The following is a 117,085-nucleotide window of genomic DNA, read 5'->3' as shown; positions in this document are numbered from 1 at the left end:
AAAAGATTGACTAACAATCTCAGCACAAAGTCCTGTAAAGTATTCAACAATACAATGTAAGAATCTTTACAAAACTCCAAATCAGAAATGACTGATCATGCTGAGCGATAGAAGAATGGTCTAACTGATCCTAGACCTTGATTCTACAGTGGTTACCAAAACCTGCCCTGTTGTAACGTCTGTCATCACACACCCTCTTTGCTGGTTCTCAGGCATCCGGCCTTCACTTCTCTACCTTCTTTGATGGGGAAGTTGAGGTTTAGGGTCCCAGATTCTAGCTGTGTGCTGAGTTCCACATGTCCACTCACAGGAGTGATCCTTGCTGTCAACGCCAAGTTTTGTGGTGGCAGTTTCTGTCGAATAAAGCACAAAGTCAAATCTTGCCTTCCTGTAAGTTTAATTCTACATCTGCAGGTGGACTCACAGAAGATGACAAAACAATTTTGGTCATCTCATCTTCTTCTGTCCTTGGACGTTGAGTAAGGTAACAGCAGTTTGCTGTTTGCAGATACTTAAAGTGTGTTAGCAGATTCTTCATAATTTCAGCTTGACACTGGACAAAGTACATAGTCAATGATAGTCAATGAAGAATACATAAGTTCTGTAAGTTTCCATTACATCACAGTCAGCTCAGTAAGTTCTGGAGCTTTTAATTTGATCACAATTATCCTCAGCAGAACAAATGAGGGTATGTTGAATGAAAGGAGAGTTTGGAGTTAGTCTATATAGATTTGCCAATGCAATGAACTTACGCTTTTTACTTTTATACCACAATCCAGAAGGTACAACATCACATCTGCACACTAGTACCCATTATCCTCTCTTGATGTTTTCATGTCCATGAGAAAAACATTAAAATGTAATGCAAAAAAAGGCTTTGTCTGGTTCTTTACAAGGAAATAAAATAAGAGCAAAAGAAAACCTTAACCTTATTTGAGCCTGAATGCCAGGATTCTATAGGTGCTGTCTTCCTTATGTTTACTTCATAACCTACATATTCAATCAGCATAAATATAATAATCTGGTGTTTACACTGTCAATCGTTATTTATTAAAAAACATCCTTGCTCTCAGTTGATCCGATTAGAAAACGTTTTATTACAGCTTGCGACTGACTGAACTGATGGTTGACGTCCCTTTGGAAACGATAACACCACGTCTGATTGGTTGGTTGAAAAAGGTTAAAAAGAACGCAAGTCAATGAGTGCATAGCGTTCGTCTAAGTATGTACAGTCGGTACTATGACGTTGCTGCATTCTAAACCATCTCCGTACCACCGGGTGTAAAGAAGCCTCACGTCACAGTGATTGTGCAGCGTAAATCTATTACGTAATGCTGAAGGGAATGTTCACTGCGCTGTGAATGAAATTACATGCCTGACACCTGGTGGCCATCAATGTGTTAAGCAGGTTACAACCCAAGCCCCCGCTACGCCAGTTCATCAGTTGAGCTACTAAAGCTCCATCATTGTTCCCCATGACACGGCCAGATTCACCAGTTAGGGGCCGCCTATTGACTCCCCACCCCCAACAACCGCTAGCTGTGTATTGTGCACATACCCTTTCTGCAAGTTTCCATTAGTTACAGTGGTACACAGAAGACTGATCATGGCATCTAAGACCAAGGTGTTGGGAGTGTCCCCAGAATAATGGAGGTGAATGAGTTTTTGTGGTTAGGCCATTTGTCAATATATACATTTATCCCAGAGTGTATCACTTTAAAGTGCATTTATTATGTTGTGTTATGACACTGTTCAAATCAGCAGACTACTGTGTGGTAACAGAACTTTATCTGAGAACTGAAGTTGACAGGTTCCACTAGAAAAAACACAGGTGTAACTAAACTTAATTCAAATGTATCTGCTTCAGTTTCAAGGTCCTGGTACTGTAGATGCTGGCTAACTGGGACACTTAAATAGAACAGAGCCCTTATTAGTCTTGTTAGTAACACCTGCATGTTTCCAACCATGACAAGTAAAAATGTCCTTCATGAAGAGGCCTACTGATGCTCCTTCAGGGACACTGTGGTCAAGGGAAATTAAAACAAACAGACATGTTATATTGAGAATGTTTTTATTCAAAGTTTACTCCCCTTAGTGCTTCCAGTACACCGTACAACAGCATTATGTGAGCTGGGTAAGTGCGGTGGAGGGTGCTCGACGATGAAGAGTAGCACGTTGCCATGCCAAAGACAACACTAGGGTGGGGTGTGTCTTATACAGTGAAATTAGAACCACAACTTTTCCACCAAGTTTTTTTCTTCTTAGTTTTAAAACAAACAAAAAAATTCAAAAATAAAAAATCTGAAAAGGGATTTTACAGTAAAGGGGGCGAGACTCCAACAACTTCCTGTCCACGTTTGGGAGGGAGAGGGAAAATTCAGGTAACAGGTTAGAGGTCATCTTCTTCATCTGGGAGTGCTGTTTGTGATGCAACCTGGAGAGTGAGAGACAGAATAAATCATTTCAAAATTCATGTAACTTGGTGCCCTCTTGAGTTTGTTCTTCATATGCTTGACTCTGACAAAGAAGCTGCTGGATTTTAATTTACAACATATAAGTCACCTTAACAGACATTGTCTGTGTGGTCATACTCACTTGAAGCTCTTCCTCGTACTTAGCGGCAAGGGTGGGGTCCATCTGGACCTCTGGGGGAGCGAGGGCAGGCATTGCCACAAATTCCAGGTTGGGATCACCGATCAACTTCCTTGCTAGCCACAGGAAAGGCTTCTCAAAGTTGTAGTTACTCTTGGCAGAAATGTCGTAGTACTGGGGGGAGGCAGCATATGACAGTAAGAAATGATCGTTCAGACAGGAGAAAGACATAAACCAATGCTTTCTATAATTCACATGTGACTGCTGTATTCATCACGGTGGACATTTATTGACACATTTGTCAGCAGTTTTTACCTGCAGGTTCTTCTTGCGGTGAAACACGATGCTCTTGGCTTTGACTTTCCTGTCTTTGATGTCCACCTTGTTGCCACAAAGGACGATGGGAATGTTCTCACAGACACGGACCAGGTCACGATGCCAGTTGGGCACGTTCTTATAGGTGACTCGAGAGGTGACGTCAAACATGATGATAGCACACTGAGCTGTAGAGGTAACAAACATTTAACACACCATTCCCAAAAGGGGGTAGTTCACTTTTAAATGTATAATGACTGGACAGACTGTTCAAGGTTTCATAACCAGAACAGCAGGTTAAGGATTGTGAAAAGCACCTTGAATGTAGTAGCCATCTCTCAGGCCTCCAAACTTCTCCTGACCAGCTGTGTCCCACACATTGTACTTGATGGCTCCTCTGTTGGTGTGGAACATCAGCGGATGCACCTCTACTCCCAGGGTAGCTAGAATTACAAGCAAAGAAGATATGAGAGCGGGAATGGTTGAAAATACAACAACATTTCTTTGAGGGGGGGAATGTAAAAGATTAAGACAAATGGGGGGCTTAATATACTATTAGAAATCACTAATACAAGTGAGAACAATTATACTGCAGTGCCTATTATATAATCACCTTTTTGGATTAGATTCCCTTTTCCAACAGGTTCTATATAATATAGATTATTTGAATAACAATAGAGTGCAACAAAATATAAGAGAATCAAACTTGGAAGTTGCAATTACAGCCCAACCCACAGACCTGAAACAAACACATTCCTGATACAGATGTTGGATTTATTTGTATCAATTAGTGACCAAAATGTCCTGCTTAGTGACTAAGCAGGACATTTTGCAACAAAAAAACAAGGCTCTCTGTTAGACAAACTACATAATGGAGATGCTGTTTATTAATTACCTGAAATCAAATTAAGTATTTCTGTAGTGCAATTTGTTGTTACTCTGTTGGCATGGGCACTGATACGAATATAGCTAAACCCTGGGGGCTCAATGAGTGCTAACAGCTCAAGTTTAGCCCCGGGGCCTGCTAGTAGGTTGATCTGTCCCTGCTGATTGGTGCAGAATCATTTACTGCTAATGACTAAGCATCAAAGTGAATTAGTGCCGCCTCTTGAACTCACTGTTATATACTGACATGTCATTCACTTCATAACAGGGAGATAACTCACCAACATATTTTTTCTCGAACTCTCCTGTAATGTGCCTCTTCACAAAAGTAGTTTTTCCGGTGCCTCCATCTCCTACTAACACCAACTATGAGGAAAAGGGAGTTAGTTTAGACTGGTTGATACTGGTTCAGCACAGCTGGCGTAAATAGCACAAATACTATTTTTAATAGCCGATAATGAGAGATACACGGCACGGATGCATAATGGTGTCATAAAAACACTTACCTTAAACACCGCCACCGGAACACACTGTGCCATTGAGTCCGCCGTGGTTGCGATTTTTCTAAGTGAAACAAAACAAGGCGGGATGGTTAGCACGTTTTCCATCTCCCTGTCCGATTAAGTTAGATAGCCATCATTTACGCTGAGCTAGCGGCGTTAGCCATTACCTGATATGATGTTAAAATTACAGAAGTAAACTATGGGGCAACAGCCACTGTTTGTTACAGTTATTTCGACGCTCTGAGCGGTTTAGTTTACAGCAGTTTCACTCCACAGCCTGTTACCTAGCGATAACCAGTTCTAGCATGTTCTATCCAAGCTAACGTTCCGGCACGTTCGCACGAAACGTTGCCGTTAGGTTAACGCCTCGAGCATATTAATATCAAGCAAATACAAGTAAAGCCGCACTGTGGTATTGGAATGAAAGAAAGGCTAGGTCACTTCTGTACCCGCATTTCAGCGCTGGCAGTAGCTAGCTAGCTAGCTAACAAGCTAAGCAACGGTAGTTTGAGTGCGCCATAAGAAGAGCGACCGCACTTTTTCTTGTTCGACTGGAACAATTGGACCGGGAGACCGTCTAATATGTTCCATGCTGCAGACGGCATAAACAAAATCCAAACTTCGCACAGCAGACTGACTCCGGGCACTCATGTTTTGTCAAGAATAGTAAATTCACTTGGTTAAAAAAATAAAGCGGGTTTCAGGAACAAAGCAGTGGGATGAGGGAGAGCTGTGCTTGCTAGCCCCTTAGCCAACACGGCATGGAAGCCATTCTTTTCACCGAGCTAACGGCTAAGTTAGCTGCGAGTTAGCACAAGAAAAAAATCAATGGCCTAGCCCGGCTGCTCCTTCCTCACGTGGCGACACTTAGAGCGCTATACGGACCCAAAGCATACCATCTAGTTTGTCACTGTTTTAACTGACTTTCCCAATAAGCACAAACTTAAAATTTGGGATGGCCCGCAATGAGAAAAGAATATAGACTCACCGGTGCTACTGCGAAGAGAGGAAAGAGTAAATGGCTGCGTTCGCGGGAGATTCAGCGTGGACTATGAGTCAGTTTCCGCCCTTATCATGTGACCACCGCAGCGGTAAAGGAAAAAAAAGCGCTTGAGTTTGAACGTAAGCGGCGTGGTATTCACAGAGCATGATTCAGCATGTCTACCAGCCCTAAACAGACTAATTTCTTTAAAATATACAGAAATGTAACCCCCTGTACATCCAGTTTTACTACTCATTAAGTATCGTTTTAAACCAGAGACTGGATGTTTTATGTAAATCACAAACTAAAAGGGTTCAGTTGCCTGTTAGGACGTAACATCTCATTTCTTATACTTGTAATTATAAACTAAGTCGATGAACTATTTGGTCCAGATATTAGAGAGTAGTGAAACAATGTTCATGATGTAAAAAAAATCTTATCATGTGAAGCTGGAACCAGTAATTGAAAAAATAATTTAAACAATTCAATTATTTAAATTGCTGCCTGTTGAGTGTCATTGTATCTGTAATTTATACTGAAATGTGGTTTAACCATGGCTAACATTGCATAAACAATTTCATTACTTGAAAAAAACTACCATTAATAATCAGTTAAATACTTCTTGATCAATCCATTGCGTTCTCTGTTTTAAATTAATGAAAAGAATAATGAAACCTGATTATTGCAAAGTCTCATGTCTTTAAATTGTTGGACCAACAGTTGAATATAAAATAAAGAAAAACAGCAAGTCCTCATATATTTAAGGCTGGATCCAGGGATTACTTGGTATTTTTTCTTGGCAAACATTTAAAATAATTGATTTAATAACAAAATGACTGACAATTACTATTCTGTCAATCAACTAATTGTTTCAGCACCAGTTTTAATACAACAGGAGAATAAACAGTTAAAGATTTCGAACATGATTTATTTCACTTTCTTAAACAGCAGCAACATTACATCTCTTTCAGAAGTGTCCTACATATTTAATCAGATAAACCATGTTTTTAAAGTGCAGCAGATAATCTATCACAAACATGGGTAACATGGATTACAGATTATAAAATCAACATCAAGTACAATATCATCCATCTTTAAAACATAAGACATAAATTGTGCGTTTTATATTTTCTCTCAGAATCTGAGGCTGCAAGGCTTCACTGCTGTTATGTGACTCATTGGAATATCTTTAAAGCTACAAGTAATCTCTTTAGTGCATAGAATGATGATAACATACGTCATTTTCATGTGCGTTATATTTCTGTGGTCAGTGTATAGGTACGACAGTCAGACTATCTGTACAGGTAGTCTGCCTGTATGTTGGCTGCTATCTCAGCCTCCCATCGGTCTCCATTGTTGAGCAGCTTTTCCTTGTTGTACAGCAGCTCCTCGTGGGTTTCTGTGGAGAACTCAAAGTTTGGACCCTGAGGGAGGGATTGGTGAAAAAACGGAAACAGACAGCCTGTAAGTCTAACTCCACACTGACGACACAGAGTTTACATCTCATGATCACAAGTTCCTCTATTGGTTAAGGTGCTAATATGCTTCACACAAACTGCAGTAGGTTGTGTCATATGATAATGTCTCAAGGCAAAGGTGTTTGGACTCGCAGGCAGGGTAAAAAGACTGTTTATTGTGCTGCCTTTAGAGGTGAAAAATTGTACGCAAAAAGTGACAGAAGTAGTTGTGTTAAGAATGAAAACGAGAAGGCTAAACCCTGTGATCTCACCAATCGCTATGTGAAGTGTGCATAATTGTCGGACTGTCTGATTTAAGAAGTTACATGTTTCTGCTGTCAGAAAGGAGGGGCTTTTTAAAGATCCTACAAGCATACACAACAGAGTTTGAAGCATACTGAAGCCCAGAGTGTCGTGTACTGAGGTGTCATATCTCCCTTGGCATGACAAAGTTCCCATGGAACAAAACTTGAAAGAATCCTTTTCATTTAACACGTTTCAAGAGAAAAAATACTCTTTTCAGTCTGAGCTTATTCTTACCTCCACAATGGCATCAACAGGACAGGCTTCCTGGCAGAAGCCACAGTAGATACACTTGGTCATGTCAATGTCATAGCGAGTAGTTCTCCTGCTGCCGTCAGCTCGAGTCTCAGCTTCAATGGTAATGGCCTGGGTCCAACACAGGGAGGAAAGTGAGGAGTCAAAACCAGAGTCAGATAGGAGAGACAGGGTGGTGAATTAATCACATCTGGCTGAGCAGCAGGTATTTGAGATTAATTGAGTGCACAACTGGGATGAATTTACTAGTTGAATCACGGCATAATCACAGCACAGCAGACCGCAAACCAGGTGTAGTATATATGTGGTGTGAATAACAGCAGCATGAATATTGCCACACACATTAGTAGATGAACAGTTTTTCCTTGACTTTTGTGTGAAAAAGTTGGTTTTGTGTGTGAGAGAGAGGGAGAGAGAATTTTCTGCTCACCATATGAAATAAAAATGTGAGAGAGAAAACAGAAATGAAGAGAGGAAACACTAAAGAAAAGATTAATTCTTGGATTTATTTCTATATTTAGTGACAAGGGTGCTATAAAATTAAACTTTACAGTATTGTGGCTCTGTGTTTGTATCCGGAGCTGAGTGTGTGTTTGCGTTCACCTGAGCAGGGCAGATGGCCTCACACAGCTTACAGGCGATGCAGCGCTCCTCTCCATTGGGGTAGCGACGGAGGGCGTGCTCTCCACGGAAGCGGGGCGACAGAGGTCCCTTCTCAAACGGGTAGTTGATAGTGGCAGGTTCACGGAACAAGTAACTCATGGTCATCCCCAAACCTGGAGGGAAGGTTTTGCCAGAAAATCAAATACAGCAATGGCTCACGTGAAGGACAACGCAGGTTTTATGCTATATTTTTCTTATTGTCAAGAAATCCCATGAAAAGATCAATCTCTCAGTCTGTCAACATCCCTGCCATGTCTGTGGCATTATTGGTAATGTGTTGTTACCTATTCACTTGGATTACTGCATCTTTACTCTCTTCACAAGGATTCAAAAAGTAAGATAATAACAAAGCTAAAATAAATTTTAAAAGACAATTTTTAGCTACTAATTTATACACATTTGGTGGGCTAGTGATGAATATTTATAGCAAAGCCTGGTGTATGTGTGTACAGAAGAATAAGCTATACCAGGCTTACCTTGTTAGTAATACATGACATTATGTGTTAGACCATAGCTGTTGGTAGGATAAATTAATTGTTGCCTCGATGTCTTTTCATGAGATTTGTGCACAATAATACAAATATAGAATATCACTAGGCTATTCCTTTGACTCTATACATGACATAGGCTATGTGCACAGAAATCACAGCATGTGTGACCTCTAAAAAGTTCAGTCCACAGGAGTGTTGTAGCAGCCCGGTCAGTGATGGACCTCAGGTCTGTTGGCAGCTCCTGGGCATTCACATACTCTACAAACAGAATAAAGGGAGACAATTGTATGAGTGTATGATTAGATCGTCCAAACAATGGCCACATGTTCTCCCTCCATTGAGAATGCCATTTATGAGCAGCTCCTGGTTTGCAGCAGTACTTACTATAGCCCTCTCTCTGCACACTGAGACTGAATGGGCGCACAACACCAGGACCGTATCCAAATGTGCCTGCGGATACAGACAAATGTGATGTGATGATGCCTCATTTAGTGTGTATAGATATCATTTTCTTAATGACACCTGCTTCAGTAGTACCTTGCTTTGAGTAGCAGTGGAGGAGACGCAGACTCAGTGCAGTAACGTTGGACATCTGAGCAGATCAGACAGTGAAAAAATAATTTGATATAGTTGAGACACATTAAAGGAACTAGAATAAAGACAACAGACACGGGAAACCTCCATTGTTGTAACTCAGATAAATCTCTTCACTGAAAACAAGGGAGGGAGAGAGGGAGAGAGAGAGACTACCAGATGACTGAGCACAACCATCCTGTAATCTTGCGCCCCAAATCCCTGCTATTACGTCAGCGGGCTGCCACATTCAGGGTATTCCATTAGAATGGGAAAATTGACAGCAAACCCACTTTATACGATTAGAGAGCGTTCGGGGATTATTTTAAGATTATTAACTGTATACTAGACCAGCAGTCACCATTAAACTTGTTGACTGTTAATTTAAAAATTGGCCTGAATTAGCTATTTTTGTTGTGTCAAATCTGGTAAACGTTTGTTAATGAGTGAAACCAAATTTTACCACACTGGCATAAATAGCTCATTTCAATTAGTTAAATTGTCTGTTTTAGTGTTAATATGATGATACTACAATGTCGACGATAGCGGTTTTGCCGCTGTTTTGCAACCGGTTCTAATCCTTTCCTTTCTACAAAGGATACATGGATGTTCGTTCTTACGGGCTGTACAATAGACGTGAACGCGTCATTACAAATTAAATAACCGTTAGCAAAATGTGGCTCCTCAGTTAGCTACATTACCGCTCTGTTTTAATACAAAATGTTTATTTGGTATTTTACTGACATTTATTTAGATAATACATGTTCGTTCATACCGAATTATATCAATTGACTTGTTAATACACTACAATTAGCTCGCTCACCAACTTCACTGTCAGAAGAGCTATATAATTTGGGTTATTTCACAAAATATCAGCTAACAGCTCAAAAGGCCTCCTAAAATAGGCCTAAAATAGTCATCCATAGGAACTATTTCGTCTTTATAACAATCTTCAACTTGACCTACCTCTGTCACAAGATTTTGGTGAGCAGCAACAGCAACAGGCAGCGGTCCCTGAACTGCGCAGTTGTATTTATGCTGCATTCACGTGCTCCTCGTTAATCTTACATTCTCAGCGAGGAAGTACAAAAACACTTGCACTCTTGGTGATATGGTAACTTTATTTAAATTACTTTCGGTGCAGAATTTCTTACAGCAAGCAAAAGTAATAGTTGTATGAATTATGTCAAGACAAGAGGAAGGACTTAAAAAGGTCACTACCAGCTGCGCATATTATACATTTATCACTCACTTTGATGTCATGTTAGGTGACTCATGTTTGAGCAATAGAGTTCAGTTCCACGACAGCTGAAAAAAGTATTTTATTCCATAAATAGTCAGTTTAACAGTTATTACAGCCTACATTGTTTGACAGAGGGAAGTTGGGTTGAGAGGCACTGTGCATTTGTAATACTGAGAGATGGAGGCAGAGGGAGGGAGAGGGGGTTGCAAATGAGCAAGAGAGAGGGAGGAAGTTTGTCTTCCTCTCCCATCACTGGAGGATCTCACACTTCACCTCTTCAGCAACGAGTGATCAAACATGACTGAAATGTAAAAGGTAATTTTATTTCAGTGCATATTTTATGAGTTTTAACAGCTGTTCTCTTGGTCTGGTTGTGTCCTCACAGGGCGGTTATGTTTGAGGTTGAAGAGCAGGAAGTTGACTAAAGGTTAGTTTACGGTTATGCTAAAAAACTAAGGCAGTAGATCTCATAACCTTGGCTCGAATAAGAGAGGTGGTGTACTTTTAAAATGTTATGTAGTACAGCAGAATCGGTCTTACCGAGGAAGAGACAAATACTTTGCATATAATTACTACTCCTACTATTTTTGGACGTGGTTGAGGTATTGGACATCTTTGATATTTTTGATATGTGGGATATTTTGTAAAGTTACAAATCTCTGAGGCAGAGCCACGTTGGCTTCAAATAATCATAATGATAGACTTGTTGGTCACATGGTGAATAATTACAGACTCTTCTCTTTCAGTAAGATGTTGAGTCCAGCCCAGAAGAACCTCAGTGAAGAGGACAGCTCTGGATCTGACGCGGGGTCAGAGGTCAGCCTGGAACCTGAGACAGACCGGTTTGGCTTCATTCTGACCAATGGATCGACAGCTGGGTGAGTGGCTCCACATTTGTGCCTGTACACCGTTACTGTGCTGCTGGTGAGACTGGCACTGTTATCACAACCAGGTGTTCTGCTTCTCTGTTTTCAGTCTATTTTCATAGAGACATTTTTATTTAAAGAGGTCAAATGGTAGAAAAACAAATGATACACTGAGATGGCTGTTGAAATTACTAAAGTGTGACTCAAGGTAGAAAAGTGAAGTAAAATACAGATACTGTCAGATACGTACAGTATGTGAGGCCTTAAAATCTCAGTATGTTACCAAGATTTATTTCCTTGCATTCATTATCAAAGACTCATACTTCAAAAGTATCTTTAAATGTCAAATTGAAACCGTTTGGTGAGATTTTCATATATATTTCAGTGATCAATAAACCTATGTACATGTATGTATGTTCCTACTACTCTGATTTGATGACTAATAATTAATAATACCTTGTGATGCATACAATAATCAGATCTTATGTCTACGGCTTGTCACCCCATAAAATAAAGCTACTTGTGGGCTCTCATCACAGGTTATGGTCTTAGGGTGGAAATGATTTGCTTGTGCTTTTTAATATTTAAGATTAAAATATTTTCTAGTTCTGTCAGTGCCAGAAGAAATGATTAACTAACCAGAAGAAATGTACCCTGAAACGCTATCCCATTACAAGACTGCAGGCTAATTCAAAGTTTCCATGGGATTGTACAATCGTATGTTTTACAAAGTCATTGTCTTCCAAAGCAAGACCACATATCTCTACAGAGACCACGTCATCTAAAAACCGGTACATATATTTGAGCATAAACATGTAGTTTTAATGTGCAGACAGGGCCAAACAGTTGTTCCACTGCACTGTTACTGTGAGCTCAAATTAGAAGAATGCCACATGAAAGGTCAATAAAGTAGTGCATAAAACCCACAGTTAAAGATGCTAGCAGAAATATTCATGCTTGTCTTTTTATAAGGTCATCTACAAATCTAAGTTGTATGAATGAGGATTAATTTTGAAGCAGGACAGAAACCTTTAACACTGAGGTGTGTCAGTCCAAGGAGAGAAAAAACCTTCTATAACACTACAAGACTGTCTGGAGGCGCTGTGATAATGTGGATTTTATAACTCTGTAGAAACATGTCAAATCCATGCCAGAACAGGTGCAAATCGTAATTAATTACTTTTACTTTCAGAAAATACTACTCATATACACACTCAGTCAGAATCAGTTCATTACATATTTACATCACATTCAAACAGCAGTGAAACTAAAGATCTTGATGGTGGACTGCAGAGGAAACAATATAAATTCAGGATAAGAGCAGACCAACAAACAGCTACCTGCCTTCTTCACACTCCTCATTGATAACATCCTGACCGGTTGCCATAGAGACATCACAGTGCTAACGTGTGGTTTTCCTGTTTCCTGTCTTGTTTTTCGAAGCACTGCCTCTATATGATGACAACACACAAAAGTGCGTGCAGAGACACACTGAACAATGACTTAAAGGTCTCCAGTTAAATGATTGTTAAGAGAGAGCCTTAATACTGCACAGTGAATGGATGCAGATGCATTAAAGGGCTTCATTACTGTAAAAAGGCGGTTGTTTCATGCTTTAAAATACTCATCTGGTGTTTTGTGTCAGGAGTGTGGGCCCACCCCCTGAGCTGGTCAGGCAGAGGGAGGCCAAGTGGATCAACATCATGCTCCAGTGGAATCGCATATTGTTGAAGAAGTCCAGTAAGGTGTGTCTCAGTTTAGACACTTAACAGATATAAAATGTAGTGTAAATCAACTCCCACACTGAATGAGGACAGGCACGCTGAATAATAAAATTGGTGAGGGCTGAATTCCATTTAGCTTCATTATCAGGGTGCTGTGCATGGTTTCTCACTGTCATACTGTCAGCACTTACTGAGACACTTAAATACAACAGAGCTGTTGATAATGTTATCTCTAACACATGTGCTTTTCCTATGGCAAGTCGAAATGTTTGCTGTGAAACAGACCTTTTACCATTCATACTGTCAACAATTGTTGACAGTATAGAATCACTTTGCTATAAGTCATTTGTTGCTGACTGTTCTGGGCTGATCCTGTGTCTGTGTCTCTTATGTCCCTCCAGGTCAAAGTGCAGTGTCAGAAAGGCATCCCTGCCTCACTCAGAGCAAAGTGCTGGCCTCTGCTGTGTGCAGCCGCTGACAGGATGAAACAAAATGAAAACCTCTACGAGGCAAGAAAACACGCTGCAAAGGATGCAGTGTTAACTATTTCAGAAACAATGAGTTGATTAATTCATATGAAAATGATGATCAAAACACAATTAACTGACACAAATTTGACCATCAAGTTGCTGTTTATGGTATTCATCAAGGAAATATGACACATTTTCTGGCTCCAGCCTCTCAACTTTGAGAATTTTCTCACTTTTATATCATTTGTAATTATTTCACTTAAGTATCTTTTGTGTCTGTTCCAGTCTCTGGACTCGCAGCCTGCTCTGCAGAGCTGGGTGGATGTGATAGAAAGAGACCTGGACCGACAGTTCCCCTTCCATGAAATGTTCCTCTCCAAGGACGGACACGGGTAGGAAACATTTCTACTTCTACTTGTTTCTGTTGATAAGTTGCTAGCTATCCACAGTTTCTTTAGTCTTCAGCACACCTCTGCTGCTCCCACTCTAACTTTACACTCCTACTTTCTTTGTCTTTTCTGTTGCACAATAAAAGTTTGTACTTCATCGAAACTAAGAGGTAGACACTGATATCACTTGCTATATTTTAACTCACGTCTCTTTCAAAGGTGAAACATACTTGTGAGTTTTAAACTTGTGGTTTGTGTGACTGGCTATTGTGGTGTGTGTGTGTCTGTGAGTAGGCAGCGTGGTTTGTTCCGGGTGTTGAAAGCCTACACTCAGTACCAACCAGAGGAGGGTTACTGTCAGGCTCAGGGGCCTGTGGCTGCAGTGCTGCTGATGAACATGCCCGCTGAGGTAGCGATCAATAATGGGTTTACCCCTCAGTTAAATAAAGACATTGCAAACGTACCTCATAAACATTTTACCAATCTGGATTTCACTGGAGAAAAAAAGCCCTTTTCTTATGGTGAACCTGTAACATTCATTGTGCCATCTCTCGGTTAAAATACTGGCATTGTGTTGGTCTGTACCATGGCAAAAACACTGATTCAATAATAATAGGGTCATAAATGTGAAAAAAAAAAAAAATCAGCTATCATGGCATCGAATGTTCACCTCATGTAACCCTGGCAGGAGGCCTTCTGGTGTTTGGTGCAGATCAGTGAGCAGTACCTGCCTGGATACTACAGCCCTCTGCTGGTGAGGACATGCACGTTTCCCCACACGAACACAATGTTCCTGACACTTTCAATTAGCCCCAGATCCACTGAGGCAGTGCTAAAAATGTGCAGTGTGGATGTCTGTCTGAGCCGCCTGCCGTGTGTTATGTAGGAGGGAGTTCTGTTCGATGCGGGCATGCTGACCTGGGTCTTGAAAAGGACGTGTCCAGCTGCGCACAAACACCTGCAGCACCACGGAGTGGAGCCCCTCATGTTCGCCACTGACTGGCTGATGTGTCTGTTCACACGCCACCTGCCATTCAACACTCTGCTCCGAGTCTGGGACCTGTTTTTCTGCCACGGTAAATCCTCTCCATGGGCTGAGGGTCACACAGATTACACTGCTTTTAAAAAGGGAAGCAATTAAATGTATAATGTAAAAATCTGTAAATTATAGTTGTGCTATATTGTATGTTTTATTTATATAAAATCTGTAGTAATACTGTTGATCATTTACAGAGTGCAGTGATAAGTTACACATGGCTACCACTGTTTTCCCTGGTCTCTACCTCTGTCCATGCTTACCCCTTCTCTCTTCTGTGCAGGGGTGCGGGTGCTGCTCCAGGTGGCGGTGGTGCTGGTGCGTCGGGTGCTGGGTCGGGCCGAGCAGAGGAAGCAGTGCCAGGGCCAGATGGAGACTCTGGAGAGGCTGAGGGGCGTCAGGGAGCAGGTCCAAGAGGAAGACGACACCTTTATAGCAGAGGTGAGAAGCTGCTAATGTAATGCTCCAGACTGTGTTGGCCTCCATGAATTAGATTTACGCACACATCACACTTTCATTTGTTTTCAACGAGGTACCATTTTGCTACAGATGTGCAGCCTGGTAATCAGTGTTTTCCTTTCCCCTCCTCTTCTCCCTGCTCTCTCAGGTGTGCTCGGTGCCGCTGTCAAACAAAGATCTGGAGAAACAGACAGAGAAGGAGCTACAGAAGTGGAGGAAAGACAAACCCTCATCCACCTTTGACCCCAGAGGTCGCTGCTATGGATATCGGATGGCGTGGGCGAGGGCTCGGCAGAACGAGGAGGAACGGGACAGGAAAGAGAGAGAGAAAGGGAATCTGTCCGTCCCTCTCGCTCGCTCGGCCTCCACCCTGTCAGCTGTCCCCCTCGCTCCTGCACAAGAAGCTGAGGAGAGGGGGGAAAGGTAACGCCGGCGAATGGGAGGGCGGCGCTAGAGTGGTGAGGCATCTTTCGATGGGAGCGAAGGAGGACTGGAGGAGCTGGAACGAGTTGAATTTTAAGAAGGTGCAGGGTGTTCAGGAGGAGGAGGACATAGAGGAACACAAGAGTGAGTGGAAACTAACAGGACAAACTCAGGAGAAAGAACTTTTAGAGGAACCTGAAAAGATGGACAAAGCCCAAAACACACCAACAGAGAGCGCAGAGGAAACAGTAATGGTAAAAGAACAGATTGAACAAGTCGAAACAAAGGAGGAACAAGAAGAGAAAAGTCAGCCTAAAGAAACAGAGGATGATAAAACGCTTTCGGAACAGACAGAAGAAACAAATATGGAGACAGAGCCAAACCAAGGTCCAGCTGAAGATCAAACTGTTGAAAATATTCCTCAGCCCACTGAACATACCTCTGACCATGAACAGGCAGAGGAGCTGGACTCTAACAGCCAGCCACAAGTCCTGGAACAACAGGATCACAAAGGCCAGGACCAGGAAACTGAGGTAAAAGATGCAAAAGAGGAGCCAGAAAAGCAAGCGTCAGAAAGTGAACATTCAGCTGCTGTGGAGGAAAATCAGAGTGAGGTGCAGAAAGATGCTGATGCAGAAGAAGATGACACAGATGAAGAAACACAAATTAGTGTAGACTCCATTGAGGAACAGGTGATTCAGGCTGATGTGAAACCAGAGGAGAGAACAGAAAGTACAGACGAGCAACAGACACAGGAGGGCACAGTCACAGGAGTCTCAGAAACAAGAACTGAGATGAGTCCGGGCTCAGAAACAAACAACAACACAGAGGCAGAGACAGATCTAACAACAGAGACAGAGACTCAGGAAGAAGTGATCACAGGGATGGACAAAAGCTCACAGGGCGATGCATTTGACGTAAAATACCACAGTACTGAGTCAATAGCAGAAACAGAAATGAAAGAAGAGTCCCACACCCAAAAGGAGACAGAAACTGAAGAAGAGGTGAAGGACGATGCAGCTAAACAGGATGAATTGGAGACCGAAGTAGTACAAATAGATTTAGAACAGCATGCAGATTCAGTGACAGAGACAGAGGTAGAAACATTAATCCTGTCTTCACCTGAATGCATCCAAGAAGAAGAAGAAGAAGAAGAAGAAGAAGAAGAAGAAGACACTGATGTAGACACAGAAACTAAAGCAGAAATACCAGCTGCAGATGACACAGTGAATGAATCGAGCGAAACTCACTGTTCAGAGAAACAGTGTGATACAGTAGCGTCTGAACCTGAACAGGAAAAAGAGGAAGTAACTTTGACTGTGCATTCAGAGGCACAGGTCGATACAGGTGTTGATCAAACACAAGCAGAGGAAACGTCAACTGAAACTCAGACCAATGTGGAGACTGCTGACACTGTAGCACCTCCAGAGAAAGAGGAGACCTCAGAGCAGGCTGAAGCAGTGAACCTCACCACCGAGCCTGATGGGAAAACAGGTTCAGTAGAGGTGAGTACCTCTGAGGAACCTGCACCTGAAGAACCGACAAACCAGGTCGCCGTGGGACCTTTAGAGGAGGAAAAAAGCACAGAAAATGTTCAAGAAAACACTGTAGAAGAGGATGAGGTCTTTATTTCTACTCCTAACGTGACAGACAATCCCAACACTGACAACAACCCACAGGTCCAAAGTAAAGATGATGCTCCAGCTGAGCTGAACAACAGCGGCCTGACCCAAGCCCCTGGGCGCCGTGGTAGTCGGTCTTCTGGCGATTTCTGTGTCCGCAAGTCTTCCAGCTCCCGTGGGTCCAGGTTAGCACGTAGGCTCTCTGAAGATCTTTTCACCACCCCACAGAAAACTAGCCAATCGCAAACTATCCCTAATCAACCAGAAGTTAAACACACTGAATCACAGATCAATCCTGGAGCTGTGAACCCGACCCAGACTCCTCCTGATGCGGCCCAGTCTTCAGAGGTTGCCTCATCACTGTCCACAGAAGTAACAGAGGGGACGGCGGCGGAGCAGGAGCCGCCCACCCCCACAAAACGTTTCGGTCTCTTCCGCAGACTCAGAGGAGAGCAGCCCAAAAAGGCAAAGGAAAAAAGGGTGCAGAAAATGCAAGTCCCCAAAATCTTGATTCAGGACTTCAGCGACGGAACCGGGGAGGGGAAACCAGTCGAGGAGGAGGGTGAGGAGAAACTTAGCTCCAGGGAGAGGAGGAGGAGGCGGAGGGAGCGGGAGAGAAGGGAGAAAGAGGAAGAGAGGCTGAGGAAGAAGAAGGAAAAGGAGATGGAGAAGGAGAGGGAGCGAGAGAGGAGGAAACCGCAGACGAGGGGGAAAAGTTTTCAAGTGCAAAGGGAGAAAGGGGGCGATGATCCCCCTCAGTGTGGCTCAAAGACCGGCTCACAGACTCTTAGACATTCTGCTTCTTATGCTGAATCTTACTTTTGACGAACATTGTGAAAAGCACCTGGAGGGAAGAGGTCTGAGGCATATGGATGCGGTTACAGCTTTTGATTAGCCTCAGCAGTATGCCTTAAGAGACAGTTAAAACATTTCACTTAGTTGCATCAAGGTTACACCTGCATTTTATGTGATAAAGAAGTTCTGGGCATCCGGCCAATGCCATATTTTTGTGGCACCTTATTAAAAGCTTTAACTATAACCACATATTCCAGACCTCATCTTTCCAGATCCTGTGTACTGTTTTGAGAAGCAGACATTCCCCTCATCCTAAATCTTTGTCATACTTGAACCTTTTGACATGTAAATAAATAATAAATGATGTTTACATACTTTGAAAAATACATTTGTTTTATTTGGAGGAAGTTTTTTCGCTGCACCTTGATCACAAACATAAACAGGAAGTGCCTTGTGTCTAGTTTCACATAATGCCAGATTACAACCATTAACATTATAATCCAATAAAAAGCTGGAATACACTGGTTCTGTACTGATGGCCTCTGCACAGGTAAAAAAAAAAACATATACAAGCAGGTAAAGATGAAAATAAAGGTCCAAGATGATTTCTGCATTTTCAAGTAGTCCAGGTAGTGTGGTGTAACAGTGATAAAAGTGAACACGCATGCACCCACTTTCAGGTCAGTGCATCTCTCTCAGTCTACACACCCCATCAGTCCACCATCACTCTACTTTAAGTGTCGTCCTCACTGTCACTGGCCAGCACTTCCTGACTCGTCACTGGTTGAGTGCTCATCTGCGAGGATGGGGGAAGCACTGATCCAAAGAACAGGGAACAGAACTGTAGGAGGACAACACAGAGGGAGAAAATATTGTTAGACACAAGGAAAATTCAGTCATTGCGGCGTAGTGTGGGCTAAACAACTTTTGCCCCCATTTGCCAGCATCAGAGAGACTTTCTAGCAGTCTGAGGCTTGTCCTGAGCAGTCACAGGTGTTACGACATGAACCTCAATAAAGACAGACTTGCAGCTCGTCTATCTTGGGTATTAATCTGAGATGGGATGCAGGCGTAATCTAATGAGAGCATAAGAGGAAATGAGGGGTGGAGAAGGTGTGAGACAGCAGATAAAACAACATACAACGACTTCTCCTGTTTTTGGTCAGTGTCGCAATCATTTGTTCCGGGCACAGATGTCTTGAAGTGGAATTATCTTGTAATCAGTTGTGTTTTTTGGTAACTCCCACGTCAATGTGACAACAGTCAGAAAATATTCAGATTCTTTCCAAGCCCTGGAGTCTGCACTCAGCTTCAGTAATCGGTGTGCATGACTACAAGGCCCGGGCAGAGGATGTTAAGATATTTTGAGCAGACCGTTAAAGAGGACACAGCTGCTGCGAGGAGAAACTAAATTTATGTTTGTACTTTATATGGTATTTTGTGCCTTAATAGCATATGGCATAGCTACAAATTCTCAAGCCTTATCTAGCTGTCAGTGACGTGGTGCGTTTTAGGACCTGGACCTTGTTTTAATGTTTTGAAAGTAAAGTAGGTTGAAATTCATAATTGAGCATTTTATGATTTTGTGATTATTGTGCTACGTACAGTGAGCGATGTGTATTTGAAAAGAAGTTTTCCGGGGTAAATAAAGATTCAATTAATTAATATAAAAACACAATGACATGGAAATGGAAAGCTGTTAATCTGGAAATTCACATCACATATTCCTCAACTTATGTACTTATCTAACTACATCATACCTTCTTATTAGGTGGTCTGTCTAAATCAGCTTTTTCATCTTCCTCCTCCTCTTCCTCCTCCTCCTCACTGTGTATTCTTGTCTTGTGATTGGCTGCAGCAGGCTGTTTGGAAAATGTAGATCTGGCTAATGAGGGCGTAGGTGGACCTGTGGCAGAGGGACCTGGTGCAATACTAGTATCCATGGCAATGAGATAGGCGTCTATGTCGTCATTCATGAAGTCATCGGGAGGGGGAGGCGGCGGTGTGTGTGCCCTGAGAGGTGGAAAAGAAATATGACATGAATGAGGAAGAGAAGAGTAAAAACATTTTGCTCTCAGGCTCCACACTGAGCATCAGTGACAGCCTGTTTCTGTATAAGTTTATTCATAATACAAATAATTCAAATAGATCCCAGGTGTCTTAACAGTAGTAAATTAATTCAGCCACATTTCCCTATGCTTGTTCTGCTGTTCTTTACCCAGTCAACAACATGTTGAAAATGCCACTCAGAGGATGTAACTGTCCACCAGGTGGCGTGGCATCCCTGTGGAGTAAATGCTGAGGATTTCCTGCCCCTCCTTAGAACTGAATGAACTATGGCATTGGATGATTGGCAAAACAGTTTTATTTTCACTTCTGCCATGGACCTTTTCTAAGAATGACTGACAAGAAAGAATCCAAACTATTCAGTTTAGTTTGAGTGTTACCGTCTGCTGTTGTTTTTACGGTGGTTGGGATCATCAGAGAGCGTTGCCAGCACAAAGTCCCCTTCTAGGACACTGTCTGTCACTGAAAGCACCACAGGGCTGACACACACACACGCACACAATGTAAATGTCAGTATATTGTGGTAACACAAGTGATCAACTGATATCTGTATGGGAGGATGCTCACCTTCCTGGCTCATCAAAGTACATAGAAATAGGGAGACCAGTAGACTCTGCAAACACTAACAAACCCTGGAGGAGAGATGACAGTAAATGACTTAGCAAACCTCCTTGATGAGAAAATCAATGCAAGAAATCAGCTTAACCACAACATATTATAGCTGCCTCCACTCTGCTCTATGTGTCCCCAAAGGACCCCCCCTCCGGTCAATTTCCCAACCGTCTCTCCTCTGACTTATATTCCCTTTCTTGCACTGGGTCATCACTCCCTTTGTTCGCTGTCTCACCCGTAACTCCTTCAGACAAAATGTGACGCTGTTGTGAGCTCCGACAGCAAAATGGTCAAACTCGTCAGAAGCCAGACACAGCTCTGTCAGCATGGCCTTGGACTGCTCTGAGAGGGAGACAGACAAAAAAGTAGGAGTGAATGGAGGATGTAAGCAGAGAGACACAATGACTCATTCGTGCTTTTTTGACTTCCTTCTTTTATGAAAAAAAATTCTCAAACTAGAATTACCACCCCGCTGTTGTATGCCTCTGTCAACCAGTCCACTTGCAGTTAATTAGTGTGTGTTGCAGCCAAAATTGTGTTTTGTGCACTCACAGTGACCCGGACCTTTGACCACCAAAATATAATCAGTACATCTTTGAGTCCAAGTGAACTTTTCTACCAAATTTGATGAAATTCCCTCAATGTGTTACTGAGATATAATGTTCACAAGAATGGGAGGAAAGGACAGGCAACGCTAAAATGTTGTTATTCTTGATTTTAAATCACCTGTACATCCAATGTAAGATTTGCATTAAAAAGTGTACTATGACTTTGTAAAGCACAGTTCGCAAGTTTTACAAATACCCCAGTTTGTAGCTGCTGCGAGAACAAATAGACGACTAAGTCACCTGCTTCCTCATCCACATGGTTCCTGACCCACATCCGTTCATCACTCACTGCCACGGTCACTTCTTCCAGAGATGGAGGGAAGTGCACAACTGTGTCCACGAGCAGCCTGAGAGTGAGAGAAGACAAACATAACGTGAGAAGGACAACAATTAGCTACAGCTACATACAAGAAATTTCATTTAATTTGCAAACCAAGAGGAAGGCAAAAGGTAGACAGTCAAAACTGCAAGATTATTGCAATGAAGAAGACTGACAGATCTCACAGACCTGGGCTGGGCCCTGAATACATTGGCACAGCTGTCCTTATCAAACACTGCCTGTAAACTTTCACTGTCCTGGAAAGACAGGTTATGTGTCTTCAGCAGGCCTGCGGGAGAAGTACCGAAACACAAACATCACATGCAGAATAAAATGCAATGAATGCATGATGTGCTACAGCGTCAATGAGATGTAACCCTTCTGAATTCATCCAGCTGTGTGGGCCGTCTCAGAAGGAACTGTTACCGTGTTTGCAGTGCAAGGTGAAGGTGAGGCGGCTCTTCTGCTTGTCCAGCTCGATGTGACACTTTTCCACTGTCTTCTCCAGAGACGCCAGAGACCTGAACACAGCCTGCACGCTCTGACTCAAACATAGAAGGAGAGAAAATAAATATACACATGGGAAAGAGACTGTGACTATGTCTAATACTGAAATACTCTGACGTGAACCCAATTATGCTAATACTCTACACTCAAGCTTGCCCAACATTTTTTACATGTGACAATAAAACTGCTTGGTGACACATGTTCAACACTTTAAAATTACTGCCGTGTGCGACTGTTGAAACGAGGAAGCTCAGAGGTTTTGCAAAATGTGCGCAAAGATAACCACAAGGCGGTACCATGGTAGCAACATGACAGGAAAGATAGCGTTTGAGGTTGAGTACATGGAAATGGAGTCAGTTATACCCAAACATAGGTGCTGCAGTGTACCTGAATTAACTGTAACACTTTAAATTCACAAACTGTGATTGAGAGTTTGTGAAAACTAGTGACTACATTAGCAGAGAGGTTCAGACAGACAACAAGAAGTAACAACAACCTCTCTAAATGGTGATATGAATGTAACCACGGCCGAGACTAAACATCAACAGCTCAGGGATAACTGTGTCTTTTATAAAGAGAGAACTGTGGTAAAATCAGTAGGCAGGTGGTGTTGATGAAGCTCATCTGATAGGGCTGACGCTGATTACTACAGCCCATGTAAATATCAATGTACTGAACATGAGACATAAATTATAGAAGGCGTTAGAAGAACCATGGCTCATCTCCTTGTCTCAGCACACCTTTATTGCCATCTTGCAGCGAAAGGCGTGCCCACTGGGGATGGTGTACCTGCAGAAGAAATGGGAGGGGAAGTTGGCTTAAAACTCTTGTCACACAAAAATGTGATGTTCAGTGACTCACTATCTCTCTCTCACACACAGGCGCGCATACACATGCACACTTCAGTGCCATTTATACATAGTCTGCACCTGCTGAAGAAGAGTGGTGCGAACAGGAAACAAGCATATGCCGACCGGGAGGAGTTCACAGACCGCAGGGCCAGCTACGAGAAAGATAGAGAGATAGAGAAAAAACCAAACAAATCAGCACTATTTCTTGTGTGCACCAACAGGAAGCAATGAGACATATGCATGGCAGGAGGAAGCGCTGGTGTGTCAGTATCAGAGCAGCTCACCGCATCTTCCTGAGGCTCCACATACAGCTCATCACCGATCCTGGACAGGGAGTGGATGGCTTTGGCCAGCACTGGACGGTACACACACACAAACATCCACAACACCATTACCACTGACAGCTAATTTATTTATTAGATCTAGCTATATACTGCATATAGCAGATAAAAACAGGAAATGTCTGTTACCTTTCACGTTTCCTCCTGTCACGACGCAGTCCATTTCTGCAAATTAGATAACTTTCCGTTAAGTTAGCAGACTCGGCTAAAAAGTTAGCCGAAACTACCGGATAAACACCACCAAGAAGTGAACCAGTAGGTGTTTAAGAGTTTGTACACCGAGCAGAAATCCTCCTGGTGCCAAAAACATACTCTATTTTGTTGTAGTTTTATTTTTCTGTTTTATTTTCGATTTTGACTCGACTTAACAGGACATTACACTACTCTTGGCGTTGTTTACGCCGCCATTGCCCGCTTCCGCCCTGTGGACCAATCAGAGAGACAGGAGCTCAAGGGGGCGCGGCTGATTAAACGCATGCGCAATGCGCTTCCAAAAAAAAAAACAAAAAAAAAAACCTTTGCATAGACGACAGCAGTCCAGGATGTAAAAAGAAAACCGGAGTAGGGTAAACGATTTAACTTGTTTTGCATATATATATTTACTTTGAGGAAGGGGTCTGATATTTACAAAGCCATATATAAATGTAAAAATTTTACTTTCGAAAATATTCAGCATGATATGATTGTGGAGAACAAATAAATTTAATGTTTTGTTAACAATTTGATTTTAGCGGTTACATTTTAGCGGTTACATCAGTTACATCAGTGAAAAAAGTATCTAAGTACATTTACTCAAGTGCTGCGGAGAATGTAAATATTATATTCGATACTTTATTAAGTACTTCCACTTACTACCACTTTATACTTCCACTCATCCACATTTCAGAGACAGATATGCTTTTTACTCTGTTACATTTATCTGACAGCTGTAATTAGTGGTTACTTTGCAGATGAAAATTCTAAATACATGGATAGATTATCAGACAACGGGCCACTGGGCACACACATGTAAAAGGTCCCCCACCCCCTCACATATAGGAGCAGGAAACTGACTGAAAGAGATACAGAACTACAGTGGTGTTGTGTGTAGTTGCTTTGCATTTGTTGTTTTTTCCTTTAATCTCTCCTTGGTAGTTGCACCAGTTTGTGATCATTTTCTGTCTCAGCATGATCACTTCATTGACTTTCATTTTAAAAAGTTGACAGTTACTTAAAACAAAGGCCTCTTGGGCCCCCAGGCCTGTGCCAGGCTATTCAGTAATCCTGCCAGTGTGTGGTCAATTTGTGACCAGTAACTTAAAACAAAGACACTGGCCCCTAAGCCTGTGCCATCCAACCATGACTAAACTTCATCAGATGTATTTTTATACATCAAACTTTGAATTATTTCGAGTTGATCCACCGCAGCTAGTAACATTAAAATACTGCTTGCACTGTAATTAATTAATAGTGATAAAGGGTCATAAAGGGTCATATATTTATAGCTGCATTCTTCTTCTTTGTCTTCTTCTTATTATTATTACTATTATCATTAACTATTCGTTCTTAGTGTAATGTGTTAGTTCATTTAAGTTTTTACTGATCATGCTTTTTTTTATCTTTTCTTGGTTTCCGATCAGTATTTTGAATGACCAGAGACCTCCTTTTGTGTGCCAAACACTAGAATTAACTCTCTCTCTCTCTCTCTCTCTCTATATATATATATATATATATATATATATATATATATATATATCAACAGATATGAATAGAAAAATAAAACATTCAGAAACAAAGTAAAGGCCTGTTCACAACTTCAGTTAAAGAAATATGGAGAGTCCACAGAGCTGATATGAAATGAGTTATTCCAAAAGTCATTGCAGACATTTTCTATTTCTTTCATTCTGAAGACACATAAATAGCTGCTCTCAAAAACGCCCTGTAATTACTACTCAAAGGCCACAGTGGGAAGAAAGAGTGTGTGTGTGTGTGTGTGCGTGTGTGTGCACATGTGTGAGGGAGTCAGGGAGAGAAATAGGAAGGAAGGGAGGGCAAATACAAAGATGGGCAGAGAGACACAGTAAAGTAGAGAGAGAGGGAGAGTCACTGTCAAAGCACAATTATCTCACCTCACTGGTCTTTCTCGTTTGTCTGCTTCAGTGTGTAAGATGTGAGGAACGCACCATCTCTCCTCCCGTCACTGTGATATAAACGGCTGTTGGAGAAGAGGTGTGGACTAAACCTTCCTGTACTGAACCTACGGACATTTGATGAAAGAGAGAGGCTTTGAAAAGACACAAGAGGACACAAAAGTCAGGAATGGGTTTCGAGGCCTTTGGGCCAAAACTTCTGAGGATTATGGAGGAGTGGAAGCACCGTGACAGCGAAACATCTCTGAGAAGAAACAGTGTACGTGGAGAAAAATAATTTCTATCCAAGCTGAGGAATTTAAATGTGACGAAATGGACCTGTCTTGATATTTGCTGTGCGAGGATAATAGAGAAAGATTGGAACATGAAGAAAGAGGGAAAAAAACATCACAGGAGTCTCAACAACAAAAGCTGGACAAAGGGCTGATTTTTACACAAATATATTTTCTCTTGTGGTCTCCAGTCTCTGTTAAAAGCACCACATTACATAAGACTGTGGAATCCATCCCTCTTTAGCATTTGCACGTACTCATTGTTGACATGTCTTTCTGTGGCTTCTGGATTTGACACTCAAACACTCGCAGTTTTGTTCCTAGATGTCTCAGTCACATACTCCAACAGACACTCAGGGCTTGCTGCAGTCCATGCTGCAGAGGCTGAAGCTCCAGCCGGGAAGAGAGGGCCAGCCACTCCTGCACACACCTGTACCCGCCACGGCTGCTTCCACATGGAGGCAAGATGGAGAGAGAGGAGCCTCCACCTTCCAGAAAGTAAACAACAGTCATGTAAATGGCTTTGAGTTTGGTACCAATGGTGTCCCCTCTAAAGGGTTTGGGATCTCTGCTGCGGATGGTAATGTTGGCTTCAAAGGTGGAGAAATACAGCGACCAGGTCATGGCCTTGGAATGGACAGGGGTCTCACTTCCCTCCCCACCCAGAAAGACAACACTGATAATGGCACGGGTGAGAACAGAGTGTTGGGACAGGCCACATCGCCTGGGATCACCCCAACAGGAACGGGGCAGCTGTTTCCGTCTCAATCAGTTAAGGATGCTGATATCACTTCCTTAGATAGGACTGATGGAGAAAGGGTGAGTTTTGGAAGTTCTTCAACAACAAGACACACTCCTGGTAATAATGATGTCGTCATAAGCTCAGGACAGAATCAGGTCCAGGATCAGGGCTTTAAACCCAAAGTCTATGCGTGGTCCTTGAAGGCCACAGACGCACATCTTGACACTGGAAATCAAGAGATCGAAGCACCGCATGTGGGAAATGGAGGATTCGGAGCTTTGGGGCAAAGCAAAGACATGCAGTTTGTCGCAAGTGGCCAAACAACAGCAAACAGCAGCTTTAGAAGAAAGCGATCATCTGAGAATAAAACCAGGAGGTGGACGCAGAAGATTAAGGAGAAATGGTTGGACAGGTCGGGGAGTCTTAGTAAAAAGGGAAAAGAAGAAGGTGGGAGAGTAGACAGGAAGAGTGAGCAAGGAACTGAGGTGAGTACTGCATTTTGATCATATTTAAGCTTTATTCTCAAAATGAAAAAATGATGAATCTGCAACTTGTTTACTTCACAGATTTCACCTCAAAAGCAGCTACTGACGACAGAAAATCTCATCAATACGTCAATTAAGGAGGAAGAAAGACCCCTCGTTTCATTAGACAGCAGTGATCCCAGTGAAACCCCTCACACACACACAGAGGACAGCACTGCTGAGGCCCGCCTCAGGTAACCAACCATCAAACTGACATAAGATCATAAAAATACACCCAAACCAGTACTCTAGTGAAACAAGTTCTGTTTTTTTTATTTATCTTTTAGCCCTAAAGCGACACCAGTAAGATATGTGAGGTATGAGTCTTTCCAATCATAGCTGTAATGTTAGTTTGAGCTGTTAAATGTTCCCTCTGATGTGCCTCGGGTCTGATGTGCCAAACACACCCCTCTCACTGACAGCTCCTGTCATCAGACTTCTTCAGTCACACTTTTGTACTGCAATAAGTCTCATGACATTTTTATAACATCTTAAATGGAAACATTGTCAATGAGGTCATTTGTGGAAGAAGTGCTGAAGTCTTTACTTAAGTAGTAATACTATTTTGTAAAATTACCTGAATCTTACTTAAGTACAGATGTACTATCAGCAAAGTGTACACATTGCGTGCAGAACCCCCCTCGTCAGTATTATATAATTATGTATTATAATATTATCACCGATGCTTCAATGTGTAAGCTGTATTTTGATGTTGGCTTTGATAGTGCTACGCTGAACTACTTCATATACTGTTGGCTAGTTTAATTTACTATGCGTCCTATTTTGCGTTTAATGTTGATTTGTAACTAACTATAGATCTGAGATTTAGAGAATCACCCATAAAGTCTGATTGTTTCCTTTGTGGTTGAAAGATAAAACTGGTCTCCTTGTTCTTATTGTTGCTGAGGATAGTTTTTTATGACTTTGACTGTACGTTTGGGCTCGTTGTCATACTTCAGATTGAGTTTGGGATCTCCCAGATGAGATTACGTGATGGTTAAACGTCTAAAGTGTCCAAACTTTTGCACAGCACCGTCTGTAAAGTATGCAGTAATTTGTGTTGAAGAAGAAAATAAACACACAAATAGGAGGCTCATCCTCAGTATATTAATAAACTGTGCATTACCACCAGCCAGGAACAGTTTGACTCCACAGGCTGTCACCAAACCGAGTCTTCTGTAACATCTGAACACCATATGCTGTGATTGAGAGCATAAAATATAGTTAGAAACCAAGCAGAGAAGTTGAAATGAAAAAAAAAGAAACTACGTCTTAACACTGACAATAAACATGGCAGGTGGTGTCTTTGAATTGAGCTCATCTTACAGGGCTATGGATACACATCAGACAAAAAAGGTTGGAAATCACTGCTCTACTGAGCATTTGTGGCACCGGGTCAGTGTATGTGGGATTGAGTCAAATAAACTGCACTGCCCATGTTTATCATAATGAAGGGATGTGTCATCCTGAGCAATGATGTGGCTCACTGATGTGCAGACAGTACTTGTTGGTAAGATCAGCTCATTGTTGGTTTTAGTCTTTTCATATGATTTATTTACAGTGAGAATCTCTTCTCTTGCGGCAGGTCTTCCAGTGACTTTGACTTCGGCCTGGGCTCATTCAGCCTCCTGGATGAGATTGTCACAGGTCAAGAGTGGGCCAAGTTCCTCAACCCCAGCCTGCCAGCTGCCTTGGTCAATCAGAGACCACCAGCGGAGCCACTGAGCCAATTCAAAACTGCACCAAATCCTTATGACAGTGGTCAGTCGTCTTTGAACCTACAAGGAGGTGGAAACAACATGTGGCACTTAACGGACACACCGTCATCACCGGATTTAGATTTCAGTATGGCACAAATATCACCTGATGCTTTCCAAACTGTCAGCATGGACATTTCAGAGGGAAAGCAACAGCAAAATGTTCAATCAGAACCAATGGAAGACAGTCATAACCAATCAGATCACCAGTCTATAGAGAGAGGACGGGGGCAGCAACGTAGACCTCTGTCCTTCGTAGAGGTTAGATATCACTCATTGTTCTTTCAGTCCCTTTTTGTGCTCAGGGTGCAATATTTAAACTTTTACTTACTTTAAGTCTACCTTTTTGTTTGACCTTTTTACAGCCTGCAGATTCTCTGGACAACTCATCGCTGAGGAGAGGCCTCCTCAACAGAAAGAGACACCATCAGTCGGCTGAGAGCAGAGACGAGAGGCCTCAATCTGAGAAAATGAGTGATGGAAAAGAGGCAGGCAGAGGTCAGAACAACTTAATACTCTGAGTATAATCAGATCTTTCAGGCATTTTAGTTGAAAGAGATCCGATGTTGTCATTTCTGTTCTCTAGAAAAAGGAAACTGAACACTTTCTTTCGTTTCTCATTTCATAGGGGCGCTTGTATCTCCACCGAGCATGACCAGCAGCCATGTGATGGATGAAACAGGAGAGTCACAACATGATATCGTCATGCCTCTGTACCCCCCGAACTCTCCTACTACCCCTGTCTCGCCATCCTCCTTTAACCCTTTTGCTTCTGCACCTCGGGGCGTCCTCAAACACTCGATATCCCAGGATTCTGAGTCCACTATGGAAACAGTGACAAAAAGGGTGAGATGTTATCTATCACAGTGCCCCCTTGTGGCATGAAATGTAAAAATGCTATTTGCACAGTACGTCTGCGCTAAATACATACTACCTGCTAGATCCAAACCCTGAATTTTTAGTGTTCTACTTACCTTATTCTCCCACAATGCAATGCACAAAGGCAATGCAGGAGTTGCTCACAGTAGTGAAAACTGTTGATGGCTCCAGAAGGAAAACAAAAAAATAATCATTGAATTTTAAAACCACAGTAACAAATACCTAAAGAGATAATCACAGTTTATATACTTTCACAGTATAATATATACACTATACACCATATACTTTAACAGTTAGTATATACTGTATTCAGTTTGTAAGTACTGTAGTATGGAAGTGCCAGATGTTGTATGTTGCAGCTACATGAGGTTGAAGTGGTCATTCACTCTACATCTTAACAGTTATATTCAAAAGTCTGATTAATCGAACAAGCTTTTTTCATGTTTTATAAATATTGGCATCGCTTTATTTTATTTCATCTATGACATCCTTTAAAATGAGATGCTATATCTCAAGGGCAGTGCTTTCAATAAGTTCTCCTACATTTCCTGGATTATTACCTAGTCATTTCCAAGACATTTTTAAAAGAATGATATGATATGAACAGGAATGACCTTGAAAGAAAAAGAAAAAGTTGAACCTGTGCAAATATTAACTCATTATTCTATTTTTATTTTATTAGAAACTTCATATATGTTGATTTTGCTGTTTGTTTTTAGGAAAAATTGTCAGTATTTTATGTTCAGCTTACTGAAATTGAAAAAACTTTGTAAGTTACACTTGCACTGATATATATCTGATTATAAATATACCAACTGAACACTGTCTCAGATTTTCTTATAAATAGGGCCAAATTACAACATTCTTCTGTTCTTCTGTTAATCTTTCCTTTTTTTAAAAATTCCATTCATCTCCTGTGGACCAGAGGCGAGTTGAGGAGAACCGCCGGGTTCGTTTTTCAGAGCAGGTGATGACCATAGCCCCTCCGGAGCTGGAACTGGATGCCGCAGACTCAGAGGAGGATTCAGGAGCAGAGGAGGACTCAGTGACGGAGCAGGAGTGTGAGGTGGAGCAGGTGGTGACGGGGGAGGTGGCACCGGCACGTCGGGCCGCCCTCCCCGCCTGGATACAGGCTCTGAAGAGGAGGAACATGGGGAGGAAGAACAGATAGTGACTGTGACAGCACAAGAAATGAGCATTTGGTCTCACACTCTTGTCTCTCTTGAAATAAATGGAAAAAAATAAAGCAAGCTGAGTTTGTCTCAAAAGCAAAAAGAAAGTCAAACCAGACCAACAGTATCACAGTATTTCTAAAAGCCATGAAACATATATTACATGAGAACCTTATTTTGTTTGTTTGTTCACTTGTTTTGTAAAAGAGATGGTTTTTGGACTAAAGACTAAATGCTATGTTGAGATGAATAAATTTTGCAGTTCATACAGAAAGTTCTTAGAGTTCTGAGTATTTCTAAGTTCAGACTGGCAACAAGTCTGACCATCTTGTCTCAGAGGGACTAATGATGTTGAATCATCAATTGTCAATTTTAATTAATTTTTTTGTTGTTGTTTTGTAGTCCATGTGCTCCTCTGTCTAGACTGGTTTACGCACTTGCAGTGTTGCAACAGCTCTTACAGCCTTTACCAGAAATATTGTGTTGTCTTCCTCCTTCAATATCACACTGGACAGTAGCAGATGACTGTGTGGTCTGCTGCTGTCTGTGTCACTCACTCTCCCTTCATATCCTCTGCCTCTTGGTAATGGCTCCCTGCTTGGCCATCCTGGAAATTAACCCCAGAGACGGCAGCGGAAAGAGATTCAAGCTGGAGCTGAGGCAGTGGTTTCTGATGTGTCTGCTGGTCTCTGTTCAACTCTTCAGATGTTGAAACCCTATTTTGAAGCCATTCTTGCTGGAGTCACAGAGATGCACTTAAAAAAACTCTGACAGTATTTTTTTTAAATATAATTTTTTAATATATATATATATATAAATATAAGCTAGTACACCCTGACAATATCACCAGCCTCTGTTAAAAGCTTTTACAGTCTGGGCTTAGAGCCACAGTGATGCTTTCATGTGAGCTGAATAACAAGATTAAGACAAACATTAAAGGAAAAGTTCAACATTTTGGGAAATGTGCTTATTTGCTTTCTTTCTACGAGTTTGATGAGAAGGCTGCAAAATCCCACGACTGATTTTTGTACGGATTAAAGAAATAAGATGTTGAGCTAAGCTGCTGCTAGCGGTAGTACAGATATGACAGTAGTATCGTCCTTCTCTTATTCCAGGTGCTGGATAATATGTGTTAAGCAACTTTTTGTTGACACTTTTCCCTCTACATGAAAACATATATTTATTCTTCTAAATATGGATAATTTAAAAACGTGACTGTATTCATTAATTCACCTTTCAGAATACAAAACTGTACATGGACACACACACACACACACACACACACACACACACACAGTCTCATTAGGCCCTAAAATGTTGTCATATTAATCAGAAAACTTGGAGAAACTATTTTTTTCACTGTCAAACAGATGAGCTCCAAAGAACTTTATAGCTCCCATGTATTATATTCTGTCATTTCCAGTACTTGCATTATATTGATTAGTCTGATTAAATTAGTACATCAAACTTTCACAACAGTTCCTCTGTGGCCTCCCCTCACGGCTATTGTCTCTTGTAAATCACTGTCAGAGCCATTAAGAGGCTCTTAAGCTGATCTATTAGTGCCCAGGTCATATGTTATAGTGAAACAAGAGGGGACAGAGAGGGAGGAGGGGTGGAGATGAAAATGTACAGCGTGCGTTTGTGTCTGAGCAAGACAGACAGAAAGAGACGTAAATAAACATTTGAGATGGAGCCATGGGAGCAAACCAGAGATATGAAGACAGAAGGGAATCATAATGTAATTTTGGACTGTACACGCAAAAAAAGTGGAATTGCATTAGTCCATTAGTCTGTACAGTAACATCTCCTCCTGCACCTCATCGCCCAGAAGTGAACTAATAATGGCCCATTTGTAAACCTCAATCAGCGCGCACACATAACCCACTGCTGCCACCAACACATTACACACACACACGTCATTATTAACTGCGTTTTAAGAGCCTTCAGTGCTTTTCTTAGTGCAGGAAGCAGAAGCAGAGGAAAGGTGGTTGGTGAGTGAGGGGACACGACGACAAAGAGAAATACTCTAAAGATGTAACGCAAATAGTTTTATTCTCAGCAGTGTTTCTCATATTGACACTTTTTTTTTTTTTTTTAAATTATGGCTCATCTGAGCAAAGCTAACTAGAAATAAGAGCAGGATTTATTTAGCCTTAATAATAATTTACTTAATTATCTTTAACATAAGGGTACAGTTTATTGTAGTTAAAATGCTGTAAAAAGAAACAGCTCATAATAAAATAATATTTTTATTACTGTATGTTTCCCTCTGAATTTAATGACATTAGTTTACTTCTGACTCCCATTTCTAGTTGCGACATCATGAAGCTGGTTGTCCTCCTTTACCCATTTCCATAAACTTGCCAAACTTAAAACTGACTGTAGGATCCAGAAAAGGTAGAAACAATCTCGTGCAAGTCAGTAAGGAAAACAGAAAGAGAGAGAAAGGGGAACGTTCATTTCTTCAGATGGCTGTTGTTGTTGTAGTCAGTCAGACAGGCTGGTCACAGGTAGAAAGGGAGATGGCTCCAGAGTCATAGGAACTCTTGATACCTGTCCTGAGTGAGAGCTGGCTGCCTGGGCTCTGAGTGAGGGACGCCTTTATCTGAGCGTTCAGACACCTGGATAGAGAAAACAGTTAAAAATCTGTGATGAAGCGCTTGCAGAAAAACTGATCTCAGTGTCTTGGTCAAAGTCACTGTGCTCTCATGCAGCTGTATTTAATGTAAGACAAACACATTACCTCTTCAAATTTCTTGGCTTTATACTGGTCTGCCCCCTTCAGGAAGTTCAGTAAAATCACGTCACACAGAACCGTACCCTGCAAATAGGGATAAAAAAGAATAATGAAGGCTGACTGCAAAAAGAAAAATACATTTCTGTCATCTTTGGAAATTCCCTACCAGTCCAACAGATGTGAAAGCAGCTACCAGGCTGATCAGTGTTGGGATGGTGTTAAACTTTCCTGCCTGGAACAGACAGATCAGATGACATAATGTACAGAAAAATCCCTGGGACAAGTGCTGTCAAAAGAATATTTAAATTTAAAATCAAATAATAATTAACTAAAACAGAAATTAAAACTCACACTTCCAGTGACCATAACATCAAAGCGGATTGCAAATGCTTTGTGAAGTGTCCGAAATTCAGTCCCATTGTCTGTCTTGAAATGTTTGGCAAATCTGCATTCAAAGAGAGGAAAAAATTTACATTATGAAAAGGGGGAAAAAAATAATGGAAAAATAAAAAGAAAAAGAAAATAAAAAGTGGACGTCAAGAGGAGGAAACTCAACCTCCCTACCTGAAGTTGTATCCTTTAGAGACGGCATTCTTGTCAAATGGTGCATCCAGTCGTGTGAAAGAGTAATTGGGCACACATTTATCAATGTTCAGGTCCAAGTTACACTTCCACTCAATGTTTATTCCTATTTCTCCACCCTGAGAGAGAAGGATTGGGAAAAGAGAGACACTTTGAGGCTCTACACCTGTAAATCATCACTCGGTGCACTCTAATGTTTAGCCCGCTTCTTGTAATAATCAGATTAAGCCCATATTTGAAGAGAAAGACGATGGGTAAGACCTTTTCTGCCAGGTTTTCCACAGTCTGCCCAGTATAGTTCAGCACGTCCCCAACCCGAAAGATGGGGCAGAAGCGGTTAGTCACTGGGTGGTAGTTACAGCTCTTGATCTGCTTGGACGTCATATCGGAAGGAAAGTTCCCCCTGAGAGACAAACACGAGTGGTTATTACATATTTTTAACTTCAAATTACTGTGATGTTTTCATTTGACAATATGTGTGACAGTACACGTGTCTGTGTGTGACCCACCTGGTGACATCAAACAGTGGGAAGCGAATGCTGTTTTTGATGAAAATGGTGAAGTTTGTCACTTGCAGCATCGGCGTGCTGTGGATGATGTTGACAGAGCAGGAGGGGAGTGACAATGCAGTCCTTTAATGAGGGAAATTTTGTCTGGTGCAGAAACACATCTGTATGATTGTGAGCGTGCAAATCTTACACTGTATGTTTGTCGCTCTCGGCTGGACACCATCCTTCAATCTCACACTGACCCTTGGAGCCATCAGAGGACTTAAGGCAAATACCTGTTATAACCCCTGGTGTGTAAGGGAGAGGAGAGATGGTGTGTTGAATTAGAAATGCTCAAGTAAGTTAAAGAGACATTATCTGGTAATACAATGGGCAGCTAAACCACGAGTGAGTCTATAAACTGTAGGTTATAGACTCACCATTGGAGAGGATGGAACCAAAATACTTGTGGCAATCTTCATCTGTGTCACAACTGAACATCTTATTAGTCTGTACAAAGACACAGACACATACACACAGAAATTTAAAATGTGATTATGGTAATTGTTTATTGTGTGTTAGAGGTTTGAAGGAATGTGGCCATGCTTTTGTTGGACAGCCTTTCTTGTTTCTGTGTCTTTCAAGTTGATTTCCATGACAGCTCTGATTTGTGTCCTTGTCCAATATTAATGAATTACGAAGGAACTGAGGGAGGTGTGTGTGTGTGTGTGTGTGTGTGTGTGTGTGTGTATGTCTACACTGTATACATACATCATTAAAACCAGTAACTGGTTTTAAAGTTGTGACTAATCAGTGTAGGTGTCTGTTTCCCCTCAGTTTGTCAATATTAGATGAGTAAAATCAGGTGGAGAAAATAGAATACAGTAGAATGAAATAAACAGATACAGAAAGTGTTACAATGTGTCACAGAAACTGACAGGTGACCAAAATTTGAACGTGTCCTCACCTCTGCGCATTTTCCTTGGAACTGATTTTCAGTGATGAGGACTCTGGTCATGATGCAGAACACACCTGCACCCTGTAACACATTTAAGGTGTACTATATGTTTATATAATGCTGTACAGTGGTCAAAATGTGCCTCAGGGCGCTCACAGAACAATGGATCAACTCATGAACTGACAGAACACTTGTTCATTAAAAAAGTGGCATTATCAGCTCACACTGACTCCAGATACTAACTCTCAAGATGCTTTGCATGCAAACCTGAGGAGATTATGTGTGTAGTCTGTCTGATAAGGTACCTGAGACAAAGCTGAACCATTACACAATGCAAGAAGAAAGACATTTGAAAGCAGTGGTTGCCCCTCAGGTTAAAGGGGATGCTTTTGTTTGTGAGTGGGATGTCAACCATGTGTTATCAGGGTCGCAAACCTGTGGGGGATAGACGTAGTCAGCCACATCCATGACACGGTTGTTATGGTGACCAAAACCTTTTACTTTGGTCATCACAGAGGACTCAATGTTGGTGTCAGATATCTGATAAGCTTTCTCATGGATGAAGACCCAGCTGCAGGACAGAGGACACAACACAAAAGATTTGACAACAGAGCGTTGTTTCTGGACACAGTTGTGTTAAAGACTGAACCTGCTCACACATGTTGATTCTGTTATTTTGGCTCAATATGAGGTTGATTTTGTGCTCGCCAGTAGGTGGCAGGACAGAAGATTATCAGACAAAAAAGAATACATCTACTGAGTTAAAATCTTACAGATCACTACTACACTCCATGGCCAGTCTTGCAATATTTTTTATTTGGTTGACAAACACAATGGTCCCCAGTTTGTACCACTCGTGTGTATCTGTTACATTCAAGTCACACAGCTTCGAACCATCAGAATGAGCCAAAGATGACATATCCTTGCTTTTTAAAATTTTCTCAGTGGCCTATGAGTCAAAGATTTAACTCATCTGATCATACGTCCCCAGTTCGATTTTGGTTGGGGACCTTTTTCTCCCAGCGTTTCTGTTCATCACAGATTTTATGCAGTACTTAAGAATCTGAATACTTTTTCTCAGGCTCTGTACTTCTGAAGATATTTGCATCTCAAGTATTTCTATTTTATGTCAGTTTACACTTAACACTTCATTTTAAACGTAAATATCATACTTTTTTATATTCTTTTTTTTTTTTTTAACTTTTATTCTCTTTATTTATACTTTTAAATACAAAGCCTATGGCTAGTTTGTAAAATGTAATGCACTGATGTAAACATTAAAGTTGAGTAAACACTAGCTTATTTTCGACCAGGTACAAAAATAAAATGCAGCTTACATATTAATGCATAATAAAACCCTCAAATAACTTGATACATGATAATGTAACATTTATAATAATAATTTTCCTGTTGATGCTTTAATTACATTTTGCTGATAATATGTCCTTTCTTCTACTGGAGTACAGCTGTGAGTACAGGACTTAGTATTTTTAAGTTGTGGTGTTACTTTTACTTAAATAAAGGATCTGAGTAGTTCTTTCACAGCTGTTCTGTAATGTGACCTTGTTCAACAGGTGAAGTGCGGTTTTACTTCAATGTTCCATTTTTCCTGTAATCTAAAATTAAAACGGGGAAAAGGGCATATTTTAACACTGAACACCAATGGTATCGTCAAGTAGTTTCGGTAGATTCACAGTTCACAGTGTACTCTGTTGATTAAAGAGACTAACAGAGACATTGTTTCTGAAAATACAAGCATCTGTTGACTTTTTTCAAAATACCACCAACAAAGTTCCCATCACCTCCACTGTAATGGCTTTATGGCAGAAACCAGAGAGGGATATCAAATAACAAATAACCACGACAACAAAAAAACACACTACTAACCCGACAAAATATGTGATGATGAGAAGCTGTACGATCCGGTTGATGATGCCCACAGACCAGCTCTTGACCACCACAGACTTGGTGGTCTCGTAGGTGAAGAAGTCAATGACACAGCCATACACGAAGGAGCTCATGACTGCTTGTCAGCGTGAATCAAAGGGCGACGACTCAGGTCTTCCTGAGTCTTGAGAGAAAAGTGCAGCTCCCGTTGAACCTTCACCAGGTGCCTTTAGTGAAGTGTGGTGGTAAAAGCTGTCTGAATGTCACAAAGCTCACTCCTGATACTAAATATAGTCTTAATCTTCACACCAGTCCTGTCATTCAGTCCTTGTTGTGGCCTGCGTTCATCTGCCTCATTGCATATTTGATGGTTAAATATCGCTGTCTTTCTTCTCTTCCTCACTGACTTGGATACATGGATTTATGACACAAACTGGACCTCCCCTTCCTCTACTCAAATGAGCAAGGAAAACATGAGAGTGTCTCTTCTGTCCCTCCCTCTTTCCCTTCCTTTCACCACAAATCCCCATTTCCCATGCCTCTTTTCTCTCTCCATCTTTGGCTCATTCCAGCTGTGTACAGTCCGCTCACACAGTTCTTCACAGGCAACAATCAATACTTTCATTTGCTCTGGGCACATTTCGAAAATCCTTTCAGTCCTTTTTTTGGACACTTCTGGAATGCTTTCATCTAAACACCAACCTACACTACCATCAATTCATTTATGTTTGAGTGTCTGAGTGATCAGTGGGAATCTAGCCCACAATCTTGCCCATTTCACTACAGAACCATAAAGGACACAACATCTAAAGCTATTTATTAGCAGCAAGTTACAAAATAAAAATAGCTGAGTTGGTGCACTGTATTACCTCTGGACAGAGTTGGTCTCTTTATGATCTGAGACAGATACTACATAGGTTTCCTTAATAAGCATACAGCTACACTACCACTTGAACTGGATGAGCAATATTGGGTTTTGCGGTGATTTTTCCATCAATGTGATGAAGTACTATCATCGCATAGTTACGTTACAAGCAACAAAAAAGCAACTGATACATGGAAACTTTTCTGGAATATAGTACCTTTGGTTCTTTTTTCTAACAATCCAGGATTAGAAAATGTTTCTCATTGATTGATTTGGTTTTAATATTTATTCTGATCATGAAAAAAAATGCCACATTTTACAAATACTTTTCAGTATTTTGTTGAAAGAGTACTAAGCCAAAAGGTTTTAAGAATGCCCTGACTACAGGGACTTCAGTCATTCTTTTCAGGATAAAGCTCAGATACATTTACATTTTTCTCAAAGTTGGCTGTGAAAACTTCAGAAGATGTCCTTTACTTTACTTTAAAAATGCAACCACTCCAACAGATCCATAAGTCCAACATGTCTCTGTTAAACATCATTTTGTTGCATTTCTGTACATGAACAGTATAGAAAAAAGAAATCTCACTCTATACTTAAGGCCCCCTATAAGAGACTAAATGTACTGTAATAAATTACAAACTGTGGCATTACTGACAACTGTGCAATAATTGCGACATATGATACGACCATTTCTCAATACACTCATGAGCACCAGCAGCATTACTGCCTCTCACATCAGAGAGATAATGTGATGATGCGATGACAGTGTGTATGTGATGCGTGTGTATATGTGTGTAGATGTATGTGCCTGAAGACTGTCATTTCTTAAGTGGGTCCATTATGTTTGTGGTCAGTTAATGGTAACCTAATACTAACGTTTATCCCAAAGACATATTGTGAGGATTCCTGTGATAGCCAGTGATACTGTGAAACCTATACATCTGCAGATATGAGACACTGTTTGTCAAACTGCAGATGCAGACAAACATGGAGAGGAAGTGGAGGACTGTCAGATGGATTTCTTTGTGTAAGGAGAAACCACTGTGGAAGTGATGATCATGCCACAGGAAGGGATCTATGTAAACACATTCACACTCAATTCCTTTTTGATGGTTACATTTAGGACATACCAGCACATTAACAGCCCAAGATCACATGAACACAACTTCATACATTAACACATCATGTGAAGGAGGACCTACATGGTCTTTCTCTGTCTGAGATCATAACAGTTTCAGCTCTCAGGATCATTTAGAACATCCCAACATTTATTAGGCCTACGGCCTATGATGTATATACACTATATAATGTTGTATATTCATGGTTCCATGGTTGTGGCACCACCTTGAGGTTGATGTTTGGGGTTCTGGATGAAACGTGAGATAGACTGCCCTGTTAGTTGATTAAGATTCTCATGTCCCATCAGGCTAATCACTTTGGTGATCGCCTGAATTTTCACAATCAGGTCAACATTTTAGTTTGGCCTACAAATTACTATGAGCCTCAGCCGTAGTGTACTGTACTCATGTTGAACATGGTAAACACTGTATCTGCTGAGTAGAGAAAGTCACCTGCTGATCAGAAGGTCAGTGGTTCAGTTCCTGGCTCCTCCAGGCTTTGTGCTGAAGTATCGTTGGGCAAGATGCTGAGCCCCAAATTGCCCCAGATGTAGTGTGTGTATGTTAGAGTGCAGAGTGTATGTAATAGTAGGAGTGATATATGAATGAATGGGTAGTACTGTAGTGTCAAGTGCTTTGAGTGGTTGATATGACTAGAAAAGCACTATATAAGTGTAGTCCATTTATCATGATAATGTCATTGTTAACCCGCATTTAGCATTTGTCAGTACAGCCTCACAGGGCTGCTAGCATGGCTGTAAACAGGGTGTGTTAAAATAAGACTCACTGAGTGAACTTTAAGCAGGGATCAATTCAAATGACTCTATGGGGGAAGAATTAATGTCAAAAATGAGGGGTCATTCCTGGGACATCCAGTCAGTGTTACTGCAGGAGGAGTACCTTATTGTCCAAGCAGCAGTGAACCACACATCCGGTAGTGTTTGGCTCTTAAAAACCACCCTCTTCAATTCTAATATAGCAGCCCTTTTACAAACCACTGTGTACTTAGGCCTCGGGCCCCTTCTTTGAAACCACTGTCTCTTAAACATTCACCAAAGTCGCCATCTAACTTCCCCCGATAACTCACTCTCAAACCACCCTGCCTGGTTAAATGGGCCTGATGTATACCACCAGAGTGTATAGGAATCTTGTGGGAATTTCCTGAGTAAAACTACAGGAAGAGCTTTTGTTCATATCACCTGATCTTCCTCGGTATATGAAGTTTGCCAATTGTAATGGAATTATTGATGCTCAAATTTACATCTTTTCCAGTGCGATAACGATAGTGAGCAAACATGCACAATAGCAGGACCCTGAAACTGAAGCAGGTAAATGGAATCCAGCCATTATTAATTTCATTATTTCCATCAGTTTTTTTCCTGCTGCTACAGGTTGAAATGTCCATGCACTCCATCCATTAGCTCTACCGCTCATCCTTTGAGGTTTGCGGGAGGGCTGGAGCCAATCCCACTGACACTGGGCAAGAGGCTGGGTACACCTTGAACAGGTCAGCAGTCTGTCACAGTCTGCCTGACATAGAGAGACAAACGACCAAGACTCACATTCACACCTATGGACACTTCAGAGTCACCAGTTAACATAACCTGCATGTCTCTGGACTGAGGGAGGAACCCGGAATAAATCTATGCAGGCACAGGAAGAACATGCAAACACTGTCTTGCCTTTGACTATTGTTTTCAAGGCTCTGAACTCCCACACAGATGTTTTAACTTTTTAAGGCTGACTCAACCTACTCAGGCTAAAGGTAAATGGAACTGTGCTGTTAATTTACGAGGTCACCAGACTCCGTGCATTAACAGCAATGCTGAAGGTGTCATTTCTCCCATCCTCGCATGTGCAAAGACAACAGTGAGAATTAAGTCCGGCAAACATATGCTGTGTCCGAAATCACCCTCTTGCTGGTGTCTAATATCACCCAGCACAATTAAATGGTGTGGACATGAGACCAGGAAAGAGTATTTATTAAAAATGATTCATTTATTTATTTCAGCCTGAAAACATGACATGGGAAAACATAAAAACCCCACTTAAATGCAGTTTTTAGATTCTCTACATAAGAAGAACAAAATAGTTTCACATCAGTTCCTCTCTGCCTTATCAACACATCATCGTCTAATAGCTCCTAAACTCGTCAGTGCTTTAAGTCTACAGCAACCATCTCCGTAGGCAAGATGAAAACAACGATACACCAGGATACAGTGGGGAAAACCTGCTCAAATATCAGTCAGGAGTCTGCCACAAGATGCATTTGTACCCTCAAAGAAAAACATGAAAAAAAAAATTCAACTCAAGTCTGTTGATTTGTTTGTCAGTCTGTTTGTTTGTTATCAACATGAAGAGTATAAAGGCTTGGTCCTTGGTTTGTGAGAATGATGGGTCAGAGTGTGTGTGTTTAGTCAGACTCTTCCTCTGAGCTAGCGGGTGTAGACACGGCCTCTTCCTCCTCTTCATCTGATTCTTGCTACAATATAACAGAGAGAGAGGTGAAATGCCTTTGTGTGTAATAAAAATAAGTGCATCAACATCATTAATATTATTCACTCTTGAATCGGACAATGAAAATAAAGCTGAAGATGAAATGCATCTCATGATTGCTTTAAAAAAAAAAAACTGGATTCTGCAACTTTGTCTCACACATACACATTAGCTCTAGTTCTGTCTCTCTTTCCCTTTCTCATTCTTACCTGCAACTTCTCCACATCTCTATTTTCTGCAGCTTTGGTCACATTTCCTCTCCTCTTCCCTGCAGCTGCCACTCACACTCGCAGACCATAGCTTCAGCACTATTCTTTCACATCATCTCTCCTCTCTTTCCTCCTTTTACCCTTTTTTTTTTAAACATTTGTATTTGTGCAAATATCAGCATTGCTTGAAACTGAACTTATGTAGCTGTCAGAGTTTTTAAATTTAACAAAGTTCCTTAGTAACTTAAGTTCCAAGTTTTTCCACATGGTTACAAATAATTAAGAGCTAAGACCTGCTACTTTTTTTCAGTGTCCCTGCTATATCATCAGATACACTGTTACTGAAGGGATGTCCACAAATCACTGAAAGACTACATTGATGAATGTCAATTATCTGATAACAGATCCTGCTGCAGCCTGTCAGGGAGCGACATTTATCATTTCTGGTTTTACCTTCTTTCTTTTGGACTTGCTCTTGTGGTCAGAGTCAGATGAACTCTCCTCGCTGGTCTCGATGAACTCACGGCTCTTGAAGCTGTCGTTGCCTCCTCCCCGCTCCCTGTCCTTGTCTCCGCCAGCGGACTTCCTCTTCTTCTCGTCCTTTTTACCTCCAGATTTTTTACTCTCCCTGATGGAGTGCATGTGAAAAGTTAAAATATATGTATCTTGTGTCAAGTGACAAAGACAAAAAAAAAAAGGTGAGTGAGTATTGTGACACTTACTTCTTTGAACTAGATGCTGATCCGCCGCCGCTCTCTTTGTACTCTTTCTTTGCTTTGTCGTACTGCCTCTTGGCCTCTCCTGCCTTTGTTTCCCACTCCTGAATTAAAAAAAAGAAGCAGGGAAACGTGGGAGAGAAATGAGTAGGACAGATGAAATGACGACTCCACACAAATACAGACAAATGAGTAGCACTCCTGGTTCTCCTGCTTCACCTCCTTCTCATCTTTGCCCAGCTGCCTCCACATCTCTCCGGCCTTCTTGGAGATTTCTGTGATAGAGATGCCAGGATTCTCCGACTTGATGCGCTCACGGCTGGAGTTCAGCCAGAGCATGTAGGCGCTCATTGGCCTCTTGGGACCACCGGTATCTTTCTGCTTCTTCTGCTCAGATTGAAGAAAAGGAAGGAAAAACAGCAGGTAAATGTTTGCAGTTTATACACATTGTACAGTCTGTTTGCAACAGTAGGGACATCCCTCTGGAAAAAAAATGGCTTCCTGAGTCTAGTCATCTTTCAGCCCTTACACATTAATAATTCTGTTTTCTCCCTGTCCCGACTGCTCTCTCACCTCTTTGCGTGGTTTCCTTTCTTTCTTCTCCTTCACCACTTTGGCTTTCTTGGCCTTCTTCTTCTTCGCACTCTCATCTTCGCTTTCGTCTCCTTCTTCGCTGCTGTCGCTTGCTGAGGCGTTGCTGTCGTACCTGATTGAAGGTGGTAGAGAAACAAAACAGGAAATGGGGAAAGTTCAGCTGGGCGACAGAAAAAAAAAAAAACTAGAGGAAAAGATGTTCTAGGAAAGAGTGAACAGACTCAAAGCACACAGCAATTAAAAAAAAAAAAAAAAAAAATCACTTACTCTTCTGCAATGTCATCATCCTCTTCTCCGGGATTAAACGACTCATCTAGAGAGTGAAATAAAATAGAAAAGCCCGTAATCAAATCTACTGATCTTCTGCAGTCAATTTGTATTCCTTACATCTGTCATACTGAGACGGCCACTCACCGCTACCACCATCTGATTCGTCGCTGTCATTGCCTTCCTCTCTGATCTTGCCTTCAGCCTTCATCCTCTCCAGGTAGGCATCGTGCTGGTCATCATCTGAGTCGCTGTACTCGTCAATGTTACCCTTCATGCCCTGAAAGTAAACTGCATGGTCAAAAAACGGAGGAAAAAAAAAACCCCACCCACTGGAGGAGTGCTCATTGAGCTACAACTTAGGGCAAAGCTCATCTGAAGAAAAAAAAAAAAAAATCTCAGGCCTGCAATTAGCCAGTATTTCATTATCGCTTAATCGTTTAGTCTATAAAATGTTAAAATGTCATAAAATAGAAATAATATAGGCCAATCAGACTTTCACAGAACAAATGTACATTTACGTGTATATTTTGGTTTGATAAAGGACTGAAACGATTAATCGATTCTCAAAACTGTGGCTGTTTGATTTTCTGTTCCAACCTCGGGGTTGAGACACCCACAAGGAATCACTGCTTAAATCTGAGGGGGTTGCAACCTTATTAAGGACAGGAAAGCACAAGAAAAAAAAAAACACATTACTGCTACATAGAATGCCCATGTTTTTTAATGTTTCTGACTCTAGTCTAATATGTGCGTTGTCTCTTCATGTTTCACACCTTTAATCTGTCTGTGACTGAAGAGGCCACAATTGGAAAACCTACAAGCGAGTGATAATGGTGGGGTGGGTGTCAAAAGTAGGCATTGGTTTTGTGGTTTCATTTGAAAGATCATAAACCAAAGAGGTTTTGGAAGCACTGGACTAATTGTTTCAGTACTAAATAAAACACCACACTATGCTGGGTGGTTATGTCAGTTTGTGACAGTTCTTTTTGAATTGGCATTTAATTTCAAACTTCACTAAACAATCCTGCAAACAGTCTATGTTCTCATCTTAACCACATCTTCCTCTTCATCAAATTGCCACAGGACTTGCTGAGGTGGACTGTGTTGTAATGTCAGATCAAACACAAAAACTAAACTATTTTCTCCTCCCATCTCCATGCATCAGTATCTGTGTCAGCCAGGAGGAAGGATGACAAGTCAGCGCAGCTCTTGTTAAAACACCAACAGGAAATGGAGAACAGGCTCATTCATTTTCATTGACCTGCCCTGCTGACCCTCTCACCATGGCAACAGATGGCCTCAGTGAAACCGAGTCGGTGCCTCGGTCGTGTTGTCAGACAGACCAGGCACTTGTATATGTCAACAAACAGCATTATGGGTAATGCAATCAGCAGTCATGATGACAGCTGTGTCGAGTGTTAAAGCACACCAGAAGCCCCCGGGCCACACATTAGTCAGCATGATGCAAACAAACGTGCGTATACACACACACACACACACACTCACGGAGTTCTCGGTCCCACACTCCTTCGCACCCACATCCCATGATTAGTCCATAAATCACTTGAGATTTATCAGGTTCACCACCAATTGTACTGGTAACGTCAAACCAAATCAAGATCCATGGACATACTTCTCAGTAACATACACACACACACACACACACACATCAGCAGCACGCCATGCAAGCAGAGATCACTCCACACCGATAAGAATCAAGTGCCTAATCCACACGTGACGCCCGTGACCATACCCACCTTCTTCTACAGGGGTACAAGGACAGACACACAGGAGAAGGGCGACAAGTATCAATATCTGGGATGGGACAAGTCTGACAAACTGGTGCGAAATCTTTGTTTACAAAACTGGGAGATGTTTAAATGACAGAAGTGTTACCTCTTTGAACCCTCTGTTCTTGATGTTGAGCTTCTTGGCGTTAACAAAGTCAAACAGTTTGCCGTACTCTTCTCTGAAGGAGAGAGAGCACAGGTTATTTTGGTATGAAATGCACAGTGCAGGGCTGGAAGATATGATCTACAGTCTGTAACACAATGAAATGTCACATTTATCTTAATGGCAATGAACGCAACTTTAAGTATTTTTGAATAAATCAGAACATGACATCTCTGTTCTCATGCTTGCTTACTTTTTGAATGGTTAAAATGGTTCTAATTACAGTACGACCATTAACGATTCTGAACTGTATTTGGGTCTTTACATTAGCTAATATGTGCTCTCAACTTGAGTCATGGAGCAGGTGGTACAATATGAAAAGAAAATGAAAGTGCAGGAACACTAATGCAGAGGATGATTTTTAGTGCCTGTTGTTGTGTATTGTGATCCATCAATGGTGATAAGATGGTGATGATATGGAGAGGCCAAATCAGCAGAGTGGCAAACGCAGCAAAGTCCAGAGTGGATTCTACTGAGGGAACTGAAAACATACCCGCATTAATAAGAAACCTGGATCATGTTAGAATAATCTACTCGTGAATACAAATAACCAGGTTCCTTTATGATCTATGTAAGTGTGATTAGAACCAGGCTGAGACTCACAACCAAGATACTAGTGTGAGAGAGTATTTATTGTTTGTCATGATACAGATGCTCATGTTATAGAAATTAGAAAGGAATTAGAGAGTTAGTGTCCTCACCTTTCAATGCTGCTGAAAGTGTACTGGTTCCCCTGCTTGGTCTCAATCTCAAAGTCAAAGGAGCGTGTCGTGGTGGTGCCTCGGGCAAAGTTGACGCAGGAGATCTCCTCGAAACGCAGGTGAACAGGCGGTTTGTGGACGTAGATGAAGCCTCTCTCCAGAGGGTAGAGGAGGCCTGAGGAGGCCTTGTAGGAGCAGGTGATGCACTGAGCCCCAGAGTGACTGTGGAGGAAATGAGATGTGTTTAACTGTATTTTACTTTAAGAAGTAAAGTTCTGTCTTAAATGAGGTGCCTACCCCTGGAAGTTTCCGGGCACAGTGATCTTGCGGTTGACCAGTGCCTTCATCACTCTGCTGACCATCTCATACAGCGACCCAGACATGTTCTTACTGAGTTTGCCCTCAAAACGACGCTCCACATCCTCCCTGTTAGAAGGCGGAAGAACGCAGCAGAAAGGAATGGAAAGTTTATTTTCTAGTATTTGTAAGCAACAAGGCGGTGAACAGAGGTTGCTTGTGCTACTTTGAACACATGAAATCTACTCCTCCAGAGCTTTGCCTCCCCCTGGTGGATACATGCTTTGTTATCATGAAGTTGTGTCAGCATAAGTGCGGTCTTGCATGACCAATGTAGTGGGTCTTTTACAAAAACTCTCCAACCAATCCATAGCTCATATTGCCCATAAAATCATGGGTTGCGTGTAGTCACATACTCACTCGCTCATGTTGAGGGTGAGGTTGATGTCCTCTTCCTTGGAGAAGAGCAGAATCAGAAAGTGATAAGCGTGTCTGACCCTGCTTGATGGGAGGGTCCAGACTGATCTATGAAGAAGAAAAGGGTGAGAAAATATAGGAAGAAGGAAAGAGGAGAGGAATGGGAGAAGATGAGCAATGCAAAAAAATTTTTACTGAAGAATCTCAAAAAACACAAAAGTCCACTTACCACAAAGAACATCTGCCTCTGGTCCTTGTGTGGCAGCAGGAATAGACGGAGGACAGTGGTGTAGGGAATCTTGTAGTCAAAAGTCTTACCATGGAGGTGAAGGAAGGTCGGGTAGATACGGATGTCATATCTGAAGGAAGTAAAAAGAGAAATAAGAGCAGTCTAACTGAATTCTGAACTAAGGTGAAAAACATAAATGAGTGAATCTCTGAATGACTCTGTTTTGTGTTCATCCTCTACCTTCCTCTGGGTGTAAGACACTGCAGCTCTTTGAAGATACACACAGCATCTCCTGTGGCTTGGATCACATCGGCCTTAGACAACACATTCTGGGCAAATGCCTGTAGGAAAACACACCCTTTTATTACTACTATAAAGATAGATTTGTGCTTTACAGAGACACAACTAACAGCAGAAAAGGAAGTAGCACATCCGTCTTCACCTCAACGGGGTCTTGTCGTTCATCAGCCTGGCTAGGTGGGACGTAGAATCGGACCTCCATGAGGGAAACCTCGGTGTCATCATTCTGGTGAAACTCCAGAGTGACTTCGTTTTTCCCCGTGGCGCACTGGGAGACGTTGGACAGCGGGACCTCGAACGCTGTGCTGTCGTTTATGTCGAATGATAACAGTGGCCCTGTGTAAGGACAGAGGAGGGACGGAGAATGTCAGCAGCAGCTTAAAATGTATTCACAGTAGTTTTTTTTATTGGGGTGCTGTCATTATAAAGCCTTGGTTATTAAGAAAAAGCTTCAGGTGAGTCAGGTGTCAAGACTTGTGCTCAGCAACTGAGAAAAATTCCTACAGATCTGTTCTTTATGGGGCATCCATGTTGATAAAAGTTCGATCATTAGTGTTAATGGTGTTAACGTCACACTGGACGTACCTGAGAACTTGGCTGTTCCCCAGTTCCAGCCCTTCACACACATGTCCTTCTCTGTCAGCTCCACCTTGTAGTTAGCCTTGAAAAACTCAGAGATCTTCTCAAAGTCCTGGTGGAGGTTGACAGGAGAGAGGTGATGAAAAGAACAAGAGAAAGGCTCTAAGTTAGAAAGGCAGTAAATGCCCTGGCACCGCATGGATCAACGCTTAGCAAAACTCCCTCAGAAAAGGGTGAGAGAACGGGGGGCTAATTAATCACACTGCAATTATAACCTCGCCCGCCGCTCAGGCCTCTTGGGAACACTGGAGGTGAATGTAATCCATCCGCCCCTCTCTGTCCTCCTCCTCCTCCTCTCCACACCAGCCCTGACAATCAGCCTGTTTATTTATCCTGCAGGCTCGCTTACAACTGGAAAGGACTCACACTCACACACAGTGACAAACACATGGTCAATCACACACACTCACACACACAAAGACATTGTCCTGGTAGTGCACACACATGTGGAAATGATTGTGGTGTGCGAGTGTGTGCGCAGGGTAGAGAATGAGGCTCTGTGGGAAACAGAGTTTACGCACCTGGATATCTGCCTGTCCATAAGGTTATTACAGCCAATTAGAGCCCAGAGAGTCAGTGTGTTTGTGTGTGCGCACGCATGTGTGTGAGAGAGAGCAAGAGTGTTTGTTAGCCAGGATTAAGGCACTATTTAGACAGGAGAACATGTGTGAGCAGATGTGTAGATGCATAAAATCAGAGTTTGTGTAGAAGTGGTCTGTTGGTGTTGATGTGCGAGTGTGTGTGTTCATTCCTAGTGTCCTAATCAGACCTGTTGTTGAGTGTTTCTCTACATCTCATTACAGTTTTGGCACATTTGTTGTTGCTCAGCTCATTTAATCGTTACAGACCCTACCCACCACACACAAACACACACTCTTACCCAACATGGCCAACCCAGTCTGGCTTTTATTACATTTTTAAACCTTGCTCCCTCCCAACAATCTTCATCCACTCATTAGTTAAATCACACACACTCATTTCATCAGTTTCAATACTCTATTTAACAGTCAAACAATTAATTAAAATAAAAATAATATGAACATGTTTCTCTACTAAGACAATTTTCTTCATTTAACTGAAGACATCAAACTTCTCAAATATTGAAGCTGTGCAGAAACTTTATTTAAAACTGCATAATTTGTGCTTTAAATAGGACTGCACTGTCAGTAACGGTGAATAAATAAGACTATGAATCTGGCCAGGCATTAACAGGCAATAACTATTCTCTATGCATATTTAATCCAGTACTCAAAAAATACCTGGCTATTCAATCTGGAGATTTATTTATTTATTAGATTTTCTTCAAAAGAAGAATCAGAGCACCAATCTTGGCAAACTTTCAATTGGAACAGCAACTAGTAATTATTTCTTTGATTAATAGATTAATTATTTGTTTTAGGAAATCTCAGAAAATAGTAAAAAACGGCTGTCATGATTTCATAAAAACCCAAGGTTATCTCATGTACTCACACAAAGGTACTCAGTCCTTTATGATATGAAACAGATAAAACAGCAGATACTTGTGTTTGGGAAGCCAGAGCCACAGATTATTGACATTATTTAATTGTAAGTGATTGAAATGATAGTTGTTGATTAAGTTTTCTGCTGCCTGACAAATGGTTTATGGTTCTAGAGTCAATGTCAGATTTTGGTATTTAACATTTGATGCTGAGGAAATATTTTAGTTTAGGTTAGTACAGAAATAAATCTGAGGTTCATTACCCAGCCTGACCGGCAAAATGCAACCACAACTTGCGCCAGATTCTCAATGTAAACGATGATGTCTTGGGCCAATTACAAATTACCCATGTAACTGACAACACTCAGACGTAACACTCTGGCAGAGGTTCAGCATCTTGCTCAAGGACACTTCAGAAGGAAAGATAACTCAAAGCCTCTACTGAGCTCGCCAGCAGCTAAACCTCCAGCCAACTCCCCGATTATGGACACTGGCTGTAGGATAATAAACAATGACATCATGGTGTGTGCGCTCTGGGAACGAGAAGATCCATCTCCCAAAAAATTTTGCTGATTAACCCCAGGAGACGCTGCAGCTCACAGCAACAGACTCCAGGTTATACCCGCTCCTCCATCCCAGCCTTTCACTTGCGTGCAGACATTCCCCACACACTCAGAGCAGCGGGAGAAAGGAGGGGGGAAAAAGGGGGTGATAAAAAACAAACACAACCACAATTTTTTTTCCCTTGTCTGTCCTCTGAGCCAAATTGTTTCAGTGGATTGATATAAACACTGACTCACATGAGCCGATGATTACACTGTTTATGGAACACACATGCTTGTGCTGGTTTCCCTCATTAATCCCATTAGGAGCTTTGGGGAGAAGAGACGACTCATTCAAATACTTTTGATAGCAAACCCACACACACATCCACAAGCAGTGGCTTTTTCACGAGATGGTAGCGTTTTTCTGGGGAGATGTCAGAAGCGGGATGGAAGTTGTTTATCGTCTGTCCCCTTGCTTGTGTTACATCCTTTGTCATAAACACAGCACTGAACAAACCAGCAGTGTGTCAGTCTGTAATATTCCACTGTTGTCTTGTTCTCCTCTAAGTAAGGTAACAATTATTTCCCAGAGACAGAATATACAACCAAGGGAAAAAATTTAGAGTCTTTTGAGGTATCCCAGGACAGGAAAAATATGGACAGCACTGGACAAAATGCATCAGAGCCCTCTGAACCGTATACACTGTTAACCCACTTCTTCACTGCACACACATAAACTAACACCATTTAACGAGCCCACAGGTCTGACCCTTGTGTGTGCAGAACACACTCACCGTGTCCCTGAAGCCATCATATTTGTAGATGTGTCCTGTGCTGGTGCCCAGTTTGATGCCGTGGCCTAAACACACTCGTCTCCACTGGGCCAGGTTGAGCTCGCCGGCCGGGATGCTGTCCACCTTCCCTGTCTTGCTGCTCTTATAAACCACATTTTGCTTGCTGAAACGCAGACGCCCGTCGTTCTGCAGCAATGAAGGGAAGAGACACAAACAGGCACAGGACTCGTGTTAAAGCGTTGGGATTTAAAGTGTGTGAGAATTTGTTTATGGTAAAGCTGAAAAGAGAAGTTAAATAATCGACAAAATTAATTTTTAAAATAGATTATCGATTTAAGTTGTTTTTGTTTTATTTTTTGCAAAAATGCAAAAAATTCAGTTTCTGACTGTGACTGTGTGCACATTTTATGTTTTTTTTTTTTATTTGAACGATTATTTGAAGCCATCAATTTGGATAGTGGGAAAACGAAAATGTAATTTACCCCTTTTTCTGATATTCTGTAGACCAAAAGACTACTTAAGAATATACTTCGCAAATTAATTTAAAAATAACGAAAATAACTTGGTTGTTGCTGTAGTTTGTAGGTATAATTTCTTAACAATAGTATCTTCCCCATCTCATGTTACAATACACAAGCAATACTACTGATACAAAGCATGAACATGACTTATTTAAACATGCAAGTGAAAAGGAGTTAACAGAGAACAGCAACAACATTTAAAAAAATAGTGATTAAAAATGCATTCAAAATTATCCTATTAATATTATAGTCCCCCAATAAATCATGAAATATTTCTTTCCCTCACATGACAGTACATAAGTATCAATATCAGTGATCCTGGCCTGGTATTAGTTAGGACTGAAACTAAATTCTGTGTAATTGCCCACCCCTACTTTTACTAAGCTGAGTGTATCAGTATTCTGCTGATGATGATACTGACCCAGGAGCCTTTAACCTCCTGGTAAATCTCGTTGAACTCCAATGTGTCTCCCATCTCAGCTACAGGCGTTGACTGATGCTCTACAAACAGAAGAAAAAGAAAAGAAACCGTGTTATATCATCCAGGCCGACACTCTTACCACAGACTTTTTTAGATTGCATTTTCAGTTTGGCATGAAATTCCCATTTATCCTTTAAATGGTCAGTTTTAGAAGTGATCCTTGTCTTCTGTGATTCTAAATCGAATGACAAGTGCCAAAAGTGTATAGTATTATGCCTACAGAAGAAAGAAAAGCAGCAAGGTGTAATCTTGTAATTCATATTCAAAAAAGGCAAGTGGACATAATGACTTAATAATTTGGTTCGCAAGACAAAGATGAAGTATTGTATGAATACTTTGTACCCCATCAATTACATACTGGCATTAGTGGAGCTGAGCAATGGTGTTCAGCACTAACAAACAAGACCTGCTGACCAGCTCCCTGCAGGACTTTACACAGCTTCAATCCACACAACTGGGGCAAAGAAAATAACTGGGCCCATCAGCCATTTCATTCAAAAACCTGCTGTTTTGGAAAACGATGGCTTTCTCCTGGTACTAACATTACAGCAGAGATGCTGTTCTCCACTGCTGGAGACAAAACAGCAACACTTTTATTACTTTTCCCTTGTAACAGCAGGAACAAACACACACACACACCGTTTGATGTTACAAGACATGCAACAGTGATGTTGATCAGTACATCACACTTTCACTTCCATATTTTCACAGAGGAAGACTGTAAGATGCTACCAGGTTCATGCAGTTAGATAACTTTAGACAACAACTTAAATACTCTCACACACCTTTCTCTGCCCTTTTTCTCTTAGTCAGATAAAGATCCTCATCAGGACCAGTTAGTGTAACTGTCAGTCATCTTTCATCGACAGCTCTGTGGTTTGATTTAATGCTCTGGAGATATAACCAAAAATACAGTGAATCCTGTTGATTTAAAGAATCGTGACATTGCCAAAGTTTCCCACCTTCAGTTATTTTCACTATTAACCTGATCACATTACTAGAACATAACCTTATAACCTCATAACCTTATTCTCATTATTATTCAACATGGTCAGACAAAGACAAAACAGTGTCACACTACGGAAAGAGAGAGAAACCTGCCATACCTCTGTAAAAACTAGAATCAATATAATATATACTATATTATAAACTATATTTTGTAGTTTTTTGTGATACTTTGTGACATTTCTGACTGCGCTCTCACAGTTTAAAACGCAGAGTTGTGAGCTAGCTAACAGTTGCCGTTACTGAATATTAGCATTAAAACCAACACAGCAACGTTTTACGAACATTTCAACCGCTGATTTGCTTTGGCATAAACCGTTATTATCGGTTGCCGGTAGTTCTCACTTTTTTACGAACAGACACAGCCTCCTAACATCCATGCTGCGCCACCAACAATAGCTAGGCTAACTTGAGCTGTATCGGGTACGTTTCTTTTATAGCACAGCGTAACACTGAGGCCTCAATATTAAGAGGGAACATGAGAAAACGTGCTGGAGCACCGCCCCGTATAGACGCAGCGTACATCAAATCGAGCGCTCCAGCAGAGCTAGGCCGGTGCAAAGAACTGAAGTGATGTTCAGTTAATTTTACAAACAAAATAGCTCCAAGTAAAGCATGTAGGCGACATGCACTCCCTTGTTACATACAAATATCTCAGAATAAATTCATAAATAAAAGATAAATACGATTTGAAAACTTCATATCTTACTGTGAGTGTGATTTGCAGCTTCGCCTGTTTCCCGCGTGTAGCATCGGGAGCTAGCGCTACGTCACAGGAAAGAGACAGGAGATGTTTGTATTTACTTCCGGTTAGACTACGGTTTTTTTAGTTTAATAATTACAGCCCTAAATAGGAAGAAAACGCTCTCTGAAGTGTTGAGATGCAGTTGTTTATGGAACACTTTAAATATCGAGTCACTAACTGCAACTGCAGTTTGAAAACATGAAGTTGTTACTGAGTCTGCGCGGAGCAGAGCACACGGCAGTAACCACTCATCACCACTAGGTGGCACACAATACACCTAATAGGCCAGTAACATTCCATTCTATTCTGATCTATTCTGCTCTATTCTATTCTAACGTCAGAATTGCAAAATTATAGAACACGACTGAACACAGAGTAAAACTACAGAGGCCTCCAGTAGTTTAGTAATAACAGTGAAAGATGGATATTACATTATTTTAAGTTATTATTATAAGTTAGAGTCTAAATATATATATTTTTAACTTACTCAATGTGACTGTAAAAGGCCCTGAAAAAACAAAAACAGGATACTCATGATCAGATGTTAAGGGGTGAACTGTGGGTGAGCTCCCCACACGCACAGTTTCTCTAACTGGCCCTAGATTTTCTATGGCATCTGATTAACCAAATTATTTTTTTTTAAATGCAGCTTATACGCGAAGAACTAAACTGAAACTAGGGTCTTAAAATCAGCTAATTTTGACACAGGGACTTACTTAAAGATAGAACTGCAAGAAAAATTAGGACACATTTAAAAGCCTTCATCATGTCTGTAAATACTGTGCTTTAGCGGCTCATATTCAGAGGAAATTTTTCAATTAAATTTGCATAAAGCAGCTGACACATAGTAAGCGGGAAGCTTCTGGGGCCTCTGGAGTTCTGCTCCTTTCCTTGGCCAATTTTTGATCCAGCCTTGAGGATACTGTCAATCCACATAATCAGGTCACTTTATCCATTCGGATTTTTTTCAAATAATACCGGGCGGTGATGAAACACACAAGCCTGACAGATTTGAGGGGATATCAGAGTGGTTACTGGGAATTTGTTTTTACCGAGAGGCCCCGACTAACTGCAGGGAGCGAGAGCGAGTTATTTTCATTTTCATTTAAATTTTTTTTCTTTAAATTCAAGTTGGATCCAGGACAAACACGCAACATTAACAGCAGTGATGCGCGCCACGATGCGGGCCGCTGAGTGACAGCTGGAGGTGAGAGAGAAAAAACATCACTATAATCCCACTGTCAATAAAAACTAAAACCCGAGGAATGAAGGGAGAAGAGAGAAACGCAGCGGAGCAGGCGAACACTTGTTCTCATCCTCTCCCTTTCTGAGAAAGAGAAACGCAGATTATTTCCTTAAAGGGACTCAGTGTATGGTGGGCTTTTATCGCAGGCCTCTAAATTTATAGGCCTTAATATCCCTGTCGACAACTGTTCGCTTTATAGACTAGGCCCTCTCTTTTTACCAGACGCTTTTGAATGGTCTGTTTGACTTTATATGACAACGTTAAACTACATTTTTCTCTCATAGCTACATTACTGTAAAAGTTTAGTTCAGTGTCTACAAATTAAATTAATTTCTAGACATATATGGGGCCTTCTGATGCGTAAAGAAGGAGGGGGGGCACACAACTCTTAATTATTACATGTTTTTTTATTTAAAGAAAAATCCATGAATAATATGATATTAAAGAAAGGTAAAAAGAGAATAATAATATTAAAAAAAACAAGCAAACACTTGTCGTTTTTCGAGGAGTCAGAGATAGAGAGATAAAGACAGAGAGAGAGAACAGATAATTCCTCGCTTCCTGGCTGATGTGTGGGTCGCAGGGGTTGCCGGGTCCTCCTTGGCCGCAGCCGGACTCGCACCTTATTAAACGGAAGCGGATTAAAGATCAAACGGCTGCAGTCACATCGAGTCCGGGAGAGGGAGACGAGACATGAGTCTCGACAAGTCCCGTGGTTCGAGCTGAGCCCGGAGATGCGTCAACCGCGCGGTGAATCACCGAGAGCCGAGGAGGAGGAAAAGATGGAGAGACAGGAGGAGGGGAGGTGTGTGGGGGGGGGGGGGGGGGGGGGGGAGGGTAGAAAAAGAGGAGGAGGAGGAGGTACCCTACAAAAAGGCTCCGCCGTCAGTCAGTCTGTCACACGGACCACACGCGCCAAAGGCGGCGGAGCGTCACTAGATTTCAGCTCCATCTCCTCTCTCAAACATTATCTCCAACATAATCAACACCTCCGTTTAGAGGATTAAATCGACATCACCTGCGTTATTATTATTCTTTTTTCATCTCCAGAGTTGAGGAGAGCAGGTTTTATAAGCCGACACATGATTAAAAGTTTGCGATTTTTTAAAATAAAAGGCAGCGAAACTCTGATGTGCAGAGGAGGAGAGGGGAGAGGAGACATCACCATCGGTTCATTTCAGCTCTTAAATCTGCCACTGGTTGAACTTCAGAGAGCGCGCTGGACGGAGTAAAGGTACTGGGCGAAATGAAGAGGTTTTGCGGAGGTGAGTCCACGAATCAAAAACTTTTAATGGAAGTTTTAAAGAACAAGGAAAAACAATTATACTTTATCTGTCACATAAGGCTACAGCGCTCAAGTCAATTTTATTTAGTGGCTATTTTTCCTCGGTTCTGTTTTTCTGTATGCAAATCTATGCAAAAATGTTGAATAGAAAAGTTGTGAAAAAGTGCAGGGCTGGGTGCTACAGAATATTCTGGTGTGTGATTTATAATTTTGCACACCTTTTAAATATTGTTCTGACCTATAGTTTAATTTAAGTTTTATATTAATAGAATTTTCCAAAACTAAGCAAACATGCTCTTCTATTCTATTCAAAGAGTTTTACAACCCTGTTAAGAAATTAATTCAAATGTCTTTATAATGTTTATATTCATTAATGTATTTCAAACACCCAGAATTAGCATTAATGTGGTTATGAATAATTTCATTCACATGAGAAAATTAGAATAAGAAGAAGCAGATGGGTTTGGAGGGTCATTATCAAACCGTAAAGGTTATCAAAAAATACTGGACACAGAAAAGAACACAAAATGATATAATAATGGAACAAACAAACCGGATCGACATTTTATTTACTTTTAAAGTAATTATGTATTTTTCAGATTTGCCAAGGAATGTGTAAGCAATGTGACAGAAGTGAGAGAGTGCAGAGTGCAGAGAGAGAGAGAGAGAGAAAAGTTTGAAAAAAAAGAGTGTGTGTGTGTGTGTGTGTGTAAGAGAGAAAGAGAGAGAGAGAGAGAGAGAGAGAGGAGGGGGGCTTATTCACAGTAGAAAATGACAGGAGCTGAAGGGGTCGGAGGCAGCTAAACCCCCTGTCTAGTTAGCTGTCACCGATATGAGAAAGTACATGATTCACGTTAGTCAGGGTGTGAGAGGACGTACGCACACACACACACACACACACACACACATACACACACACTCACACACACTTCTCCCCCTGGGACGACTGGTGCGGCTGCTGCCTCATGTCTAAGGAAGGACAAGGAGGTGAGAGGAAGAGGGAACTGAGGGATGGCTGTGCCATGAAATGACGAAATGATGCGCTGAAACAGAGGATCACCAACTTCCTCTCTCTCTCAGTCTCTCTCTCCTTCCCCACCTCCTCCTGTCCTCCCCCCCTCGCTCTCCTCGCCCAGTCTAGGTGGTCACATCATGTGAACCATCAGCGAATTTGGTGTAACGTTAGAAGGACAATAAATAGAGAGCCGGGTGCAGAACAAACTGCTGCTCCCTCTGATACCCAGAGCAAATAAATACACTGAAACCTCAGCTTGTTGAAGAACATCCCACCTTTGACACACACACACACACACATGCACACACACATTTACTTCCCCAGGTGGACATACACACACACACACACACACACACACACACACACACACACACACAGACATATGCATGGAAACGCACCATTATTGATTTTAAACATGCATAACCTTTCCCCTCTCTCTGTGTTGTTGTTGCACACATGTACGCACACACACACACACAGACACACACACATGGACAAGGCCTGTTATTGCTGCGAGGATTGAATTAGTGTTGGTGTATTTCAGATAAAAGTGTAAGTGTGTATTGAACCAGGGAGTTCAAACGCACTGGCCAATAGGAAGAAACAAAGGAAGAGTGAAAAAGAGAGAAAGAGTGAACCTTTCACATCTTTTGATTCACTCAGCGCCATCCTCAATTCTTCACGGTATATATATAGGGATGTCAAGAGGATGTGTGGAGGGGGGAGGTTGTGTGTGTGTGTGTGTGTGTGTGTGTTGGGGGTAAGAGAGGGTAAAGAGAGGTAGAGACAGATAAAAGTAAATAGAGAGAGAGAGAGAGAGAGAGAGAGGGAAGGAGGAACTGGCGGTAGAGGGGTTAATGCAGTGCAGATTGACAGAAGTTAGCAGCACCCAGAGGGAAAGAGAGCGGAGAGAGAAGGGGGGAATGATATAAAATGAGTCGGTCACGCTTTGAACAGTTACACATGCTGTTTACATTTTTCCCAAATTAACATGGCCCCTCGCTTCAGAAAGCTCTCCCTCACTGACTCCCTCTCTCTCTCTCTCTCTCCCCTCCACCAACTCCTTTTCCTCTCCCTCCTTCCTCTCAAATCCTCTCTTCCTCCTGCACCTCCTCCCTTCTGTCTCTATCCTTCAAGGCCCCAAGATATCTTTCCTCACTTTCAAATCCAGTAGTGAAAGTAGTAATACCACACTGTAAAAACACTCTCAGATGTTACTGTTAAAAGTTCTGCATTCAAAACTTTATTTACAAAGTTAAAGGTACTCATAATTCAAGAAGAATGGCCCATGCCAGTGTTGAATTATAATACTGTGTTATTATTATTACTCATGAATTAATGTTACCTGCATTTTAGTGCTGTGGTGGGTCAGGATGGAGCTAAATTAAAGTTTTTATATATTGTTAAACAGCTGTATAACAATGCTTACTGTATCTAATATTAACATCTGCTGTACATAACAAGTAACTACAGCTGTAAAACCAATATTTAAAATATTTGCCTCTCAAATGTGGTGGAGTTGCAGTACAAGGTGGCAAGTACTGAAATAGATTAATAGATTACTTTATTATCGCCAGATGATCAATTAATAAATAAAAGCCGATGATAAGAGATGCACCAATAATAATAGGGCCAGTAAACATAACAAAGGCAATAAAATATATATAAGATGATTACAATAGGGCTGCAACTTAAACATTTTTCATTATTGATTGGTGTACCAATTAATCTGATTGACTGATCAGTTCTTCGGGCTAGAGTTCTACAAAATAGTGAAAAATCACAGTTTTTCTAAAGTCAAAGGAGACGTCTTCACATCACTTATTTTGTTAAAAAGCAGCAAATGCTTATGATTGAGAAGCTGGAACATTAAACAGTCATCACAACAGTTCACCTGATTGATTTTCTGTTGATCAGCTATTAATCGATTCATCATTTTAGCTCCTTATTCAAATGTAAAAGTACTTAAGAACGGTCAGAGCTGTACTTCAGTACATAACCCACTGACAGAGCAGAGAATTTGAAATTCAGCAGGTTTTTCTCTTTTTTTTTTTTTTTTTTTTGAAGAGAAAACCATGAGGTCGAGATGGGGAGTAGCCAGGATGAGGGTAGCGGGGGTGGGGTGGCTGGGGTGGGAAAGGTTAAGAGGTAAATTAAAAACTGAAGGTCTGAAAAAAGGGGAAAGAGGGAATGAACGATGACGATGGAGGGAACGAGGGGAGCCAATTAGTGAGAGGAAGAGAGGGGAGCAGTAATTAGGGAGAGAGAGAGAGAGAGAGAGAGAGAGAGGAAGGAAACTTTAAAATGGAAGTTCGATGTTTCAGGAAGATTTAGGGGGAGAGGGGGGACAGATGAAGCGACAACGAAATTGAAACCAAACATGGCGATAAAGCATGGAGCGACTGGAATCCACAGATTTTTTTTTTTTTTAAAAAAAGGCAAAGACAGATTGGCTTATAAGGTGAAGAGACAGACAGACAAAAAGGGGAGCAAGGCGGAGGACACTGAGTTTATGACTAGCGAGAAATAGCTGCACAGAGACTCTCTGGGCATAAACATAATTTTTATTGGATTTTTTTTTATGTGTGTTTTCTTTTCGCCTTTGTTTTTGGGTCACTGATGCTGTTTGGCAACGCCAGCGTGTGTCCAGTGCCAAGAGGATCAATTTGAAATTCAGTATGAACAAACTCCAGAGGAAGGAATCTCCTGGGAGCAGGGATGGGAAAATGTGTGTGTGTGTGTGTGTGTGTGTGTGTTTGTGTGTGTGTGTGTGTGTGTGTGTGTGTGTGTGTGTGTGTGTGTGTTTGAGTACACAATGGTTTGTTTATATGTATTTATTCAGTACAATGTTTGTGCATACATGGACCTATTCTCCAGTGCACAATCTGGATGCATACGTGTGCGTGTGTGTGTGTGTGTGTGTGTGTGTGTGTGTGTGCACGTTTGTGTGTGTTGAGTTAGTGCAGGAATGCACATTTGATTGAGTACAGACTGACACATAAATCTGGCCTGTAACTGTACACAGACACACAACACCGACCCTGACCCCCAGACTGTCAAACCCCTGCACCCTCCACCCCCACCCCCACCCACTCGCCCCCGCTCACCCTCGCTCACCTCGGCCCGAAAGCGTGTGTCTCAGTCCACTCCCCCCCCCCCTCCCTCCACCCCTCCACCCAACCCTGTGGCTCTGTCCCCTCATGTCAGTGTGTTGATGCATGTTTTTGCCCCTGGCGTCCCGCACAGGTGTGTTTATGTTTAGGGCTAAGTGTTATGACAGAAAGCAAAATTGCCACCAGGTACAGTGCAACAGAACAATTAAAAAACTATGTGAGAAACAAACAGCCTGCTCTGGATTTGGCTCCGACAGGTCTTTTTCTGTCAACAAAGCCACAACGAGCCTGCAGCTCTGCCTCTGCCACGTTAGCTAGATGACAACAAATATGCAAGACAAGGCAGGGGATCAGTGCACACTCCAAGAGAGAAATGCGACTCTTGTGAAGTTAAAATAAAGTGGTAATAGATAACGACATTTAAAAGTAACAGAATATACTGTAATGACTGATCAAAGTTATCACATGTGGCCACAGTATGTGGATCTCAGTGGTATTAAATGGGAGATTTATTCTTGACCTTGGGAGCACAAATCTGATTATTCCCACTTCAAGGTTCGCTTATTAGCTTTTTCTGGAGCTTTCAACCATCTCCAACAGTCGTCTTCACTGAAAAGAACTTTCTCCAGTGTCACTGGGTGTTGTAACTTAAGAAATCAGGTTGTTCTTTCACTGAAGAGGACTGTAAATGCGCCGTCCCACCTGTGGGACGCTTTGGCCTCGGCAGCGCTACTTTAGGTGCGTTTTGGTCTGCATTGGATTCAGTCCTCACACAACCTTGACAAATTATGCATTGTTTGGAAGCTCTAAGTCTCCTGATTCTATCTGTGCAAAGCATTTTAGGTCCCAATATCACTGCAACAGCTGTTGACACAAAGTGATTCAGACTTGCAGCTAGAGGCCTTATAGTCCCTTTTTATGCAGAAAAAACAAGGGAAAAAAAACGTACATTTCTCGCACATTTGTGCCACTGTAACTTTGGTTCAGTATCTCTTATATTCATTCTGACTTTTTGGTTGTAAAATTTAAAGAGTTACCTTTCAGCAGAGACAAGGGTTATGACTGTAATCAAAAGAGTTGAGGAACGGTAACCTTTTTATGTTAGGTACTTTACTTTCTCAGGAAACCCCAGAAGAAGCTTGTAAGTGAGCCTTGAGTTTATGCTGCATTCCCACAATGTAAATTAGCTGAACTGATTGAATTAGTGTCACTGTTGGATGTTATTTAGATATAGATGCTAGTGATGGAGGCTTTGGAGCTATTTCCCAACTGTTTATTGACCCTTCTTGTTCTTTTCAGCTGTCAGAAATTCTTGCCGTCTCCGACTTAGAATCAGAACTAGAAGGCTGAAGTGCCGACTCTGCTGCTCAGAATTACAGTTGGCATGATATGAAGTGAACCTGGCATCAGAACATTTTATCACAATATTCTTGTCTTCCTACAATGTACTGAGCTGAGGCTGTCTTCAGATTTTGTAGCCTGATATATGTCCAGATTGTAATCAGATTTCTACCATTAAGTCTGGATAGAAAGAAAACACACATTAAAAACAAATGTAACGTTAACATCATTCAGATTTATACATGGGATTCAAACTGAACTTGTCGAGTGTGTCTGCAGACTGTCAGACTGGATTTAAATCTGTCTTCACTTCACTCACAGCATGACATATCAGCATGAGACACATCAGTCACTTCTGTCTCTAATGTTGTCTAATTTTGTCCTCTGATGCAGCAGAGGAGTTCTACACAGTGAATAGACACAAGTGAAGCATGAAGAGTGAGAGGATGTAGCCTGCAGCTAGGAGTTTTGGTTCTGGATACCCCCCCCCCCCCCCCCAAATTAAGCTGTATGGCTTGATTAATGTTAAATCTTGTCAGAGTTGTACAATGTATGCTCACCAAAAGTATGCAGTGACATTATACTATAGTCATCCTAATCAATGTTGCACTGGAAATGATAAACATCTCATTTGGACCTGATTTATAACATCTTTCCTCTCTGTTTAAGACTTTCTTTCAAGTGGTTAGAGCAACAGAGGGCAACCTTTTTTGGCACCGGAGGTAGTTTTTCCTGGACCAGACTGGAGAGATTTACTTGCACATGGTTTTCCCACAATACCAAATTCTGTTTAAGTGCTTGTTTAAAACCTCAAATGGTGGTGCATGTTGGGAAAGATGAAATACTAGTCCCTCTCTGATGGAAGCGGTACAACACCCGCAAATACCGGGTCACTGGTTTACCAAAACACCGTCTGGAGTGTAAAATGTCAAGTACGTTACAAGGCTCTTTTTGCCCCTGAACGCGACCTTTCGCCCCAAAATTCACCTCTGAACCCTGACCCCTGCGGTGGTGTTTAATTCTGACCTGTTTGAAGCGCAGAAGCTCTGGCGCCCAAAACCTTGTGTTCGGCTCTGCTTTGCACATGGCAGCCAGACTCTCCAGAGTGCCACATCTGACTTTACATCAACGAACAACGCAAAGATAAATATATGATCTGTTGCGAGTAATGGAGCTCCCCTGTGAGTGCATATGTGTAACTCCAATAAGGTATGTGTGCGATAATGCGCAGAGAATGGCGCAGAGGCAGGTCATGGTCGGCCGTTGCAGGGAACCCCTGTGTTGCTGTAATGCAATCCTCCCACGGAGAATGTTCTGGTTTCAACCCTGCCCTGCGGAGTGTGCTTCCACTGCCAGGTACACAGACACAGCCCCAAGCCTGCAGGGCTCACCTTGAAGTCAGGCTATATGCCGACTATACTGTAGCTACTCAGTATAATATTATATAACAACAACATGGCTCTGGGTTTGAGTTATCTCAGTTTACTTGTACAAAAGAGCGGTTGTTTTTAGCCGCAGTGGAGGATGCTTTTAGACATGTCAGCGCTCAATCAAAACAACAAGAGCCTTTCACGTCTGGCAATCATCTCCAAGCATGTGGCTGCAGACAAAAGGAAACGGTTTGGAACAGTTTGGGTTGATTTTTGCCAAGGAGAATTTTCTTTCTCCATCCCAGGCTCCATTTTTTTTTCTCCCTGGTACCTGTTTATTCTTTCTGAACACAACCCTTTTTTGCACAGTGTGTGTCCTTTTCCCTCCAGGGCTGTTTACTCCAATGTCGTGTTGACTTCGTGGTGTTTTGACGCTAATGGAGGATGTTCGGAGGGAGGAGCCCCAGGGTCCTTGATGAGCTCCAAATGTCGAAGCATCGCTGAAAGATGCTTATTGCCTCTGACAGGTGATGAGGTTTTTGCGGTTGAGGAGATCGGAGGAGGCTTGGCTGACAGGAGGGAGGGGGGTTGTCCTAGTTGACTGATTTCAAGGTGTGTGTGGGAGCGTGTGGGAGCCCAACCACAGTGATTTAGAAAATAAGTCTGGGAGGATGCTTTGATGTAGCCGACTACTCAGGGTCAAGCGGTAGTGGAAGAGTCACCAGCTGTGAAGGAGGCTGCTTTTTTTTCCCTTTTAAGAGTTGTTTGTTCAGGTTTTGTCCATGTCACTTTGGTGACAAGCATCTCTAATCCTGTTTTTATTCAAAATTACCAGTCTCCCCAATCTGTCATTCAGTCTGTCACTAAAGCTCAACTCATTAGATGAATATATTGCTTTCAAGGTGAGGTTAAGCTTGTTGAGCTAGTTTGGAAGCAGAGTAGGAAACTTTGACAATATATGCCATCACAGTCAGTCGTTGTTGCGTTGTCATCAATTTGTACCACAATCACAGGAGTAATCTCTTATCAATTTATTTTCTTTCTGATTGCTTTGACGTGTTTGATAGAGGAACAGAAGACAGGATATTTTCCATTTTAACACTAAGTTTCTTGCTTACTGCAGTTATAACACATTCTTGTTTCAGGTTGCACAACAGGCAGACAGCACATTTTTCTGTATAGAGTAGTATAGAGAACATACCATTATTAAGTTTCTACCCAGCCCTGTAAGGGAATGCATACCGATACGTCACATGCAAGTGGCTGAGTCAGAGGAAAAAGGTGTTGACTGTTTTAGGTCAGAACCTGTTTTCTTAGAACTACTGAAAACATGTTGAGAGTAAATGTTTTGCGGTCTGTTTAAGCTATCCACTTATGTCTCTTATTCATCCTGGGGGGGCCGTGGAGATGAAAGCCAGAGAGAGAGAAAAAAGGGGCAATAGAAAGGGAGTATGAGAGCTAATCAGGGTTAATTGGCTGCTGTTATTTTGACCTGAGGCAGAAAAGAGATAAGGAGGTAAGGCAGGGAGGAGGAGACGAAAGAGGAAGGAAAGTTCAAGGGCTTGTGACTAAAATCGGTGGGGCAAAGGGAGGGCCGAGGTGTGTCAGGGAAAGACAGAGTGGGCGAATGAGGGAAAGCTGACGGGGTCGCACACGTTGTGCAATACATATTTCACACCTGTTGAACAGCAGCGTGCTTTCTGCCCGTAATTACAAGCATGAATCATTGCCCTGCCATTTGGGCGTCAGGAGGGATGGGAGAGGATGGAAAAGGATGACGGAGAGCAGAGACAACGAAAGAAATGTGTGTTGAGCTCAAGTGAGTGAGGGGGCCGAGGAAGTGTTGAGAGCGAGTCAGAATATAAAAGAGAGAGCGTGAAAGCAAAAGCGTCCGGAGAGAGAGCGAGCACAGGGCGAAGATAAGTGGATGTACGTGAAGTTTTTTAATGTTGAAAACCACCTTTCAGCTCCAATTTTCTCTGTTTGAAACCAGAGACAGGGGCACTAAAAGGTTTCCAGTGTTGTAACCCCCCTCTTTCTCTCTCTCTTTCTGACACACACACACACACACAAAATCAGTGTATGCACTCACAGCAATGGGAATTTAATCCACATATATAATTACAGCTAGAAACATTCTCACAAACACTCACACAGTAACATAAAACACCTACACAAACATTTTGAAACATAAACAAGAAGTCCACAGCAAACATACAACTGATACAAACACATTAATGTTTGTGATTGTAAAGAAAGCCACATGTCTTTGTTTTTGGGATATCAGTCAGGAATGAACATGTGTGTGTGTGTGTGTGTGTGTTTAAGCAGCTGTTTGCCTGACAGGCTGGTGCACTGAACATAGGAGCCATTTGTCTGACTGTCTGAAGCTGACTGTCTGAAGCTATTAAGCGAGGTTTTATTTGAAGCCAGAGTAAACCTCCGACAGCCAGAAACCTCTAAAATTAGATTGGAAACGGAAAAAGCTTTATTGGCAGTGTCAGATGATGCTGCCCTGGCAATATGTAAACAGACGAGGCCATCGCCATAGAGACAAAGAAATACACCCGAATATTGTAAAAATTCCTATAAACAGTGTGAATGGTGCTGCGACTACAGCAAAGGCTTGGAAACTGTTGCTGGAGGTGATTTTTGTCTGTTGAGCTCTCAAGTCATCAAATTAATGACAAACCCCAAGTTAAATAATCACAAAATGTCTGGGAAAATAATGGCTGAGATAAATTTCACCTCATTGTTATGATTACAAATACCTCTGCAGTGTGTGTTAATTTTAACACTCCTGCGATTTGAGCGTCATTAGAGAAACAGCTCATACTGTCTGTGTTTTAATCAGAGACTTTTATTTTATTTTTTTAATTTTTACACAGTCCATCAACACCAGCTTCTCCTGCTATTGGCTGCTGCCATGGCGACAGCCCTGGATTCATCACACAACCTGGCCAGTGAGAGGAGTTCGATAGAGAGCACGTACGAGCTGACCAAATACCTGGAGTATCAGCTCAAGGAAATCAAAGACGTATATGTGAGTCACTTTTTTTTTTTGTGGCGCAAAGTCATTGTCCTGTTCTATGCAAGTGTTTCTCACTGTATCAGTTTTGTATGAACTGATATATAGGCCCAGGTCATACAAAAAAAAAATTATAAACACTTAACAATAACAATAAAATGACAATGTGAACATGTGTTTCATACTAATCAACCTACTGAGAATAATCACCTGAATGTGAATCTGCAGCTTCCCTTAGCTTCACAGAGCTAGCATGTTTTGGCTAATTGTTTTGCTTTGGTGACCATAGTGGGAGTTGACCCAAAACAGAGGTAAAAGAGAGTAAATACTGGACTTACATTCATCATAATGTTGCTCCGTTGGACGTGTAAATTAGCAACTGAACAAGTTCATCATATCAGCTCAAACTGTGACAATATGTCAGTGTTTGCAACTTGTTTTTGCTGCCCCCAAATGATCAAACAAACAAACAAAAAAAGTTAGAAAATCATGAAATATGATGCTACAGAGAGAATCTGACTAAGTTTAGCATAAAGACTGGAAATGGGGGAAACAGCTAGTCTGGCTCTGTCCACTGATAAAAAAAAATGAGCTAACTAATTTGCGTTAATTTGTTTAATCCACAGCCAAACAGCAAACTGAACTAGACTTATGTAATATGACTATTTCTTTATGATGACAGATTATCTGTCTCTCAAATACTTATGTGCAGTGTCTCCTCGGACTTCATAGACTCGACAAAACTCAAGGAAATTTGTACACAACCAAGAACTTGTTGCCGTTAAAAAATATTTTTTACAGGACAGCACCATCTTATTTTTCTTAACCAAGTGAAATGATTTGATCTAACCCGAGGTGATTACTTATATCATTGTGCTCCCTATGTTAATTACTGAGATGTCCCAAAGAATGAAAATAAATAATAAACTAGAATTATCAGTTAAACCTTCTCATCCTTTCTTTCTTCTCTGTTTTGTAAACCTCCAGCTCACCTACCTAGGCCCTCCATTCAACGAGAAAGACTTCTCCCCTCCGCGGCCAAACAGCACGGCTCTGTCCCTGCCCAGTGCTGCCACACGCCTGGAGCTGTGGCACGGCCTGGAGAACCAGGCCCGACTCGCCCAGAACCAGAAGGCCTACTCTGTGCTCCTGGCGGCCGTCAGGGAGCTGGCCCGCTCCACCCTCTGCCCCTCCCTCAAGACCTCCCTGCTGCACTTCTGCACAGGCCTAGATGGACTGCTGGGCTCCATATCCGCGCTGATGACCACGCTCGGTTACGCGCTTCCTTCTCCATCTGCAAACACTGGAAGCAACGATGGCGAGCTGCAGTACCCTCAGAGGGGGGCGGTAGGCGACCGACCGGCTCCGCTGATGAGCCAGAGCCTGTACAGGTCCAGAGCTGGGACAAGGACAGAGTCCGGTCAGCGTAGCAGCCAGAAACGAAGCGGGATGAGGGTGATCAGGGGGGAGCAGGAGGATGGCGTCGGCGTAGACTTGATGGAAAAAAGGAGAGGGAAAGAGGGGAGGAAAGCAGAGGTGACCACAGCTGGAGGAAGGAGCGGTGGATCAAGGGAGAGGGGAAGAGGAGAAAGAGGGAGGAGAGGAAAGAGGGAAGAGCCTGAGAGTAGGAGATGGGCCGCCAGCGAAGAGGAGAGAGCAGGAGGAGAGGAGGAGGAGCTGGAGGATGAGGGAGGAATGGAGGGATGGGGGAGGAGGAGAAGGTTATTGAGTATCAGTGAGGATGGAGAAGAGAGGGTGATGCAGCCAGAACCTGGGGTCACATGGTCGTACCCGGGCACAGAGAGCTCCGCCTCCATTCGACAACCAACCATCCGAAACGAGAATCAGTACAGCTACAACCTGAACTCACACCACCCAGACACAATCAGAAAAGAAGATGGATTTATTCTAGAGAAAAGCACAGCGTTAATGATGGCGGAGGAGAAGAAAACAGACATGGAAGCCACCTCCTCCTCCTCCGCTTTCTATCGTCAGCGTCGGCCTCCTCGCTCCCTCTTCGTACCCACCCTCCAACCTCCCCTATCCACCCTCTCCTTGCTCTACCAGTTCGGAGCGGGCGAGGAGCACACCCTTCTCCCCCAGCCCGTTCCTCTGTCTTTACGAAGGGGCACCTCCCTCCTTTCGCCCCCTCTGGCTCCGCTGCTCTCCTCCACCTCCACCTCTTCCTCCTCTTCTTCCCCCTCCTCGCTCCTGTCCGTGCGGCCGACGATGAACGACTTCGCCAGGAAGGTGGAAGGCTTTTGGATATTGCGGGAGCTGCAGAGCTGGCTGTGGCGATCGGCGAAGGACTTTAACCGCCTCAAGAAGAGACTCCGAGGCTGAGACACTGAGACAGCACACACACACACACACACACACACACACACACACACAAACAAACATACAAATGTGCAGTATATCGGAAATCTATTATTTGCACAAAATCTAAGTGGAAACAAACACATTCATGCTTAACACGTTCATTCATACCGTACTGGAATAAGTGAATGAAGGACTATTTGGCAGGTCACCAGAAGTGCTAATGGAATATAACACACACAAAGCCAACACATTACCAGCACTGTCACCCGCCTAATGCACATAGCAGCTCATTGAGCAAGACACACTGAGACTGGGCTGAGTTACCGGACTTCACGGCTCATAGATCAACAGAAATACCACTGTAGGTGGTTAGACACACACACACACAAGGGTAGACTGAGTGACAGGCAGCGAGACAGACAGTGCAGCCATTGAGTGAAAACTGATTCAGTGACCCCAGATGTGTGAATCAGCAAACATTCATTTTCTCTAAAGGAAGAAGGGAAAATGTCTGAATGGGTAAAAGACAAAAGGAAAAGAGGAGGAAGTGGGGAGGGGGTTAGGAAATGGCCAGAGGGATGAGGAGGGCACAGAGGAGGAGAGGAAGAGGCAGAAAAGGAGAGGAAGACGGGAGGCGGTATGAGTCAGGGGGATAAGCGGTGGAAATAATGGGCAGAGGGGTAATGCTGAGTAATCAGAAGTCGACTGGTCAGTTACAGTAACTCTACAACAGCGCTACACATACTGTCCGGACAGAGAGGTGGTCAAACACACACACACACACACACACACTTGCTGTGGTATTTGGTGCCTTAACATACCATTCACTTCTTTGCTCTTTATACTACTTTTTAATGATTTCACTCGTTAGCAAGAATTATTTAACAAAAATCTCAGTAGATTTTTTTAATGTTTAACGGAACAGTTCAGACATTTTGGGAAACAGACTTTTTTGCATATTTTGCATTGATTAGATCAATTCAACTCTCATATCTGACTGATATGGAGACAGTTAGCTTAGCATATAGACTGTAAGCGGACGAACACCTGGCCTGGCTCTGTCCAAACCAACAAACACCTCTAAAACTCATTATTTAACACGTTGTATCTAGTTTGTTTAATCTGAACAAAAACCGAAGCACAGGAACGTTAAGCAGCGATCCTAGAGTCTTGTTGTCACTGGTCACACTCCAGGATGACACTGGTCCTTGCTAAGAAGTGGTTCAGCATTTAACCCCAGTCCCAAACAATGATGAAGTCTCGCTTTACACTTGTGGTGGACAAACTGACAGTGCCAGTGCATAACATTTGAGTTTTTTCATGGATTTCACTGTGCACCTCCTCTGCACATCACGGCTACGGCAGCTTCAGAGATACCACATGAACTGTGTGGTTAACATGTTTGCTTACGTTTTCACCCAGAAGTTTCTGATGCTGGTAGAGACTGATCATAGTGAAGATAACATGACGTTGAAAGAGTGCTCAGTAATCTAGCAAAGTCATTTCCACTGCAAAGCTTCCGCTAACCATAACAACAGCTCTCTGTGTAAATACGGTGACAGTACAGCTAACCTGTGGAATATAATTAAAGCGCCCCATGGCCTGGTCATTCATGATGTATCTGTCTAATGCTGACATGGTGCTAGCGGGTGTGATCTGATCCTGAACCATAAATCAAATCCCATACTATAGGTATCTATGGCAGGACCTCCCTTGTGTTGATCGTAAATCTGACTTCAAGTTTAATGCTAAGCTAAGCTAGCCATTTCCTGGTTTAAGCTTCATTTTTAACAGACGGACATGAGAGTGGTATGAATCTTCTTGACTAACTCTTGGCAAGAAGATATTTGAGTTCCCAAAGCCCCTAAGCTGTTCCTCTACGTCACTTCACGCTCCTTAACACAAAAATGAAACACACTGAGGTGATTTTTAAGAAAACACGAAACCAGTCTTCTTACTTTTACAATTTACAGATGGCTTAATTTGTTTTTCCAGAAAAAAGTCTGTTTCTATGTCTTTGCAATGTGACTCAGATGATGTGGCTAAAGGTTATGGATCATATCTTTATAATATTTATTGAACAAGATGTTTATTTATTTTTCTCCAGTGTGAAAATACTGTATTGTAACTCAAGAGAGAATAAATAGTAGCTTTTGTACAGAGCGTGGTGTTATTGGTCATTTGGGAGCCCATTGGTGGGAGAGACAAAAATGCATATGGGATTTTTGTTTGCAATGGTTTTAGTTTTATAGGGATGGTTACGGGTGATTGGCACAAGGGGAGAGGAGCTCTCTGGAAAACAAAGGCCGGCTCACATTCAGGCGGCGTATGAGAGAGTTTTTATTTGTCTGTCCGGGTGAAAATTTACGATCTCTCTTTCTTCCTTTCATCTCTCGCTTCCCACCTCCCACTGCATCATCCCTCCTCCCACTTTGCTTTCCTTTCTCATCACACTATCTCACGAAGCTCCTCTTCCCCCCCGCTCCAAAAAAAAATCTCCTCTGACCTATGACAGTAAGGGATTTACATGAGCACAAACAGGCGCAGGTACAAACACACCCCTCATAATCCCACCAACCGCCCAGCTCCCTTGTTGTGTCTGTTCTCAATGCCGCCGTTCTCCCTGTCTCTGTCACCGCCTCTGCCTCTTATCGTTTTTTTGTGTGTGTCCCTTGTCTTACACACCCACTCTTTTATCGCTTCCTCACCTGTTATCTTTTTTTTCCCTCCCTTTCTTTCTTGTTTGGCTTTATTGCTCTCGACTATGCTTTTTTCCCACATGCTCTGCTCAGCTCTCTCTGGCTCCTTCTCCTCGCCTCGGGCCAGACATTAAGGGATCAATGAGAATCTCCCTCTTCCATCACCTCCGAGGTACACACCTGCACACAACCGCACACACCCACCTTGACACACACACACAAACAAATGTGGACTGCGCTCCTGGCAAGCACACACACACACACACACAAACACACACACACAAACCTTTAAAAAGCAGCATTAGCCGAGCAGGAAGTGACTTATAGGAGAAGTCAACTATGTCAACACTGACACATCATCACACACACTTATGACTCTCACCAAGTGGGGGAAAGGGTTAACACTGACAGAGACATGACACATATGTATACACACACGCACACACACACACATAAGCGACTGTGTGTTTTTTACATTTAGTAAGCAGTGACTGAGGGGCTGCCAGTAGTCAACAAAGGCAGCTTTGTATGGCCTGAGTGTGTGTGTGTGTGTGTGTGTGCGTTTATCTGTGTGTGTGTGCGTATTGTTTGCCCCTGTGTGGGCTTGCAAACGCTCTACACATCTCTATGTGTCAGAACTTCGTTGGAATGAGGCTTGTCATGCGTGGCTATCTAACAGCCATCACTCACTGTTGTCTCCCTCTTTCTCTCTCCGTCTGTCTCTCTCTGTCAGCGAAGCAGAGACAAATTGCTGTAACTAATACGTAACAGGATAGCCGAGCCCTGTTAGCATGACTCAGCTGGCAAGGCCTTCGATAAGAACAGATACTGTGAGTGACAAGGCATTGACATTATTGGCTTGTTGGGTCTATCAGGCAGCTGCTGGAGGAACTACGCTCCTCTGCTCAGACGGGCCTGTCTGTCTGATTGGCAGGCTGTGATCTAATGCAAGACTAACGACCTGCAGAGGGGCGGGATGTGCGGGCCATCTTTGCAGAGGAACTTTTATTTGCTCTTGGAGAGCACCTCTCCTGTCCGTTCCTCTGGCTCCTTTGCTCCACATTCCACCTCCTTTCAGTCTTAAAGAAAAACAGTAAGATTTTGAAGAAATTCCTCTGTGTCCTCCTGTGGAGGTCAAGTACTATGACGCCTCATTTTATCACTGGTGATTACATCATGTAGACTGACAGTAAGCCACTGGCATCATCTCAAAATTTCTGGAACCATTTGGAATTATTAACAGGGTACTTCTCTAGTGACTTGGCATGAAATCCCTGTGACACTGTGGACCTCACGATGGATAATCAGTGCAGCAGAACCAGACATGTCATCTTTTTAATTCCCCATTATCCTTTTCCTGGTCAAAACCACCAATGAAACTCGACCACCGGCAGTTCAGTTGCAGATTTACAACATCGTTTGAGGCAGTTTAAGAGACCAATTCAATCCAATCACGCAGCTTCCTCTGGTGCATATTCAGTAGACTGGTAAACATGCTTTGGTGTGTAAGATCAGTGGATCTCCCCCTTAAGAACTGTATAGTAAAAGTCTGAATTGATCACTACATAGTCACTGTTAGGTGACAAAAGCCAGAGGTAAGGTAAGGTTCAGCAGAGCTGAAGCATTTCAATCATCATCCAATAATATGCTAATTATTTTGCATTCACTGCCAACAGTTAGCTCAAACTAAAGATTATGCTTTGTAGACAGTTGAAAATATATTCAACAGTCCACCGAGGCAACTTTGAATGATGTTTTATTTTCCCAAGTTACAACAGCGAAGCCTTCTGAATTTGTTACAGCTCTGATTTGCACCACTGAATGGCTTCTTCACCACTGAGGCATCTGAGGCTTGTGGGTATTAGAGTATTTATAGCCACGGTCCATTTCAGACAGACAGAAAAAAATACACTCTCTCAGAAACAAAGTTGAAATAATAAAGCTTGATGGTCATGATGTATGCTTATACTATCACTCTCTAGTTTCTGCGTTGGGGAACACTGAAGATATTCTTAAAAGAAAACTGTCAAGGGGGAATTTGCAGCAGTAAAAATAACACCAAAACCTCCCACTGCGCAACCTTATAGGAGGCTGTGAAGGACACACATTGTTTCACCTAAAATACATTTCTGAAAGAAGTTTTCTAACTATGAGTGAGTAAAACACCTGTTAACACTTAGGTCTTGTGGTGTTCATGTAACAAAGGGAATCACAGAACAAAATATTCGTGTTATGTAGCTAAAATGTACAAAATCTGATAATTTCACAAGCTGTGTTTCCTGGTCCGAAACACATAAAAATATAAATGAAGTACTGAGGTAATGATATATCAGTAAATAGTACATACAAAAGAAAAAAAAAAGGTAATCTCTCTTTTACCCAGATAATATTCAATGTGATTTTTAAGTCACATGATGATTGTGGTGTGTGTGATCTCATCATTGAAGCTAACCAATGGGCCAATCTCCCAAAACCCTGGTATATTCCTTTAAGACACACAGATGCGCTCGTCGAACCGTTCTCGGACCTCCTCTTCCTCCCCGTCTGTCTTTTTCTCTCCTATTTGCTCTATCGTTTTTTGTCACACTCTATCTCCCAATGTTTTTTCCATATGTCTCCCTGCCTTCCTCCCTCGCCGTGTCCATCCACAGGCCGTCCTCTCTCAGCTGCGCGAGTGGCCATTTTGTGTCATCTTGTGTCATTTCTCCTTCATTTTCACCCCGTGTGTCCCCCTTTTTCTTTGCTACAATCAAACCCTTTCACGCTTTTCCCTCAAATTCCCTCGGCCACCCCCGCGTTCTCTCCCTCTTTTTCCATCTGTCTATCTCCTTCGCTCTGTCTCCTCTTCCCTCTCCCTCCCTCTCTGTTCTGCTCACCTGCAGCACATAAAAATTCCTCTTTTCTTTCTCCAGAGGATTGTTCAGTCGCTCAGGGATTTACTGCATTCTTCTATGCTTTCTCTCCCTCTTTCTCTCCCTATCTGTCTCCCCTTGCTTCTCTCCGTTTTGGCAGCACTACACAGCGTTTGATTCAGCCTATCTCCTCCTTTGTCCTTTTAACACATTTATATCCTTCTTAAAGCCCCTCTGTGTTTTCTTTGTCCATCCCTCCCTGTCGTTACAATAACACACACTAATCCTATACCTGCTGTTTCCATGACCCCACCTTAATTTTTTTTTTTTTTTTAACTCCTGAGCACCCACTCTACCTGCCCCACCTGGCCTCTCCCTCCTGCTGGGTTTCTGCCACGACTAGGAACATCCCGCCTCCACTTACTTAGCTGGAGGGCACAGGGATGGGCTGCAGCTTCTCATTGCTGTTTTTTTGGGGTTGGTGGGGGTGGCGGGGGGGGGCACTCCAGGGCCTGGGGCCTGGGATGAGGTTGATTTATGAGTTAATCAATTGGTTGTCCGTGTGAGCGAGCAAAACCGCAGAGGTGTGTGAGCTCTTTCATGTCACTGTCTGTGCTTGTTGACTTAGTCCCTTAGGAAAACACCAGGAGCTGTCATTCCCCGTGTTGCTCGGCTCCTCAACATGTTTTCAAAAGCAATTAGGGACAAAATGGAGCTGGGCGTTCATTCATCTGATGGTTGAATGGCTTGTATGAGTGCATGTTCGCGTAGGCTTGTATGGGCATTAAGGTTGTCTTACATAAGTCTTAGCTGACCGTGAAAAGTCACAACGTCACACACAAGGTGCATAAGGCACATTTTTGGCCTTTGGAACAAACACAGAGAAACAAGCCTTGATTTGCTAAGTGACAACAACAATCCTCTTCTTCTGTCTCACCACCTGTTGAAACACCCACAGTATCTTTTCCAGGGCGTTTTTGTGGAGACCTCTGCTCACAGTGAAACACAAAGACTGGCCAAATCACTCCTTCTTTGTCCTCTTTCTAGCTGGCAAATAACAAAACTGCACATCACAGCCAACATGTGGTAAAGACCAAATCATTATTTAATCACTGTGACATCATCTGACAAAATCAACATAAATATAGATCAATGACAGTTTTAATTGTGGCCCATAAACACCACAGTTACGCTGTATGATTGGCAACATCTGAAATGAATGACTGTGGAAAAACTGAGAAACGACAGAGAGTTGTCCTCATGACTTAACTGTCTCACAGTCGACTGACAGGGCAGCTACAGACACAGTCTGTTGTGTAACAGAGTAAAAGTATTTTAATGCAGCTGAATTCATGGTCTGTTTGTTCTCAGTTACATATTTTTTTGTTTCTGTTGTTATATAACTGAACGTTATGTTAATTACGTTATGTTATGTTATGTTAAGTTTGAAAGTTATTTAATGGTGTCCAATAAACACTATAACCACTAATTGCTCTCAAGCTATCGATAAAATCTTCATGCTTATGTTAAATCTTTCATTTATAATTGCAACATTGTCTGATAAAATCAACATAAATCCAGGTTAACAACTCTGCTGCGTATTCACCTATACTGATATTTAAAATGAATGTGATCAGAGAGAAGTTTAGAGGCTAAGGGCTGGTTATGGTCTCCCAGAACTAATTCTGAGGATCCACTCTACTGTTGAAAAAGAAAAATACCTTTGGCTCTTTCACTTGATACGAGATGATCAGAGATCTTTCCTTTACATCATCTTTTCACCATTTCACACGGGGCAGGTAATGGGCAATTAGCTTGTGTGAGCTTGTATTCTGGGAGTTGCTGCCCCGTGGGACTAACAACCACAGAAACTCTTGATTCCTCCAGACTGGAGGACCAAAACAATGACCTGAACCTGTTGACAGACTATTGATTCTCAGTGGGATCAGCAGCATCTTTGCCTTCACCTTTTTATCAGGACACAAATCACCATTTTTTAAAGTTTGTTTGTTGTCACTTTTCTGACCAGATCTACTGCATGTTGTGATTTGAGCAGATGTTGTAACGTCACAGAATAATTGTTTTTAACAACTGATTTTTGCAGATAACAGTCAGGGACAAATAATCTGCGTGCAGATTTGCAGTTTTAATCACCTCGAACTTGAGTATCGCATTCAGATTTGTCCAGCTCCAAAAACTTAATATGTTTGATAAATTGTGACGGCGGCGATTGATCTGAGGCGAGAGGCTCAAATCCTCTTATACTCTCTCTAATACTTTTTGAGTAATTGTGCCAAGTGTTCACGATGGCCTGCTCTGTTTTTAGTAGACCTTGAAAATCAGGTGTTTCAGCTTAAGAGAAGTGTTGCGTGTTTTTTCATGCAGTTTTGTGTATTAGCTCTTTTTTTTTCTCTCTCGCTCTCCGCCCCCCTCCCTTTCTGCCTGTGTGCCTCGCAAGGGTTTATATTTAAGGTATGTTTGTATGTGTATGTGGTGAGAGAGCGATGAAAAGAGAAAACAAGTGAGGTAAAGTAGAGGGACTGAGAGAGAAAGCAGAGCCAGATGACAGGCAGACGATAGAGGAGACATTTGATGGCATCTAATAAGTCTGATAACTGTCACGCATCCTGGCAAAAGCACAGACACACAAATTCAAAACAGAGGGGGAAGCAGCGGGGGCAGGTGGGGTACAGCAAACTAGAGTGAAGTAAACACACGCATCCAAACACAGGGTATATCTCAGCACCTTTGTTCCCCGAGCCAAACTATCCTGAGGTGATTCCAGCAGCTATAGCCAGGAACTTCCCTCCGCGCATTTGTTTTGCTCATTTTATGACAATCATATTCCTTCCCATCCCTTGTAAAATTTCATTTATGATTAATGGCTTCAGTGGAGTGTGTGAGCAGAAACGTTTTTTTTCTTTCTCTTTTCTTTTCCCTGAGGCCTTGAGTGGGAGTCAATGAGGCGTTTTACATGTTGCTGTGTCGCGGTCTACGTTACATGTTTGACGTGTCACGGTTTGTTAGAGACTAAAACGCCTGTTTTGGACCAGCTGTCCACCCACACTGGGAGGACTTACAGTGCTCTCTTTCTCTCTCTCTCTCTCTCTCTCACACACACACACACACACACACTCTGCCATCCTGCCCCGCGACCTGAAAATGGGAGATTGGTGCGAAAGGTAAATAGAAAGCTTTTAAACTGTCTGCAAGACACACAAAGACAGGAGATTATGGAAGAACTACAGACTCCCTCACACACAGACTCGCAGTCGCACACTTGTTTTTGTCACTTAGGAGGACTCACATCCAGTCCCAGGAGACTCGCCCTCGTCTTAACCCTAATATGCCTCAGCCTACCTTCACCTCAAAAAGTAAGTTGAGTGTAAATTCAGTATTTTTCATTATTCTCAACAAATCATAAATAAAAACTACAAAAACTTAAAAAACATCAGTGAGCCACATATTTTCCCTGGTTTGCATGTTCATTCATTAAGATGAACACGGATTCTGTAGTTTATCTTGAGTCCAACCCACATACACTGTCCTGCTGCCGTGAGTACTTATTAGAGCACCACACGTGTATTAATCCACTGCTTAAAATAGTCCCCAACAATTTTCTAAATTAATTTAAGCTTTGAGAAACTGAAAGCCTTAAAGAACAAAAGTATGTATTCATGGCCCATTTTTGAATATTTGTATCTTCAGGAACCAACAAACTTGGGCCTGTGGGAGTCATACAATTTTGAGAGATGGATTCAGTGTTAGTTTTGGTCTTTTCATGAGAAACAAAAAACTATGGCAAGCCATATTCTTTAACCTAACATTAACTAAAAACCTGGATGCTAAAATGTATTTACCTCTCAGGATTGTATTGCAAAAGAAAATGATGATGATGATTTCTCCCCCAGCAATTCTCCACAATGTGTCTGTAAAAAGCAGTATTTCGAAATAAAAGTACACACAAAGATACACATACAGCAGACCACTCTACTCTGAGGGTCCTATATACACACCTGTGCAGACACACAACACACAGACAACACAGTTGTTCGCATCTTCCTGTTTTGGTTTTTTTTTTTTTGTCCACAGTGCACCATTTCAAAAGGCAGAACCAAATATTTTTCCATTCCAGGCCTGGAAAATACACAGGGCATATCTTTTTACAGCCCTCTTAAAAACCCCACAGTAATATGATGCTATTTCTTCATTCCGTCACGCTGTCTGAGTTGTCTTTTCTTTAATTCTTTTTTGGTCTTTCACAATTTCAGCACATTAAGACAAGACTGGACCAAAACAAACTCAAGCAAAGCATGCTTGTGTCTGCCTGGAGGGACGGACAGGGATGAGCAAGTAAGAAAAGTGCAGAGGGAGTCCTGACCAGACGGATGAATGAGGCGGATTCACATCCTATTTGCAACACCGGCTTGATGTTTGACAGAGATCTGAACTCTTCATCTCAAACCTGCAGAACCGCAACTACAAATATCCAGAGGAGAGACTCCCACAGTGTGTAACAAGGCTGACTCTCTGTCTCTCTCAGCTCTGGCAGCCTGAAAAAAAAAAAAAAAAAGCAGAATTTTACAGCAGCCATGCAACCCTACCATGCAAGTATTTAATGCTAGGAGCAATAATATTCAAAGGGATCCAGAGCAAGTTGTTTTGAATAAATTGTGCTTTCATGTTGGGTTTGCTTGGCCGATGGAACAAAGATCAGATGCGCTGGTCAGTTTCGCCCTGGGTTCCTTCGGTTCTGTGTGACAGTCAAAGTTAATCCCTCGGCAAAGAGCTCGGTGGGAGCTGAAATAACGAGTGACTAGAATTAGATTTTGCGCAACGTGCCCCAGCTTGATTGACACATTCTACAATCAAATCAAAGTGCTGACAGCTGGGACTGATTTCCCACAACTGTTGTGGTTTAGCGACAGAGACCCGAACGAATGGGAAAGCAAAATACAGAGAAACACAGTAAAACAGAGACAGAGCTTGAAACACGGGTAGAGAATGGGACCTCTTTTTTTTCCTTGACGTCACATGAGAATATTATTTGGAGCATGGCTGCTATTTGTTTTCTATTAGGCCAACTGTTGTCATTTCTGACTGGGAAGAGTCACTGAAAAATAGGAAACTGAATGCACCACAGAGATGCTGAAATACAGTGGTTTCAGAGTCTACAGCAGCAACATTTTGCAAGACGGTCATTTTATTATAGTGCCTATTTTCTCATAAGTTTAACATAAATGTTTCAGGGCCAATAAATGGAGGCTGAGGCAGAGAATTTCAAGGCAGTTATTAACCTGCATTATTTGATTTTTTTTTTTTTTTTTGGTTACTCAGGGGCAACAAGCTGTAAACACAACGCTGACATATTATCACCTTATAAAGTTTATTTGGCAAACGTTAGCAAACAGATGCCTTACACATCCAGCAGAGTGACATAAGCATTCATCTAGGAGTAATAATGTGATTAATACAGGTCAAATATCCACTGTCTTTTAGCTCGGTTTTGGTCTCTACCGACTCCTACAGGGAATATCTGGCTCATTAGCTGCTAAATACTCATCACTATGATCACCAGCTAGTTGCTAACTGTATCTGTCTGCTGTTTGGTGCTGGGCAGGTTGTATACAAAGGATTTATCAGAGCTGTTTTGCTAAAAATGACAGTATGAAAGCAGTTACAGTGACAAAACAGCAGTTTCAGGCCACAAAAACCACAACAACAGGCAGAAGGATGCTAAAATACTAAAAAATATATAATATTCTAATATATAAAATATAGGTTAGAGCAGTTTTAAGGGTTCAGTTTGGTTGAAATAAACTTGGTTGTACAACATGCCATTCAACCACGTCAAAAAAGCCAAAAGGGACAGAAGGTCTGCTGTTTTAGTCTTCCCCTGGCTGCATCACACCACCGCCCCAATCTCTCTCCAGGAAGTTGGCGTGTCTCTGTTGTCTCGACATGGTGAATCGCACAAATGTGGATAACAGCACACATTTTCAGGCCGTGTCTCCTTGAAAGTCTTCACTGTGCATTGCACTCGGTTACACACAAGCTCTCAGAGGTAACGCTTGACGGCATCTATACCGACCTCTCTGTACGCCTGTTTGTATTGGAAGAGGGATCTCTCCTCTGTTGCTCTTCCTGAGGTTTCATTCAATGTGTTTTTTGGGTTGTGTAACAATAGATGACATCCTGTGCTCTAACATATTGTGAAGCCCTTTGAGGCAAATTTGTAATATGTGATTTTGGACTGTAAAAAAGTTGTGAAGTAGTCTGTAAAGAATGAAAACAGACAGGGTTTGTTTGAGGCCCTGATATGAATCCAGTAAGGGTCAAAGTTTAAAGTTGACTCAATCACTGTTGATTTGGACCCGGTGATGGGGGTCGCGGTCTCCTTGAATCCTGAATTTGCCACGACCTCTCAAGGCCCCCTCAAAGTCACAACATGTCTGACGGAGCGGCTGAAGTTTTGGATTGTGTAATTTTTTCCCTCTGCTGCAACGTTTTGAAAAGAACGGCGAAGAAAGGTGGGAATCCGGCTGCGGCTGTTTGGACTGTAAATGGAGAAACGTGGCGAGTGTAAGGAATGGTGAGGAGGGAATTCGGGGTTAGACGCAAAATCAAGAACTCAAAAATATCTACCAGGAACATGTATTTTCCTAACCTTGTGTGGGACCCATCTTTGCCTCTCCCCTCTCTTAAGCTCTTGGTGGAGTTTCATTAAAGTATGCTTTTAAGTTAATGCATGATCTTATCACGCATCTCCACTCAGCTCAGCTCCTCTCTCGGCCTCTTTCGCTTCATTTGTTATCACTTCTAATCTTCTTCTTCCTTCCACTGTCTCCCACTGCCTCTCAAACCACCCTCACCCCTCACACACACACACACACACACACACACACACAAACACACACCTTTTCTCTCTCCCTCCGTTGTTCTCTGCCTGATTTACTCAACCTGCTTCAAGGCACTCATTATCTACTTGAAGTTATGGAGTTCCTTAAAAGGCAGAAATAGAAGAAGGGCGAGAGGAGAGGGGTAATACTTGAGGCCTGAGACACTAAGGCCTCCACCATTCCTCCGTCAATCCGTCTTTTGTTTTGCCTTTTCGCTCCCATCCCTCCATCCAGAGTTTGTGTTACACCAGCGGCCCTGTCTCTTTCTCCACTTGCCTTGTTCATGTTTTCTTTCCCTAGCTCATCCATCATGTGCTGTCGCCGGCGGTCGTGACGCTGTCGTGTAATTATCTCATATTTATGCGAATATGCTTGTCCTGTTCGAGCGGCGCGTTGGTTTTAATGCACACTCAGGGTTCCCTGCATGACTCCCTGCCCCTGACTTAAAGAGCTTCATGTCATAATTCAAGCCAGAGGGAGACGTCTGATTGGCCCACAGGCCCAACGGCATCTCTTTGATTTTACACTGTTCTCAGTGGTGGCTGTCATTTTCAGACAGCAGGAGTCCCTTTGGAGAAAAAGAAAGAAGGAAAAAAAAAAAAAAAATCAATGCGCTAATCACTTTTAGGCACCTCCTCGCCTCATAGGGTACAAATGCACCATAAGCAATTTGGAGGATACTTTTTATTATTGGTCTTTCAGTACATTGCAAACATACAGTTTCAATTTGAGGAGCCACAGTGGGAGTCTAACCCCTAACCACAGCACGGCTGGTGCCATGCTCTGCCCATTGAGCTTCAGAGCAGCAGTATGCAGAGAAACAGCAGGGAGGGTAATCACGGCCTACACTCAATGCTCTGAGGGCCCGGAATGCCCCACGAAAGCTGTAACTCAGGCCATGTTCAAACTGGACTCCAATTTTCACATCTTCTTTCAATTCTGACCACAGTCTTACTTGGTTATGTTAAATCTCATCACATGTACATCTCTCTTGCCAGCATGCCTGGCTCCTCGCTCTGAAAAAACAACCTCAAAAGCTCCTGGGGCCTGCTTTTAAGCGTTTAAAGCCAAACTGAAATTTCAATTTTCTTCTTTTTGTCTAAGGGAAAAGTATAATGCAGCTATTGTGACCATTTATCAATTTCTAAAAGGAGAGTAAAATGGTTTTTGGAAATACCTGGGGAAACAACTTCTAAACTTCAAGCCTGTGTTTTCGTCTTGCTGTGCTACGGTGAGACTCGCTGTCAGCTTCCGTGTTTCACAACTGACTAGAGCACGGGGCCCATGAACACTGATACAAGATGTTTTTTTCTTCTTTTCAACAAGCCCACATAGTACTGGTTTTGTACCATCAGCGATTAGAAGATGTCTGTCCCTCTCAAGTTCAAGTGTATTTGCCATTTGCTCAGGCGAACAGTACGCGATCGCTCAAATTCTTGCACAGTCGTGCTGTTAAGTCTGTGTTTCACTTGGAAATTGTAACCTAGGGAGCTAGCTTTCTAACGTTAGCACTAGCTCGCACCAGGCTTTCCTTTTTGTTGTTGTCATTTCAACGCCTGTTGAGTTGTCAGCAGTTCCTGCACATCACATGAGTGGGGTGTAGCTCGTGTTTCCTTTCCTTTCACGGGTTAAGTTGTGATGATGGCAGAGGACCAGACTGATGCCGTGTTCGTGTCATATCATGTTCATGTCATATCATTCAGATCCCAGTCACAACAACTGTTTACGTCACCCTTTGAGGTGTAGTACCAAGTTGGGTTGGATTTTCTGACCATCAATGTAACATAAATAACAATAACACAATCAATTTAGCTCATAAGTACTACACACAATTTGTTTGTATTCTAAACTTGCAAATGAATTGCTCCAAAAATGTTATCACTGCAAAAGTAGCTAAAATTAGATGTTTAAATGATGTGACCACAAGGCTAGCAGAGGTAGTAACCATGTTGGAATATGCATGAATGCTCCTGAGTCAAGTAAAGGGAGGTTTTGGAGAGCGATCACACCTGATAAATGAATAAATACACTGAAATTTCCTCTTTTTGGTAATAACAGTGTTGACCAAATAAATACACAAACACAGAGGATGAATATACATTGATTTCATGGCAAAAAAGTTGATTTTAATTTCAGTTCATCTTCAAAAAATAAAAACCTTTGAGGTCCTGTGTCTGTTTTGTTGTTACCTTGCCCATTATTACCCTAGTGTGCATGTGTGCATTAGGGTGTTGAAAAACACATGCTGTTTTGGTGAGTCCATTAATCTTATGGGATTGGAGAGCTGCACCCACATAAGGAAGATGCATGAAGCACTGCAGTGAAGCAACTGATGAGATATTGGGCAGAATTGGTTTAATCAAGAATAATGGGAAAATACGTTCCAACTTGGACAAGTCAAGAGTTGTGTGGTTTTATGACGCTGAAGCCTCCAAGTTACTGGAGGGAACAATAAGCTGGAACCATGGAGATGTGTCAAAAAGATGTATTCATGCTTTGTTTATTGGGGGTTTGAGAAGAGCACTGGATTACATTAAGGAGAAAGCTCCTGCTCCAAATCCTGCCGGGGGGTAAATAACCCCGCTGGAAACTGTTTTGTTTCAGCCCACAGTTCTGTTTCCTAAATGATTGGCCAGTAGTTTAAGAGGTTAACTAGACTTCTCTTGTAAAAAATAGCACCATGCTGTTTTTATGGGCCTCTGTTGCCCTCCTGTGGTGAGCAGCGAGTGCTGCTATTAGCTGTTCATGACTTCTCAGGAGTTGTGAGTGTGTTTGACCACCTGTGTGTAGTTTTGAGCTGAGAAGAATGATGTGTTATGGTCTTCTGCTAATGGAATCATGGGATTAGATATGTTTTATGTTTCAGGTACCGTGAGACTCGCCCGCTCCCCTGCCAACCCTCCAACCTTCCTCGCATTAATGAAAATTAAGACCACATTGAGTTTGTGTGAGTGTGTGTGTGTGCGTTCACTGATTGCTGTCCGGACCTTATTTAAGTAGAAACAGATTGAAGAATGATAATTAGGCCTAATAAGATGGAATTTCCCTAACTATGTCAAACAGCAGCAGCATCACAGGACTGCTTTTAAAAAGGCTTCTGGTCAAATGGAACCACACACACATGGATACAAAAGGTAACATGAGGCCTGTGATAACTCTTTCTACTATTATCTTCATAATAAAAATGTCTTAAAGCTACAAGTAATTTGGGTTCTGCAACACATTTCATGCATGCTAAAAGTAAACAGAAAGCAACAGTTCATCGTTATGGAAAAATATGTTTACTCGCTTTCTTGCTTTCAAGAAGCTAGCCTAGCTTAGCGTAAAGACTGGAGACAGAGGGGAAAGATTAGCCTGGCTCTGCACAACTAGCGCCTCAGGAACTCACTGCTCCTGGACCGGAAATAGCCTCACACGTAACTCCCTGTACAACCACAATTTATCTTTTCTTGCACTCTGGTATTAATAAATGAGTTTTAGCGAAGCTAGAAGATGGATTTTATTTCTGTCAGTCTTCCTCAGCTACTTGGCTAATAAAATCTGCCTAGGAACACATGTAAAGTTCATAAAATAACATGTTTTATCTTGTTTGTTTAATCTATGCAAAAACTGAATAGTAAAAATGACAATTTGCTGTTTTATGGGGGTTTATGTGTCGGATTGTTTCTTGGCCAGGCATGGAGTTACTGCTCAGTCAAGAGATGATGATAAAAACTTTTGTAAACTGGTGAGTTGCCATTTTTGCGGTTTGTTTTTTTGTACATTAGAGATGTTCAGGCAAGCCATTTCCCTCTGTTTCTGCAATCTTTATGCTAAGCAAAGCCACCTGTCTGCTGCTGCCTTTCATTTAATGGACAGATATAAGCTGCTATGATAAGCTGAAGAATGGAAATAGACATATTTCCTGAAATGTAAAACTATTGCTTTAGATTTAAACTTTACCCTATCTTTCCTGACACTGAGTTTGTTCAGATCCAGAAAATATTACATTATTTGGTGCCTCTTTGTTTCTCAACTCTTTTGTAAAAGTGGCAGTCTTTCCTGGCTGATTTGGATCAAGCTCAACCATTTCAAATCTGATAAAAACCTTGGCCTTCACCATGAGAGAAAAGCTATCAGCACACAGGTTTCAGAACCATGTCACATCACGATCAAAAGCAATCCCTTAACATCTCCAGAGGGATGATGTTGACGCCTGTCAGTCTGGAAATGCTTCCAGAGTCATTCCAAAAGCTCCGGGGCTCCACTGAATCCCAGCCAGCTACATGCCGTACATGTAGAGAGACTGTGGGACAGTGGTGAATCTTCCAAGAGGTGGTCATCCTGCCAAAACCTCTCCAAGAGCAAAGAATAAAAATCATGCAGAAAGTCAAAAAGAACCTTCATTTCAACATCCAGCAGTCTGCAGGCATCTCTGTCCTTGGCTTCGGTCAGCGCTCATGAGTCCACCATCAAAAGGAAGCTGGAGAAAAATGAGAGTCATGGCAGGGTACCAAGACAGAAACCACTGTTTGCTAGGAAGAAAAATGAATGCTTGTCTGAAGTTTGCCAAAACACACCCAGGTGATCCTTAAGAGTCAAACTTCTGGCAAACGCACATACAGTAGGCTTCGTAGCGAAATCCCTGCTGTTAATGGCAGAAAAACAAATGGTGCATTCACATGGAGATGTATATTCACAGTCAAATATAATATAAGCAGCTTTACTGTTGCTGCACTGACAGTGAATCTGGATGCATCAGGCTTTGATTAAGCCTCTCTGACCACTAATCAGAACAGTCTGCAAATTACCTTATCAAAGCCAGAAGCGTTGGAATGGATCTGGATTAGCTCAGTTATTTTTGTTCCTCGTTATCAGGACCGTTGTTTCCATTCTAGCAATTAGAGAAAGCAAAAGTATTTGCAATCATTTTGCTAGCTATCACAGAAAACCACCACAGCTCTTGAGCTAATAGGCCTTTTTCACAGCACACACGTCTTGGCATGACACAGCAGGAAAATGCCACCTTCATGTTGTAATGAAGTTACTGTTATTATGAGTTTACGGCTTTTAATTACGACTGGAAGACTCTTCATTTTTCTGAAAGATCTGAGATATCTGCCTCAGCCAGGAAAACCAAACAAATATGGAGGCCTTACATGAGCCAGAGATTGTTGTTGTATGTGATGTAATTAAAACAAATTTAATGGATGTGGTGTTTGTCAGTGTGCAGTATTTCAAACCTCACCCGGCCTGCTCTGTAGTCGCACCACACACCACATCTTGACAACACTTGCAAGTCATTAACAGGGGAGTCCTCCGTCTCTACCATCCATCCTACATGATGTGAATGTGGCAAAAGCACAGGTGTCATTGATAACATTAAAAACAGCTGCAGCTCATTAAGGTGAGCTCGTTTCACCCCATGCTTTTCCTCCAACGACAAGTCAAAATGTCTGCTGTGAAAAAAGGACTTTTATATTCACTGAAATGTTGGAAACTAAAACTATTTCATGCTCAGAAGTGAAAATGTCTCTTGGGTTGAATCAGTCTCGAGTCGAACACCAGGTCAGAGTTTCTCAGTGAGAGGAATGTACACCGTGAGACGGATGAATTTGTATGTGTTGGGCTCCAAAAGGTTATTTCTAAATGTGATAACTGCTTATTGAATTTAAGAGTTCTCAGCACAGGCTTTTTTGGCTGCCTGAGAGAAAGAAAAATTGGCATCAAAAAGAAAAAGATAATCTGAATTCAGTGTTTCAGAGGAACATGACAGGCTGTAGTTTGAAGCAAGTATTCACTCATTTCTTCACTTCAGTGTTACATGTTTTAGAGGAAGGTTACAGCCGTGGCACTTCTCATATTTTATCAGGCCCATGTTTCTCCATACATCAGTTCCCAAAACTCTCAATGACAGTTTAAAAGCAAGTTGAAATGTAGGATTGGTTATGATGTGTAGAACTGATGATCTTATTGTTTTGATGTAGACAGGACATTTTTTATGTTCACATTCGTCGTCTGTTTGGGTTTCAGATGCACATTTTTTCCTTCTTGCGCATGCATGATGGAAACCTTCTTCTGTCACTCTGCGACTGATCTTTTTTAAACTGCCCATTCAACCATAACTCAGTGTAAATCTTAATGCAAAGCAGCTTCTTCTCTCACAGTCTCATGGTCCATACAGGAAACATCTTTGAATCATCCTGACAGAGAATAGTCAAGCCAGTGTTTTGTCTACATTGTGTAAATTGCTGATTGAATTCATACTGTAGGCTGCATCATTAAAAGTGCTGCTTGACAAATGCAGAGTAAACTGTCATTAAAACAGGCATCCACCTGGCTGCCATGAGAAACAAACAGAATCCACTGAGGTGCAGTTTTGAAGTCGACCTGACCTTTGACCTCCCTGTGATGCAGACAATAAAAAAAAAATCATGACCATGAAAGCACCACTCTTCGCTTTCATAATAGTTCAAAACTATTGTCATTGTTTCTAAAATAATGCAAATAAAACGACATCTTTTGGAATCAGATGTGAGGTTTTTGATTTCTGTGACTGACAGAGAAACTAGATATTGAGCGTTCTGCTTAACACCTTATCCTTCTCTGTGGTTGTTGCCTGAATCTCTTGTCAGTACTGCTGCTTGTCCAGCAGGTGGAGCTGCTTATCAACACTCCAGACTGCTACATATGGCGCAGTTTATTTCTTGTGCAAGTTTGATAAAAACCAAAATGGGTGTCAGTATCCATAGAGAGAGAGAGAGAGAAAGAGAGAGAGAGAGAAAAAAACCTTTTAGAATTCAAACAAAAGCAGTGCACTTTAAAATGTCTCTACAGTCTGGATTGAATTGTGGACTTGTGATACGCTGCCAAATGTAAGGTAAGTTACTGATACGTTCAATAATCAAGTATAGATGTTTAAAAGCACTCAAATGATGTAATGATATAAGGAAAGGAATCTGTCAAATGATGTGAAGAACTTGGTAGTCTTGGTATTTACAGTAAAGGAGGAAGTATGCACCTCAGGAGCAATGTCTGCACAATATGATGTAATCCAATGCTGTAGATGGCAGTGAAATGCACCTCTGGAAGTGCATCTTGAAGCCTGGATTTTGTAGTTAGTGGAGAGAAAATTTTGCACTTGTTGAATCTTTACTGAGCCAAAGCTGTTTTGGAGCCAACAGAAAGCATTAAGTGGTGATGTATTAATGACACGTCACCGCCAGAAATCATCATAGTCTCACACCTCAATATTATTATTATTATTTTTTTTCAAGTTTACACACTCCACATGCTAGTGACAGATTCACATAATGAATTGCTCAAAACTCTTATTTCTTACAGTGCTTTTGTGCTGAAATCCTGTGCAGGTCTTTCTGTGTGTGTGTCCACTCTGTGTGTCTAATTGCTCAGCTACATATTTCAGCAGGTTTCCCCACTGTGAGGAAAGTACATTCTGACACTGTCAACCTGAGTGTACACTGACCTGGATTGGATTGGATTTGTTCACATGGACATCGCAGTGTGCAGGTGAGGTTAAAGGTCACATTTCCAGGTGTCCACAGTTGGAGAGAGCTCACACAAATTCCAACAGGATTATTTTATTAAGAAACTGGGGCCCCGGGTTCCTAGATTTGCCCCTGCAGGTGGAACAAAAACATTTCATGACCGAGTGTAAATCTGTGACTAACAGGAGTAAACTATGGCAAATCGCTATAGGTTTGAAATGGAAAACTGGACACTTCCCTGCAGAGCCCGACAGGGTGCAGATTTTCTTTCTGTGGTGCGAGCCCCTTCTGGAGCCATGAGTAAGCAGGACTAATGCTTTCGGAAAACCAGAATTACTTAAGAATTACTAGAGCTCAGCCGTCGTTCTGTGAAAGTAATAAAGATGGAGGCTGAATGTTGTGCTCACACAGCAAAGATAAGCTGACATAAGCTGATAATCTACAATATGTTAAAAATGACCGACTTCTCTGCTTGTAGCTCTTCTATGGAGAATATAATTTTCAGTCTCAGGTATTTTATGCTTTATTGCCGATGGCCTCGGTCATCTGTGTCTTTAAATAGCTTGATCTCTGTGTTTGAAGTGGGAATTAGGGGCCAAAGGGTCTCAACCTTTAGCTCTTGGAGGCCAGAGACCTCCTGTAATGCCCTAATAAATCTGAAGGCCCACATGCAATGAGAGATACTGCTTAGAAAGCCACCCATTGGATTTCCACAATGGCAGCAGATTCCCATCAGTCAGGTATTCTGATTTCAACTATGGTCTCTAGATTTAAACACAAGACCTGACCTGACCTGTGATAAAGAACCTCTCCTGTATGTAGGTGGGAATGCTGCTCCGTTATTCTGCATCGCTGTTAAAAGGTACTAGCGTGGAATGGGGGGCGTTGCTTTAAGCCGGTAGTTACAGAGCTGAGTCAATAGTCAATGTCTGCATGGGGGGGGTTCATTCTACACAGGTTTGAAATGGAAAAAGAAAAGGTGGCATGATGACTTAATCTCTGTTTAAAACGAGCGACTGACTGACCTTGTTTGTGTAGAGAAAATGCTATTGGCACCTTTAAGTTTTAACTTGGGTTGAAACTACCTGCTGAAGGTCATAAATAATGAATATCACATGTTCATTTAATTTAGAGCTTGAGCAAATACACAAGATTACATGACAAAAACAAACCAGTGCTGCTGTGCCTGCTCTCTGTTCTGTGTTACTAATGTCACTTGACTTGAACAGTTTCAAATGTCAGTAATGGTAGCGACACATTAATGTTGTATAACTGTGGTACTACTGCAGACATTTTTTTGTTTTAGCAAAGCTGAAAGTCAGAACACTGCAGGGCCTTATTCATGTGGTGTATTACTTTAAAAGAAACAGATAAAAACTGATAAAAAAAAAAAAAAAAAAAAAAACTTTTAAAGACATCTCAGGATCTTGGTGTGTCTTCCTGCAGAATGCATCACTGAACTAATTTGCTTTGGTGGACTGAAATGTTTTTCCTGCTTAGCAGCTTGAGACTTTGCCTCAGTTTCCTGCTGAAAATGTGTAAACATGCTCTATATTAGCTGTCAATGAAATGCCAGGTAGAAATATTGTGGCTGCAGCTTAATTGTTGTTGAACAAACTCATTTGAATTCACCACATTTTGTATTTAAAGGGTCTGAGAGCCCCCAGCTGGAGGCTCTGTGGAGGATATTTGCATTGTAGTGAGCAGAGTAAAGACATTTGTCCCATACATAGTGAATGAAGGGTGGTGACTTCTCTCTCCACCCATCAGCGGTGCTGAGGCATAGAAAAGAGGGAGGGAATTAGAAGTCAAATTAGGTAAAGAGGGGGGGAGTCTGTAATGAAACCAGAGAAAGAAAAGAAGTGTGGAGACTCATAGGAAGTGCCAGGGAAGAAAGGAAGCAGGGGAAGGAAAAGGTTTAATTCAGGGGTCGAGGCTCTCACTGTTCTTTTTAATCGAGAGGAACAGTCAGCTGTGAGAGCAGATTTCAAACCATCAGTTTTTTCACCCAGTAAAAAAAAAAAAAAACTTGAAAAGAAACATTTCAAGCATTTTTTTCATCTCTGAGAAGACTCACAACTGAAGTAAGTAAATAAGTTTCTCCTCTTATCACAATGCTGCTACTGTATGTTGATAAGTATAGTATTAAATGTAACTAGGTGTGTAGAGTTGGCATCAGGCGGCAGCTGGAACAAGCTGCTCATACTCACACGTGGCACGAGACTGAGATATGACAAGTTTTTCCGTTGAATATCAATGGCTGTTTGAGCGCGTGTAATAGGAGAAAGAGCCTAAAGTTTGGGTGTTCAAGGAGAAAAGTGTCAGCAAACACCAGCAAATGAGGATGAGAAGTTAAACTGAAAGAAGCGGGCTGTTTAGGAAGTGACTGTTGAACTGACTCCACATGCTTTTACAGTAATTTCCTCATGATCCTCTCTTTCACTGAGTTGTAAACTACTGCTTTGGGTAATTCAGTGATGTTAGTCATTTGTTTAATACGCACAGAGCTACAAATACATAGATCCGTATGTATTATTAACTCTGTCTTAAACATTTGCTTTTCTTTTACCGTTTAAACCAGAAGCAGAGCGCGCAGGAAGATAAAGACATATGTTGCCTTCACGTACACACGTAAAGTCAGATTTTGTACGTACCCCCTTATGCTACAATTTAAATCATGGAAGAAAAAAAAAAGTCTGTTCAAGTGGGTAGTTTCACACCAAGTCATTTCCAGAAACTGTGTGCAAATAAGATGAGAACCACAATGGAGAAAATGTTTCAATTCCAAAAAGCTGTCCAAGCTCGTGCCAGAATTTTTATTTTTATTTTTATTTTTATTTTTATTTTTTTTTTTTTTTGGGGGGGGGGGCAACAATTCACAGTTGTTTCTCTTATCAGTTCGTCTGATTATTGTCCCCGTTAACTGCTGTGTCTGTAAAACATCAGGAAATAGTGGGGAAATGTCTCGTTAATATGAGAACTGCAATATTTTCATGCACAAGTGCCCACTCCCCAAAGTCATGTTATTCACACTGTTTGCTTTGTGTGACTAAAACCCTGAGAAATTGTTCATGTACTTTAATCTGAGACAAATAGAGGCAACAAATGAACCAATGACTCAGTCATCAAGTAGGCTGGCTGTAGATTCATTTTCTGTCACAGGACTAATTGTTGTAGGTGTAGTTAGCTTCTCTATAAACAGTCAATCCATTATCACATTTACTGGAAAAGAATTATCATTAACTAATCCACTAATCATCTCAGCCTTCGCTGTCACTTGTGGGCAGGTATCACATGAAACAACTGGCTATCTGCCACTTTTCAGGGCTGTCTATGTGAGTTGAGGTCCAAGTTCTGACATTTCGGACAGCACTTGAACGCTGCAGCAGACTCATGCCGGGACGGGCTTTTTCAGCGGCCCCGACCCCACCGTGCCGGGTAACCAGACCCGGGGGCTGAGGTCACGCCTGCGGAGGGACAGCTGCTCGCGGGCCGGGCTGAGTTTTTTGGGGGAGCTCCTCGGGGAACAGAGGCTCCTAGCGCGCGTGGTTTATTTTCTTGGAAACTTGTGAGGATAAAGAGTTTGCCCTGCGGTCCTTTATGTCCTGCAGAGGTTGATAAACACGGCTGGTCAAGGTCAGAGACAGGTCTTGCTGGGGATAAAAAAGAGCAGCGGGGCAGGAAGGGAGCAGCAAACAGCGAGACTTGAAAGAAAGCAGGACACGTGATGAATTAAATATGTCATGGTCAGCTCAAATTCTGACACAGAAGCAGCAGAAAAGGTTTGTTTTATTTACAATAATCCAGGAAGTAATCCCACCACCCCTCATGACCGTAACAGTGAACTTAATCATGGCAACACTTCATTCAGCTGCTGGTGCGCAGGTATTTCAGGAAACAACCTCCTTATATGGTGTTTCCCCCTCAGTCCTTCAGACTTCACCTGCTCTCCTTCTGCACACACACACACACACACACACACACACACTTCACAGAGTCATGACAGGGCTCGCAGCTGCCTGCCAACCCTAAAACCTCCATGTTTTAGCATGTTTGTGAGTCTTTGTTGTGTGTGTTGACTCTTCCCGCATCACACAGCACCAGGTACCTGATGTGGCACTGAGCAGCACGACAATGTGTATTAAGCAGAGGCAGAGGCGGGCCGGATCGTTGCATTGAATTTGCAAGACTTGTTTGTATTGCATCAGTCCACATGGTCATATAACCTGAGCTCAAACACACACACATAGACGAGCAACTGATACTACGGCCTTTCTTACACACACACTGCAGCCATGACTCCCTGTCCATTTACAACATTGTCTCCTCCTGAGCAGTGGCTACCAGGAGTGTGTGTGTGTGTGTGTGTATTTGTGAAGTATTTATTATGGTGTGGCCACGGCTCCGTAAATCCAATCCATGTGACAGTAGCCTCTAAACTTAGGCCTTTAATGAACTGTGTCTGTGTCTGAAAGGAGGCTCTGTCCGTCCTGTTGCGTCAACACATAAACACATACTGTATTTTACATCCATGAACAAAGACTCTGTATCTTTCAGAGTGTTGGATCTGTAAGTGTAGACAGTGGGAAGGTTAATAAAGCTCAGAGTAACACAACTAGAGGTTTGCATTCTGCAAACACATGTAATAAAAGCCTACATGGTATTTCCAGCTTAATTCAGTCACTTTCTGGGTCAGCTCTGCCGGTCTTTGAACTCATGGTGTCTGTTACGACTTTATAGCCCAAAAGCTAAGCAGCTTAGTTTGTTACGAGTTAAAAGATATTCATATTTTTGGAGGGAGACCAGCTCGATTTGTCAAACACAAACTGCTTAAGCTTCACATTAGCTGTGGCTAAACTTTTAACACAGATAAAGGACTGTAGATTGTGTTAATATAGACTTGAAAAAATGCAGACATCCTTTAAAGTGATGTGCAGATGATGAAAGGGTTACACAGTTCAGATTAAAGATATTCAGTCAGGATCACTCATCTGACTGAATGTCAACATCTTTGTTATTTTCAGCAAGGTTAGAATTCAACATTAACAAACTGACATTCCATTAAGAAAAAATACCACCGACGTATGTGATTATAGATAGGAGAAGGGGAATAACTCAGAGGTTGAGTCATGATACAACAGTTGTTATATGTTGCATATGGCTGATTTCTGCAGAAAAAACACTCAGTAGCTGCGGCCCTACCTTCCATATCAGTTATTAGTGTAACCCCCGATTAGAGACACACATAACCAAGACGTCAGCCTCTTCACTGCGCGTGCTCTTGTGATTTAATGAACAGGTTTATTGGTGTGTTATACATTTACAGAGCAGAGTGAATGAGCTCCTTCTCACTCTGTTACTTCATTGAGTGTTGGGGACTCGTGTGTGTGTGTGTGTGTGTGTGTGTGCGCACTCTGAGTGGGTTTTCATCGTGGGGTGTCGGTTACAAAGAAATCCCCCCTTTTCAAACTCTCTTTTCAGCACAAAGCCAGTTCACTGGGCTGTAGATAATCACATTACACACACGCCTCATGAGCACATATGTAGAGTCATGGGCACACGCAGAGACAAATCTGTCCCATTAGAGCTTCTCTCTTTCTCCAGTACAACACACAAACACATGCTCAGAGAGATGTCCTCATTAGGAGCGACTGCATAGTGTTCTTGTCCTTGACTGCAAGTGGCTGAGATTTTTCCGCCCTCTGTTCCTTTCCACTTCTTTCTTGGTTCACCGCCAAATGGAATAGCTGGTTATATTTGGACCTTTGTTTCTTGTTTAGATGTTTTCCAGATGTGTGTGTGTGTGTGTGTGTGTGTGTGTGTGTGTGTGTGTGTGTGTGTGTGTGTGTGTGCTTACTGTCAGTGTAGTCACTCCTGTCACAGGTTGCAGTGTCCTCGGAGTGTGTGTACTCTCAAGGTGGTCATGACTAATCTGACTTTATGTGGTCAGTCACATCATCAGTTTCACAGCTCTATCTTGTTTGTATTTTGTTTACATAAACTTAGTTTTGACCCAGAGAGGTAAACCATGGTTACATTAGACATTAACCCCCCCCCTCCCCACACACACACACACTCTTCACCAACCTGCTTTCAAATTGAAATGTGGCCCTTTTAAAATGCGATCCCTATTTCCAGAACAAAAGCAGACAGACTGAGCACTCAGCATTGTCTCCTCTGGTCAAAATCAAGGGTGAAATAGCTGCTCTGTCGACAGCACAGTGGGAGGATTGCTGAGGACAATGCAGAGCAAGGTGTCACATACCCAACCGGGATTTACAAAACAATGACTGGTCACATTGGCAGTCATTAGGCAAACTGAGAGGGACTTCATCAGGTCTCCCCAGTGAAGCAAACATAATGAAATATCAGGGTTTTTTTTAATGCAGTGGATGAAAGAAGGAGAATTTGAACTCATTACCCACAAAGCGCTAAATGGATCACACACGGGATTAGGATTTGTCAGTAAATATATTTGTGATTTGACTAATCCACTGTTTATTTAAAAGATGTTGATCCAGTTTATTTTAAACTTCATTCTGACCATGACATTATTTTTGTTCTCCCATTCAACTCTTTCTCTCTCTCTTTCTGCCACTCTCCTCCTCTCTCCTCCATCACAGAGCAGCAGCGATGTCGCCCTCTCTCCTCCAGGCCTACAGGAGGCGCTGGTGGATGGCGGTGACGGCGGTGATTGAGAACCTGCTGTGTTCGGCCGTCCTGCTGGGATGGGGCTCCCTGCTCATCATGCTGAAGAGGGAAGGTTTCTACTCCCACCTGTGCTCCGGTAAAATCAACAGCACTGAACTTTAATCTTCTGTTAGAGGTCCTGGAGACACAGTGGGTCTTTAAACACTCTAATAAACATATTTTGTCTTATAACCTTGATATATCATGATCTTCCCCAGTTTTTATGAGAATTACAACTTATACACACAATTTTTATCTACTGTCATGTCCACACATGGTTAGACCTCAGATAATGAGGAAGTAAAGCCAATGTAAAAAGTCAAGACAGTGGTTCCCAATCTTTACTGGCATTTGACTCTGAAGTCGGAGAGGGAAACTCATCCAATATTTTCCTTTTACAGAGGAAAGTCTGTAAGAGAAACATTTTGTGCAGCAGAAACATGTTTTCTTCTGTCGCCTCTTCTCTTAATCATCTCCACACCTCTCAGATTCTGCTTCCAACCCGTGGTCGAGGTCCTGACACCTAAGTAGAGAAGCAGTGACTCAGTGCATCTTTTTGATTGGACTCTTTACACATTCGCACCACTCTTATGGATCCCCCACACTTGTTTCTACAGTGAACGACTCGTCTTCGGGGAACTCCTCTAACAGTGAAGCGGATGAGTGGCTCAGCTGCGTGGACCAGGAGGAGATGCTGAATCTGGGCTTCACCATCGGCTCCTTCTTGCTCAGCGCCACCACGCTGCCGCTCGGTATCCTGATGGACAAGTTTGGGCCGCGCCCAATTCGCCTGGTGGGCAGGTAAGCATTAGAGCACTCTCCAGGAATCCACAGACGAGTCTTTTAATGTTTGCATGTTAAAGTGTTTTTTGAATGTTCAGTATAATTCACAGAAACCTCTTCTCTGAGATACAGATTTGTTTTATGAAAGTGTGTTTATTGTCTCTTATGGAGACTTGAATTCTACACAGTTCATTTATTGATGAGAATGAAAGTGAAAAGCTGCATAACATAGTTGTAAATTCCTTAACTACTACAGAGGCTGTAGTAAGAAAAGCTGACAGATCACATTCCCAGAGTGGGAGGAGATCAATCAATCTAGGTGGGGTGATAGAGAGTATGTGTACACAGTGTGTATATAGTAAGTAATCTTTTATTTGGGTGTGGGAAAATGTGTCATGAAAGCCAGGCCAGATGCTTTGATAAAGAGATGAAAGTATGTAGTGAGTGGAGACTGAGAGGTTTATGTTGCACATGACAGTTTCAGTCTTTGGCAGAAAACCAACCACATAACTGCAGTTTTGTGAACTGTAGTTTTCATGTTATCTACGTATGAACATAAACGTATGTCAGCATACACACACTCACACACAGTGGGAGTTTCTACAGTATTTAAGACTTTTCTTCTTCTCTCGTAACAGCTCGTGTTTCGGCCTGTCCTGTATTATGATGGCTGTGTCCGCCTACAACCCTGGAGGTGAATACAAACACTAACACACACATGGGGTAGATATCGCTTGATCAACTGCAAAATGTGATGTAAGAAATCTGCAACTGCTTATCTCTGTGGCAAAAACATGTATCTGAACATAGTATCACATATTTTCCACTGTTCTGTTTAAATGCTGACTGACAGGTACATCACCTGAGATCATGATTTATTTACACAATGTTCATACCTAAGACTATTATAATAGTCTAATAGTAATATTTTATATGATATAACTATATCAAACTATATATACTGTCTTAAAAGTGCTGTTAAATGCTCCTTTCATCCGACAGGACAGCATGGTCTGTGTTTCCCAGCATTAAACTTTTTGACACAGACACTAAACTGTCACACCAGGTGCGATTAGACAGGTGTGTAAAAGTGTAAAAGGGGCAGACTCCCAACACTCCACTAATGACTTCCTCCACATTCTTCACATTCCTTCTTCCACAGTTGTCCATGTTAACCACTGAATGGCACCAGCCATGGCAACCACGTACTTGTACTTTCAAAGGGGGAATAGAGCAACTCAAATCTTAAATAATCTGTGCCTCCACGGGGCCTATAAATGCAATATTTTATTTCCTGTAGATTTTCTATTGAGCTCTTGTGCCACCTGTTTCTTCCACTTTACAAGAGCCTCAGTATGCTTCAAACAAAGCGTCTGTCGTATCATCTGATAGTGCCCAAAACTCCTCTCCCTGTTTTGTTTCTTTTGTCAATGTGTTAGTTATTTTGTTCTAATTGCTAATAGCAGTTTGAAAAAAATGGACTTACAAATGTAGCCTCGGAAATATGACCAAAAAGAAGAAAAATAAGTAGTAGAAGTAAAAATACAGGGTGAGTGAAAAATAAAGCGCTTATGGAGTCACAATGAAGTCTCTCCAATGTCACTTTAATCACAACCAACTTCTTGTTTAATCTTCGAGTTTAAGCGAAAGTCATCTACACCATTAACTCTTCTTCTGTGTTTCTCTGTTGCTCTGCTTTTCTGTCAGCGCTCATCTTCCTGGCTCTGTCTCTGAATGGCTTTGGAGGCATCTGCCTGACGTTCACCTCCCTCACGGTGAGACACAACCCACGCAACATGTTTCCTCTTCTCCCTCTTTAATTATTACAGTTGGTTCTTAGTCCGAACAAATCCAGCTTTTATTTTCTTTTGGTTTTGCAAGTTAACTGTTTGTCATAAATCCTTTAAGGAGACAATCAGTTGTCTCTGTGCCACTTCTCTCTTCTCTGCACAGTAGCGCCTGTATTTTGATGGCTGTCATGTTTGCTATCAGCTTCTGTGTGAAAGACCTTACCTAACCCAGGGAACAAAGAGTGAAATGCAAACAAGGAAGAAAAGAAAAATACCAGCTCACCTCTGGGCTATGTTTGGGAGCAGTGTTGTCCTGAATACAAATAAATTGGATTAGATGGCCATTGAACTCCACAGCAGCTTCGCTTCTGATCAGGACCCAGGACAAGACCTAGTCTTTAACGTGAACAGGGCCAGTCATTCAAGGTACAATTGGCACTAAGGTAAAGTAATCAAAACACAAACATCACTAAATATTGTAAGTGATACATGTCAGATTCTGAGCCAAAAGGAAATATTTGTCATCAAGTTGAAGAAGATGAATTACAAGAGTATTTGTCACAATTTCGCACAAAACATTTCCTTCTCTCTTTGACAGCACTGAGCAGTCTGTCCCATATAATACCGCTGAAACTGCAAGAAAAAAAAGTCTCTACTGCGGTTACATAACTGATATTCTGAGAAGGTCCTAAAGTGTGGTTCCTGGAACAACCGATCAGAGCAGTTTTGGTAGCTGAGAGTCACAGCGTGGTCGGGTCCTCTGTTTGTCTCAGCTGAGGAAACAGTTTGTGTTGTGACAGGGAGCTCTGTTTGTTTACCTTCACATCAGGCATGAGCATTTGCGTGTAATGTGTCAGCTGGTACCAACATTATCGAGTTTGTTTTATTGGTGCTGCTGCCTCCTGTGTCCCGGCAAGTATTTAGCTTGCGCTGTGTCCCCGTTTGGTGTGTGCGTGAGTTTGTGTGTTTGTTACCAGTGTTTCCGTCAGAGTTGCACATGACTTCTCCCGAATGGAAAGTTGCCCATTTGCCTTTCTACCAATGACAACCCGCTGTTGACCACACACCCTCCCCAAAGCTCGGCCCACTCACCTCTACTGAAAACACTCAAGGCCACACTTTCTCCTGTCTCCTCTCTTCCTCTCTCATTTCCTTCCTCACTTCCTTTTTTCCCCTCCTCCCTGCTCTCTCTTGCTCCTCTGTTCTTCCCAGCAGTCGACAGAAAATCAATGTGGAACCTTTTCAACTCTGCATGACTGTGCACACATGTAGATGTACAAATGTGCGTCCATGCTTATGTACACACAGGGAGACGAACATGAAACAGATGTTTAGATAATGAAGGTCCAAGCTGAGTGGTGTGCTCACTGTAGTCTGGATCTGTAGAGCAGAAGACACATGTCTCTGTCTGTGTCTCTAAATGACTAGAGTCAATTGTTCCCACAAAACATTTTTAAAAATATATGCGTATGTATAAAGAAGGGCTCAGGATGAAAAAAAAAAGACTTTGTTCAAACACACTGAAATTTATTTGAAATTCTGGTTAAATTTCCAAAAATGCCAAATGCACATGGGTGAAGTTTAATAAAATGATGCACAAGCTATCTGGAGTATTTCCATTTTAGAGTTGCAACAATTGATTAATCAATAAGTCAATCAAGAGAAAATAAGTTGGCAGCTACTTTGATAACTGGCTAATCTTTAAGTCATTTTAAAAAATATAAATAAGGCAAATATTTGATGGATTTTAGGTTCTCAGATTTGAGAATTTACAGAACTGTGATGGACATTTTACAGAACAAATAATTAATCAATTATGTCATTAATCTGAAAAAAAGATTGCAAGATTAATTACAGCCCTTTTCCACTTGATTGAATGGTTTCAGCCACTCAAAACTTTGGTGTTGTTAAGGGGTGAAATGCGTAGTTGAGAAAATCAGAAGTTTTTCACACTGGACATTTTTATTGATGCTGATTGGTGCCAAAGTAATAATTCTTTCACACAGTACAAAGCATGATTCAGGCTGTCTGGTTTGGATTCTCAGAGAAAAACATGACAAGTATTTGCACATGGATGCACACATGCAAGGAGCCTCAGTTCAAATGAGTCAGCGATTCTGTCTCTTCCCTTGAGAAAGAGAGAGAGAGAGAGAAAAAGAGAGAGAGAGAGAGACCCCAACTGAAGAATCCTGGCAATGTAAAAACATATTTTGGCACAAACACTCACATAACTCTCATTCAGGAAGGCACTGTGCTCTTTCTATTCTATTAATCGCACACAAAAATTGATATCACACACACACACACACACACACACACACTCACACACGCACACACAAGAAATGTCCAGCTCTTTGTCCCTTTGTCCCTGTATGACCTCTGTGTCTCTCTCTTTCCCTGCCTCTCTCTCCATTTCCAATTGGGTTGGGTGTACCAGCATTGACTGACCTCCACACTGTTGTTGTTGTTGTTGTTGTTGTTCTGGAGAGCGAATGACGGCAGAGCACAGAGAGTCCACACACACACACACACACACACACACACACACACATCATGATTTAAACCATGTGCTTGATTGTAACAGCTGAAAATGGATTATGAAAAAATGTTATTGTATAAGTAAAGAACATGTGTCCATAATGAGGGACATATCCCCCTGATACAGAGGGTATGTCATGTGACCTGTTACACGTGACAATTCACAATATACAATGAGAGAATATATGTTAACTTTATCTGATGTGGTCTTAGCATAAAACCTTAGGAACAAAAACTTAAAGGAAAGTTTTAACATTGCTGATTAAATAAACTGTATGACCTTGGTCAAGGAAGTTAGCACCTCCTCGCTCTACTGACACCATACGCACTTGTGTTGTGTGCACATTTATTGTGTATAGTACTACGTTAACGTCAAGTCATGTTGCAAACAAAAGCATGAAATTGGCAGAGAAATATAAATTCCGCAGGAAGAGCCAATAAATTACAGCAAGAGGTCAAGGGATTATGGGTGTTACTTCAGGGAGCAGTAATGAAAAATGTAAATCAATGAGTCACAGTGAATCAGTTCAGCTGAACAGTTCAAACTTCCCTTATTAATCAACTTATGACAAAAAACACACAACATGTCCTGAACTTTTTAACTTAGGGGAGAAATAAAACATAAACAGACCACAGACAGACACAGAACACATGGACATATAAACTGAACGTAAGATGCACAATAATGCAGAAAACCAGGAATGTTTCAGTGGTTTCCATATGTAAATGAATATTTTCATGGATGACAAATGATTTGATAAGCACAGGGCAGGTGCTGCAGCGGGTATGTGTGTACTGTTGGTATATGAGTAAAAGTAAAAAAAAAAAAGAAAGTAAAATAAGTTAAAAAGAAACAGATCATGTACATTTAAAAATGGTAGAGAAATCAGAGAATAGGGAAAATAATCTTCATCATGGCAAATTCCCATACATGTGATCAGAGCCTGTAATGCAGACACTGTTTAATTTTCCATGTAATGGGAACAGCACTGTAAGAGATGTTACCTAACTTGCTGAAGGTTTGAGGTTTGCCCTGCAGCTCACTGTGGCTGCATCGTCTTTCTTCCTTTGTGTAATTTAAAACAAAACTTTGAAAAACGTCCAAAACTCAGCACTCGACCATTTATTCTATTAATTACTTAAGACTGATCTCCAGCCTCATTAACCTGTGTGAACACATCCTGGTGGTTTTGAAGTTCATACAAGGGCATGGTTGCATAACGCAAAGGTGAATCACACCTTACCTTTGTTAGCGCCAGATATTTGCTGGAAGCACACAGCTTAGGCTTTCCTGCTTCTCACTTAACCACCATTAGAAATGCATGTTAGATATGTACAATATGACTGTGAGCTGGTGTGTTACTGACAATGACAGAATGCAGACGGTCTTCTTTTATTTACTGAAACAGACAAGGAATTGCCCTTCAGTGGAATTGGCTGCAGGCAGGGGCCTAGAAGCGACTACAGGGAATCGGGAATGACTCTTAGAAAGATGCTGAGGGTCAAATACAGAGAAATCTGACAAGCAGGAGTCCACATGTCGAGGTTTAAAGCTTCCAGACGGGGTAGTTGGGCCGACATCTTTACATTTGACCACGTTTTTTTTGTTATGTAAGTCCACTGCAGCTGGACAAGAGCGCTGTGCCAACGCTGTGAGGAATAAGGGCATGTTCAGTGAGAGAAGGAGGCACAGGTGGAGAGAAGAAGCCGGTACTAATCAGCTGTGGTTTAGTGTTTCCTGCTGGGAGCTCCACATAGAGAGGAGCTGCAGCTGTGGCTTGGGGAGATCAGTCAAACCGAAAGAAAAAAAAAGAAAAAAGTTACTCCCACTCCCTTTCTAATACATCATTTCTGTCCTTCCTTATTTTTCATATACCTCCTTCTTTTCTCCCCCCTCTTCCACTTTTATTCCACCTCTCCACATGTCCAGAGCTGCATCAAAACTTCAGTGCTCATTAAGCTACTATTTGGCCCGTTCTCTCAGTGATTAAAGTCTTAATTAAATACAATGCCAAAGTCTTACAACACCCATGCGAATGAGCACAGCAGGAGTAGAGCCAGAACTGATTAGTCGTGACAAGCAAACGACCAAAGCGCCCATCTGTGCGACTTTCTGACACCAGTTGACCCTCATGTGCCCCCATACGGTCACGTGCGTCTGTCCATGTCCTCCCTCCCACCCCACCACCTGGCAGTGTTAGCATGCGGGAAATGTGTGGCAAAGGCCCTGCGTGAAATATGCAATTTATGAGCACTGCCAGAACACAGGGTGGGCAATCACGCCTGCTGCCCCGGCACATGTACAGACACATGCACCCACACATTTCATGCTTTTTCTCACTGCTCAGGTTCCCGCTCCTGAACATACTTCTGAAAGCAAACATCAGTTATTTGACATCTCACATGGCTGTAATATCTTTGCTTTAACATAAGTAAGAGATGCAAACTCCCCTGTGTGCTCAGAGGGCCCTCTCGCCTACATTCCACAAAACCTCCGCAGCCAGAGAGTCGCAGCGGCTGCGATCACGCAGGCCACAGACGGGTCGTGAAGTATTTCAATTCCCAGAAGCGCTGAATGAGGACGGGTGTTTTCTAGGATGTTTTTCCCATCTCGCTCAGACACTCCGGCTCTCACTGGAACATCCTCAGGAAAGCATTTTTTTTTTCCTGTTTACCTGCCAACTTCATTGTTGTGCCTCCCTCTGCAACTCACAAACCATAGTCTGCCAGAAGGGTAAGAGCCACTACTGCCCAATCTCCAAACAGCAGCCAGGCTCCCCAAACACACACACAAAACTAAATTCTCACCCACATCTTAAAACTTTGTCTTGCTGGACTGCTCATATGAGGTAATACACTTCTTAGATGCCCTTTCTTGGAAGCTGTTTCATAGCTTTTGACCCACCAGGATGTCCCCTGCAAATGTGACAGATCTGTTTTAAATAATGTCACTGCATCATTTCAAAGCACATCCATATAACATTAAAAAAGCTATAAACGGCAGGTATTCCTGATAAAAACACAGACTTGTGGTAATTAGAAACAGATATCACACGACTTAAAACTGCTTTAAAGTTCCCATCAGCTGTACAGAGCTTTACAGGACCCCTTAACGAACTGTTTTGGTTTAAGTCTCACATTCTCAAAGCGTCTTTTCTGGCAGCAGCAGGCAGGTGTGTTCCTCAAATAACCTGTGTTGAACCCTCTGTACACTGCCTGCCTTACACCAAATAGCAGACAGAGTTGGCGATTCACTGGGGAACACAGTGGAGCATTTAGCTTAAGAGCCACATATTTCCCTCAGGTGTTGGTGGAGACCAAAGCAAAGCTAAAAGACCAGATGCGCTGGACTCGTAAAAATGTTAAAATTAGTGGATTGGATTGAATTTTTTTCTTATTATTATTTTATTAATTGCTAAAAGTGACGTTTGGTCCAGCCTCAGCGAGGTCAGTGTAAGGATGTAAAAAGTGCACACAACTATGGGAGAAAAAAAGGGACACTGACACTTGTCGTGAACTCTGACCCAGCAGGGAGATTAGGTGACGGCAGCAGAAATCTTGAAAACTGTGGTCAGCATTTAGAGAGAATAGCAAGCTTGTCATGCAGCACACCTAAAATCCCATACATGTGATATTATAATCGTGATTGACCCATTTAAAACTCTAATCAAAGGACACTGAGTGTGCTGCCAGCACAATAGATCATTGTTATGTTCACTAAGCTACTTACTACTGTAAATAGGTCGACCTAATATATGATGTGTTAGTGCCTGGTGCCCGCCACCCTCGTCCCCTTTGTCGTGTGTCATACATGCCCCTGAGCTGGGTCCAAAGAGCCCAGTGAAGTTCATTGAGAGCTGGCTATAGATCAGCTTCCGTATTTTTTAATCCTAACTCAAAAGAACTTGTTGAAATAAAGGCCATGAATGTGTGTCTAAGTATAGCTTAGTCTGTGTTTGAACTGTGGGGTCAGGAACCAAAACTGGGCCATGACTTTGTTTCTTGTTTCCCATGACATGGAAACTAATATTTTTTTAATGAGTCTGCTCTGCCGAGAGAAAGAGGTGTTACTGGATGCAGACTCTGTAGGCAGCTACAGCTCACAGTCTCCTGAACCCTGTCTGGTTCATGCTGCTCTCACAAAGCAGCTGTCTGCCCTCTACTGGTCAAAACAACACACAACACACAGTCTGTGTAGATAACACATCAGCTTTATTTATTTCACATCGTCGACGTCATGTATTGTGTCTGTTTATATAATTTGTTTCTTATGTCTCCACCTGGCTGTTCTTGCAGCTCCCCAACATGTTTGGTGCTCTGAGCTCCACCGTCATGTCTCTGATGATCGGCTCCTACGCCTCGTCTGCTGTCACTTTCCCCGGAGTCAAGGTAACTCACCAAGGTTACATTAACAGACTGTTATACTTCACATGAACCATGTAAATATGTAACTACATTATTACGTTATGGTGCCTTTGGAATTTAAAGAATGTTATGAGTGAAAATCAAAGAGCACAGTTGATTCCTATTTACATAAAAGAGCCTCACAAGAAAGAAATCTGTTATGTATATATATATATATATATATATATATATATATAGGGAGAGAGAGAGAGATAGAGAGAGAGAGAGAGAGAGAGTTTAATGTTGTTTAATGTGTAACATCCAAAAAAGGTTGAAAGGTGGGACCCAGGGACTGATGAAGTGTGGTTCCAGTCACTCTGTACTAATTCATATTTTTCCAGTAACAAAAAAAGAGGAAAGAGGTTGCTCGTAGTGTTTAGCTCATCGTGTTGGTTTTCTGTCCCCACAAACTCCACATTCACCAAACTTTTTTCAAGCAGCAGCAGCAGCAGGCAGGGGGCTATCTTCAGCAAACAAGCCCTAATGTTCACTGTACTCTACCTGCCCAGCACAAAACCACTGACTAGCTGGTGAACATAATGGAGCACTTAGTGGCTTAAGAGCCAGATATTTCCCGTCAGGGAGACCAAAACAAACGGAAACATGACTACTATACTAATGCTGCTCTGTATCAGCTGGATGTGTAAATAAGGAACTGTTTGCTAACACGGTCACTGTAAAAACTTTACAAGGTGATAATATGTCAGTGTTGTTTTTACAGCGTTTTACACATCAGTTATATGCAGCTTTAAAAGCAGAAGCAGTTTACTTTAAAAAAACAACTTCTACTTCTTCTTCTTCCCAGCTGATCTACGACGCAGGTGTGTCCTTCCAGGTGATCATGTGGGTGTGGGGGGGGGTCTGGCTGCGTCTGTCTTTTTCAACTGCTTCTTCAACTGGCCCAGAGAAGGCTTCCCTACACCTGATGAGGTGGACTACAGGTGAGCGCAGCCGCCATGTCCGTTCCCTCACCTCATCTCAGTGATAGCAAGGCACAGGAATGTTTGTCAGGAGACCTCACTCCAACCTCAATGTGTGTCTGTGTGTGCACAACAGTAAGATCCTCACTCTCAAAGAGCTGCCGTCATCAGACCAGAAGATTGTAGGGGAGAGACTGAGCCAGAAAAATGGAGACGTGCGACGCTCCACAGAGAAGCTTCCCAATGGTCCTGAAGCTGCACCCAGTAAGTCAACAAACACACACAACGCATTCTTTTTGGATTTGTAACTCATCACAGGTCATATATGTCAACAGGGTGTGACCATTTCAACCAAAGAGCTATTCTCTCTCCTCATATTGTTTTGTTTTTGTAACTAGTTTTTTTTTTTTTATGTAACTGTAACTTGCACATTAAATAAAACAGTAACCTCCTTCTCTCCTCAGATACCGTTCCTTTCCGCCGCTCTGTGTTCTCTCCCATCTTCCTGTGGAGTTTGATCACAATGGGAATGTCCCAGCTGAGGATCATCTTCTTCATGGGGGCGATGAACAAGATGCTGGAGTTCATGGTCACACACGGCGAAGAGCATCGTGAGTGTCCAACCCTTCAGTCACAGTCCCAGCAAACAGTTACTGTTTTTTAAATGTACTGTAACACTGACAGAGCACTGACAGACTCTGTCTTTCCTTATATTTCAGCATCTGAGGAGCTGGTGATTGAAGCAAAGGAAAAAGGTGAGTGGTGTAATAATGTGGCTTTAAATTTCTTTACATTATGTAGCTTGTCTGGCATATATTTACATCTTTTATTTGGCCTTATTTTGATTTAATATGCTCTCCTACAGTGAGTTTCTACTCCTCCATCTTCGGCACGCTGCAGCTGCTGTGTCTGGTCACATGTCCTCTGATTGGATACATCATGGACTGGAAGATGAAGGAGTGTGAAGAGGAGAAGGTTGCTCCCACAGACGCAGAACACAAGTAGGTGTACAGTTACAGGTTTAGACAGGAAATGAAAGGAAAGAGAGAGGGGTTTGACATAAAACAAAGGTCACCTGATGGAATCAAACTGATCCGATGTTAAAGCAACACCTCTGTCTGTCTGTGTCCCATCAGACCGACCAGTGGGCCCAAGAGAGACCGCAAAATCCAGAGAGTGACCAACGCCATGAGAGCCTTCATCTTCACCAACATGCTGCTGCTCGCTTTCGGATTCTGCTGCCTCATAGACAACCTGCCTCTACAGGTAACACACACTCACACACATTATAGCAGCAACAACGTCCCAGCACTCAGATACATTGACTGTATGGCTTCTTCTCTTCTTTTCTTCTTTAGATTTTGACCTTCATCCTCCACACCATGGTCCGAGGCTTCATCCACTCCTGCTGCGGAGGCCTTTACGCTGCTGTGTGAGTGCACCAGCCTCATCAAACATCATCACATCGAAGAGGAAACTGTATATGATATCTTATGGGTGTAAAGTAAAAAAAAAAAAATCCAATGTAAATCACAAAAAGCATGTGTTTAGTTTCCAGTTCATTAATAAGATGATTAACATTCAATTTAACACCCTACACAATATTTAAGACCTGGCAATGAGACAATAGACTCTTTTTCTGAGCCATTTAAAGTTGTTTCACAGCACCATATAAACACAGAACATAAAGCAGCATTTTACAGTGTGATAAAAGCAACCAGATGTGGTGACAGAATCTGGGGATGTTTTATGTGAGTTCAACAACCACACTACTGCAACACCTCAGTCTCGACTCTGAATCTAGAGTCTAGTCTTCAACCATAGAGCACAGTCAGTACAATACAAGCATCAGCAATGCTATCATCCTGTAATGTTATTTCTCTCTTTGATCTGTAGCTCAGTGGAATTTCATAACCACCTCTCCATCTCTCCCACAGATACCCGTCCAACCACTTCGGCACCCTGACAGGCCTCCAGTCCATGATCAGCGCCGTGGTCGCCCTGCTGCAGCAGCCGCTCTTCATCGCCATGGTCGGACCGTTGAAGGGAGACCCCTACTGGGTGAGGACCCGCTCTTGTCTCAGCACACTTAACACTGAGACACACAGATATGAACAAACTCAGCACCGTTCACTGTGGCTGACTGTGTGTATGAAGACAGATTTGTGTCTGAATTGGCCATTTTGAGAAAAGATTACATCACTATCACACAAAGAGCCACAAAAATCTGTTCCATTAAATCTATATTTAGTATCCATAAGCATAAACCCACAATAATAATCTCCTGCTAAGTTTCACTCATTTGCTCATTTCATATTTCCCTAATGACTGATAATCCTACTGGTGATGTAACTGAAGACCAAACAGCCTTGTCACAGTTGTCTACTCTGGTTCTCTGTTTGGCTGCTCCGTCACACTGTCAGGGAAAAACTGAGAGCACACAGAGCAGCTGTGTTGTGAGGGCAAAATGAGGGAGAGAGGTAACTCGCTAATGCACACTCATGGAAGTAAAAGCAAACATGCAAGTACATTTATTGAGCCTAAAATAGATTTGTTTAGTCCCTTAAGTAGATATTTGTTTTTAGCCATGTTGGCAGCTAGGCTCCAGAGATCTTGGCAGTGTCGGTGTGTAGGTTGGTCAGTCCATCACTCTGATCCAGGCTGAAAAAGCTCAACAACTATTTCATGGATTGCAATGAAAACGTGTTTAGACATTTAGAGAAATATTTCAACAACTATTGGATGACTTTACATAACATTTGATACAGAAACTCAGCTTGACCTGAAGAATTCTAATATCCATCATGGTCATCAGGAACATGTCTCTGTGTGTTTACTGCTAATTAGCAATTGTTAGCATCAATCAAATCCAGCCACTGTTCAAATTTCTTCTTGTTTTCATTGAGAAAATAAAGTCTGACACTAACCAGGAGCTGTATGACCCTAACCATCCACCTCTGCTCTCCTTCAGATCAACCTCGGCCTGCTGATCTTCTCATTGGCCGGCTTCCTGTTGCCGTGTTACCTGTTCTACCACCGCAGACAGCTGCTGAGGGAAAAGGAGGCCAGAGACAAGAGGGCCAACGGTCAGGAGATGCAGGCGCTCAACCACACAGAGGCCAACGGCCACAAACCCCACAGCAACGGCTGCGCCGCCGTGGAGGCTTAGATAACAACATGACACAGCTGAGGATTTGGGGGAATTGTAGGGTTTATTTTTGTACGTGCCTTCAAAAGAGCACCAGCAGTCTACTCATCCATATACACATTGTTTGACATTGGTTTTTTTTGTAGTCATTGCTGGTGCAAATTTTGCTCCCACAAACCAAACCACCCCTTCCACTACCCGTGTTTTGCTATGACTCAGAGTCAGACTTTAAGTTCTTTGGGAGCCGAAGTGTCATCATCATTTGTTGCTGTTTATTTATTTTGGTTTAGGTCAAAGAGCCAAAGTAGTTTGATTTGAAGCCATAGATTTCACTCACATGCACATCCTGGTATGTCCACTGTGTATCAGACTGCGAATATCACGGTACTTGAAAAACTGTTATATAGTTTTCACAGACTTCTGGTAACCATCACAATACTCGCTAACACCAAAGAACAGCTTAAAGATATTAGAAAAGTTACACTTGCTGGTTCAGTATTGTTTCAAAAGTGTGCTTATGACACAAACATTTAGTTTGTCGTGCTGTTACTACTGTAACCCCCTCAGTAAAAGCTATAAATATGTATCAGTACACTATAAAAGGCATACAAGTTATCACAGAAAATTTAAAGCATCTGAACATCTGAATACCAGAGTTTTGGTACGAATGAAGGTTTTTGGGGGGGTTTTGAAGCCCAGTTATTCACACACAAACACACAGACACACACACACACACACGTTTAAACGCACAGATAGGCAGGTTGTAGAGACACATATCTACCTCCTCTGTTTCCTGTTTTTGTACTGTCTCTCTGCAACCAACTCCTTTGTCTGTCATTGTTTTTTCACATTAGGAAATATAATCCTTTAAACATCAAACAGCCCAAATGACAAATTTTATCAGTGCAGAATTTTTCCTCGTGTATTCATGGTCATTAGAGGTGGTGCTGATTCAGCCCGTGCATTTCTGGAGTTTTTATATGTAGGAAAAACATTATTTTTTTAAAGAAAATTTCACAAAGAAAAATACTTTTTTTTTTTTTAATTTGGACACACAATGTGTGCCAGTTTTGTTAAACACTTTGTACTGCTTTATGCACAGAAATGAACTAGTGTGTGTATAAAATATGTATTTAAGTGTCTTTTTATACTCTAGCTGCATTAGCATTAAAAAGGGAAGCGTTTGTTTCTATATCTGCAAATGTTATTTTGTAGTGTGCTAATTATAAATGAAGCTTATTTGATTCATTGTGTATTCTGCTTTTGCTTTTTTGCCTTTTTTTTTGTCATGTATTGATTTTGGAGCAAACAAACCTCCAGCAAAATTTTATGTTGTAAATAGAACTGAGGTGAGTCTTTTATTTTGTTACATATCCTGCTTGCTTTACTACATATGGGTGTGTACAGCATATTCGTGTGTTAACCAGTGGCTGAGGAGATGGTGGCTGGGGTTAAACTTGTTTTTTAATGTGATTTTTCTGCTTTGATGCTCAGAGTTGCATTACAAAAACAGATGTGGCTGTATCTGTCCATCCACTTATTTCAGCCAGCTGCAGATCAAAACAGAAAGGTGGTATATTTCTTCCCAAAGTGACAACAAAATGTACATGTCTGTACGTTTGTTCTGCAGTGTCATGTAGGTTCATGAAATCAGTTGTAATGTATAATTTTTGACTCAGTCCATTTCAGTATAAAGACAGCTTTAATAGATTTTTCTGCTCGTTTGATGCGTTTCTTTTCTGCTCTCTAGTTCTACATGTATAAAATGTGTTCATCACTCACACTGAGGATGAATGCAATTTTGTTTTGTTTCAACTCTGTGCCTTTGCTGCCATCTGGGCTTCACTGCAATAGAAGTGAGATTAATGCCTCTGCCAAATGTCTTTCTCTGCAAACCAAAGCCATGAATAGGGACTGTAAAGCTACTTCCATAGAACAGTACTTATCCTCAGGAGAACATTCAGATGACACAATACATTAGTCCTGCAATGTTTGGTTTGTGTTGATTGTTGCAGGTGTTGATTCAGCTTCATGGTCATTTTAGAGGCTGTAGTTTGTGTTCTTTAGTATAAGAATTGTTAAGAACAATCAGTGTTGAGAGGGTCCAGCTTGGTGTATGTCATCACTTTCTTTCTTCATGTTTTGAACAAGTGGTTGTTAGACCTCTGTTAAAAGTGAGAAATAATGTCCAATGGCATTCAATTCAATGTGAGTCCATTGTGCTTACGCCTGAACTGTTATTGTATGAAGTTTAATCAACACCTCTGACTGTCTCTTTGCTGTATCTGTTTTAATATTGTATCATCTACACTGGCTTGTCTAATTGTCTGTCCTTACCCTTTAAGTTGATGTGCTGGTTTGTCTTGCTGAGTGTATGCTTTTGTTTCCCTGCCTTCAATCAATATATCCAGCTTGTGCATTTGAAAAATAAATGTATGAATGTTGACATATTGTCTAAGTGGCATTTTTCTTTTTTTTTTTTTAACATCCATTTAAAGCATTCTGTCACAGCAACAAAGTGTCTAAGCATCAGCTTTTTTTGTCATTGTTGCTGCAACAGTGGATCATATAATCTAAAACCCCAAAACTCCAAATCCAAAATCAATAAAAGATCTCTTAAAAGGAAACACAAACAAAGATAATAACCAAAGTTTATTTGATTTTGGCATTATGGTCAAAAGATATCACAACAAAATCAAAAGGGGGACATACATACAGTGCCTGCTCAGACATCCATAAAACCATCTTTCTGTCTTTTACACTGTTCTGTAACATGTCTTCTGGTCATCACCCACATCCACTGTGTTGCTGCTCCTTTCACTCTCACACATGCAACCACTTGATTCATCCCCTCTCTTGTTAAACATACTCTCAATAATACAATTATCTGTAAAACACACGCACGCGTCCTCTTACAAAATGCACAGTCACACACACATTCACACACACAGGCATGCACACAGTGGGCTCCTGTCTATCTGAGGCTGTTGCTGTTGGGTTGTGATCCAGCAAGGCCGGGGTGGTCGGGACTGTGGCGGTTCTGGAGCCGGGGGACAGAGCATCAGCAAAACTCAATTAATAATGTTCATTTATGACATACAAGTTAAAGTTCATAATGAGAGAGAGCCTGGGCTTTATAGTCATGCAGATGATCGGAGATGGATACAAACCAAGGGCTGTAATACTACTTGTAGTCTAATTAAGGTAATACAAGTCTCTCATAACTCACAACACACGCATAAAACCTAGATATTCATATTTAACCAACATCCGCAAGAGATTATTTGAGCTGAACGTTAAACCTCTGAACTGAAGTGGTGGGTGATATTCAGCTGCTTCTGATCAGCTGATTAATGAGCGCCCAGGGTTATAGGATTGTTAGCTGAATCATGACACTGAACTTTAAAATATTCTCAGAAAAGACTAAGTGATTCAAAATTATGGATCCCATCAGAGTTGTGGGCAGAGGTGCATTAACTAGTAGACCGCACCAGATGGTTAAACCTGCATTAATTAGTATTTTATTTCAACATTTGTTTAAATTTCTACATGTAATATGAAAGAGGGGGCGACTCGTAGTGAACCCAACAAAAAACTCAAATCACCCAACACAGCAGCTGTGCTTAAGGATTTACTGTATGATACGGGCTCTGCTGTTTCCAGAAAAAACATTGTACACTACCTTCCCAGCACTCAACAGTAGATAGACACAGTTTTAAACTTGCTGGTGAGTTAAATACCTAGCAAGCTGAGGACCCAGACGTTTGAGAAAACATCTGTGAAGACCACAAGCTAAAAGGACTGTGCAGGCTGAAGTGTGCAGGAACAAGACCCCAATCAGATGATCATGTTATAATCTGTCGACTGCGTGTTTTTGTTGGAAACTGTTTGCTAGGTAAACCGTACATTTATGAAGTGATAATAAGCAAGCTAGTCAAGCTAGTTTGAGTTCTTTCACTCCCTAGAGTCCAAAAATCAACACTGCTCTGTGTTTATGAATTATATGAATTAATTGTTGTATTTGGTTTAAATTCCAGTACTCAGTATAACCTTTAAGATAATAAACGGTAAGTATAGGTCTGGCTTGGTTAAAGTCAAGATAAGGGACTCGAAAGGACTTCCATCTTTGTTCATGACCCACAATAATACATAATTGTTAACTGTGAATTACTGGGGTCTTGATAAATAGATTTTATTACCTTCTTCTTTTTCTTGTCTTTCTTCTTTTTCTTGCGGTCAGGATCGTCGTCCCTCTTTTTCTTCTTCTTCTTGGGATCAGAGTCTGATGGAGTTTCTGTGATGTAAAAAAGAAGCAGGTCAGTGGCCTGAAAACGTGTTACACTCCTTTGTGTTTGTGTAGAGGTGTAGTTTATGTTGTACCTTGTGGTAGTGGGTCCTGTGGTCGATGGTGTTTGTGCTTGTGTTTGCTCTTCTTCTTTGGGGGCTGTATGTGCATTAGTCTGTACTGTTCTGGGAGCTGGAAACACAAACACAAAAACATGTATGTAAGTACTGAAAGATACTGGTTTCAAGCAGTCCATATACTGAAACTGTACACAACTTTACAACTTGTTAGGGTGCATGTGTTGTAGTTCGTACCGGTCCTGTGTGTAGTCTGAAGCCTGTGAGCAGAGCGCCGGTCAGTGGGCTGAAGGAGTTCCCACACACTGGAGGCTTATCAATCAGAGAGCGCAATGAGCTGCCATCCTGAGTGCCTGGACAGTCGATCATACCTGCAGCACACAGGAGAAAGGAGACGTTGGAATGAAGGGAGGATAAAGACTGAAATAAAAATGAAGAATGAACAAAGATAGAGCAAGGCAGTGAGCACTGTCTGGAGACATGAGGATGGCGAGTAGAAACAGTGTCAAAAATAAAAGCAGTGTAATGTTGAGGGTTTCATCACTATATCTACCATTGTGGACAGATTACAGATCAGATCTGAACTACAACGGAGAACTCACTGACCAGTCTTTCATCTATTTAAAGTATATCTCATACAACAGGTGTGTTTTTTTTGAGATAACAGCTCCAGCAACATTGAATTTTAGTGGCCTTCATCTGGGTCATCATTTAATTAGTAGGTTTGGTATAAAGGTGGGAAATGACGGCAGGCATGTATTTGATGACCAAGAGTTTGTGACCTTTTCAGAAAACAGCTCCATCTCCAGAATGAGGGGGATGAACATTCGTCAGTGATAACTGGTAAGCTGGTGTCTACTCTGAACATGAATCACCATCACAGATGTGTGTGTGTGCAGCCCCTGTCATGGCTTGCCTGCCAGAGGCCACGTTTGTTCCCACAAAGAAACCCACCTGGTAACTCTGGTAGAAAGTTGCTGAGCTTCTCCTTCACCTTCTTCCCACAGAACTTGTTGTAGGCGTGCTCCAGGTTGTAGTGCGTGATGAGGTTGGTGTTGCCCGTTAACTCGTTTCCCACTAAACACAAGGGTTCATATTAGCATAGACACTTCATTTAACAAATTTATACATGTAACTAATTCATACATCTCAAAAATAAAGTAGCAAAAATATAGGTAGGTAATCATTTACAGCCGGAGCTCATGCCAAGTTCAGAGATGCTCATTCCTGTGACTACAGCAGTTACATAACGTTTAACATTTAAACATAAACTAGTGTTAAAATATAGGAAACTCAGTAATGTTTTAGTTTCACAGAAACAACATAATACCAAACTACCTATGAAAAACAGACTGATACCGGTAATTGGCTTATCCTGTTGGCTAACGTTGGCTAGCACTGTTTACAAACTGCTTAGCAACCTTTAACAGAAGCTCAACTCTTTCTTTAAATTCACAAAAACATAACACACAAAGCACACGGCGCTTATAAATGTCCGACCGTACCCGGTAGCTCCCGCAGTAAATAGAAAGGTTCATTCATGGCTCCAGGCTTCCGCAGTGCAGGCCCCTCATCCCCGAGTTGCGGTGGCATCTGCCCCGGCATGGCGACTTGATTCTGCGGCAGAGGCGGCGGAGGTTTCCCCGGTCCAAAACCCAGAGACGACGAGCCGGGCGGTACCTGAGTTTCATTTTGCCCGAACAGAGTTGAAAACATTTCCGTCATATCTACCACGAATAATACATTTATATGAAAAGGAAAAGCCGGTTTCTTCAAGCTTATGGCCTGTTTTTAGTGAGTTTGTTGTTCACCGTGAACCCATCCGTCTCAACTACTCGACTCTTCACGTCTTTGTGGCATAATTTTCATGGCCACGTACCGTAATACCAGACATAAACACGCACATTACCGTAATGATCAGAGTATGTTGGTCCACATGGAAAATAATAATCACAGAGGTCACAAAACAAATTTTATTTCCAAGATTTCAAGTTTATTTTCAGACAGACACAGGAAACAAAATCAATATGTATAGTTAAGTTAGTTGACTCGTAGTATAATTTGAAGATTACACATCAAAGACATCAGCGGGGCAGAGAGAAGATGCCAGCGTTTCAAATTCTGTGACTGATGCCTGAAAGTGAGAAGAGAAAAAAGCAAAACCGTTGACACTCAAGGCAAACTTTGAATTTATATTTCTGCTTCTGTCATAAGGTTCAGATATCTTTTAGCCTTCAGTGATAAGTGTCCTTCAAAATTCCCTCTTACTTTCCACTCATCAACAGCTGCTGAAATGCGGTTTTCAGTCTGGGCGATACTCTCTCTGCCAGCCTGAACCTTCTGTGCAAGTGCAGCATTCTCTGCTTGGACCTTTTTCAGCTCCAGTCGCATGTATGCCTCCTGCTTTTGATAGTAGGGCATCAAAAAGCTGCAAAGGTCCTGCTCAGGAACCCCACTGGGCCGCCTAACAGAACAAGTAAGATGGTAAAGATTTAAGTGTAAAATAGACCATATACAAATGTTCAGACATAATATATTTCTTAGTGATTAAAACAACAAAGAGAGGAAAGTGTTTTATAGGGAAACTGAGCAGTACAATCACAGGCTTAACACATAACCAGTTGATCATTTCATAAGAGACTGAGAGGAGTTTTTAATGCTGTTTACAAACCATGCAGGGGCTGGTTTGTCCTTGGCAGCACGCTCCAGTTTGTCCAGCTCATTCAGTTTGAACTCTAAATGACCTTCTTCAGTCAATCTGCTGATATCCTCCTTCACACACACACACACACACACACACACACAGAAACACAAGTATTTGTGTAAACAAGTGATAAGACTGTGTAGAAAAGCACCAAACGTTCCATTTATTGTTTATTTACATACATTGTATTAATGTATTGTGCTGCACACCTGTATACTCCTTCGCAGCTCCTCTATGAACTGCTTGTGAATGCTCTCCATCCTCTGAGGGTTCTTCTTGTACAGTGGACGAAAAGTGCTGGCAAATCTGTTAAAACTGTTAATGAAAGCAATGTCGATCAAAAGTGCAGCAAAGTGTGGTGTTCCAGAAAACACCAGGCCTTTTCTTGAACAGCTAACTCTAGTACTGAAATGATTGGTTGATTAATCTATAAGTTAAGCAACAGAAAAAAAATAGCAACAATGTTGATTACTAATTATGAAAGCATTTATCAAGAGAAAATGTAAACAAGAAAGAAAGAAAGAAAGAAAAGAAATCACTGTTTACTGCCTTTGAAATGTGAGAACCTGCTGCTTTTATATAGGTCACTGTACACAAGAAAGAATGAGGCATATTTGAGATACCTGCACTTTACATGAGCGTCTTCTATTCATAACAGTTTTACTGCATTTATTTGACAGCTGCAGCTAGTTTGAGGCAGTCCTATACAAAATAGTTTCAGATTCAGATTCAGGTTCATACTTTATTGTCCCCAAGTGTAAATTTGTTTTCATAGTCTGTATGCACATTGAACAAATAACATTCAACACAGAAAAACACAAACCAGTTTCCACAGACAAAAACACCACAACAAACCAACACTGCTACCTTCTACTGACATTATTTAAAGCTGTGATGGCAATGAAATGTGTTTATTGTTTTCACAGGTTATTTGTCTGTATCTGATACCAGAGGGGAAGAGTGTGAAACATGGGTATAAGAGTATACACTTTAATGAATGAGGAATAATAACCTAGCTACTGATTTAATAGTAAAGGTAGTTATTCGTCTGTGTTACGTTGTTTTCCCTTTAATACTTAAAGTACATTTTCCTGAATATACTGAAATACTTAGAGCCTCAGAAACACTGTCAAAGCAGGACTTTAACTTGTAATGGTGTATTCTTATTGTAGGTAAAGGATCTGAATACTTTCTCCACCACTGTTGCCAAATGTAACAGTATGATGTAGTGACATTTATAGCGCTGAGGA

The 117,085-nt window shown here is 41.8% G+C and overlaps 10 protein-coding genes and 1 pseudogene across 15 annotated transcripts in view; 4 read left to right on the top strand and 7 right to left on the bottom strand.

Moving 5' to 3' along the window:
* Window positions 1-2,054: 2,054 nt before the first annotated feature.
* Window positions 2,055-5,431, bottom strand: ran (RAN, member RAS oncogene family). Of its 2 annotated transcripts, none has more exons than XM_018668818.2 (7): window positions 5,284-5,431; window positions 4,299-4,356; window positions 4,074-4,158; window positions 3,225-3,350; window positions 2,908-3,095; window positions 2,596-2,766; window positions 2,055-2,434 (listed from the first exon to the last, which is right to left on the bottom strand). In XM_018668818.2, exons 2-7 carry the CDS (start codon window positions 4,329-4,331, stop codon window positions 2,390-2,392), a joined length of 648 nt encoding a protein of 215 aa, XP_018524334.1. In that variant the 5' UTR covers window positions 4,332-4,356; window positions 5,284-5,431; the 3' UTR covers window positions 2,055-2,389. The 2 variants fall into 2 exon arrangements, with proteins under 2 accessions (XP_018524334.1, XP_018524343.1); XM_018668827.2 differs by lacking the exon at window positions 5,284-5,431 and adding an exon at window positions 4,463-4,487.
* Window positions 5,432-6,184: 753 nt separating this feature from the next.
* On the bottom strand, window positions 6,185-10,109 carry ndufs8b (NADH:ubiquinone oxidoreductase core subunit S8b). The gene is made up of 7 exons (XM_018668805.2): window positions 9,986-10,109; window positions 8,984-9,038; window positions 8,831-8,896; window positions 8,615-8,704; window positions 7,896-8,068; window positions 7,275-7,403; window positions 6,185-6,701 (listed from the first exon to the last, which is right to left on the bottom strand). Exons 1-7 carry the CDS (start codon window positions 10,061-10,063, stop codon window positions 6,570-6,572), a joined length of 723 nt encoding a protein of 240 aa, XP_018524321.1. The 5' UTR covers window positions 10,064-10,109; the 3' UTR covers window positions 6,185-6,569.
* A 302-nt stretch (window positions 10,110-10,411) lies between these two features.
* Window positions 10,412-18,432, top strand: tbc1d10c (TBC1 domain family, member 10C). Of its 4 annotated transcripts, none has more exons than XM_051072407.1 (10): window positions 10,412-10,689; window positions 11,009-11,140; window positions 12,774-12,873; window positions 13,254-13,361; window positions 13,608-13,714; window positions 14,006-14,120; window positions 14,400-14,465; window positions 14,598-14,787; window positions 15,031-15,188; window positions 15,355-15,785. In XM_051072407.1, exons 2-10 carry the CDS (start codon window positions 11,013-11,015, stop codon window positions 15,631-15,633), a joined length of 1,251 nt encoding a protein of 416 aa, XP_050928364.1. In that variant the 5' UTR covers window positions 10,412-10,689; window positions 11,009-11,012; the 3' UTR covers window positions 15,634-15,785. The 4 variants fall into 4 exon arrangements, with proteins under 4 accessions (XP_050928364.1, XP_018524298.1, XP_050928365.1 ...); XM_018668782.2 differs by having other exon boundaries at window positions 10,417-10,577; XM_051072408.1 differs by lacking the exon at window positions 10,412-10,689 and adding an exon at window positions 10,730-10,864.
* Window positions 18,419-23,789, bottom strand: rad9a (RAD9 checkpoint clamp component A). Its single transcript, XM_018668792.2, has 12 exons — window positions 23,481-23,789; window positions 23,295-23,365; window positions 23,089-23,162; window positions 22,900-22,948; window positions 22,079-22,193; window positions 21,842-21,941; window positions 21,574-21,680; window positions 20,961-21,067; window positions 20,681-20,745; window positions 20,494-20,592; window positions 19,807-20,059; window positions 18,419-18,887 (listed from the first exon to the last, which is right to left on the bottom strand). Exons 1-12 carry the CDS (start codon window positions 23,512-23,514, stop codon window positions 18,780-18,782), a joined length of 1,182 nt encoding a protein of 393 aa, XP_018524308.1. The 5' UTR covers window positions 23,515-23,789; the 3' UTR covers window positions 18,419-18,779.
* Window positions 23,229-31,778, top strand: zgc:113229 (uncharacterized protein LOC550612 homolog). 2 transcript variants are annotated; one of them, XM_018668758.2, is made up of 7 exons: window positions 23,229-23,372; window positions 25,491-26,979; window positions 27,061-27,212; window positions 28,604-29,036; window positions 29,141-29,273; window positions 29,404-29,621; window positions 30,580-31,778. In XM_018668758.2, exons 2-7 carry the CDS (start codon window positions 26,077-26,079, stop codon window positions 30,823-30,825), a joined length of 2,085 nt encoding a protein of 694 aa, XP_018524274.1. In that variant the 5' UTR covers window positions 23,229-23,372; window positions 25,491-26,076; the 3' UTR covers window positions 30,826-31,778. The 2 variants fall into 2 exon arrangements, with proteins under 2 accessions (XP_018524274.1, XP_018524282.1); XM_018668766.2 differs by lacking the exon at window positions 23,229-23,372 and adding an exon at window positions 23,856-23,917.
* Window positions 31,779-32,837: 1,059 nt separating this feature from the next.
* p2rx3a (purinergic receptor P2X, ligand-gated ion channel, 3a) lies at window positions 32,838-38,012 on the bottom strand. The gene is made up of 12 exons (XM_051072411.1): window positions 37,482-38,012; window positions 36,030-36,165; window positions 35,604-35,675; window positions 35,077-35,146; window positions 34,848-34,944; window positions 34,658-34,735; window positions 34,410-34,551; window positions 34,131-34,267; window positions 33,918-34,011; window positions 33,733-33,798; window positions 33,568-33,650; window positions 32,838-33,450 (listed from the first exon to the last, which is right to left on the bottom strand). Exons 1-12 carry the CDS (start codon window positions 37,613-37,615, stop codon window positions 33,321-33,323), a joined length of 1,239 nt encoding a protein of 412 aa, XP_050928368.1. The 5' UTR covers window positions 37,616-38,012; the 3' UTR covers window positions 32,838-33,320.
* Window positions 38,013-41,446: 3,434 nt separating this feature from the next.
* Window positions 41,447-53,897, bottom strand: ssrp1a (structure specific recognition protein 1a). Its single transcript, XM_018668747.2, is given in 19 exon segments — window positions 41,447-41,949; window positions 42,626-42,800; window positions 42,895-42,992; window positions 43,108-43,275; window positions 43,462-43,594; window positions 43,750-43,795; window positions 43,897-44,029; window positions 45,649-45,721; window positions 46,407-46,628; window positions 46,704-46,832; window positions 47,124-47,188; window positions 47,190-47,228; window positions 47,350-47,479; window positions 47,590-47,690; window positions 47,792-47,985; window positions 48,235-48,340; window positions 51,087-51,272; window positions 52,029-52,108; window positions 53,803-53,897. Coding segments are annotated over 18 exon segments (2,121 nt in total). The 5' UTR covers window positions 52,083-52,108; window positions 53,803-53,897; the 3' UTR covers window positions 41,447-41,880.
* Window positions 53,898-55,913: 2,016 nt separating this feature from the next.
* Window positions 55,914-70,721, top strand: clcf1 (cardiotrophin-like cytokine factor 1). Its single transcript, XM_018668734.1, has 3 exons — window positions 55,914-56,349; window positions 66,097-66,251; window positions 67,224-70,721. Exons 1-3 carry the CDS (start codon window positions 56,331-56,333, stop codon window positions 68,577-68,579), a joined length of 1,530 nt encoding a protein of 509 aa, XP_018524250.1. The 5' UTR covers window positions 55,914-56,330; the 3' UTR covers window positions 68,580-70,721.
* Window positions 70,722-90,335: 19,614 nt separating this feature from the next.
* On the top strand, window positions 90,336-111,215 carry LOC108878235 (large neutral amino acids transporter small subunit 3-like; annotated as a pseudogene).
* Window positions 111,216-111,402: 187 nt separating this feature from the next.
* On the bottom strand, window positions 111,403-115,002 carry LOC108894710 (mediator of RNA polymerase II transcription subunit 19-A-like). Its single transcript, XM_018693330.2, has 6 exons — window positions 114,637-115,002; window positions 114,086-114,208; window positions 113,369-113,502; window positions 113,150-113,246; window positions 112,969-113,063; window positions 111,403-111,809 (listed from the first exon to the last, which is right to left on the bottom strand). The coding sequence occupies exons 1-6, from the start codon at window positions 114,854-114,856 to the stop codon at window positions 111,744-111,746; spliced, it is 735 nt and encodes a 244-aa protein (XP_018548846.1). The 5' UTR covers window positions 114,857-115,002; the 3' UTR covers window positions 111,403-111,743.
* Window positions 115,003-115,145: 143 nt separating this feature from the next.
* The window catches only part of LOC108894707 (polyamine-modulated factor 1-like), a 2,921-nt gene continuing 981 nt past the window's right edge, over window positions 115,146-117,085 (bottom strand). Inside the window, exons 2-5 of the mRNA XM_018693327.2 lie at window positions 116,045-116,150; window positions 115,803-115,903; window positions 115,400-115,595; window positions 115,146-115,265 (exon numbers count right to left, since the gene is read on the bottom strand). Of these exons, the coding sequence (XP_018548843.1) occupies window positions 115,200-115,265; window positions 115,400-115,595; window positions 115,803-115,903; window positions 116,045-116,150 (469 nt within the window). The 3' untranslated portion in view covers window positions 115,146-115,199. The remainder of the gene's footprint in view (window positions 115,266-115,399; window positions 115,596-115,802; window positions 115,904-116,044; window positions 116,151-117,085) is intronic.

This window comes from Lates calcarifer, linkage group LG8 (assembly GCF_001640805.2).
Source record: "Lates calcarifer isolate ASB-BC8 linkage group LG8, TLL_Latcal_v3, whole genome shotgun sequence".
NCBI classification, from domain to species: Eukaryota; Metazoa; Chordata; class Actinopteri; family Centropomidae; genus Lates; species Lates calcarifer.
The sequence above is the reverse complement of the archived record's forward strand: the minus strand, read 5'-3'. Positions and strand labels throughout refer to the sequence as shown.

What these genes read in the sequence shown, in the direction of transcription:
- ndufs8b (XM_018668805.2), bottom strand. Translation starts at nt 10,063, where the DNA reads ATGCAGCATAAATACAACTGCGCAGTTCAGGGACCGCTGCCTGTTGCT. An exon ending in TGTGCAGAGAGAGGGCTATA is followed by an intron (nt 8,705 to 8,830) that starts GTAAGTACTGCT and finishes TTCTGTTTGTAG; the next exon opens with AGTATGTGAATGCCCAGGAG. An exon ending in GTGGACTGAACTTTTTAGAG is followed by an intron (nt 8,069 to 8,614) that starts GTCACACATGCT and finishes CCTTCCCTCCAG; the next exon opens with GTTTGGGGATGACCATGAGT.
- p2rx3a (XM_051072411.1), bottom strand. Translation starts at nt 37,615, where the DNA reads ATGAGCTCCTTCGTGTATGGCTGTGTCATTGACTTCTTCACCTACGAG. An exon ending in ACTACGTCTATCCCCCACAG is followed by an intron (nt 35,676 to 36,029) that starts GTTTGCGACCCT and finishes AATGTGTTACAG; the next exon opens with GGTGCAGGTGTGTTCTGCAT. An exon ending in TCCAAGGAAAATGCGCAGAG is followed by an intron (nt 35,147 to 35,603) that starts GTGAGGACACGT and finishes GTCTTTGTACAG; the next exon opens with ACTAATAAGATGTTCAGTTG.
- rad9a (XM_018668792.2), bottom strand. Translation starts at nt 23,514, where the DNA reads ATGGACTGCGTCGTGACAGGAGGAAACGTGAAAG. An exon ending in GACAGGAGGAAACGTGAAAG is followed by an intron (nt 23,366 to 23,480) that starts GTAACAGACATT and finishes TGTACCGTCCAG; the next exon opens with TGCTGGCCAAAGCCATCCAC. An exon ending in TGGAGCCTCAGGAAGATGCG is followed by an intron (nt 23,163 to 23,294) that starts GTGAGCTGCTCT and finishes TCTTTCTCGTAG; the next exon opens with CTGGCCCTGCGGTCTGTGAA.
- tbc1d10c (XM_051072406.1), top strand. Translation starts at nt 15,467, where the DNA reads ATGGATATCGGATGGCGTGGGCGAGGGCTCGGCAGAACGAGGAGGAAC.
- ran (XM_018668818.2), bottom strand. Translation starts at nt 4,331, where the DNA reads ATGGCACAGTGTGTTCCGGTGGCGGTGTTTAAG. An exon ending in GTTCGAGAAAAAATATGTTG is followed by an intron (nt 3,351 to 4,073) that starts GTGAGTTATCTC and finishes TTGTAATTCTAG; the next exon opens with CTACCCTGGGAGTAGAGGTG. An exon ending in AGATGGCTACTACATTCAAG is followed by an intron (nt 3,096 to 3,224) that starts GTGCTTTTCACA and finishes TTACCTCTACAG; the next exon opens with CTCAGTGTGCTATCATCATG.
- LOC108894710 (XM_018693330.2), bottom strand. Translation starts at nt 114,856, where the DNA reads ATGACGGAAATGTTTTCAACTCTGTTCGGGCAAAATGAAACTCAGGTA. An exon ending in TCAGACTACACACAGGACCG is followed by an intron (nt 113,247 to 113,368) that starts GTACGAACTACA and finishes TTGTGTTTCCAG; the next exon opens with CTCCCAGAACAGTACAGACT. An exon ending in ACAGGACCCACTACCACAAG is followed by an intron (nt 113,064 to 113,149) that starts GTACAACATAAA and finishes TTTACATCACAG; the next exon opens with AAACTCCATCAGACTCTGAT.
- clcf1 (XM_018668734.1), top strand. An exon ending in AGGAAATCAAAGACGTATAT is followed by an intron (nt 66,252 to 67,223) that starts GTGAGTCACTTT and finishes GTAAACCTCCAG; the next exon opens with CTCACCTACCTAGGCCCTCC.
- zgc:113229 (XM_018668758.2), top strand. Translation starts at nt 26,077, where the DNA reads ATGTCTCAGTCACATACTCCAACAGACACTCAGGGCTTGCTGCAGTCC. An exon ending in AGAGTGAGCAAGGAACTGAG is followed by an intron (nt 26,980 to 27,060) that starts GTGAGTACTGCA and finishes TTTACTTCACAG; the next exon opens with ATTTCACCTCAAAAGCAGCT. An exon ending in ACTGCTGAGGCCCGCCTCAG is followed by an intron (nt 27,213 to 28,603) that starts GTAACCAACCAT and finishes CTCTTGCGGCAG; the next exon opens with GTCTTCCAGTGACTTTGACT.